The sequence below is a fragment of the Mobula birostris genome, chromosome 1 (genome assembly GCF_030028105.1).
Source record: "Mobula birostris isolate sMobBir1 chromosome 1, sMobBir1.hap1, whole genome shotgun sequence".
Lineage (NCBI taxonomy): Eukaryota > Metazoa > Chordata > Chondrichthyes > Myliobatiformes > Myliobatidae > Mobula > Mobula birostris.
Genome location: NC_092370.1, coordinates 1,326,783 through 1,448,678, shown reverse-complemented (window position 1 = coordinate 1,448,678; position 121,896 = coordinate 1,326,783). Strand labels below are relative to the sequence as shown.

The following is a 121,896-nucleotide window of genomic DNA, read 5'->3' as shown; positions in this document are numbered from 1 at the left end:
TCTCAAAGACCCGATGGCCTCGTCATCTCACGCAGACGGTAGAAGGAAGAAACTCTCCCTGCCATGAGCTTCCAGCGCCGCGAACTTGCCGCTGCAGCGTCCTGGAAGCACCTGACCACAGTCCAAACTTTTAGTCCGTCCGAAAATTTCGATCCTCCGACCAGCGCTACGACACCGAGCACCAAGCAATCTCTCTGCCGAACGAATCCATCCGGGTCCCGACCGCCAAGCAACAGGCAAAGCCGAGGATTCGGGGCATTCCCCTCCGGAGATTTCAGATCACACCGTAGCAGCGGCAGCGAAGCAGGCATTTCAGAAATTTCACGAGATATTCCTCCGTGCTCTCACGTCTGCCCCCATCAAATCAGAATTGTGCTCGGCCTCCTACTTGACAGGTGACAGATATTCATCACCAGAGAGGCCGCGCGTAGCAAGTGTACTGAGGAAGAGACCGACACAAAGTCCCAGGTGGAACATCGGTGACCTCTTCGTTGGAAGACATTTAGCAATCAGTCTAGGTTGAGCGATTCCAAACTGCACGAGCAAGGGATGCCAGAATCTGAATTTCGGCACATGGTTGGAGGGCACCGTTGAAAGCGAAAGCAGCTGACGACATTGTTATCGGCCTTATCTCGTTCCCGTATATCCGCTGAGGTGGAATTTGGCTCAACTGTATGGTAGCACAAGTCGGGAGAAAATCTTCATATTTTTGCAAGAGCTTTGAAGTGGGAGTTGTGAAACAGAAGAGGCAGATGTGAGTAAAGTGGACAGGAGCATGAGATTGGAGCGCCCTGCACAAGCGAGCTCTTGGAACGGCTGGTTTGCATTGTGCGTATGTCTGCAGTGTTTTGTCCCTCCTATCACCGGCCAGGAGAGAGGCAAATCGTCCAGTGATGATGAAATTCAGTCATTGAGCTTTTCAGGAGATTTAACATTTGACTGTAGTTTTCCAAAATTGTCGGAGAATGCGGCAAAGAAATAGACAGGAACGGCAGATCCGAGAATGTTCACTTTGATAGCAGCGTAGATTTCCAGCAGACTGTTGAGTGGTAGTTGGAGTTTTACAATCCAGAAGAAATGGATGACGCGGCCATCTCCTTGGTTCATGAAGAAGTCCTGCTTTTGACACATGAGTTCCCTCCGTGGCGTAATTATACAGGAAAGGTGAATGCGGGAAGGTTGCTAACAGTGGTGCTGTTGGTGATATGTAAGTGTTGAGGGGCCAGATTTCAGCTGAGGGGCATCTGCATGTTCACGGAAACGACGCTTTGCACGGTTTGTTTCGGTGTCTGCATGAGGAAGTGATTCTACGCTGAATTTTTGTCGCTACTTTGAAGTCCAGATATCTGTCATAGTCCGGTCCGTGAAGTCCATATTCCGGTTCACGGTCCGGTCCTTCGACTCTTGCCCCAGGTTTTCCTTTCTACCCTGTTTCTGTCCTTGTTGAGCTAACTGAGGCAGCTGATGCTCGTTGGCGTTGGCTGCATAAATACCTCCAGAGACCAGGGCGTGGTTGCTGGATTGTTCTTGTCCTTAGTCCTTGTATCCGTTCCTCTGCCTTCTGTTTCCTCGCCTGAAGCCCTGCCTTGTCTTGCTGGAAACGCTCGCCTTGGCTTGCTGGAAACTCTCGCCTCGTCATGCCTGCAGTCTTGTACTGGAGCCACCATGTTCCTAGCTCCCTTCTTGTCCCTTTCCTCCGCCCAGGTAGGCCAGGCCGTCTTGCCTATATCTGGGGTTGGTTCTGTCCCTTCCTGTCACTTGCCTCTGTCGGGTGGTGATCCGCGCCCTGCCCAGGAGGAGCCTGCCAAGCCTCGCCTCAAGTGTCCAGCCTCCAGCCTCGCCTCGCCTCAAGTCTCCTGCCTCCGGTCTCCAGCCTCGCCTCGCCTCAAGTCTCCTGCCTCCGGTCTCCAGCCTCGCCTCGCCTCGTTTCCTGACTCCAGTCTCCAGCCTCGCCTCAAATCTCAAGTCTCGTCCCGCCTGCCTGCCAAACCGCGTCCTTGCCTGGCTCTGCGGCCGAGGTTCTTGTGCAGTCTCTGGCTCGGAGTCCAAGCCCGGGCTCCTAGCTCCCTTCTAGTTTTCCTGTCTATGTCATTGCCATCGCCCTGTATCCTACTCCTGTCCCTAGTAATTCAGTGTCTGTGTCTTGCGCTTTTGTCCGTTTCCACCCGGTGCCCGTATGCCAATATCAATTCCAACTGCCGTCACTATCGGTTATAGAAATAAACAGAAATATAATTCTTTTCATGGAGGAGAATGAATTGTCGTTTGGGGACATGAAAGGTGACAGTGGCAGAGAGCGACCGCGTGTGTGTCTGAGTGGTTGGTGGATGATTGAGTGAGTGTGTCTGTGTGTGAGCTGATGATTGTACCTTCTATCATCGACCCGGAGAGAAGGAAATCGTCCCGTAATGATGGAATTCAGTCATTGAGCTGTTCAGCTGATTTGTCATTTGGCTGTACTTTTCCAAAAGTGTCGGAGAATGCGGCAACGAAATAGACAGGAACGGCAGATCTGAGTATGCTCTCTTTGATAGCAGTGTAGAATTCCAGCAGAATGTTGAGTCGGTGATGGAGCTTTACAACCTGCCAGAAGAAATGGATGACGCGGACAACTCCTTGGTTCATGATGAAGTTCTGCTTCTGACACATAAGGTCCCGCCGGGGCGTAATAGTACAGGAACTCTGAATTGGAAAGGTTGCTAACTGTGGTGTTGCTTGTGATATGTGGGTGTTGACGGACCAGATTTCAGCAGAGGTGAATACGCATGTTCACGGAAGCGATGCATTACACGTTATGTTTCGGTGTCTTTGTGAAGAAGTGATTGTATGCCGAATGTTTCTCACTACATTTAAGTGGAGATATCAATTCCAACTGCAATAACGATCGGTTGTAAAAATAGAAGGATAATTCTTTGCATGCTGGCGAATGGATTGTCGTTCGGGGACATGAAAGGTGACAGGGGCAGAGAGCGACCGTATGTGTGTCAGGGTGGTTCGTTGATGATTGAGTGAGTGTGTCTGTGTGCGAGCTAATGATTGTGCAACGGTGAGCAGTGGCAGGCATGCAATGGTTCTTGGGGCGCAGAGCAAATTACAGGAGGGGAACTGGATGTGCTGGGGAATTAGCTCAAATGCAAGAGCACTCGCTTAGCATGCGAGAGTTAGCGAGATCGATGCTCGCGTTCTCCATTGACATTTTGTATTCAGAGGCACTCGTCTCATCAAATTGCTCTGAATGTTGGAATGCACAAAAGGTAGGGGTGGCGGAGATGGAGAGGAACGTGTCTCAGGCAAAGGAAAGACGGACATGTCGAAGGTGCGTTGAAATCAGGTAGGAGGAAAAGCTAGCTGGCAGCTGGTCTCTCAGTAATGCATGAGCTGCAGGCGACCATTCAGATAGCAATCAGTTCAGTGCTCAATAGGAATTAGCCCTGGACACGGGGCGAAATGAGAAAGATGAGTAGCCTTTGATTTTGACAAGCAAAGAAGATCAAAGAGCTGTGTTGGAGTCGCACCGAGAATGGTGTTAAGCTCGATGATGTGCGTCATCCGGTCGCCTGTGGCCCCTAGTGCTGGAAGGACTAGATATTGCAATTGGCAGGCCGTTGCTGTGGGTCGAGAGGCACCAGGATGAAAATCTGCATAATCATTGTCGGTAGGGGCCAACATCGCGAATCTTGTTGTCGCTTTTCCTTCGATAGCTCAGCTGGTAGAGCGGACGACTGTAGAGGAAATGGAGTCATCCTTAGGTCGCTGGTTCGAATCCGGCTCGAAGGATCGGGACTTCTTTTACTACGCCGATCATCAATTCCGTACTACAGAGCTTCTCGGTGGCACAAGACTGCAGTGCGAATTGCTCCGACTCGTGACGGGATAGAATACGGAGGCATCTAATCACATAACAGGCAAGGGCAGCAGATCACTGGATGACATTTCAGAGCGCTATGTCCTCACGCTTGCTGCTCCAACAGTACGACAACTCTCACTCGTCCGAAAGTAACACAAAGATAGAAATATTAGATTGGATATAATTAGATGATGAGGACACTCAGTCCTCGTTTACTGTAAGTTTAAAATACATGCGTTAAAAAATGATACAATGTTCCTCCGGTATGATATCACAGAAACACAGGACAGATTTGAACATCAGTCACTGAAAGTAAGCATGCAAGTACTGCAGGCAGTGAAGAAAGCTAATGTCATGCTGGCCTTCATAACAAGGGGAATTGAGTATAGGAGCAAAGAGTTCCTTCTGCAGCTGTACAGGGCCCTGGTGAGACTCCACCTGTAGTACTGTGTGCAGTTTTGGTCCCCAAATCTGAGGAAGGACAGTCTTGCTATTGAGGGAGTGCAAGGTAGGTTCACAAGATTAATTCTCGGGATGGCGGGACCGTCTTCTGTTGAAAGATTGGAGCGACTGGGCTTGTATACACTGGAATTTAGAAGGATGAGAGGGCATCTGATTGAAACAATAAGATTATTAAGGGATTGGACACGCTGCAGGTAGTAAGCATGTTCCCGCTGATGAATAAGTCCAGAACCAAAGACCACAGCTTAAGAATTAGGGGTAGGCCATTTCGAACGGAGTTGAAGAAGAAATTTTTCACCCAGAGAGCGGCGGATAAACGGAATGCTCTGCCCCAGAAGGCTGTGGAGTGCAAGTCTCTGAACGCTTTCAAGAAAGAGATGGATAGAGCTCTTAAAGATAGCGCTATCAAAGGTTATGGGGATAAGGCAGGAACTGGATACAGATTGTGGATGATCAGCCATGATGACAGCGAGTGGCTGTGCTGGCTCGAAGGGCGGAATGTTGTACTTCTGCACCTATTATCTATTGCCCATTGTCTATTGACCAAGACTAAAATTGACAAAAAACACACAATTCTACCAAATAGTGACAACAGTGCGAAGTAATACCGTAATTTGATAAGAGCAGACCATGGGCACCGAAAAAAAAGTTTCAAAGACCTGATGGCCTCATCATCTCACGCAACGGTAGAAGGAAGAAACTCCCCCTGCCGTGAGTTTCCAGCGCCGCGAAACTGCTGATACAGCGGTCTGGAAGCACCCGCCCACAGTCCTATTCTGAGTCCGTCCGAAAACTTCGATCTTCCGACCGGCCCTCCGACACCGAGCACCGAGTACCATCTCTGCCGAGCGCATCCACCCAGGTCCCGGCCGCAAAGCAACAGGCAAAGCCGAGGATTCAGGATATTCCCCTCCGGAGATTTCGGATCACACATTGCAGCGGCAGCGAAGCAGGACTTTCACAAGTTTCACCAGATGTTCCTCCGTGCTCACATGTCTGCCTCCATCAAATCAGAATTGTGCACGGCCTCCTACTGGACAGGTAACAGATAATCATCACCGGAGAGGCCGGGCGTAGCAAGTGTACAGAGGAAGGACTGACACAAAGGCCCAGATGGAACATCGGTGACCTCTTCGTTGGAAGACATTTAGCAATCAGTGTAGGTTGAGAGATTCCAAAATGCACGAGGAAGGGATGCCAGAATCTGAATTTCGGCTGATCGTTGGAGGGCATCGTTGAAAACGAAGGCAGCTGACGACACTGTTAACGACCTTATGTCGTTTCCATATATCCGCTGAGTTGCAATGAGGCTCAACTAATGTGGTGGCAGAAGTCGGGAGAAAAATCTCCATATTTCTGCAAGAGGTTTGAAGTGGGAGCTGTGAAACAGAAGAGGCAGATCTGCATTAAGTGTACAGGACCATGAAATTGGATCGTCCTGCACAAGCGAGCTCTTGGAACAGCAGGTTTGCAGTGTGCGTATGTCTGCAGTCTGTTGTCCCTCCTATCATCGACCCGGAGAGAAGCAAATCGTCCCGTGATGATGGAATTCAATCATTGAGCTGTTCAGCTGATTTGTCATTTGGCTGTACATTTCCAAAAGTGTCGGAGAATGCGGCAACGAAATAGGCAGGTATGGCGGATCCAAGATTGTTCCTTTGACAGCAGTGTAGATTTCCACCAGAATGTTGAGTCGTAGATGGAGATTTACAATCTGCCAGAAGAAATGAATGACGCGGCCATCTCCTTGGTTCATGATGTTCTGTTTCTGACACATGAGTTTCCGCCGGGGCGTAATGATCCAGGAAAGGTGAATGCGGAAATGATGCTAACTGTGGTGTTGTTGGTGATATGTGGGTATTGAGGGCCAGATTTCAGCTGAGGTGAATATGCATGTTTACGGAAGCGACGCATTACACGGAATGTTTCGGTGTCTCTGTGATGAAGTGATTGTACGCTGAATGTTTGTCGCTACGTTGAAGTGGAGATATCAATTCCATCTGCAATAACAATCGGTTGTAAAAATAGACAGAAGGATAATTCTTTGCATGCGATAGAATGAATTGTCGTTTGGGAACATGAAAGGTGACAGTGGCAGAGAGCGACCGTATGTGTGTCTGAGTGGTTGGTTGATGATTGAGTGAGTGTGTCTGTGTGTGAGCTGATGATTGCGCAAAGGTGAGCAGCGGCAAGCATGCAATGGTGCTTGTGGCGCAGACGAAATTACAGGAGGTGAATTGGATGTGCTGGGGAATTAGCTCAAATGGTAGAGCGCTCGCTTAGCATGCGAGAGGTAGCGAGATGGATGCTCGCATTCTCCATTGACGTTTTGTATCCAGAGGCACTCGTCTCATCAAGTTGCTGAGAAGTTTGAAATGTAGAGAAGATAGGTGTGGCGGAGAGAGATAGGATCGTGTCTCAGTAAAGGAAACGGGGAAATCTGCTGCCTTGAAAGCAGATACTAGGAAGAGCCAGCTGGCAGCTGGTGCTTCAGTAGTATATGAGCAGCAGGTGTCCATTCAGACAGAAATCAATTAAGTGGTCGAAAGGAAATTGCCCTAGACTCTGGGCGAAAAGAGAAAGCTGAGCAGCCTTTGATTTTGACAAGCAAAGAAGATCAAAGAGCCGTGTTGGAGGCGCACCGAGAATGGTGATAAGCTCGGTCATGTGCGTCATCCGGTCGCCTGTGGCCCCTAGTGCTGGAAGGACTAGATATTACAATTGGCAGGCTGTTGCTCTGGGTCGAAAGACACCAGGATGAAAATCTGTATAATCATTGTCGGTAGGAGCCAACGTGGCGAAGCTTGGTGTCGCTTTTCCTTCGATAGCTCAGTTGGTAGAGCGGAGGACTGTAGAGGAAATGGAGTCATCCTTAGGTCGCTGGTTCGAATCCGGCTCGAAGGATCGGGACTTTATTTTACTATGCCGATCATCAATTCCGTACTACAGAGCTTCTCGGTGGCACAAGACTGCAGTGCGAATTGCTCCGACTCGTGACGGGATAGAATACAGAGGCGTCTAATCACATAACAGGCAAGGCCAGTAGATCACTGGATCACATTTCAGAGCGCTATATCCTCACGCTTGCTGCTCTGACAGTACGACAACTCTCACTCGTCCTAAACTAACACAAACATAGAAATATTAGAGAGGATATAATTAGATGATGAGGACACTCAGTCCTCGCTTACTGTAATTTTAAAATGCATGCATTTAAAATGATACCATGTTCCTCAGGTATGATATCACAGAAACACAAAACAAACCAAGACTAAAAGCGACAAAAACTACATAATTCTACCATATAGTTAAGCAGTGCAAAGCAATACCGCAATTTGATAAGAGCAGACCATGGGCACGGAAAAAAAAGTCTCAAAGACCCGATTGCATCGTCACCTCACGCAGACGGTAGAAGGAAGAAAATCCCCCTGCCATGAGCTTCCAGCGGCTCGAACTTGCCGATGCAGTGTCCTGGAAGCAACCGACCACAGTCCAAAGTCTGAGTCCGTCCGAAAACTTCCAGCCACCGACCAGCGCTCCGACACCAAGCACCGAGCAACCTCTCTGCCGAAAGCTTCCACCCGGGCCCCGGCTGCCAAGCAACAGGCAAAACCGTGAATTCGGGGCATTTCCCTCCGGAGATATCCGATCACACAGTAGCCGCGGCAGTGAAGCAGGCATTTCCGAAGTTTCACCAGATGTTCCTCCGTGCATCACGTCTGCCTCCATCAATGCGGAATGGTGCACGGCCTCCTACCTGACAGATAACAGATATGCATCACCGGGGAGGCCGCGTGTAGCATGTGTAGAGAGGAAGAGACCGACACAAAGGCCCAGATGGAACATCGGTGACCTCTTCGTTGGAAGACATTTAGCAATCAGTCAAGGATGAGCGATTCCAAACTGCAGGAGCAAGGGATGCCAGAATCTGAATTTCGGCTGATCGTTGGAGGGCACCGTTGAAAGTGAAGGCAGCTGACGGCATTGCCATCGCCCTTATGTCGTTTCCATATATCCGTTGAGGTGGAATTCGGCTCATCTGTGGGTGGCGCAAGTCCGGAGCAAAATCTTCATATTTCTGCGAGTGATTTGAAGTGAGAGCTGTGAAACAGAAGAGTCAGATGTTCATTAGGTGTACAGCAACATGAAATTGGAGCGCCCTGCAGAAGCGAGCGCTTGGAACAGCAGGTTTGAAGTGTGCATATGTCTGCAGTGTTTTGTCCCTCCTATCAGCGTCCCGGAGAGAGGCAAATCGTCCATTGATGATGGAATTCAGTCATTGGGCTTTTCAGCTGATTTGTCATTTGGCTGTAGTTTTCCAAAACTGTCCGAGAATGCGGCAACGAAATAGACAGGAACGGCAGATCCGAGAATGCTCTGTTTGATAGCAGTGTAGAATTCCAGGACAATGTTGTGTCGCTGATGCAGTTTTACAATCTGCCAGAAGAAATGCATGACGCGGCCATTGCCTTGGTTCACGAAGATGTTCTGCTTCTGACACAAGAGTTCCCTCCGTGGCGTAATAATACAGTAAAGGTGAATGCGGGAAGGTTGCTAACATGGTGATAAGTTGGCGTTGAGGGGCCTGATTTCAGCTGAGGGGCATTTGCATGTTCACGGAAGCGACGCATTGCACGGTATGTTTCGGCGTCTCCATGAGGAAGTGATTTTACGCCGAATTTTTGTCGCTACTTTGAAGTCTAGATATCTGTTATAGTTCGGTCCGTGATGTCCATATTCCGGTTCCCGGTCCGGTTCATCGACCCTTGCTCCAGGTTTTCCATTCTACCCTGTTTCTGTCCTTGTTGAGCTAATTGAGGCAGCTGATTCTCGTTGGCGCTGGCTGCATACCTACCTTCAGAGACCAGGGCGTGGTTGCTGGATTGTTCTTGTCCTAACACATTGTATCCCTTCCACTGCCTTCTGTTTCCTCTCCTGAAGCCCTGCCCTGTCTTGCAGGAAGCGCTCTCCTTGTTTTGCTGGAAACGCTCGCCTTGTCTTGCTGGAAACCCTCACCTTCTCTTGCTGGAAACGCTCGCCTTGTCTTGCTGGAAACTATAGCCTCGTCATGCCTACAGTCTTGTACTGTAGCCACCCTGTTCCTAGCTCCCTTCCTAACCCTTGCCTCCGCCCAGGTAAGCCAGGCCGTCTTGCCGTTATCTGGGGTTGGTTCTGTCCCGTCCTGTCATTTGCCTCTGTTGGGTGGTGATCCGCGCCCTGCCCAGGAGGAACCTGCTAAGCCTCGCCTCAAGTCTGCAGCCTCCAGCCTTGCGTTGCCTCAAGTCTCCAGCCTCCAGCCTCGCCTTGCCTCAAGTCTGCGGCCTTCAGCCTCGACTCACCTCAAGTCTCCGGCCTCCAGTCTCCAGCCCCGCCTCGACTCAAGCTTCCTGACTCCAGTCTCCAGCCTCGCCACGCCTCAAGTCTCAAGTCTCAAGTCTCAGGTCCCGTCCCGCCTGCCTTCAAAGACTCGTCCTTGCCTGGTTCTGGGGCCGAGCCAGAGGCAAGACCCAGGTACTGGGTCTTTGTGCAGTCTCTGGCTCGGAGTCCAAGTTCGGGCTCCTAGCTCCCTTGTTCAGTCCTGTTCCAGGTTCCTGGTTTTCCTGTCCATGTCCTTGCCATCGCCCTGTATCCTAGTCCTGTCCCTAGTACTTCAGTGTCTGTGTCTTGTACTTGGGTCCGTTTCCAGCCCGTGCCCGTATGACAATATCAATTCCAACTGCCGTTACAATCGGTTGTAAAAATAGACAGAAGGATAATTCTTTTCATGCAGGAGAATGAATTGTCGTTTGGGAACATGAAAAGTGACAGTGGCAGAGAGCGACCGTATGTGTGTCTGAGTGGTTGGTCGATGATTGAGTGAGTGTGTCTGTGTGTGAGCTGCTGATTGTGCAACGGTATTCAGCGGCAGGCCTGCAATGGTGCTTGTGGTGCTGAGCAAATTACAGAAGGTGGATCGGATGTGCTGGGGAATTAGCTCAAATGGTAGAGCGCTCGCTTAACATGCGAGAGGTAGCGAGATGGATGGTCGCATTCTCCATTGACATTTTGTATCCAGAGGCACTCATCCGATTAAATTGCTCTGAAGTTTGGAATGCACAAAATATAGGGGTAGCAGAGAGGGACATGAACGTGTCTCAGTAAAAGGAAAGCGGGAAATGTCGTAGCTGTGCTGCGTTAAAGGCAGATACGAAGAAAAGCTAGCTGGCAGCTGGTGTTTCAGTAATGCATGAGCTGCAGGAGACCACTCAGACAGAAATGAGTAAAGTGGTCAAAAAGAAATTGCCCTGAACATTGGGCGAAATGAGAAAGCTGAGTGGCCTTTGGTTTTGTCAAGCAAGGAGGATCAAAGAGCTGTGTTGCAGTCGCACCGAGAATGCTGTTAAGCTCGATGCTGTGCGTCATCCGGTCGCCTGTGGCCCCTAGTGCTGGAAGGACTAGATATTACAATTGGCAGGCTGTTGCTCTGGGTCGAGAGACACCAGGATGAAAATCTGTATAATCATTGTCGGTAGGAGCCAACGTGGCGAAGCTTGGTGTCGCTTTTCCTTCGATAGCTCAGTTGGTAGAGCGGAGGACTGTAGAGGAAATGGAGTCATCCTTAGGTCGCTGGTTCGAATCCGGCTCGAAGGATCGTGACTTCTTTTACTACGCCGATCATCAATTCCGTACTACAGAGCTTCTCGGTGGCACAAGACTGCAGTCCGAATTGCTCCGAGTCGTGACGAGGTAGAATACAGAGGCATCTAATCACATAACAGGCAAGGCCAGCAGATCACTGGATGACATTTCAGAGCGCTATGTCCTCACGCTTGCTGCTCTGACAGTACGACAACTCTCACTCGTCCTAAAGTAACACAAAGATAGAAATATTAGATTGGATATAATTAGATGATGAGGACACTCAGTCCTCGTTTACTGTAAGTTTAAAATACATGCGTTAAAAAATGATACAATGTTCCTCCGGTATGATATCACAGAAACACAAGACAGATTTGAACATCAGTCACTGAAAGTAAGCATGCAAGTACAGCAGGCAGTGAAGAAAGCTAATGTCATGCTGGCTTTCATAACAAGGGGAATTGAGTATAGGAGCAAAGAGTTCCTTCTGCATCTGTACAGGGCCCTGGTGAGACCCCACCTGGAGTACTGTGTGCAGTTTTGGTCCCCAAATCTGAGGAAGGACAGTCTTGCTATTGAGGGAGTGCAAGGTAGGTTCACAAGATTAATTCTCGGGATGGCGGGACAGTAGTCTGTTGAACGATTGGAGCGACTGGGCTTGTATACACTGGAATTTAGAAGGATGAGAGGCCATCTGATTGAAACAATAAGATTATTAAGGGATTGGACACGCTGCAGGCAGGAAGCATGTTCCCGCTGATGAATGAGTCCAGAACCAAAGGCCACAGTTTAAGAATTAGGGGTAGGCCATTTCGAACGGAGTTGAAGAAGAAATTTTTCACCCAGAGAGTGGCGGATACACGGAATGCTCTGCTCCAGAAGGCTGTGGAGGGCAAGTCTCTGAATGCTTTCAAGAAAGAGATGGATAGAGCTCTTAAAGATAGCGCTATCAAAGGTTATGAGGATAAGGCAGGAACTGGATACGGATTGTGGATGATCAGCCATGATGACAGCGAATGGCTGTGCTGGCTCGAAGGGCGGAATGCTCTACTTCTGCACCTATTATCTATTGCCCATTGTCTATTGACCAAGACTAAAATTGACAAAAAACACACAATTCTACCAAATAGTTACAACAGTGCGAAGTAATACCGTAATTTGATAAGAGCAGACCATGGGCACCGAAAAAAAAGTTTCAAAGACCTGATGGCCTCATCATCTCACGCAGACGGTAGAAGGAAGAAACTCCCCCTGCCATGAGTTTCCAGCGCCGCGAAACTGCTGATACAGCGTTCTGGAAGCACCCGCCCACAGTCCTATTCTGAGTCCGTCCGAAAACTTCGATCTTCCGACCGGCCCTCCAACACCGAGCACCGAGTACCATCTCTGCCGAGCGTATCCACCCAGGTCCCTGCCGCAAAGCAACAGGCAAAGCCGAGGGTTCAGGATATTCCCCTCCGGAGATTTCGGATCACACATAGCAGCGGCAGCGAAGCAGGACTTTCGCAAGTTTCACCAGATGTTCCTCCGTGCTCACATGTCTGCCTCCATCAAATCAGAATTGTGCACGGCCTCCTACTTGACAGGTAACAGATAATCATCACCGGAGAGGCCGGGCGTAGCAAGTGCACAGAGGAAGGACTGACACAAAGGCCCAGATGGAACATCGGTGACCTCTTCGTTGGAAGACATTTAGCAATCAGTGTAGGTTGAGCGATTCCAAAATGCACGAGGAAGGGATGCCAGAATCTGAATACCGGCGCATCGTTGGAGGGCATCGTTGAAAACGAAGGCAGCTGACGACACTGTTAACGACCTTATGTCGTTTCCATGTATCCGCTGAGTTGCAATGAGGCTCAACTAATGTGGTGGCAGAAGTCGGGAGAAAAATCTCCATATTTCTGCAAAAGGTTTGAAGTGGGAGCTGTGAAACAGAAGAGGCAGATCTGCATTAAGTGTACAGGAGCATGAAATTGGATCGTCCTGCACAAGCGAGCTCATGGAACAGCAGGTTTCCAGTGTGCGTATGTCTGCAGTGTGTTGTCCCTCCTATTATCAACCCGGAGAGAAGTAAATCGTCCCGTGATGATGGAATTCAATCATTGAGCTGTTCAGCTGATTTGTCATTTGGCTGTACATTTCCAAAAGTGTCGGAGAATGCAGCAACGAAATAGGCAGGTATGGCGGATCCGAGATTGCTCCTTTGACAGCAGTGTAGATTTCCACCAGAATGTTGAGTCGTAGATGGAGATTTACAATCTGCCAGAAGACATGAATGACGCGGCCATCTCCTTGGTTCATGATGTTCTGCTTCTGACACATGAGTTTCCGCCGGGGCGTAATGATCCAGGAAAGGTGAATGCGGAAATGTTGCTAACTGTGGTGTTGTTGGTGATATGTGGGTATTGAGGGCCAGATTTCAGCTGAGGTGAATATTCATGTTCACGGAAGCGACGCATTACACGCAATGTTTCGGTGTCTCTGTGATGAAGTGATTGTACGCTGAATGTTTGTCGCTCCGTTGAAGTGGAGATATCAATTCCAACTGCAATAACAATCGGTTGTAAAAATAGACAAAAGGATAATTCTTTGCATGCTGGAGAATGAATTGTCGTTTGGGAACATGAAAGGTGACAGTGGCAGAGAGCGACCGTATGTGTGTCTGAGTGGTTGGTTGATGATTGAGTGAGTGTGTCTGTGTGTGAGCTGATGATTGCGCAAAGGTGAGCAGCGGCAAGCATGCAATGGTGCTTGTGGCGCAGACGAAATTACAGGAGGTGAATTGGATGTGCTGGGGAATTAGCTCAAATGGTAGAGCGCTCGCTTAGCATGCGAGAGGTAGCGAGATGGATGCTCGCATTCTCCATTGACGTTTTGTATCCAGAGGCACTCGTCTCATCAAGTTGCTGAGAAGTTTGGAATGTAGAGAAGATAGGTGTGGCGGAGAGAGATAGGATCGTGTCTCAGTAAAGGAAACGGGGAAATCTGCTGCCTTGAAAGCAGATACTAGGAAGAGCCAGCTGGCAGCTGGTGCTTCAGTAGTATATGAGCAGCAGGTGTCCATTCAGACAGAAATCAGTTAAGTGGTCGAAAGGAAATTGCCCTAGACTCTGGGCGAAAAGAGAAAGCTGAGCAGCCTTTGATTTTGAGAAGCAAAGAAGATCAAAGAGCTGTGTTGGAGGCGCACCGAGAATGGTGATAAGCTCGGTTATGTGCTTCATCCGGTCGCCTGTGGCCCCTAGTGCTGGAAGGACTAGATATTACATTTGGCAGGCTGTTGCTCTGGGTCGAACGACACCAGGATGAAAATCTGTATAATCATTGTCGGTAGGAGCCAGCGTGGCGAAGCTTGGAGTCGCTTGTCCTTCGATAGCTCAGTTGGTAGAGCGGAGGACTGTAGAGGAAATGGAGTCATCGTTAGGTCGCTGGTTCGAATCCGGCTCGATGGATCGGGACTTCTTTTACTACGCGGATCATCAATTCCGTACTACAGAGCCTCTCGGTGTCACAAGACTGCAGTCCGAATTGCTCCGAGTCGTGACGAGGTAGAATACAGAGGCATCTAATCACATAACAGGCAAGGCCAGCAGATCACTGGGTCACATTTCAGAGCGATATGTCCTCACGCTTGCTGCTCTGACAGTACAACAACTCTCACATGTCCTAAAGTTATACAAAGATACAAATATTAGATTGGATATAGTTAGATGATGAGGACACTCATTCCTCGCTTACTGTAATTTTAAAATGCAGTAGCAGCGGCAGCGAAGCAGGCATTCAGAAATTTCACCAGATGTTCCTCCGTGCTCTCACGTCTGCCTCCATCAAATCAGAATTGTGCACGACCTCCTACTTGACAGGTGACAGATATTCATCACCAGAGAGGCCGCGCGTAGCAAGTGTACTGAGGAAGAGACCGACACAAATTCCCAGATGGAACATCGGTGACCTCTTCGTTGGAAGACATTTAGCAATCAGTCCAGGATGAGCGATTCCAAACTGCACGAGCAAGGGATGCCAGAATCTGAATTTCGGCACATGGTTGGAGGGCACCGTTGAAAGCGAAAGCAGCTGACGACATTGTTATCGGCCTTATCTCGTTCCCGTATATCCGCTGAGGTGGAATTTGGCTCAACTGTGTGGTGGCACAAGTCGGGAGAAAAATCTTCACATTTCTGCAAGAGCTTTGAAGTGGGAGTTGTGAAACAGAAGAGGCAGATGTGAGTAAAATGTACAGGAGCATGAGATTTGAGCGCCCTGCTCAAGCGAGCTCTTGGAACAGCTGGTTTGCAGTGTGCGTATGACTGCAGTGTTTTGTCCCTGCTATCACCGGCCAGGAGAGAGGCAAATCGTCCAGTGATGATGAAATTCAGTCATTGAGCTTTTCAGGAGATTTAACATTTGCCTGTAGTTTTCCGAAATTGTCGGAGAAAGCGGCAACGAAATAGACAGGAAGGGCAGATCCGAGAATGTTCACTTTGATAGCAGCGTAGATTTCCAGCAGACTGTTGAGTGGTAGTTGGAGTTTTACAATCCAGAAGAAATGGATGACGCGGCCATCTCCTTTGTTCATGAAGAAGTCCTGCTTCTGACACATGAGTTCCCTCCGTGGCGTAATTATACAGGAAAGGTGAATGCGGGAAGGTTGCTAACAGTGGTGCTGTTGTTGATATGTGGGTGTTGAGGGGCCAGATTTCAGCTGAGGGGCATCTGCATGTTCACGAGAGCGACGCATTGCACGGTTTGTTTCGGTGTCTGCATGAGGAAGTGATTCTACATCGAATTTCTGTCGCTACTTTGAAGTCTAGATATATGTCACAGTCCGGTCCGTGAAATCCATTTTCCGGTTCACGGTCCGGTCCTTCGACCGTTGCTCCAGGTATTCCTTTCTACCCTGTTTCTATCCTTGTTGAGCTAACTGAGACAGCTGATGCTCGTTGGCGCTGGCTGCATAAATACCTCCAGAGACCAGGGCGTGGTTGCTGGATTGTTCTTGTACTTACTCCTTATATCCGTTGCTCTGCCTTCTGTTTCCTCGCCTGAAGCGCTGCCTTGTCTTGTTGGAAACCCTCGCTTTGTCTTGCTGGAAATCCGCGCCTTGTCTTGTTGGAAACGCTTGCCTTGGCTTGCTGGAAACCCTCGCCTCGTCATGCCTGCAGTCTTGTACTGGAGCCACCATGTTCCTATCTCCCTTCCTGTCCCTTTCCTCCGCCCAGGTAAGCCAGGCCGTCTTGCCGGTATCTGGGGTTGGTTCTGTCCCTTCCTGTCACTTGCCTACGTCGGGTGTTGATCCGCGCCCTGCCCAGGAGTAACGCGCCCTGCCCAGGAGGAGCCTGCCAAGCCTCGCCTCTAGCCTACAGCCTCGCCTCGCCTCAAGTCTCCTGCATCCAGTCTGCAGCCTCGCCTCGCCTCAGGTCTCCTGACTCCAGTCTCCAGCCTCGCCTCGCCTCTCCTCAAGTCTCAATTTTCAAGTCTCGTCCCGCCTGCTTGCCAAGCCGCGTCCTTGCGTGGTTCTGGGGCCGAGGTTCTTGTGCAGTCTCTGGCTCGGAGTCCAAGCCCGGGCTCCTAGCTCCCTTGTTCAGTCCTGTTCCAGGTTCCTAGTTTTCCTGTCCATGTCCTTGCCATCGCCCTGTATCCTAGTCCTGTCCCTAGTACTTCAGTGTCTGTGTCTTGCGCTTTTGTCCGTTTCCAACCGGTGCCCGTATGCCAATATCAATTCCAACTGCCGTCACAACCGGCTGTAGAAATAGACAGAAGTATAATTCTTTTCATGCAGGAGAATGAATTGTCATTTGGGGACATGAAAGGTGACAGTGGCAGAGAGCGACCGTATGTGTGTCTGAGTGGTTGGTTGATGGTTGAATGAGTGTGTCTGTGTGTGAGCTGCTGATTGTGCATTCGGTATTCAGCGGCAGGGATGCAATGGTGCTTGTGGCGCTGAGCAAATTACAGGAGGTGAACCGGATGTGCTGGGGAATTAGCTCAAATGGTAGAGCGTTCGCATAGCATGCGAGAGGTAGCGAGATCGATGCTCGCATTCTCCATTGACATTTTGTATCCAGAGGCACTCGTCTCATTAAATTGCTCTGAAGTTTGGAATGCACAAAATATAGGGACGGCGGAGAGGGACATGAACGTGTCTCAGTCAAAGGAAAGGGGGAAATCTGCTGCGTTGAAAGCAGATATGAGGAAAAGCCAGATTGCAGAGCTCCTTCTGCAGCTGTACAGGGCCCTGGTGAGACCACACCTGGAGTACTGTGTGCAGTTTTGTCCCCAGATCTGAGGAAGGACAGTCTTGGTATTGAGGGAGTGCAGCGTAGGTTCACAAGGTTAATTCCCGGGATGACGGGACAGTCATATGTTGAAAGATTGGAGCGACTGGGCTTGTATACACTGGAATTTAGAAGGATGAGAGGGCAGCTGATTGAAACATATAAGATTATTAAGGGATTGGACACGCTGCAGGCAGGAAGCATGTTCCCGCTGATGGGTGAGTCGAAAACCAAAGACCACAGTTTAAGAATTAGGGGTAGGCCATTTAGAACGGAGTTGATGAAGAAATTTTTCACCCAGAGAGTGGTTGATACATGGAATGCTCTGCCCCAGATGGCAGTGGAGGCCAAGTCTCTGAATGCTTTCAAGAAAGAGATGGATAGAGCTCTTAAAGATAGCGCTATCAAAGGTTATGGGGATAAGACAGGAACTGGATGCAGATTGTGGATGATCAGCCATGATGACAGTGAATGGCGGTGCTGGCTCGAATGGCGGAATGCTCTACTTCTGCACCTATGATCTATTGCCCATTGTCTATTGACCAAGACTAAAATTGGCAAAAAACACATAATGCTACCAAACAGTTACAACAGTGCAAAGTAATACCGTAATTTGATAAGAGCAGACCATGGGCATCGAAAAAAAAATTTCAAAGACCTGATGGCCTCATCATCTCACGCAGACTGTAGAAGGAAGAAACTCCCCCTGCCATGAGTTTCCAGCGCCGCGAACCTGCTGATAGAGCGTCCTGGAAGCACCCGCCCACAGTCTTATTCTGAGTCCGTCCGAAAACTTCGATCTTCCGACCGGCCCTCCGACACCGAGCACCGAGTACCATCTCTGCCGAGCGCATCCACCCAGGTACCGGCCGCTAAGCAACAGGCAAAGCCGAGGATTCAGGATATACCCCTCCGGAGATTTCAGATCACACATCGCAGCGGCAGCGAAGCAGGCATTTCAGAAGTTTCACCAGACGTTCCTCCGTGCACTCACGTCTGCCTCCATCAAATCAGAATTGTGCACGGCCTCCTACTTGACAGGTAACAGATATTCATCACCGGAAAGGCCGGGCGTAGCAAGTGTACAGAGGAAGAGACCCACACAAAGGCCCAGATGGAACATCGGTGACCTCTTCGTTGGAAGACATTTAGCAATCAGTCTAGGTTGAGCGATTCCAAACTGCACGAGGAAGGGATGCCAGAATCTGAATTCCGGCGCATCGTTGGAGGGCGCCGTTGAAAACGAAGGCAGCTGACGACATTGTTAACGACCTTATGTCGTTTCCATATACCTGCTGAGTTGCAATGTGGCTGATCTAATGTGGTGGCACAAGTCGGGAGAAAAATTTCCATATTTCTGCAGGAGGTTTGATGTGGGAGCTGTGAAACAGAAGAGGCAGATCTGCATTAACTGTACAGGAGCATGAAATTGAATCGTCTTGCACAAGCGTGCTCTTGGAACAGCAGGTTTGCAGTGTGCGTATGTCTGCAGTGTGTTGTCCCTCCTATCATCGACCCGGAGAGAAGCAAATCGTCCCGTGATGATGGAATTCAGTCATTGCGCTGTTCATCTGATTTGTTATTTGGCTGTACATTTCCAAAAGTGTCGGAGAATGCGGCAACGAAATAGGCAGGTATGGCGGATCCGAGATTGCTCCTTTGAGTGCAGTGTAGAGTTCCAACAGAACGTTGAGTCGTAGATGGAGATTTACAATCTGCCAGAAGAAATGAATGAAGCTGCCATCTCCTTGGTTCATGAAGATGTTCTGCTTCTGACACATGAGTTCCCGCCGGGGCGTAATGATCCAGGAAAGGTGAATGCGGAAATGTTGCTAACTGTGGTGTTGTTGGTGATATGTGGGTATTCAGCGCCAGATTTCAGATGACGTGAATATGCATGTTCACGGAAGCGACGCATTACCCGGTATGTTTCGGTGTCTCTGTGAGGAAGTGATTGTACGCCGAATGTTTGTCGCTGCATTGAAGTGGAGATATCAATTCCAACTGCAATAACAATCGGTTGTGAAAATAGAAGGATAATTCTTTGCATGCGATAGAATGAATTGACGTTGGGGAACATGAAAGGTGACCGTGGCAGAGAGCGACCGGATCGCTGGAGGGCACCGTTGAAAGCGAAGTCAGCTGACGACATTGCTATCGGCCTTATGTCGTTTCCATACATCCGCTGAGGCGCACATCGGCTCATCTATGTGGTGACACAAGTCGGGAGAAAATTCTTCATATTTCTGCAAGAGATGTGAAGTGGGGACTGTGAAACAGAAGAGGCAGATGTGTATTAAGTGTGGAGGAACATGAAATTGGAGCGCCCTGCACAAGCGAGCTCTTGCAAGAGCTGGTTTGTCGTGTGCGTATGTCTGCAGTGTGTTGTGCCTCCTATTATCGACCCGGAGAGAAGCAAATCGTCCCGTGATGATGGAATTCAGTCATTGAGCTGTTCAGCTGATTTGTCATTTGGCTGTAGTTTTACAAAAGTGTCGGAGAATGCGGCAACGAAATAGACAGGAACGGCAGATCCGAGAATGCTCACTTTGATAGCAGTGTAGAAATCCAGCAGAATGTTGAGTCGGTGATGGAGCTTTACAACCTGCCAGAAGAAATGGATGACGCGGAGAACTCCTTGGTTCATGATGAAGTTCTGCTTCTGACACATGAGGTCCCGCCGGCGCCAAATAGTACAGGAACTCTGAATTGGAAAGGTTGCCAACTGTGGTGTTGCTTGTGATATGTGGGTGTTGACGGGCCAGATTTCAGCAGAGGTGAATACGCATGTTCACGGAAGCGATGCATTACACGTTATGTTTCGGTGTCTCTGTGAGGAAGTGATTGTATGCCGAATGTTTGTCACTGCATTTAAGTGGAGATATCAATTCCAACTGCGAGAACAATCGGTTGTAAAAATAGAAGGATAATTCTTTGCATGCTGGAGAATGAATTGTCGTTAGTGGACATGAAAGGTGACAGGGGCAGAGAGCGACCGTATGTGTGTCTGAGTGGTTGGTTGATGATTGAGTGAGTGTGTCTGTGTGTGAGCTGATGATTGTGCAACGGTGAGCAGTGGCAGGCATGCAATGGTGCTTGTGGCGCAGAGCAAATTACAGGAGCGGTACTGGATGTGCTGGGGAATTAGCTCAAGTGGTAGAGCGCTCGCTTAGCATGCGAGAGGTAGCGAGATCGATGCTCGCATTCTCCATTGACATTTTGTATTCAGAGGCACTCGTCTCATCAAATTGCTCTGAATATTGGAATGCACAAAAGGTAGGGGTGGCGAGATGGAGAGGAACGTGTTTCTCAGGCAAAGGAAAGACGGGCATGTCGAAGGTCTGCTGCGTTGAAGGCAGGTAGGAGGAAAAGCTAGCTGGCAGCTGGTATTTCAGTAATGCATGAGCTGCAGGCGACCATTCAGATAGCAATCAGTTCAGTGGTCAAAAGGAATTTGCCCTGGATACGGGGCGAAATGAGAAAGCTGAGTAGCCTTTGATGTTGACAAGCAAAGAAGATCAAAGAGCTGTGTTGGAGTCGCACCGAGAATGGTGATAAGCTCGGTCATGTGCGTCATCCGGTCGCCTGTGGCCCCTAGTGCTGGAAGGACTAGATATTACATTTAGCAGGCTGTTGCTCTGGGTCGAAAGACACCAGGATGAAAATCTGTATAAACTTTGTCGGTAGGAGCCAGCGTGGCGAAGCTTGGTGTCGCTTTTCCTTCAAGAACTCAGTTGGTAGAGCGGAGGACTGTACAGGAAATGGAGTCATCCTTAGGTCACTGGTTCGAATCTGGATCGAAGGAGCGGGACTTCTTTTACTACGCCGATCATCAATTCCGTACTACAGAGCTTCTCGGTGGCACAAGACTGCAGTCCGAATTGCTCCGACTCGTGACGGGAGAGAATACAGAGGCATCTAATCACATAACAGGCAAGGGCAGCAGATCACTGGGTCACATTTCAGAGCGCTATGTCCTCACGCTTGCTGCTCTGACAGTACGACTACTCTCACTCGTCCTAAAGTTACACAAAGATAGAAATATTAGATTGGATATAATTAGATGATGAGGACACTCAGTCCTCGCTTACTGTAATTTTAAAATGCATGCGTTATAAATTATACCATGTTCCTCAGGTATGATATCACAGAAACACAAAACAGACCAAGACTAAAAGTGACAAAAAACACATAATTCTACCATATAGTTAAGCAGTGCAAAGCAATACCGGAATTTGATAAGAGCAGACCATGGGCACGGAAAAAAAAGTCTCAAAGACCCGATTGCTTCGTCATCTCACGCAGACGGTAGAAGGAAGAAAATCCCCGTGCCATGAGCTTCCAGCGGCTCGAACTTGCCGATGCAGCGTCCTGGAAGCAACCGACCACAGTCGAAAGTCTGAGTCCGTCCGAAAACTGCCAGTCTCCGACCAGCGCTCCGACACCGAGCACCGAGCACCGAGCAACCTCTCTGCCGAACGCTTCCACCCGGGCCGCGGCCGCCAAGCAACAGGCAAAGCCCTGAATTCGAGGCTTTCCCACCGGAGATTTCCGATCACAAAGTAGCCGCGGCAGCGAAGCAGGCATTTCCGAAGTCTCACCAGATGTTCCTCCGTGCATCACGTCTGCCTCCATCAATACGGAATTGTGCACCGCCTCCTTCTTGACAGATAACAGATATGCATCACCGGAGAGGCCGCGTGTAGCAAGTGTAGAGAGGAAGAGACCGACACAAGGGCCCAGATGGAACATCGGTGACCTCTTCGTTGGAAGACATTTAGCAATCAGTCTAGGATGAGCGATTCCAAACTGCACGAGGGAGGGATGTCAGAATCTGAATTTCGGCTGATCGTTGGAGGGCACCGTTGATACCGAAGGCAGCTGACGACATTGTTATCGCCCTTATGTCGTTTCCATATATCCGTTGAGGTGGAATTCGGCTCCTCTGTGCGGTGGCGCAAGTCCGGAGCAAAATCTTCATATTTCTGCGAGTGATTTGAAGGGAGAGCTGTGAAACAGAAGAGTCAGATGTGAATTAGGTATACAGCAACATGAAATTGGAGCGGCCTGCAGAAGCGAGCTCCTGGAACAGCGGGTTTGCAGTATGCATATGTCTGCAGTGTTTTGTCCCTCCTATCATCGTCACGGAGAGAGGCAAATCGTCCATTGATGATGGAATTCAGTCATTGAGCTTTTCAGCTGATTTGTCATTTGGCTGTAGTTTTCCAAAATTGTTGGAGAATGCGGCAACGAAATAGACAGGAACGGCAGATCCGAGAATGCTCTGTTTGATAGCAGTGTAGAATTCCAGCAGAATGTTGTGTCGTTGATGCAGTTTTACAATCTCCTAGAAGAAATGGAATTTGCGGCCATTGCTTTGGTTCATGAAGATGTTCTGCTTCTGACACATGAGTTCCCTCCGTGGCGTAATAATACAGGAAAGCTGAATGCGCGAAGGTTGCTAACAGTGGTGCTCTTGGTGATATGTTGGTGTTGAGGGGCCTGATTTCAGCTGAAGGGCATCTGCATGTTCACGGTAACGACGCATTACACGGTATGTTTCGGTGTCTCCATGAGGAAGTGATTTTACGCCGAATTTTTGTCGCTACTTTGAAGTCTAGATATCTGTTATAGTTCGGTCCGTGATGGCCATATTCCGGTTCCCGGTCCGGTTCATCGACCCTTGCTCCAGGTTTCCTTTCTACCCTGTTTCTGTCCTTGTTCAGCTAATTGAGGCAGCTGATTCTCGTTGGGGTTGGCTGCATTAATAGCTTCAGAGACCAGGGCGTGTTTGCTGGATTGTTGTTGTCCTAACACCTTGTATCCCTTCCACTGCCTTCTGTTTCCTCTGTTGAAGCCCTGCCCTGTCTTGCTGGAAACTCTCACCTTCTCTTGCTGGAAACGCTCGCCTTGTCTTGCTGGAAACGCTCCCCTTGTCTTGCTGGAAACGCTCGCCTTGGCTTGCTGGAAACTATCGCCTTGATATGCCTGCAGTCTTGTACTGTAGCCACCCTGTTCCTAGCTCCCTTCCTATCCCTTGCCTCCGCCCAGGTAAGCCAGGCCGTCTTGCCGTTAGCTGGAGTTGGTTCTGACCCGTCCTGTCATTTGCCTCTGTTGGGTGGTGATCAGCGCCCTGCTCAGGAGGAAACTGCTAAGCCTCGCCTCAAGTCTGCAGCCTCCAGCCTCGCCTTGCCTCAAGTCTCCGGCCTTCAGCCTCGCTTTTCCTCAAGTCTCCGGCCTCCAGCCTCGACTCGCCTCAAGTTTCCGGCCTCCAGCCTCGCCTCGCCTCGAGTCTCCGGCCTCCAGCCTCGCCTCGCCTCAAGTTTCCTGACTCCAGTCTCCAGCCTCGCCTCGCCACAAGTTTCCTGATTCCAGTCTCCAGCCTCGCCTCGCCTCAAGACTCAAGTCTCAAGTCTCAGGTCTCGACCTGCCTGCCTGCCAAGACTCGTCCTTGCCTGGTTCTGGGGACGAGCCAGAGGCAAGACCCAGATACTGGGTCCTTGTGCAGTCTCTGGCTCGGAGTCCAAGCTCGGGCTCCTAGCTCCCTTGTTCACTACTGTTCCAGGTTCCTGGTTTTCCTGTCCATTTCCTTGCCATCGCCCTGCATGCTAGTCCTGTCCCTAGTTCTTCAGTGTCTGTGTCTTGCACTTGGGTCCGTTTCCAGCCCGTGCCCGTATAACAATATCAATTCCCACTGCCGTTACAATCGGTTGTAAAAATAGACAGAAGTATAATTCTTTGCATGCGCGAGAATGAATTGTCGTTTGGGGACATGAAAGGTGACAGTGGCAGAGAGCGACCGTATCTGTGTCTGAGTTGGTTGATGATTGAGTGAGTGTGTCTGTCTGTGAGCTGTTGATTGTGCAACGGTATTCAGCGGCAGGCATGCAATGGTGCTTGTGGCGCTGAGCAAATTACAGGAGGTGGATCGGATGTGCTGGGGAATTAGCTCAAATGGTAGAGCGCTCGCTTAGCATGCGAGAGGTAGCGAGATCGATGCTCGCATTCTCCATTGACATTTTGTATCCAAAGGCACTCATCTGATTAAATTGCTCTGAAGTTTGGAATGCACAAAATATAGGGACGGCGGAGAGGGACATGAACATGTCTCAGTCAAAGGAAAGAGGGAAATGTCGTAGGTCTGCTGCGTTAAAGGCAGATACGACGAAAAGCTAGCTGGTAGCTGGTGTTTCAGTAATGCATGAGCTGCGGGCGACCATTCAGACAGAAATGAGTTAAGTGGTCAAAAAGAAATTGCCCTGAACACTGGGCGAAATGAGAAAGCTGAGTGGCCTTTGGTTTTGTCAATCAAAGAGGATCAAAGAGCTGTGTTGGAGTCGCACCGAGAATGGTGATAAGCTCGGTGATGTGCGTCATCCGGTCGCCTGTGGCCCCTAGTGCTGGAAGAACCAGGTATTGCAATTGGCAGGCCGTTGCTGTGGGTCGAGAGACACCAGGATGAAATTCTGCATAATCATTGTCGGTAGGGGCCAACATGGCGAATCTTCTTGTCGCTTTTCCTTCGATAGCTCAGTTGGTAGAGAGGGGCACTGTAGAGGAAATGGAGTCGTCGTTAGGTCGCTGGTTCGAATCCGGCTCGAAGGATCGGGACTTCTTTTACTACGCCGATCATCAATTCCGCACTACAGAGCTTCTCGGTGGCAGAAGACTGCAGTGCGAATTGCTCCGACTCGTGACAGGATAGAAAACAGAGGCATCTAATCACATAACAGGCAAGGGCAGCAGATCACTGGGTCACATTTCAGAGCGCTATGTCCTCACGCTTGCTGCACTGACAGTACGACAGCACTCACTCGTCCTAAAGTAACACAAAGGTAGAAATATCAGATTAGATTAGAGGATGAGGACACTCAGTCCTCGTTTATTAAGGCATTTCAGAAGTTTCACGAGATGATCCACCGTGTTCTCATGTCTGCCTCCATCAAATCAGAATTGGGCACGGCCTCCTACCTGACGGATAACAGATATGCATCAGTGTACAGAGGAAGAGACTGACACAAAGACCCAGATGGAACATCGGTGACCTCTTCTTTGGAAGATATTTAGCAATCAGTCTAGGTTGAGCGATTCCAAACTGCACGAGCAAGGGATGCCAGAATCTGAATTTCGGCGGATCGCTGGAGGGCACCGTTGAAAGCGAAGGCAGCTGACGACATTGCTATCGGCCTTATGTCGTTTCCATACATCCGCTGAGGTGCACATCGGCTCATCTGTGTGGTGACAGAAGTCGAGAGAAAATTCTTCATATTTCTGCAAGAGATTTGAAGTGGGGACTGTGAAACAGAACAGGCAGATGTGCATTAAGTGTGGAGGAACATGAAATTGGAGCGCCCTGCACAAGCGAGCTCTTGCAAGAGCTGGTTTGTCGTGTGCGTATGTCTGCAGTGTGTTGTCCCTGCTATATCGACCCGGAGAGAAGCAAATCGTCCCGTGATGATGGAATTCAGTCATTGAGCTGTTCAGCTGATTTGTCATTTGGCTGTACTTTTCCAAAAGTGTCGGAGAATGCGGCAACGAAATAGACAGGAACGGCAGATCCGAGTATGCTCTCTTTGATAGCAGTGTAGAATTCCAGCAGAATGTTGAGTCGTACATGGAGCTTTACAACCTGCCAGAAGAAATGGATGACGCGGACAACTCCTTGGTTCATGATGAAGTTCTGCTTCTTACACATGAGGTCCCGCCGGGGTGTAATAGTACAGGAACTCTGAATTGGAAAGGTTGCTAACTGTGGTGTTACTTGTGATACGTGGGTGTTGACGGGCCAGATTTCAGCAGAGGTGAATACGCATGTTCACGGAAGCGACGCATTACATGTTATGTTTCGGTGTCACTGTGAGGAAGTGATTGTACGCCGAATGTTTGCCACTGCATTTAAGTGGAGATATCAATTGCAACTGCAATAAAAATCGGTTGTAAAAATAGAAGGATAATTCTTTGCATGCTGGCGAATGGATTGTCGTTCGGGGACATGAAAGGTGACAGGGGCAGAGAGCGACCGTATGTGTGTCTGGGTGGTTGGTTGATGATTGAGTGAGTGTGTCTGTGTGTGAGCTGATGATTGTGCAACGGTGAGCAGTGGCAGGCATGCAATAGTGCTTGTGGCGCAGAGTAAATTACAGGAGGGGAACTGGATGTGCTGGGGAATTAGCTCAAATGGTAGAGCGCTCGCTTAGCATGCGAGAGGTAGCGAGATCGATGCTCGCATTCTCCATTGACATTTTGTATTCAGAGGCACTCGTCTCATCAAATTGCTCTGAATGTTGGAATGCACAAAAGGTAGGGGTGGCGGAGATGGAGAGCAACGTGTCTCAGGCAAAGGAAAGACGGACATGTCGAAGGTGCGTTGAAATCAGGTTGGAGGAAAAGCTAGCTGGCAGCTGGTCTTTCCGTAATGCATGAGCTGCAGGCGACCATTCAGACAGCAATCAGTTCAGTGGTCATTAGGAATTTGCCCTGAACACGGGGCGAAATGAGAAAGCTGAGTAGCCTTTGATTTTGAAAAGCAAAGAAGATCAAAGAGCTGTGTTGGAGTCGCGCCGAGAATGGTGTTAAGCTCGGTCATGTGCGTCATCCGGTCGCCGTGTGGCCCCTAGTGCTGGAAGGACTAGATATTACAATTGGCAGGCTGTTGCTGTGGGTCGAGAGACACCAGGCTGAATATCTGCATAATCATTGTCGGTAGGAGCCAACGTGGCGATACTTGGTGTCGCTTGTCCTTCGATAGCTCAGTTGATAGAGCAGAGGACTGTAGAGGAAATGGAGTTATCCTTAGGTCGCTGGTTCGAATCCGGCTCAAAGGATCGCGACTTCTTTTACGACGCCGATGATCAATTCCGTACTACAGAGCTTCTCGGTGGCACAAGACTGCAGTCCGAATTGCTCCGACAAGGGACGGGATAGAATCCAGAGGCATCGAATCACATAACAGGCAAGGCCATCTGATCACTGGATCACATTTCAGAGCGCTATGTCCTCACGCTTGGTGCTCTGACAGTCCGACAACTCTCACTCGTCCTAAAGTAACACAAAAATAGAAATATTAGATTGGATATAATTAGATGATGAGGACACTCCTTCCCCGTTTACTGTAATTTTAAAATACATGCGTTAAAAAATGATAGCATGTTCCTCCGGTATCATATCACAGAAACACAAGACAGATTTGAACATCAGTCACTGAAAGTAAGCATGCAAGTACAGCAGGCAGTGAAGAAAACTAATGTCATGCTGGCCTTCATAACAAGGGTAATTGAGTATAGGAGTAAAGAGTTCCTTCTGCAGCTGTACAGGGCCCTGGTGAGACCCCACCTGGAGTACTGTGTGCAGTTTTGGTCCCCAAATCTGAGGAAGGACAGTCTTGCTATTGAGGGAGTGCAAGGTAGGTAAACAAGATTAATTCCCGGGATGGCCGGACAGTCGTCTGTTGAAAGATTGGAGCGACTGGGCTTGTATACACTGGAATTTACAAGGATGAGAGGGCATCTGATTGAAACCATAAGATTATTAAGGGATTGGACACGCTGCAGGCAGGAAGCATGTTCCCGCTGATGAATGAGTCCAGAACCAAAGGCCACAGTTTAAGAATTAGGGGTAGGCCATTTAGAACGGAGTTGAAGAAGACATATTTCACCCAGAGAGTGGTGGATACACGGAATGCTCTGCCCCAGAAGGCTGTGGAGGCCAAGTCTCTGAATGCTTTCAAGAAAGAGATGGATAGAGCTCTTAAAGATAGCGCTATCAAAGGTTATGGGGATAAGGCAGGAACTGGATACAGATTGTGGATGATCAGCCATGATGACAGCAAATGGCGGTGCTGGCTCGAAGGGCGGAATGCTGTACTTCTGCACCTATTATCTATTGCCCATTGTCTATTGACCAAGACTAAAATTGACAAAAAACACAAAATTCTACCAAATAGTTACAACAGTGCAAAGTAATACCGTAATTTGATAAGAGCAGACCATGGGCACCGAAAAAAAAGTTTCAAAGACCTGATGGCCTCATCATCTCACGCAGACGGTAGAAGGAAGAAACTACCCCTGCCATGAGTTTCCAGCGCCGCGAAACTGCTGATACAGCGTTCTGGAAGCACCCGCCCACAGTCCTATTCTGAGTCCGTCCGAAAACTTCGATCTTCCGACCGGCCCTCCAACACCGAGCACCGAGTACCATCTCTGCCGAGCGCATCGACCCAGGTCCCGGCCGCTAAGCAACAGGCAAAGCCGAGGATTCAGGATATTCCCCTCCGGAGATTTCGGATCACACATAGCAGCGGCAGCGAGGCAGGCTTTTCACAAGTTTCACCAGATGTTCCTCCGTGCTCACATGTCTGCCTCCATCAAATCAGAATTGAGCAGGGCTTTCTAGTTGACAGGTAACAGATAATCATCACCGGAGACTCCGGGCGTAGCAAGTGTACAGAGGAAGGACTGACACAAAGGCCCAGATGGCGCATCGGTGACCTCTTCGTTGGAAGACATTTAGCAATCAGTGTAGGTTGAGCGATTCCAAACTGCACGAGGAAGGAATGCCAGACTCTGAATTCCGGCGCATCGTTTGAGGGCACCGTTGACAACGAAGGCAGCTGACGACACTGTTAACGACCTTAAGTCGTTACCATATATCCGCTGAGTTGCAATGAGGCTCAACTAATGTGGTGGCAGAGGTCGAGAGAAAAATCTTCATATTTCTGCAAGATGTTTGATGTGGGAGCTGTGAAACAGAAGAGGCAGATCTGCATTAAGTGTACAGGAGCATGAAATTGGATCGTCCTGCAAAAAAGAGCTCTTGGAACAGCAGTTTTGCAGCGTCCGTATGTCTGCAGTGTGTTGTCCCTGCTATCATCGACCCGGAGAGAAGCAAATCGTCCCGTGATGATGGAATTCAATCATTGAGCTGTTCAGCTGATTTGTCATTTGGCTGTACATTTCCAAAAGTGTCGGAGAATGCGGCAACGAAATAGGCAGGTATGGCGGATCCGAGATTGCTCCTTTGAGTGCAGTGTAGAGTTCCAACAAAATGTTGAGTCGTCGATGGAGATTTACAATCTGCCAGAAGAAATGGATGACGCGGCCATCTCCTTGGTTCATGAAGATGTTCTGCTTCTGACACATGAGTTCCCGCCGGAGCGTAATGATCCAGGAAAGGTGAATGCGGAAATGTTGCTAACTGTGGTGTTGTTGGTGATATGTGGGTATTGAGGGCCAGAGTTCAGATGACGTGAATATGCATGATCACGGAAGCGACGCATTACACGGAATGTTTCGGTGTCTATGTGATGAAGTGATTGTACGCCGAATGTTTGTCGCTACATTGAAGTGGAGATATCAATTCCAACTGCAACAACAATCGGTTGTAAAAATAGACAGAAGGATAATTCTTTGCATGCGATAGAATGAATTGTCGTTTGGGAACATGAAAGGTGACAGTGGCAGAGTGCGACCGTATGTGTGTCGGAGTGGTTGGCTGATGATTGATTGAGTGTGTCTGCATGTGAGCTGATGATTGTGCAACGGTGAACAGCGGCAAGCATGCAATGGTGCTTGTGGCGCAGACGAAATTACAGGAGGTGAATTGGATGTGCTGGGGAATTAGCTCAAATGGTAGAGCGCTCGCTTAGCATGCGAGAGGTAGCGAGATCGATGCTCGCATTCTCCATTGACGTTTTGTATCCAGAGGAACTCGTCTCATCAAGTTGCTGTGAAGTTTGGAATGTACAGAAGCTAGGTGTGGAGGAGAGAGAGAGGATCGTGTCGCAGTAAAGGAAACGGGGAAATCTGCTGCCTTCAAAGCAGATACTAGGAAGAGCCAGCTGGCAGCTGGTGCTTCAGTAGTATATGAGCAGCAGGTGTCCATTCAGACAGAAATCAGTTAAGTGGTCGAAAGGAAATTGCCCTAGACTCTGGGCGAAAAGAGAAAGCTGAGCAGCCTTTGATTTTGACAAGCAAAGAAGATGAAAGAGCTGTGTTGGAGCGCACCGAGAATGGTGATAAGCTCGGTCATGTGCGTCATCCGGTCGCCTGTGGCCCCTAGTGCTGGAAGGACTAGATATTACATTTGGCAGGCTGTTGCTCTGGGTCGAAAGACACCAGGATGAAAATCTATTTCAATATTGTCGGTAGGAGCCAACGTGGCGAAGCTTGGTGTCGCTTTTCCTTCGATAGCTCAGTTGGTAGAGCGGAGGACTGTACAGGAAATGGAGTCATCCTTAGGTCGCTGGTTCGAATTCGGATCGAAGGATCGGGACTTCTTTTACTACGCCGATCGTCAATTCCGTACTACAGAGCTTCTCGGTGGCACAAGACTGCAGTCCGAATTGCTCCGACTCGTGACGGTATAGAATACAGAGGCATCTAATCACATAACAGGCAAGGCCTGCAGATCACTGGGTCACATTTCAGAGCGCTATGTCCTCACGCTTGCTGCTCTGACAGTACGACAACTCTCACATGTCCTAAAGTTATACAAAGATACAAATATTAGATTGGATATAATTAGATGATGAGGACACTCACTCCTCGCTTACTGTAATTTTAAAATGCATGCGTTAAAAATTATACCATGTTCCTCAGGTATGATATCACAGAAACACAAAACAGACCAAGACTAAAAGTGACAAAAAAATACATAATTCTACCATATAGTTAAGCAGTGCAAAGCAATACCGCAATTTGATAAGAGCAGACCATGGGCACGGAAAAAAAAGTCTCAAAGACCCGATTGCTTCGTCATCTCACGCAGACGGTAGAAGGAAGAAACTCCCCGTGCCATGAGCTTCCAGCGGCTCGAACTTGCCGATGCAGCGTCCTGGAAGCAACCGACCACAGTCGAAAGTCTGAGTCCGTCCGAAAACTTCTAGTCTCCGACCAGCGCTCCGACACCGAGCACCGAGCAACCTCTCTGCCGAACGCTTCCACCCGGGCCCCGGCCGCCAAGCAACAGGCAAAGCCGAGAATTCGGGGCTTTCCCTCCGGAGATTTCCGATCACACAGTAGCCGCGGCAGCGAAGCAGGCATTTCCGAAGTTTCACCAGATGTTCCTCCGTGCATCACGTCTGCCTCCATCAATGCGGAATTGTGCACGGCCTCCTTCTTGACAGATAACAGATATGCATCACCGGAGAGGCCGCGTGTAGCAAGTGTAGAGAGGAAGAGACCGACACAAAGGCCCAGATGGAACATCGGTGACCTCTTCGTTGGAAGACATTTAGCAATCAGTCTCGGATGAGCGATTCCAAACTGCAGGAGCAAGGGATGCCAGAATCTGAATTTCGGCGCATCGTTGGAGGGCACCGTTGAAAGCGAAAACAGCTGACGACATTGCTATCGGCCTTATGTCTACTCCATATATCCGCTGAGGTGGAATTCGGCTCAACTGTGTGGTGGCGCAATTCCGGAGCAAAATCTTCATATTTCTGCGAGTGATTTGAGTGGAGAGCTGTGAAACAGAAGACTCAGATGTGAATTAGATGTACAGCAACATGAAATTGGAGCGCCCTGCAGAAGCGAGCTCCTGGAACAGCTGGTTTGCAGTGAGCATATGTCTGCAGTGTTTTTTTCCCTCCTATCAGCGTCCCGGAGAGAGGCAAATCGTCCATTGATGATGGAATTCAGTCATTGAGCTTTTCAGCTGATTTGTCATTTGGCTGTAGTTTTCCAAAATTGTCGGAGAATGCGGCAACGAAATAGACAGGAACGGCAGATCGGAGAATGCTCTGTTTGATAGCAGTGTAGAATTCCAAAAGAATGTTGTGTCGTTGATGCAGTTTTGCAACCTGCCAGAAGAAATAGAATTGCGGCCATTGCCTTGGTTCATGAAGATGTTCTGCTTCTGACACACGAGTTCCCTCCGTGGCATAATAATACAGGAAAGGTGAATGCGGGAAGGTTGCTAACAGTGGTGCTGTTGGTGTATGTTGGTGTTGAGGGGCCTGATTTCAGCTGAGGGGCATCTGCATGTTCACGGAAACGACGCATTGCACGGTATGTTTCGGTGTCTCCATGAGGAAGTGATTTTACGCCGAATTTTTGTCGCTACTTTGAAGTCTAGATAGCTGTTATAGTTCGGTCCGTGATGTCCATATTCCGGTTCCCGGTCCGGTTCATCGACCCTTGCTCCAGGTTTCCTTTCTACCCTGTTTCTGTCCTTGTTCAGCTAATTGAGGCAGCTGATTCTCGATGGGGCTGGCTGCATAAATACCTTCAGAGACCAGGGTGTGGTTGCTGGATTGTTCTTGTCCTAACACCTTGCATCCCTTCCACTGCCTTCTGTTTCCTCTCCTGATGCCCTGCCCCGTCTTGCTGGAAACGCTCTTCTTATTTTGCTGGAAACGCCTGCCTTGTCTTGCTGGAAACCCTCACCTTCTCTTGCTGGAAACACTCGTCTTGCCTTGCTGGAAGCGCTCACCTGGTCTTGCTGGAAACCCTCGCCCTGTCTTGCTGGAAACACTCGTCTTGCCTTGCTGGAAACGCTCACCTGGTCTTGCTGGAAACGCTCGCCTTGGCTTGCTGGAAACTATCGCCTCGTCATGCCTGCAGTCTTGTACTGTAAGCACCCTGTTCCTAGCTCCCTTCCTATCCCTTGCCTCCGCCCAGGTAAGCCAGGCCGTCTTGCCGTTACCTCGGGTGGGTTCTGTCCCGTCCTGTCATTTGCCTCTGTTGGGTGGTGATCCGCGCCCTGCCCAGGAGGAACCTGCTAAGCCTCGCCTCAAGTCTGCAGCCTCCAGCCTCGCCTTGCCTCAAGTCTCCGGCCTTCAGCCTCGCTTTTCCTCAAGTCTCCGGCCTCCAGCCTCGACTCGGCTCAAGTCTCCCGCCTCCAGCCTCGACTCGGCTCAAGTCTCCGGCCTCCAGCCTCGCCTCGCCTCGACTCTCCGGCCTCCAGCCTCGCCTCGCCTCAAGTTTCCTGACTCCAGTCTCCAGCCTCGCCTCGCCTCAAGTTTCCTGACTCCAGTCTGCAGCCTCGCCTCGCCTCAAGTTTCCTGACTCCAGTCTCCAGCCTCGCCTCGCCTCAAGTCTCAAGTCTCAAGTCTCAGGTGTCGTCCCGCCTGCCTGCCAAGACTCGTCCTTGCCTGGTTCTGGGGCCGAGCCAGAGGCAAGAGCCAGGTACTGGGTCTTGTGCAGTCTCTGGCTCGGAGTCCAAGCTCGGGCTCCTAGCTCCCATGTTCAGTCCTGTTCCAGGTTCCTGGTTTTCCTGTCCATGTCCTTGCCATCACCCTGTATGCTAGTCCTGTCCCTAGTTCTTCAGTGTCTGTGTCTTGCACTTGGGTCCGTTTCCAGCCCGTGCCCGTATGACAATATCAATTCCAACTGCCGTTACAATCGGTTGTAAAAATAGACAGAAGTATAATTCTTTGCATGCGCGAGAATGAATTGTCGTTTGGGGACATAAAAGGTGACAGTGGCAGAGAGCGACCGTATGTGTGTCTGAGTGGTTGGTTGATGATTGAGTGAGTTTGTCTGTCTGTGAACTGCCGATTTTGCAACGGTATTCAGCGGCAGGCATGCAATGGTGCTTGTGGCGCTGAGCAAATTACAGGAGGTGGATCGGATGAGCTGGGGAATTAGCTCAAATGGTAGAGCGCTCGCTTAGCATGCGAGAGGTAGCGAGATCGATGCTCGCATTCTCCATTGACATTTTGTATCCAGAGGCACTCATCTGATTAAATTGCTCTGAAGTTTGGAATGCACAAAATTTAGGTGTAGCCGAGAGGGACATGAACGTGTCTAAGTCAAAGGAAAGGGGGAAATGTCGTAGGTCTGCTGCGTTAAAAGCAGATTCGACGAAAAGCTAGCTGGCAGCTGGTGTTTGACTAATGCATGAGCTGCAGGCCACCACTCAGACAGAAATGAGTTAAGTGGTCAAAAAGATATTGCCCTGAACACTGGGCGAAATGAGAAAGCTGAGTGGCCTTTGGTTTTGTCAAGCAAAGAGGATCAAAGAGCTGTGTTGCAGTCGCACCGAGAATGGTGATAAGCTCGGTGATTTGCGTCATCCGGGCGCCTGTGGCCCCTAGTGCTGGAAGGACTAGATATTGCAATTGGCAGGCCGTTGCTGTGGGTCGAGAGGCACCAGGATGAAAATCTGCATAATCATTGTCGGTAGGGGCCAACATCGCGAATCTTGTTGTCGCTTTTCCTTCGATAGCTCAGCTGGTAGAGCGGACGACTGTAGAGGAAATGGAGTCATCCTTAGGTCGCTGGTTCGAATCCGGCTCGAAGGATCGGGACTTCTTTTACTACGCCGATCATCAATTCCGTACTACAGAGCTTCTCGGTGGCACAAGACTGCAGTCCGAGTTGCTCCGACTCGTGACAGGATAGAAAACAGAGGAATCTAATCACATAACAGGCAAGGGCAGCAGATCATTGGATCTCATTTCAGAGTGCTACGTCCTCACGCTTGCTGCTCTGACAGTACGACAAATCTCACTCGTCCTAAAGTAACACAAAGATAGAAATATTAGATTAGATATGATTAGATATGATCAGTCCTCGTTTAGTGTAATTTTAAAATGCATGCGTTAAAAATGATACCATGTTCCTCCGGTATGATATCACAGAAATACCAAGCAGACCAAGACTAAAAGTCACAAAAACCACATAATTCTACCATACAGTTAAGCAGTGCAAAGCAATACCGCAATTTGATAAGAGCAGACCATGGGCACCGAAAAAAAATCTCAAAGACCCGATGGCTCGTCATCTCACGCAGACGGTAGAAGGAAGAAACTCTCCCTGCCATGAGCTTCCAACGCCGCGAACTTGCCGGTGCAGCGTTTTTGGAAGCACCCGAGCACAGACCAAACTTTGAGTCCGTCCGAAAACTTCGAGCCTCCTACCAGCGCTCCCACACCGAGCACCAAGCAACCTCTCTGCCGAACGATTCCATCCTGTCCCCGGCCGCCAAGCACAGGCAAAACCGAGGATTCGGGGCATTCCATGATTCCAGAGATTTCCGATCACACAGTAGCAGCGGCAGCGAAGCAGGCATTTCCGAAATTTCACCAGATGTTCCTCCGTGCTCTCACGTCTGCCTGCATCAAATCAGAATTGTGCACGGCCTGCTACTTGACAGGTGACGGATATTCATCACCAGAGAGGCCGCGCGTAGCAAGTGTACTGAGGAAGAGACCGACACAAAGTCCCAGGTGGAACATCGGTGACCTCTTCGTTGGAAGACATTTAGCAATCAGTCTAGGTTGAGCGATTCCAACTGCACGAGCAAGGGATGCCAGAATCTGAATTTCGGCACATGGTTGGAGGGCACCGTTGAAAGCGAAAGCAGCTGACGACATTGTTATCGGCCTTATCTCGTTCCCGATTTGGCTCAACTGTGTGGTAGCACAAGTCGGGAGAAAAATCTTCATATTTCTGCAAGAGCTTTGAAGTGGGAGTTGTGAAACAGAAGAGGCAGATGTGCGTAAAGTGTACAGGAGCATGAGATTGGAGCGCCCTGCACAAGCGAGCTCTTGGAACGGCTTGTTTGCAGTGTGCGTATGTCTGCAAAGTTTTGTCCCTCCTATCGCCCCCCAGGAGAGAGGCAAATCGTCCAGTGATGATGAAATTCAGTCACTGAGCTTTTCAGGAGATTTAACATTTGGCTGTAGTTTTCCAAAATAGTCGGAGAAAGCGGCAACGAAATAGACAGGAACGGCAGATCCGAGAATGTTCACTTTGATAGCAGCGTAGATTTCCAGCAGACTGTTGAGTGGTAGTTGGAGTTTTACAATCCAGAAGAAATGGATGACGCGGCCATCTCCTTGGTTCATGAAGAAGTCCTGCTTCTGACTCATGAGTTACCTCCGTGGCGTAATTATACAGGAAAGGTGAATGCGGGCAGTCGCTAACAGTGGTGCTGTTGGTGATATGTGGGTGTTGAGGGGCCTGAGTTCAGCTGAAGCGTATCTGCATGTTCACGGAATCAACGTATTGCACGGTTTGTTTCGGTGTCTGCATGAGGAAGTGATTCTACGCCGAATTTCTGTCGCTACTTTGAAGTCTAGATATCTGTCATTGTCCGGTCCGTGAAGTCCATAGTCCGGTTCACGGTCCGGTCCTTTGTCCCTTGCTCCAGGTTTTCCTTTCTACCCTGTTTCTTTCCTTCTTGAGCTAACTGAGGCAGCTCATGCTCGTTGGTGCTGACTGCATAAATACCTCCAGAGACCAGGGTGTGTTTGCTGGATTGTTCTTGTCCTTACTCCTTGTACCCGTTCCTCTGCCTTCTGTTTCCTAGCCCGAAGCCCTGCCTTGTCTTGCTGGAAACCCTCGCTATGTCTTGCTGGAAATCCTCGCCTTGTCTTGCTGGAAACGCTCGCCTTGGCTTGCTAGAAACCCTCGCCTCGTCATGCCTGCAGTCTTGTACTGGAGCCACCATGGTCCTAGCTCCCTTCCTGTCACTTTCCTCCGCCCAGGTAAGCCAAGCCGCCTTGCCTATATCTGGGGTTGGTTCTGTCCCATCCTGTCGCTTGCCTCTGTCGGGTGGTGATCCGCGCCCTGCCCAGGAGTAACGCACTCTGCCCAGGAGGAGCCTGCCAAGCCTCGCCTCAAGTCTCCTGCCTCCGGTCTCCAGCCTCGCCTCGCCTCAAGTCTCCTGCCTCCGGTCTCCAGCCTCGCCTCGCCTCAAGTCTCCTGCCTCCGGTCTACAGCCTCGCCTCGCCTCAAGTTTCCTGACTCCAGTCTCCAGCCTCGACTCGCCTCGCCTCAAGTCTCAAGTCTCGTCCCGCCTGCTTGCCAAGCCGCGTCCTTCCGTGGTTCTGGGGCCGAGGTTCTTGTGCAGTCTCTGGCTCGGAGTCCAAGCCCGGGCTCCTAGCTCCCTTGTTCAGTCCTGTTCCAGGTTCCTAGTTTTCCTGTCCATGTCCTTGCCATCGCCCTGTATCCTAGTCCTGTCCCTAGTCCTTCAGTGTCTGTGTCTTGCGCTTGGGTCCGTTCTCAGCCGGTGCCCGTATGACAATATCAATTCCAACTGCCGTCACAACCCGTTGTAGAAATAGACAGAAGTATAATTCTTTTCATGCAGGAGAATGAATTGTCGTTTGGGGACATGAAAGGTGACAGTGGCAGAGAGCGACCATATGTGTGTCTGAGTGGTTGGTTGATGATTGATTGAGTGTGTCTGTGTGTGAGCTGCTGATTGTGGAACGGTATTCAGCGGCAGGCATGCAATGGTGCTTGTGGCGCTGAGCAAATTACTGGAGGTGAACCGGATGTGCTGGGGAATTAGCTCAAATGGTAGAGCGCTCGCTTAGCATGCGAGAGGTAGCGAGATCGATGCTCGCATTGACATTTTGTATCCAGAGGCACTCGTCTCATTAAATTGCTCTGAAGTTTGGAATGCACAAAATATAGGGGTGGCGGAGAGGGACATGAACGTGTCTCAGTCAAAGGAAAGGGGGAAATCTGCTGCGTTGAAAGCAGATATGAGGAACAGCCAGCTGGCAGCTGGTGTTTCAGTAATGCATGAGCAGCAGGCGACCATTCAGACAGAAATCAGTTAAGTGGTCGAAAGGAAATTGCCCTGGACACTGGCGGAAATGGGAAAGCGGAGTAACCTTTGATTTTGAGAAGCAAAGAAGATCAAAGAGCTGTGTTGGAGTCGCACCCAGAATGGTGATAAGTGCGGTGATGTTCGTCATCTGGTCGCCTGCGGCCCCTAGTGTTGGAAGGACTAGATATTGCAATTGGCAGGCTGTTGTTGTGGGTCGAGAGACACAAGGATGAAAATCTGCAGAATCATTGTCGGAGGAGCCAACGTGGCGAAGCTTGGTGACGCTTTTAAGTTGGTAGAGCGGAGGACTGTAGAGGAAATGGAGTCATCCTTAGGTCGCTGGTTCGAAACCGGCTCGAAGGATCGGGACTTCTTTTACAACGCCGATCATCAATTCCGTACTACAGAGCTTCTCGGTGGCACAAGACTGCAGTCCGAATTGCTCCGACTCGTGACGAGGTAGAATACAGAGGCATCTTATCACATAACAAGCAAGGCCAGCAGATCACTGGGTCATATTTCAGAGCGCTATGTCCTCACGCTTGCTGCTCTGACAGTACGATAGCACTCACTCGTCCTAAAGTAACACAAAGGTAGAAATATTAGATTAGATTAGATGATGACGACACTCAGTCCTGGTTTATTAAGGCATTTCAGAAGTTTCACCAGATGATCCACCGTGTTCTCATGTCTGCCTCCATCAAATCAGAATTGGGCACGGCCTCCTACTTGACGGATAACAGATATGCATCAGTGTGCAGAGGAAGAGACTGACACAAAGACCCAGATGGAACATCGGTGACCTCTTCGTTGGAAGATATTTAACAATTAGTCTAGGTTGAGCGATTCCAAACTGCGCGAGCAAGGGATGCCAGAATCTGAATTTCGGCGGATCGCTGGAGGGCACCGTTGAAAGCGAAGGCAGCTGACGACATTGCTATCGGCTTTATGTCGTTTCCATACATCCGCTGAGGAGCACATCGGCTCATCTGTGTGGTGACACAAGTCGGGAGAAAATTCTTCATATTTATGCAAGAGCTTTGAAGTGGGGACTGTGAAACAGAAGAGGCAGATGTGCATTAAGTGTGGAGGAACATGAAATTGGAGCTCTCTGCACACGCGAGCTCTTGCAAGAGCTGGTTTGTCGTGTGCGTATGTCTGCAGTGTGTTGTCCCTGCTATCATCGACCCGGAGTGTAGCAAATCGTCCCGTGATGATAGAATTCAGTCATTGAGCTGTTCAGCTGATTTGTCATTTGGCTGTAGTTTTCCAAAAGTGTCGGAGAATGCGGCAACGAAATAGACAGGAACGGCAGATCTGAGTATGCTCTTTTTGATAGCAGTGTAGAATTCCAGCAGAATGTTGAGTCGTACATGGAGCTTTACAACCTGCCAGAAGAACTGGATGACGCGGACAACTCCTTGGCTCATGATGAAGTTCTGCTTCTGACACATGAGGTCCCGCCGGGGCGTAATAGTACAGGAACTCTGAATTGGAAAGGTTGCTAACTGTGGTGTTGCTTGTGATATGTGGGTGTTGACGGGCCAGATTTCAGCAGAGGTGAATACGCATGTTCACGGAAGCGATGCATTACACGTTATGTTTCGGTGTCTCTGTGAGGAAGTGATTGTACGCCGAATGTTTGTCACCACATTTCAGTGGAGATATCAATTCCAACTGCAATAACAATCGGTTGTAAAAATAGAAGGATAATTCTTTGCATGCTGGAGAATGAATTGTCATTCGGGAACATGAGAGGTGACAGGGGCAGAGAGGGATCGTATGTGTGTCTGAGTGGTTGGTTGATGATTGAGTGAGTGTGTCTGTGTGTGAGCTGATGATTGTGCAACGGTGAGCAGTGGCAGCCATGCAATGGTGCTTGTGGCGCAGAGCAAATTACAAGAGGGGAACTGGATGTGCTGGGGAATTAGCTCAAATTGTAGAGCGCTCGCTTAGCATGCGAGAGGTAGCGAGATCGATGCTCGCATTCTCCATTGACATTTTAAATTCAGTGCCACTCGTCTCATCAAATTGCTTGGAATGTTGGAATGCACAAAAGGTAGGGGTGGTGGAGATGGAGAGGAAAGTATCTCAGGCAAAGGAAAGACGGACATGTCGAAGGTCTGCTGCGTTGAAGGCATGTAAGAGGAAAAGCTAGCTGGCAGCTGGCCTTCAGTAATGCATGAGCTGCAGGCGACCAGACGACAATCAGTTCAGTGGTCAAAAGGAACTTGCCCTGGACACTGGGAGAATTGAGAAAGTTGAGTAGCCTTTGATTTTGAGAAGCAAAGAAGATCAAAGAGCTGTGTCGGAGTCGCACCGAGAATGCTGATAAGCTCGGTGATGTGCGTCATCCGGTCGCCTGTGGCCCCTAGTGCTGGAAGGACTAGATATTACAATTGGCAGGCTGTTGTTCTGGGTCGAGAGACACCAGGATGAAAATCTGCATAATCATTGTCGGTAGGAGACAACGTGGCGAAGCTTGGAGTCGCTTGTCCTTCGATAGCTCAGTCGGTAGAGCAGAGGACTGTAGAGGAAATGGAGTCATCCTTAGGTCGCTGGTTCGAATCCGGCTCGAAGGATCGGGACTTCTTTTACTACGCCGATCATCAATTCCGTACTACAGAGCTTCTCGGTGGCAGAAGACTGCAGTCCGAATTGCTCCGACTCGTGACGGGATAGAATCCAGAGGCATCGAATCACATAACAGGTAAGGACAGCTGATCACTGGATGACATTTCAGAGCGCTATGTCCTCACGCTTGCTGCTCTGACAGTACGACAACTCTCACTCGTCCTAAAATAACACAAAGATAGCAATATTAGATTGGATATAATGAGATGATGAGGACACTCAGTCCTCGCTTACTGTAATTTTAAAATACATGCGTTAAAAAATGATAGCATGTTTCTCCGGTATGATATCACAGAAACACAAGACAGATTTGAACATCAATCACTGAAAGTAAGCATGCAAGTAAAGCAGTCATTGAAGAAAACTAATGTCATGCTGGCCTTCATAACAAGGGGAATTGAGTGTAGGAGCAAAGAAGTCCTCCTGCAGCTGTACAGGGCCCTGGTGAGGCCACACCTGGAGTACTGTGTGCAGTTTTGGTCCCCAAATCTGAGGAAGGACATTCTTGCTATTGAGGGAGTGCAGCTTAGGTTCACAAGGTTAATTCCCGGGATGGCGGGACAGTCATATGTTGAAAGATTGGAGCGACTGGGCTTGTGTACACTGGAATTTAGAAGGATGAGAGGGCATCTGATTGAAACATATAAGATTATTAAGGGATTGGACACGCTGCAGGCAGGAAGCATGTTCCCGCTGATGGGTGAGTCGAGAACCAAAGGCCGCAGTTTAAGAATTAGGGGTAGGCCATTTAGAACGGAGTTGAGGAAGAAATTTTTCACCCAGAGAGTGGTGGATACACGGAATGCTCTGCCCCAGAAGGCTGTGGAGGCCAAGTCTCTGAATGCTTTCAAGAAAGAGATGGATAGAGCTCTTAAAGATAGCGCTATCAAAGGTTCTGGGGATAAGACAGGAACTGGATGCAGATTGTGGATGATCAGCCATGATCACAGTGAATGGCGATGCTGGCTCGAAGGGCGGAATGCTCTACTTCTGCACCTATGATCTATTGCCCATTGTCTATTGACCATGACTAAAATTGACAAAAAACACATAATTCTACCAAATAGTTACAACAGTGCAAAGTAATACCGTAATTTGATAAGAGCAGACCATGGGCACCGAAAAAAAAGTTTCAAAGACCTGATGGCCTCATCATCTCACGCAGACGGTAGAAGGAAGAAACTCCCCCTGCCATGCGCTTCCAGCGTCGCGAAACTGCTGATACAGCGTCCTGGAAGCACCCGCCCAGAGTCCTATTCTGAGTCCGTCCGAAAACTTCGATCTTCCGACCGGCCCTCCGACGCCGAGCACCGAGTACAATCTCTGCCGAGCGCATCGACCCAGGTCCCGGCCGCTAAGCAACAGGCAAAGCCGAGGATTCAGGATATTCCCCTCCGGAGATTTCGGATGACACATAGCAGCGGCAGCGAGGCAGGCCTGTCACAAGTTTCACCAGATGTTCCTCCGTGCTCACATGTCTGCCTCCATCAAATCAGAATTGTGCACGGCCTCCTACTTGACAGGTAACAGATATTCATCACCGAAGAGGCTGGGCGTAGCACGTTTACAGAAGAAGAGACCGACACCAAGGCCCAGATGGAACATCGGTGACCTCTTCGTTGGAAGACATTTAGCAATCAGTGTAGGTTGAGCGATTCCAAACTGCACGAGGAAGGGATGCCAAAATCTGAATTCCGGCGCATCGTTGGAGGGTACAGTTGAAAACGAAGGCAGCTGACGACATTGTTAACGGCCTTATGTCGTTTCCATATATCCGTTGAATTGCAATGAGGCTCAACTAATGTGGTGGCACAAGTTGGGAGAAAAATCTCCATACTTCTGCAAGAGGTTTGAAGTGGGAGCGGTGAAACAGAAGAGGCAGATCTGCATTAAGTGTACAGGAGAATAAAATTGAATCGTCCTGCGCAAGCGAGCTCTTGGAACAGCAGGTTTGCAGTGTGCGTATGTCTGCAGTGTGTTGTCCCTCCTATCATCGACCCGGAGAGAAGCAAATCGTCCCGTGATGATGGAATTCAGTCATTGAGCTGTTCAGCTGATTTGTCATTTGGCTGTACTTTTGCAAAAGTGTCGGAGAATGCGGCAACGAAATAGGCAGGTATGGCGGATCCGAGATTGCTCCTTTGAGTGCAGTGTAGATTTCCACCAGAATGTTGAGTCGTAGATGGAGTTTTACAATCTGCCAGAAGAAATGGCTGACGCAGTCATGTCCTTGGTTCATGAAGATGTTCTGCTTCTGACACATGAGTTCCCGCCGGAGCGTAATGATCCAGGAATGGTGAATGCGGAAATGTTGCTAACTGTAGTGTTGTTGGTAATATGTGGGTATTGAGGGCCAGATTTCAGATGACGTGAATATGCATGTTCACGGAAGCGACGCATTACCCGGTATGTTTCGGTGTCTCTGTGAGGAAGTGATTGTACGCCGAATGTTTGTCGCTGCATTGAAGTGGAGATATCAATTCCAACTGCAATAACAATCGGTTGTAAAAATAGACAGAAGGATAATTCTTTGCATGCGATAGCATGAATTGCCGTTTGGAAACATGAAAGGTGGCAGTGGCAGAGAGCGACCGTATGTGTGTCGGAGTGGTTGGTTGATGATTGAGTGAGTGTGTCTGTGTGTGAGCTGATGATTGTGCAACAGTGAGCAGTGGCAGGCATGCAATGGTGCTTGTGGCGCAGAGCAAATCACAGGAGGGGAAATGGATGTGCTGGGGAATTAGCTCAAATGGTAGAGCGCTCGCTTAGCATGCGAGAGGTAGCGAGATCGATGCTCGCATTCTCCATTGACGTTTTGTATTCAGAGGCACTCGTCTCATCAAATTGCTCTGAATGTTGGAATGCACAAAAGGTAGGGGTGGCGAGATGGAGAGGAACATGTCTCAGGCAAAGGAAAGATGGGCATGTTGAAGGTCTGCTGCGTTGAAGGCAGGTAGGAGGAAAAGCTAGCTGGCAGCTGGTATTTCAGTAATGCATGAGCTGCAGGCGACCATTCAGATAGCAATCAGTTCAGTGGTCAAAAGGAATTTGCCCTGGACACGGGGCGAAATGAGAAAGCTGAGTACCCTTTGATTTTGACAAGCAAAGAAGATCAAAGAGCTGTGTTGGAGTCGCACCCAGAATGGTGATAAGCTCGGTGATGTGCGTCATCCGGTCGCCTGCGTCCCCTAGTGTTGGAAGGACTAGATATTGCAATTGGCAGGCTGTTGTTGTGGGTCGAGAGATACTAGGATGAAAATCTGCATAATCATTGTCGGTAGGAGCCAACGTGGCGAAACTCGGTGTCGCTTGTCCTTCGATAGCTCAGTTGGTAGAGCGGAGGACTGTAGAGGAAATGGAGTCATCCTTAGGTCGCTGGTTCGAATCCGGCTCGAAGGATCGGGACTTCTTTTACTGCGCCGATCATCAATTCCGTACTACAGAGCTTCTCGGTGGCACAAGACTGCAGTCCGAATTGCTCCGACTCGTGACGGGATAGAATACAGAGGCATCTAATCACATAACAGGCAAGGCCAGTCGATCACTGGGTCACATTTCTGAGCGCTATGTCCTCAAGCTTGCTGCTCTGACACTACGACAACCGTCACTCGTCCTAAGGTAACACAGAGATGGAAATGTTAGATCAGATTAGATTAGGTTATGACGACATTCAGTCCTTGTTCTTTTAAATCAACTTACAATGCATTAAAAATGATACCATGTTCCTCCGGTATGATATCACAAAAACACAAGAAGACCAAGACTATAAGTGACAAAATCCACATAATTCAAAGAGCTTTTACAAGTATATTAAGAGCAAAAGGATTGTAAGGGGTAAAATTGGTCCTCTTGAAGATCAGAGTGGTCGGCTTTGAGCAGAACCAAAGGAAATGGGGGAGATCTTAAATAGGTGTTTTGCGTCTGTACTTACTAAGGAAACTGGCATGAAATGTATGGAATTGAGGGAATCAAGTAGTGAGACCACGGCAACTGTACAGATTGAAAAGGAAGAGGTGCTTGCTGTCTTGCGGAAAATTAAAGTGGATAAATCCCCGGCACCTGACAGGGTGTTCCCGCGGACCTTGAAGGAGACTAGTGTTGAAATTGCGGGGGCCCTGGCAGAAATATTTAAAATGTCGCTGTCTACGGGTGAAGAGCCGGAGAATTGGAGAGTGGCTCATGTTGTTCCGTTGTTTAAAAAAGAATCGAAAAGTAATCCGGGAAATTATAGGCCGGTGAGTTTAACGTCAGTAGTAGGTAAGTTATTGGAGGGAGTACTAAGAGACAGAATCTACAAGCATTTGGATAGACAGGGACTTACTAGGGAGAGTCAACTTGGCTTTGTGCGTGGTAGGTCATGTTTGACCAATCTGTTGGAGTTTTCGAGGAGGTTACCAGAAAAGTGGATGAAGGGAAGGCAGTGGATATTGTCTACATGGACTTCAGTAAGTCCTTTGACAAGGTCCCGCATGGGAGGTTAGTTAGGAAAATTCAGTCGCTAGGTATACATGGAGAGGTGGTAAATTGGATTGGACATTGGCTCGATGGAAGAAGCCAGAGAGTAGTGGTAGAAAATTGCTTCTCTGAGTGGAGGCCTGTGACTAGTGCTGTGCCACAGGGATCAGTGCTGGGTCCATTGTTATTTGACATCTATATCAATGATCTGGATGATAATGTGGTAAATTGGATCAGCAAGTTCGCTGATGATACAAAGATTGGATGTGTAGTAGACAGTGAGGAAGGTTTTCAGAGCCTGCAGAGGGACTTGGACCAGCTGGAAAAATGGGCTGAAAAATGGCAGATGGAGTTTAATACTGACAAGTGTGAGTTTTTGCACGTTGTAAGGATAAACCAAGGTAGAACATACAGGGTTGTAAGGCACTGAGGAGTGCAGTGGGACAGAGGTATCTGGGAATACAGATACAAAATTCCCTAAAAGTGGCGTCACAGGTAGATAGGGTCGTAAATAGAGCTTTTGGTACATTGGCCTTTATTAATCGTAGTATTGAGTATAAGAGCTGGAATGTTATGATGAGGTTGTATAAGGCATTGGTGAGGCCGAATCTGGAGTATTGTGTTCAGTTTTGGTCACCAAATTACAGGAAGGATATAAATAAGGTTGAAAGAGTGCAGAGAAGGTTTACAAGGATGTTGCCGGGACTTGAGAAACTCAGTTACAGAGAAAGGTTGAATAGGTTGGGACTTTATTCCCTGGAGCGTAGAATAATGAGGGGAGATTCGATAGAGGTATATAAAATTATGATGGGTATAGATAGAGTGAATGCAAGTAGGCTTTTTCCACTGAGGCAAGGGGAAAAATAAACCAGAGGACATGGGTTAAGCGTGAGGGGGGAAAAGTTTAAAGGGAACATTAGTGGGGGGGCTTCTTCACACAGAGAGTGGTGGGAGTATGGAATGAGCTGCCAGACGAGGTGGTAAATGCGGCTCTTTTTTAACATTTAAGAATAAATTGGACAGATACATGGATGGGAGTTGTGTGCAGGGCTATGGTCCGTGTGCAGGTCAGTGGGACTAGGCAGAAAATGGTTCGGCACAGCCAAGAAGCGCCAAAGGGCCTGTTTCTGTGCTGTAGTTTCTATGGTTCTATGGTTCTAATTCTACCAAATACTTAAGCAGTGCAAAACAATACCGCAATATGATAACAGCAGACCATGGGCACGGAAAAAAGTCTCAAAGACCCGATTGCCTCGTCATCTCACGCAGACGGTAGAAGGAAGAAAATCCCCCTGCCATGAGCTTCCATCGGCTCGAACTTGCCGATGCAGCGTCCTGGAAGCACGGGACCACAGTCCAAAGTCTGAATCCGTCCGAAAACTTCCAGCCTCCGACCAGCGCTCAGACACCGAGCACCGAGCAACCTCTCTGCCGAACGCTTCCACCCGGGCCACGGCCACAAAGCAACAGGCAAAGCCGAGAATTCGGGGCATTTCCCTCCAGAGATTTCCGATTACACAGTAGCCGCGGCAGCGAAGCAGGCGTTTCAGAAGTTTCACCAGATATTTCTCCGTGCTCTCACGTCTGCCTCCATGAATGCGAGAATTGTGCACGGCCTGCTACCTGACAGATAAGAGATATGCATCACCGGAGAGGCCGCGTGTAGGAAGTGTAGAGAGGAAGAAACCGACACAAAGGCCCAGATGGAACATCGGTGACCTCTTCGTTGGAAGACATTTAGCAATCAGTCTAGGATGAGCGATTCCAAACTGCAGGAGCAAGGGATGCCAGAATCTGAATTTCGGCTGATCGTTGGAGGGCACCGTTGAAAGCGAAGGCAGCTGACGGCATTGCCATCGCCCTTATGTCGTTTCCATATATCCGTTGAGGTGGAATTCGGCTCATCTGTGTGGTGGCGCAAGTCCAGAGCAAAATCTTCATATTTCTGCGAGTGATTTGAAGTGAGAGCTGTGAAACAGAAGAGTCAGATGTGAATTAGAAGTACAGCAACATGAAATTGGAGCGCCCTGCAGAAGCGAGCTCTTGGAACAGCAGGTTTGCAGTGTGCATATGTCTGCAGTGTTTTGTCCCTCCTATCATCGTCCCAGAGAGAGGCAAATAGTCCATTGATGATGGAATTCAGTCATTGAGCTTTTCAGCTGATTTGTCATTTGGCTGTAGTTTTCCAAAATTGTCGGAGAATGCTGCAACGAAATAGACAGGAACGGCAGATCCGAGAATGCTCTGTTTGATAGCAGTGTAGAATTCCAGGAGAATGTTGTGTCGTTGATGCAGTTTTACAATCTCCTAGAAGAAATGGAATTCAGGCCATTGCCTTGGTTCATGAAGATGTTCTGCATCTGACACATGAGTTCCCTCCGTGGCGTAATAATACAGGAAAGGTGAATGCGGGAAGGTTGCTAACAGTGGTGCTGTTGGTGATATGCTGGTGTTGAGGGGCCTGATTTCAGCTGAGGGGCATCTGCATGTTCACAGAAGCGACGCTTTGCACGGTATGGTTCGGTGCCTCCATGAAGAAGTGATATTACGCCGAATTTTTGTCGCTACTTTGCAGTCTAGATATCTGTTATAGTTCGGTCCGTGATGTCCATATTCCGGTACCCGGTCCGGTTAATCGACCCTTGCTCCAGGTTTCCTTTCTACCCTGTTTCTGTCCTTGTTGAGCTAATTGAGGCAGCCGATTCTCGTTGGGGCTGGCTGCATAAATACCTCCAGAGACCAGGTCGTGGTTGCTGGATTGTTCTTGTCCTAACACCTAGTATCCCTTCCACTGCCTTCTGTTTCCTCTCCTGAAGCCCTACCCTGTCTTGCCGGAAACGCTCGCGTTGTCTTGCTGGAAACCCTCACCTTGTCCTGCTGGAAACCCTCGCCTTTTCTTGCTGGAAACGCCCGCCTTGTCTTGCTGGAAACGCCCGCCTTGTCTTGCCGGAAACGCCCGCCTTGGCTTGCTGGAAACTGTCGCCTCGTCATGCCTACAGTCTTGTACTGTAGCCACCCTGTTCCTAGCTCCCTTCCTATCCCTTGACTCCGCCCAGGTAAGCCAGGCCGTCTTGCCGTTGCCTGGAGTTGGTTCTGTCCCGACCTGTCATTTGCCTCTGTTGGGTTGTGATCCGCGCCCTGCCCAGGAGGAACCTGCTAAGCCTCACCTCAAGGCTGCAGCCTCCAGCCTCGCTTTTCCTCAAGTCTCTGGCCTCCAGCCTCGCCTCGCCTCGAGTCTCGTGCCTCCGGTCTCCAGCCTCGCCTCGCCTCAAGTCTCAAGTCTCAAGTCTCAGGTGTCGTCCTGCCTGCCTGCCAAGACTCGTCCTTGCCTGGATTCTGGAGCCGAGCCAGAGGCAAGACCCAGGTACTGGGTCCTTGTGCAGTCTCTGGCTCGGCGTCCAAGCTCGGGCTCCTAGCTCCCTTGTTCAGTCCTGTTGCAGGTTCCTGGTTTTCCTGTCCATGTCCTTGCTATCGCGCTGTATCCTAGTCCTGTCCCTGGTACTTCAGTGTCTGTGTCTTGCACTTGGGTCCGTTTCCAGCCCATGCCCGTATGACAATATCAATTCCAACTGCCGTTACAATCTGTTGTAAAAATAGGCAGAAGTATAATTCTTTGCTGCGCGAGAATGAATTGTCGTTTGGGGACATGAAAGGTAACAGTGGCAGAGAGCGACCCTATGTGTGTCTGAGTGGTTGGTTGATGATTGAGTGAGTGTGTCTGTGTGTGAGCTGCTGATTGTGCAACGGTGAACAGCGGCAAGCATGCAATGGTACTTGTGGCGCTGAGCAAATTACAGTAGGTCAACCGGATGAGCTGGGGAATTAGCTCAAATGGTAGAGCGCTCGCTTAGCATGCGAGAGGTAGCGAGATCGATGCTCGCATTCTCCATTGACATTTTGCATCCAGAGGCACTCGTCTCATTAAATTGCTCTGAAGTTTGGAATGCACAAAATATAGGGGTGGCGGAGAGGGACATGAACCTGTCTCAGTCAAAGGAAAAGGGGAAATCTGCTGCGTTGAAAGCAGATATGAGGAACAGCCAGCTGGCAGCTGGTGTTTCAGTAATGCATGAGCAGCAGGCGATCATTCAGACAGAAATCGGTTAAGTGGTCGAAAGGAAATTGCCCTGGACACTGGCGGAAATGGGAAAGCGGAGTAACCTTTGATTTTGAGAAGCAAAGAAGATCAAAGAGCTGTGTTGGAGTCGCACCGAGAATGGTGACAAGCTCGGTGATGTGCGTCATCCGGTCGCCTGCGTCCCCTAGTGTTGGAAGGACTAGATATTGCAATTGGCAGGCTGTTGTTGTGGGTCAAGAGACACTAGGATGAAAATCTGCATAATCATTGTCGGTAGGAGCCAACGTGGCGAAGCTTGGTGTCGCTTTTCCTTCGATAGCTCAGTTGGTAGAGCGGAGGACTGTAGAGGAAATGGAGTCATCCTTAGGTCGCTGGTTCGAATCCGGCTCGAAGGATCCGGACTTCTTTTACTACGCCGATCATCAATTCCGTAGTACAGAGCTTCACGGTGGCACAAGACTGCACTCCGAATTGCTCCGAGTCGTGCCGAGGTAGAATACAGAGGCATCTAATCACATAACAGGCAAGGCCAGCAGATCACTGGGTCACATTTCAGAGCGCGATGTCCTCACGCTTGTTGCTCTGACAGTACGACAACTCTCGCTCGTCCTAAAGTAACACAAAGATAGAAATATTAGATTAGATTAGATGATGAGGACACTCAGTCCTCGTTTGTTAAGGCATTTCAGAAGTTTCACCAGATGATCCACCGTGTTCTCATGTCTGCCTCCATCAAATCAGAATTGGGCACCGCCTCCTACTTGACGGATAACAGATATGCATCAGTGTACAGAGGAAGAGACAGACACAAAGACCCAGATGGAACATCGGTGACCTCTCCGTTGGAAGATACTTAGCAATCAGTCTAGGTTGAGCGATTCCAAACTGCACGAGCAAGGGATGCCAGAATCTGAATTTCGGCGGATCGCTGGAGGGCACCGTTGAAAGCGAAGGCAGCTGACGACATCGCTATCGGCCTTTTGTCGTTTCCATACATCCGCTGTGGTGCACATCGGCTCATCTGTGTGGTGACACAAGTTGGGAGAAAATTCTTCATATTTATGCAAGAGCTTTGAAGTGGGGACTGTGAAACAGAAGAGACAGATGTGCATTAAGTGTGGAGTACCATGAAATTGGAGCGCCCTGCACAAGCGAGCTCTTGCAAGAGCTGGTTTGTCGTGTGCGTATGTCTGCAGTGTGTTGTGCCTCCTATCATCGTCCCGGAGAGAAGCAAATCGTCCCGTGATGATGGAATTCAGTCATTGAGCTGTTCAGCTGATTAGTCATTTGGCTGTACTTTTCCAAAAGTGTCGGAAATGCGGCAACGAAATAGACAGGAACGGCAGATCTGAGAATGCTCTCTTTGATAGCAGTGTAGAATTCCAGCAGAATGTTGAGTCGGTGGTGGAGCTTTACAACCTGCCAGAAGAAATGGATGACGCGGAGAACTCCTTGGTTCATGATGAAGTTCTGCTTCTGACACATGAGGTCCCGCCGGGGCGTAATAGTACAGGAACTCTGAATTGGAAAGGTTGCTAACTGTGTTGTTGCTTGTGATATGTGTGTGTTGACGGGACAAATTTCAGCAGAGGTGAATACGCATGTTCACGGAAGCGATGCATAACACGTTATGTTTCGGTGTCTCTGTGAGGAAGTGATTGTACGCCGAATGTTTGTCACTACATTTAAGTGGAGATATCAATTCCAACTGCAATAACAATCGGTTGTAAAAATAGAAGGATAATTCTTTGCATGCTGGAGAATGAATTGTCGTTCGGGTACATGAAAGGTGACAGGGGCAGAGAGCGACCGTATGTGTGTCTGAGTGGTTGGTTGATGATTGAGTGAGTGTGTCTGTGTGTGAGCTGATGATTGTGCAACGGTGAGCAGTGGCAGGCATGCAATGGTGCTTGTGGCGGAGAGCAAATCACAGGAGGGGAAATGGATGTGCTGGGGAATTAGCTCAAATGGTAGAGTGCTCGCTTAGCATGCGAGAGGTAGCGAGATCGATGCTCGCATTCTCCATTGACGTTTTGTATTCAGAGGCACTCGTCTCATCAAATTGCTCTGAATGTTGGAATGCACAAAAGGTAGGGGTGGCGAGATGGAGAGGAACGTGTCTCAGGCAAAGGAAAGACGGGCATGTCGAAGGTCTACTGCGTTGAAGGCAGGTAGGAGGAAAAGCTAGCTGGCAGCTGGTATTTGAGTAATGCATGAGCTGCAAGCGACCATTCAGATAGCAATCAGTTCAGTGGTCAAAAGGAATTTGCCCTGGATACGGGGCGAAATGAGAAAGCTGAGTAGCCTTTGATGTTGACAAGCAAAGAAGATCAAAGAGCTGTGTTGGAGTCGCACCGAGAATGGTGATAAGCTCGGTCATGTGCGTCATCCGGTCGCCTGTGGCCCCTAGTGCTGGAAGGACTAGATATTACATTTGGCAGGCTGTTGCTCTGGGTCGAAAGACACCAGGATGAAAATCTGTATAAACTTTGTCGGTAGGAGCCAGCGTGGCGAAGCTTGGTGTCGCTTTTCCTTCAAGAGCTCAGTTGGTAGAGCGGAGGACTGTACAGGAAATGGAGTCATCCTTAGGTCACTGGTTCGAATCTGGATCGAAGGAGCGGGACTTCTTTTACTACGCCGATCATCAATTCCGTACTACAGAGCTTCTCGGTGGCACAAGACTGCAGTCCGAATTGCTCCGACTCGTGACGGGAGAGAATACAGAGGCATCTAATCACATAACAGACAAGGGAAGCAGATCACTGGGTCACATTTCAGAGCGCTATGTCCTCACGCTTGCTGCTCTGACAGTACGACTACTCTCACTCGTCCTAAAGTTACACAAAGATACAAATATTAGATTGGATATAATTAGATGATGAGGACACTCACTCCTTGCTTACTGTAATTTTAAAATGCATGCGTTATAAATTATACCATGTTCCTCAGGTATGATATCACAGAAACACAAAACAGACCAAGACTAAAAGTGACAAAAAACACATAATTCTACCATATAGTTAAGCAGTGCAAAGCAATACCGCAATTTGATAAGAGCAGACCATGGGCACAGAAAAAAAATGTCTCAAAGACCCGATTGCTTCGTCATCTCACGCAGACGGTAGAAGGAAGAAAATCCCCGTGCCATGAGCTTCCAGCGGCTCGAACTTGCCGATGCAGCGTCCTGGAAGCAACCGACCACAGTCCAAAGTCTGAGTCCGTCCGAAAACTGCCAGTCTCCGACCAGCGCTCCGACACCGAGCACCGAGCACCGAGCAACCTCTCTGCCGAACGCTTCCACCCGGGCCCCGGCCGCCAAGCAACAGGCAAAGCCCTGAATTCGAGGCTTTCCCACCGGAGATTTCCGATCACAAAGTAGCCGCGGCAGCGAAACAGGCATTTCCGAGGTTTTACCAGATGTTCCTCCGTGCATCACGTCTGCCTCCATCAATACGGAATTGTGCACCGCCTCCTTCTTGACAGATAACAGATATGCATCACCGGAGAGGCCGCGTGTAGCAAGTGTAGAGAGGAAGAGACCGACACAAAGGCCCAGATGGAACATCGGTGACCTCTTCGTTGGAAGACATTTAGCAATCAGTCTAGGATGAGCGATTCCAAACTGCACGAGGGAGGGATGTCAGAATCTGAATTTCGGCTGATCGTTGGAGGGCACCGTTGATACCGAAGGCAGCTGACGACATTGTTATCGCCCTTATGTCGTTTCCATATATCCGTTGAGGTGGAATTCGGCTCCTCTGTGCGGTGGCGCAAGTCCGGAGCAAAATCTTCATATTTCTGCGAGTGATTTGAAGGGAGAGCTGTGAAACAGAAGAGTCAGATGTGAATTAGGTATACAGCAACATGAAATTGGAGCGGCCTGCAGAAGCGAGCTCCTGGAACAGCGGGTTTGCAGTATGCATATGTCTGCAGTGTTTTGTCCCTCCTATCATCGTCACGGAGAGAGGCAAATCGTCCATTGATGATGGAATTCAGTCATTGAGCTTTTCAGCTGATTTGTCATTTGGCTGTAGTTTTCCAAAATTGTTGGAGAATGCGGCAACGAAATAGACAGGAACGGCAGATCCGAGAATGCTCTGTTTGATAGCAGTGTAGAATTCCAGGAGAATGTTGTGTCGTTGATGCAGTTTTACAATCTCCTAGAAGAAATGGAATTTGCGGCCATTGCCTTGGTTCATGAAGATGTTCTGCTTCTGACACATGAGTTCCCTCCGTGGCGTAATAATACAGGAAAGCTGAATGCGGGAAGGTTGCTAACAGTGGTGCTCTTGGTGATATGTTGGTGTTGAGGGGCCTGATTTCAGCTGAGGGGCATCTGCATGTTCACGGTAACGACGCATTGCACGGTATGTTTCGGTGTCTCCATGAGGAAGTGATTTTACGCCGAATTTTTGTCGCTACTTTGAAGTCTAGATATCTGTTATAGTTCGCTCCGTGATGTCCATATTCCGGTTCCCGGTCCGGTTCATCGACCCTTGCTCCAGGTTTCCTTTCTACCCTGTTTCTGTCCTTGTTCAGCTAATTGAGGCAGCTGATTCTCGTTGGGGTTGGCTGCATTAATAGCTTCAGAGACCAGGGCGTGTTTGCTGGATTGTTGTTGTCCTAACACCTTGTATCCCTTCCACTGCCTTCTGTTTCCTCTGTTGAAGCCCTGCCCTGTCTTGCTGGAAACACTCGTCTTGCCTTGCTGGAAACGCTCGCCTTGTCTTGCTGGAAACTCTCACCTTCTCTTGCTGGAAACGCTCGCCTTGTCTTGCTGGAAACGCTCCCCTTGTCTTGCTGGAAACGCTCGCCTTGGCTTGCTGGAAACTATCGCCTTGATATGCCTGCAGTCTTGTACTGTAGCCACCCTGTTCCTAGCTCCCTTCCTATCCCTTGCCTCCGCCCAGGTAAGCCAGGCCGTCTTGCCGTTACCTGGAGTTGGTTCTGACCCGTCCTGTCATTTGCCTCTGTTGGGTGGTGATCAGCGCCCTGCTCAGGAGGAAACTGCTAAGCCTCGCCTCAAGTCTGCAGCTTCCAGCCTCGCCTTGCCTCAAGTCTCCGGCCTTCAGCCTCGCTTTTCCTCAAGTCTCCGGCCTCCAGCCTCGACTCGCCTCAAGTTTCCGGCCTCCAGCCTCGGCTCGCCTCGAGTCTCCGGCCTCCAGCCTCGCCTCGCCTCAAGTTTCCTGACTCCAGTCTCCAGCCTTGCCTCGCCACAAGACTCAAGTCTCAAGTCTCAGGTCTCGACCTGCCTGCCTGCCAAGACTCGTCCTTGCCTGGTTCTGGGGCCGAGCCAGAGGCAAGACCCAGATACTGGGTCCTTGTGCAGTCTCTGGCTCGGAGTCCAAGCTCGGGCTCCTAGCTCCCTTGTTCACTACTGTTCCAGGTTCTTGGTTTTCCTGTCAATTTCCTTGCCATCGCCCTGTATGCTAGTCCTGTCCCTAGTTCTTCAGTGTCTGTGTCTTGCACTTGGGTCCGTTTCCAGCCCGTGCCCCTATAACAATATCAATTCCCACTGCGGTTACCATCGGTTGTAAAAATAGACAGAAGTATAATTCTTTGCATGCGCGAGAATGAATTGTCGTTTGGGGACATAAAAGGTGACAGTGACAGAGAGCGACCGTATTTGTGTTTGAGTGGTTAGTTGATGATTGAGTGAGTGTGTCTGTCTGTGAGCTGTTGATTGTGCAACGGTATTCAGCGGCAGGCATGCAATGGTGCTTGTGGCGCTGAGCAAATTACAGGAGGTGGATCGGATGTGCTGGGGAATTAGCTCAAATGGTAGAGCGCTCGCTTAGCATGCGAGAGGTAGCGAGATCGATGCTCGCATTCTCCATTGACATTTTGTATCCAAAGGCACTCATCTGATTAAATTGCTCTGAAGTTTGGAATGCACAAAATATAGGGACGGCGGAGAGGGACATGAACATGTCTCAGTCAAAGGAAAGAGGGAAATGTCGTAGGTCTGCTGCGTTAAAGGCAGATACGACGAAAAGCTAGCTGGTAGCTGGTGTTTCAGTAATGCATGAGCTGCGGGCAACCATTCAGACAGAAATGAGTTAAGTGGTCAAAAAGAAATTGCCCTGAACACTGGGCGAAATGAGAAAGCTGAGTGGCCTTTGGTTTTGTCAATCAAAGAGGATCAAAGAGCTGTGTTGGAGTCGCACCGAGAATGGTGATAAGCTCGGTGATGTGCGTCATCCGGTCGCCTGTGGCCCCTAGTGCTGGAAGAACCAGGTATTGCAATTGGCAGGCCGTTGCTGTGGGTCGAGAGACACCAGGATGAAATTCTGCATAATCATTGTCGGTAGGGGCCAACATGGCGAATCTTCTTGTCGCTTTTCCTTCGATAGCTCAGTTGGTAGAGAGGAGCACTGTAGAGGAAATGGAGTCGTCGTTAGGTCGCTGGTTCGAATCCGGCTCGAAGGATCGGGACTTCTTTTACTACGCCGATCATCAATTCCGCACTACAGAGCTTCTCGGTGGCAGAAGACTGCAGTGCGAATTGCTCCGACTCGTGACAGGATAGAAAACAGAGGCATCTAATCACATAACAGGCAAGGGCAGCAGATCACTGGGTCACATTTCAGAGCGCTATGTCCTCACGCTTGCTGCACTGACAGTACGACAGCACTCACTCGTCCTAAAGTAACACAAAGGTAGAAATATCAGATTAGATTAGAGGATGAGGACACTCAGTCCTCGTTTATTAAGGCATTTCAGAAGTTTCACGAGATGATCCACCGTGTTCTCATGTCTGCCTCCATCAAATCAGAATTGGGCACGGCCTCCTACCTGACGGATAACAGATATGCATCAGTGTACAGAGGAAGAGACTGACACAAAGACCCAGATGGAACATCGGTGACCTCTTCTTTGGAAGATATTTAGCAATCAGTCTAGGTTGAGCGATTCCAAACTGCACGAGCAAGGGATGCCAGAATCTGAATTTCGGCGGATCGCTGGAGGGCACCGTTGAAAGCGAAGGCAGCTGACGACATTGCTATCGGCCTTATGTCGTTTCCGTACATCCGCTGAGGTGCACATCGGCTCATCTGTGTGGTGACAGAAGTCGAGAGAAAATTCTTCATGTTTCTGCAAGAGATTTGAAGTGGGGACTGTGAAACAGAACAGGCAGATGTGCATTAAGTGTGGAGGAACATGAAATTGGAGCGCCCTGCACAAGCGAGCTCTTGCAAGAGCTGGTTTGTCGTGTGCGTATGTCTGCAGTGTGTTGTCCCTGCTATCATCGACCCGGAGAGAAGCAAATCGTCCCGTGATGATAGAATTCAGTCATTGAGCTGTTCAGCTGATTTGTCATTTGGCTGTACTTTTCCAAAAGTGTCGGAGAATGCGGCAACGAAATAGACAGGAACGGCAGATCCGAGTATGCTCTCTTTGATAGCAGTGTAGAATTCCAGCAGAATGTTGAGTCGTACATGGAGCTTTACAACCTGCCAGAAGAAATGGATGACGCGGACAACTCCTTGGTTCATGATGAAGTTCTGCTTCTTACACATGAGGTCCCGCCAGGGCGTAATAGTACAGGAACTCTGAATTGGAAAGGTTGCTAACTGTGGTGTTACTTGTGATACGTGGGTGTTGACGGGCCAGATTTCAGCAGAGGTGAATACGCATGTTCACGGAAGCGACGCATTACATGTTATGTTTCGGTGTCACTGTGAGGAAGTGATTGTACGCCGAATGTTTGCCACTACATTTAAGTGGAGATATCAATTGCAACTGCAATAAAAATCGGTTGTAAAAATAGAAGGATAATTCTTTGCATGCTGGCGAATGGATTGTCGTTCGGGGACATAAAAGGTGACAGGGGCAGAGAGCGACCGTATGTGTGTCTGGGTGGTTGGTTGATGATTGAGTGAGTGTGTCTGTGTGTGAGCTGATGATTGTGCAACGGTGAGCAGTGGCAGGCATGCAATAGTGTTTGTGGCGCAGAGTAAATTACAGGAGGGGAACTGGATGTGCTGGGGAATTAGCTCAAATGGTAGAGCGCTCGCTTAGCATGCGAGAGGTAGCGAGATCGATGCTCGCATTCTCCATTGACATTTTGTATTCAGAGGCACTCGTCTCATCAAATTGCTCTGAATGTTGGAATGCACAAAAGGTAGGGGTGGCGGAGATGGAGAGCAACGTGTCTCAGGCAAAGGAAAGACGGACATGTCGAAGGTGCGTTGAAATCAGGTAGGAGGAAAAGCTAGCTGGCAGCTGGTCTTTCCGTAATGCATGAGCTGCAGGCGACCATTCAGACAGCAATCAGTTCAGTGGTCATTAGGAATTTGCCCTGAACACGGGGCGAAATGAGAAAGCTGAGTAGCCTTTGATTTTGAAAAGCAAAGAAGATCAAAGAGCTGTGTTGGAGTCGCGCCGAGAATGGTGTTAAGCTCGGTCATGTGCGTCATCCGGTCGCCGTGTGGCCCCTAGTGCTGGAAGGACTAGATATTACAATTGGCAGGCTGTTGCTGTGGGTCGAGAGACACCAGGCTGAATATCTGCATAATCATTGTCGGTAGGAGCCAACGTGGCGATACTTGGTGTCGCTTGTCCTTCGATAGCTCAGTTGATAGAGCAGAGGACTGTAGAGGAAATGGAGTTATCCTTAGGTCGCTGGTTCGAATCCGGCTCGAAGGATCGCGACGACTTTTACGACGCCGATGATCAATTCCGTACTACAGAGCTTCTCGGTGGCACAAGACTGCAGTCCGAATTGCTCCGACTCGGGACGGGATAGAATCCAGAGGCATCGAATCACATAACAGGCAAGGCCATCTGATCACTGGATCACATTTCAGAGCGCTATGTCCTCACGCTTGGTGCTCTGACAGTCCGACAACTCTCACTCGTCCTAAAGTAACACAAAAATAGAAATATTAGATTGGATATAATCAGATGATGAGGACACTCCTTCCCCGTTTACTGTAATTTTAAAATACATGCGTTAAAAAATGATAGCATGTTCCTCCGGTATCATATCACAGAAACACAAGACAGATTTGAACATCAGTCACTGAAAGTAAGCATGCAAGTACAGCAGGCAGTGAAGAAAACTAATGTCATGCTGGCCTTCATAACAAGGGTAATTGAGTATAGGAGTAAAGAGTTCCTTCTGCAGCTGTACAGGGCCCTGGTGAGACCCCACCTGGAGTACTGTGTGCAGTTTTGGTCCCCAAATCTGAGGAAGGACAGTCTTGCTATTGAGGGAGTGCAAGGTAGGCAAACAAGATTAATTCCCGGGATGGCCGGACAGTCGTCTGTTGAAAGATTGGAGCGACTGGGCTTGTATACACTGGAATTTACAAGGATGAGAGGGCATCTGATTGAAACCATAAGATTATTAAGGGATTGGACACGCTGCAGACAGGAAGCATGTTCCCGCTGATGAATGAGTCCAGAACCAAAGGCCACAGTTTAAGAATTAGGGGTAGGCCATTTAGAACGGAGTTGAAGAAGACATATTTCACCCAGAGAGTGGTGGATACACGGAATGCTCTGCCCCAGAAGGCTGTGGAGGCCAAGTCTCTGAATGCTTTCAAGAAAGAGATGGATAGAGCTCTTAAAGATAGCGCTATCAAAGGTTATGGGGATAAAGCAGGAACTGGATACAGATTGTGGATGATCAGCCATGATGACAGCAAATGGCGGTGCTGGCTCGAAGGGCGGAATGCTGTACTTCTGCACCTATTATCTATTGCCCATTGTCTATTGACCAAGACTAAAATTGACAAAAAACACAAAATTCTACCAAATAGTTACAACAGTGCAAAGTAATACCGTAATTTGATAAGAGCAGACCATGGGCACCGAAAAAAAAGTTTCAAAGACCTGATGGCCTCATCATCTCACGCAGACGGTAGAAGGAAGAAACTACCCCTGCCATGAGTTTCCAGCGCCGCGAAACTGCTGATACAGCGTTCTGGAAGCACCCGCCCACAGTCCTATTCTGAGTCCGTCCGAAAACTTCGATCTTCCGACCGGCCCTCCAACACCGAGCACCGAGTACCATCTCTGCCGAGCGCATCGACCCAGGTCCCGGCCGCTAAGCAACAGGCAAAGCCGAGGATTCAGGATATTCCCCTCCGGAATTTTCGGATCACACATAGCAGCGGCAGCGAGGCAGGCTTTTCACAAGTTTCACCAGATGTTCCTCCGTGCTCACATGTCTGCCTCCATCAAATCAGAATTGAGCAGGGCTTTCTAGTTGACAGGTAACAGATAATCATCACCGGAGACTCCGGGCGTAGCAAGTGTACAGAGGAAGGACTGACACAAAGGCCCAGATGGCGCATCGGTGACCTCTTCGTTGGAAGACATTTAGCAATCAGTGTAGGTTGAGCGATTCCACACTGCACGAGGAAGGAATGCCAGACTCTGAATTCCGGCGCATCGTTTGAGGGCACCGTTGAAAACGAAGGCAGCTGACGACACTGTTAACGACCTTAAGTCGTTTCCATATATCCGCTGAGTTGCAATGAGGCTCAACTAATGTGGTGGCAGAGGTCGAGAGAAAAATCTTCATATTTCTGCAAGATGTTTGATGTGGGAGCTGTGAAACAGAAGAGGCAGATCTGCATTAAGTGTACAGGAGCATGAAATTGGATCGTCCTGCAAAAAAGAGCTCTTGGAACAGCAGTTTTGCAGCGTCCGTATGTCTGCAGTGTGTTGTCCCTGCTATCATCGACCCGGAGAGAAGCAAATCGTCCCGTGATGATGGAATTCAATCATTGAGCTGTTCAGCTGATTTGTCATTTGGCTGTACATTTCCAAAAGTGTCGGAGAATGCGGCAACGAAATAGGCAGGTATGGCGGATCCGAGATTGCTCCTTTGAGTGCAGTGTAGAGTTCCAACAAAATGTTGAGTCGTCGATGGAGATTTACAATCTGCCAGAAGAAATGGATGACGCGGCCATCTCCTTGGTTCATGAAGATGTTCTGCTTCTGACACATGAGTTCCCGCCGGAGCGTAATGATCCAGGAAAGGTGAATGCGGAAATGTTGCTAACTGTGGTGTTGTTGGTGATATGTGGGTATTGAGGGCCAGAGTTCAGATGACGTGAATATGCATGATCACGGAAGCGACGCATTACACGGAATGTTTCGGTGTCTATGTGATGAAGTGATTGTACGCCGAATGTTTGTCGCTACATTGAAATGGAGATATCAATTCCAACTGCAACAACAATCGGTTGTAAAAATAGACAGAAGGATAATTCTTTGCATGCGATAGAATGAATTGTCGTTTGGGAACATGAAAGGTGACAGTGGCAGAGTGCGACCGTATGTGTGTCGGAGTGGTTGGCTGATGATTGATTGAGTGTGTCTGCATGTGAGCTGATGATTGTGCAACGGTGAGCAGCGGCAAGCATGCAATGGTGCTTGTGGCGCAGACGAAATTACAGGAGGTGAATTGGATGTGCTGGGGAATTAGCTCAAATGGTAGAGCGCTCGCTTAACATGCGAGAGGTAGCGAGATCGATGCTCGCATTCTCCATTGACGTTTTGTATCCAGAGGAACTCGTCTCATCAAGTTGCTGTGAAGTTTGGAATGTACAGAAGCTAGGTGTGGAGGAGAGAGAGAGGATCGTGTCGCAGTAAAGGAAACGGGGAAATCTGCTGCCTTCAAAGCAGATACTAGGAAGAGCCAGCTGGCAGCTGGTGCTTCAGTAGTATATGAGCAGCAGGTGTCCATTCAGACAGAAATCAGTTAAGTGGTCGAAAGGAAATTGCCCTGGACTATGGGCGAAATGAGAAAGCTGAGTAGCCTTTGATTTTGACAAGCAAAGAAGATCAAAGAGCTGTGTTGGAGCGCACCGAGAATGGTGATAAGCTCGGTCATGTGCGTCATCCGGTCGCCTGTGGCCCCTAGTGCTGGAAGGACTAGATATTACATTTGGCAGGCTGCTGCTCTGGGTCGAAAGACACCAGGATGAAAATCTATTTCAACATTGTCGGTAGGAGCCAGCGTGGCGAAGCTTGGTGTCGCTTTTCCTTCGATAGCTCAGTTGGTAGAGCGGAGGACTGTACAGGAAATGGAGTCATCCTTAGGTCGCTGGTTCGAATTCGGATCGAAGGATCGGGACTTCTTTTACTACGCCGATCGTCAATTCCGTACTACAGAGCTTCTCGGTGGCACAAGACTGCAGTCCGAATTGCTCCGACTCGTGACGGGAGAGCAAGGCCAGCAGATCACTGGATCACATTTCAGAGCGCTATGTCCTCACGCTTGCTGCTCTGACAGTACGACAACTCTCACATGTCCTAAAGTTATACAAAGATACAAATATTAGATTGGATATAATTAGATGATGAGGACACTCACTCCTCGCTTACTGTAATTTTAAAATGCATGCGTTAAAAATTATACCATGTTCCTCAGGTATGATATCACAGAAACACAAAACAGACCAAGACTAAAAGTGACAAAAAAATACATAATTCTACCATATAGTTAAGCAGTGCAAAGCAATACCGCAATTTGATAAGAGCAGACCATGGGCACGGAAAAAAAAGTCTCAAAGACCCGATTGCTTCGTCATCTCACGCAGACGGTAGAAGGAAGAAAATCCCCGTGCCATGAGCTTCCAGCGGCTCGAACTTGCCGATGCAGCGTCCTGGAAGCAACCGACCACAGTCGAAAGTCTGAGTCCGTCCGAAAACTTCTAGTCTCCGACCAGCGCTCCGACACCGAGCACCGAGCAACCTCTCTGCCGAACGCTTCCACCCGGGCCCCGGCCGCCAAGCAACAGGCAAAGCCGAGAATTCGGGGCTTTCCCTCCGGAGATTTCCGATCACACAGTAGCCGCGGCAGCGAAGCAGGCATTTCCGAAGTTTCACCAGATGTTCCTCCGTGCATCACGTCTGCCTCCATCAATGCGGAATTGTGCACGGCCTCCTTCTTGACAGATAACAGATATGCATCACCGGAGAGGCCGCGTGTAGCAAGTGTAGAGAGGAAGAGACCGACACAAAGGCCCAGATGGAACATCGGTGACCTCTTCGTTGGAAGACATTTAGCAATCAGTCTCGGATGAGCGATTCCAAACTGCAGGAGCAAGGGATGCCAGAATCTGAATTTCGGCGCATCGTTGGAGGGCACCGTTGAAAGCGAAAATAGCTGACGACATTGCTATCGGCCTTATGTCTACTCCATATATCCGCTGAGGTGGAATTCGGCTCAACTGTGTGGTGGCGCAATTCCGGAGCAAAATCTTCATATTTCTGCGAGTGATTTGAGTGGAGAGCTGTGAAACAGAAGACTCAGATGTGAATTAGATGTACAGCAACATGAAATTGGAGCGCCCTGCAGAAGCGAGCTCCTGGAACAGCTGGTTTGCAGTGAGCATATGTCTGCAGTGTTTTTTTCCCTCCTATCAGCGTCCCGGAGAGAGGCAAATCGTCCATTGATGATGGAATTCAGTCATTGAGCTTTTCAGCTGATTTGTCATTTGGCTGTAGTTTTCCAAAATTGTCGGAGAATGCGGCAACGAAATAGACAGGGACGGCAGATCCGAGAATGCTCTGTTTGATAGCAGTGTAGAATTCCAAAAGAATGTTGTGTCGTTGATGCAGTTTTGCAACCTGCCAGAAGAAATAGAATTGCGGCCATTGCCTTGGTTCATGAAGATGTTCTGCTTCTGACACACGAGTTCCCTCCGTGGCATAATAATACAGGAAAGGTGAATGCGGGAAGGTTGCTAACAGTGGTGCTGTTGGTGTATGTTGGTGTTGAGGGGCCTGATTTCAGCTGAGGGGCATCTGCATGTTCACGGAAACGACGCATTGCACGGTATGTTTCGGTGTCTCCATGAGGAAGTGATTTTACGCCGAATTTTTGTCGCTACTTTGAAGTCTAGATAGCTGTTATAGTTCGGTCCGTGATGTCCATATTCCGGTTCCCGGTCCGGTTCATCGACCCTTGCTCCAGGTTTCCTTTCTTCCCTGTTTCTGTCCTTGTTGAGCTAATTGAGGCAGCTGATTCTCGATGGGGCTGGCTGCATAAATACCTTCAGAGACCAGGGTGTGGTTGCTGGATTGTTCTTGTCCTAACACCTTGCATCCCTTCCACTGCCTTCTGTTTCCTCTCCTGATGCCCTGCCCCGTCTTGCTGGAAACGCTCTTCTTATTTTGCTGGAAACGCCTGCCTTGTCTTGCTGGAAACCCTCACCTTCTCTTGCTGGAAACACTCGTCTTGCCTTGCTGGAAGCGCTCACCTGGTCTTGCTGGAAACCCTCGCCCTGTCTTGCTGGAAACACTCGTCTTGCCTTGCTGGAAACGCTCACCTGGTCTTGCTGGAAACGCTCGCCTTGGCTTGCTGGAAACTATCGCCTCGTCATGCCTGCAGTCTTGTACTGTAAGCACCCTGTTCCTAGCTCCCTTCCTATCCCTTGCCTCCGCCCAGGTAAGCCAGGCCGTCTTGCCGTTACCTCGGGTGGGTTCTGTCCCGTCCTGTCATTTGCCTCTGTTGGGTGGTGATCCGCGCCCTGCCCAGGAGGAACCTGCTAAGCCTCGCCTCAAGTCTGCAGCCTCCAGCCTCGCCTTGCCTCAAGTCTCCGGCCTTCAGCCTCGCTTTTCCTCAAGTCTCCGGCCTCCAGCCTCGACTCTGCTCAAGTCTCCCGCCTCCAGCCTCGACTCGGCTCAAGTCTCCGGCCTCCAGCCTCGCCTCGCCTCGACTCTCCGGCCTCCAGCCTCGCCTCGCCTCAAGTTTCCTGACTCCAGTCTCCAGCCTCGCCTCGCCTCAAGTTTCCTGACTCCAGTCTGCAGCCTCGCCTCGCCTCAAGTTTCCTGACTCCAGTCTGCAGCCTCGCCTCGCCTCAAGTTTCCTGACTCCAGTCTCCAGCCTCGCCTCGCCTCAAGTCTCAAGTCTCAAGTCTCAGGTGTCGTCCCGCCTGCCTGCCAAGACTCGTCCTTGCCTGGTTCTGGGGCCGAGCCAGAGGCAAGAGCCAGGTACTGGGTCTTGTGCAGTCTCTGGCTCGGAGTCCAAGCTCGGGCTCCTAGCTCCCATGTTCAGTCCTGTTCCAGGTTCCTGGTTTTCCTGTCCATGTCCTTGCCATCACCCTGTATGCTAGTCCTGTCCCTAGTTCTTCAGTGTCTGTGTCTTGCACTTGGGTCCGTTTCCAGCCCGTGCCCGTATGACAATATCAATTCCAACTGCCGTTACAATCGGTTGTAAAAATAGACAGAAGTATAATTCTTTGCATGCGCGAGAATGAATTGTCGTTTGGGGACATAAAAGGTGACAGTGGCAGAGAGCGACCGTATGTGTGTCTGAGTGGTTGGTTGATGATTGAGTGAGTTTGTCTGTCTGTGAACTGCCGATTTTGCAACGGTATTCAGCGGCAGGCATGCAATGGTGCTTGTGGCGCTGAGCAAATTACAGGAGGTGGATCGGATGAGCTGGGGAATTAGCTCAAATGGTAGAGCGCTCGCTTAGCATGCGAGAGGTAGCGAGATCGATGCTCGCATTCTCCATTGACATTTTGTATCCAGAGGCACTCATCTGATTAAATTGCTCTGAAGTTTGGAATGCACAAAATTTAGGTGTAGCCGTGAGGGACATGAACGTGTCTAAGTCAAAGGAAAGGGGGAAATGTCGTAGGTCTGCTGCGTTAAAAGCAGATTCGACGAAAAGCTAGCTGGCAGCTGGTGTTTGACTAATGCATGAGCTGCAGGCCACCACTCAGACAGAAATGAGTTAAGTGGTCAAAAAGATATTGCCCTGAACACTGGGCGAAATGAGAAAGCTGAGTGGCCTTTGGTTTTGTCAAGCAAAGAGGATCAAAGAGCTGTGTTGCAGTCGCACCGAGAATGGTGATAAGCTCGGTGATTTGCGTCATCCGGGCGCCTGTGGCCCCTAGTGCTGGAAGGACTAGATATTGCAATTGGCAGGCCGTTGCTGTGGGTCGAGAGGCACCAGGATGAAAATCTGCATAATCATTGTCGGTAGGGGCCAACATCGCGAATCTTGTTGTCGCTTTTCCTTCGATAGCTCAGCTGGTAGAGCGGACGACTGTAGAGGAAATGGAGTCATCCTTAGGTCGCTGGTTCGAATCCGGCTCGAAGGATCGGGACTTCTTTTACTACGCCGATCATCAATTCCGTACTACAGAGCTTCTCGGTGGCACAAGACTGCAGTCCGAGTTGCTCCGACTCGTGACAGGATAGAAAACAGAGGAATCTAATCACATAACAGGCAAGGGCAGCAGATCATTGGATCTCATTTCAGAGTGCTACGTCCTCACGCTTGCTGCTCTGACAGTACGACAAATCTCACTCGTCCTAAAGTAACACAAAGATAGAAATATTAGATTAGATATGATTAGATATGATCAGTCCTCGTTTAGTGTAATTTTAAAATGCATGCGTTAAAAATGATACCATGTTCCTCCGGTATGATATCACAGAAATACCAAGCAGACCAAGACTAAAAGTCACAAAAACCACATAATTCTACCATACAGTTAAGCAGTGCAAAGCAATACCGCAATTTGATAAGAGCAGACCATGGGCACCGAAAAAAAATCTCAAAGACCCGATGGCTCGTCATCTCACGCAGACGGTAGAAGGAAGAAACTCTCCCTGCCATGAGCTTCCAACGCCGCGAACTTGCCGGTGCAGCGTTTTTGGAAGCACCCGAGCACAGACCAAACTTTGAGTCCGTCCGAAAACTTCGAGCCTCCTACCAGCGCTCCCACACCGAGCACCAAGCAACCTCTCTGCCGAACGATTCCATCCTGTCCCCGGCCGCCAAGCACAGGCAAAACCGAGGATTCGGGGCATTCCATGATTCCAGAGATTTCCGATCACACAGTAGCAGCGGCAGCGAAGCAGGCATTTCCGAAATTTCACCAGATGTTCCTCCGTGCTCTCACGTCTGCCTGCATCAAATCAGAATTGTGCACGGCCTGCTACTTGACAGGTGACAGATATTCATCACCAGAGAGGCCGCGCGTAGCAAGTGTACTGAGGAAGAGACCGACACAAAGTCCCAGGTGGAACATCGGTGACCTCTTCGTTGGAAGACATTTAGCAATCAGTCTAGGTTGAGCGATTCCAACTGCACGAGCAAGGGATGCCAGAATCTGAATTTCGGCACATGGTTGGAGGGCACCGTTGAAAGCGAAAGCAGCTGACGACATTGTTATCGGCCTTATCTCGTTCCCGATTTGGCTCAACTGTGTGGTAGCACAAGTCGGGAGAAAAATCTTCATATTTCTGCAAGAGCTTTGAAGTGGGAGTTGTGAAACAGAAGAGGCAGATGTGCGTAAAGTGTACAGGAGCATGAGATTGGAGCGCCCTGCACAAGCGAGCTCTTGGAACGGCTTGTTTGCAGTGTGCGTATGTCTGCAAAGTTTTGTCCCTCCTATCGCCCCCCAGGAGAGAGCCAAATCGTCCAGTGATGATGAAATTCAGTCACTGAGCTTTTCAGGAGATTTAACATTTGGCTGTAGTTTTCCAAAATAGTCGGAGAAAGCGGCAACGAAATAGACAGGAACGGCAGATCCGAGAATGTTCACTTTGATAGCAGCGTAGATTTCCAGCAGACTGTTGAGTGGTAGTTGGAGTTTTACAATCCAGAAGAAATGGATGACGCGGCCATCTCCTTGGTTCATGAAGAAGTCCTGCTTCTGACTCATGAGTTACCTCCGTGGCGTAATTATACAGGAAAGGTGAATGCGGGCAGTCGCTAACAGTGGTGCTGTTGGTGATATGTGGGTGTTGAGGGGCCTGAGTTCAGCTGAAGCGTATCTGCATGTTCACGGAATCAACGTATTGCACGGTTTGTTTCGGTGTCTGCATGAGGAAGTGATTCTACGCCGAATTTCTGTCGCTACTTTGAAGTCTAGATATCTGTCATTGTCCGGTCCGTGAAGTCCATAGTCCGGTTCACGGTCCGGTCCTTTGTCCCTTGCTCCAGGTTTTCCTTTCTACCCTGTTTCTGTCCTTCTTGAGCTAACTGAGGCAGCTCATGCTCGTTGGTGCTGACTGCATAAATACCTCCAGAGACCAGGGTGTGTTTGCTGGATTGTTCTTGTCCTTACTCCTTGTACCCGTTCCTCTGCCTTCTGTTTCCTAGCCCGAAGCCCTGCCTTGTCTTGCTGGAAACCCTCGCTATGTCTTGCTGGAAATCCTCGCCTTGTCTTGCTGGAAACGCTCACCTTGGCTTGCTAGAAACCCTCGCCTCGTCATGCCTGCAGTCTTGTACTGGAGCCACCATGGTCCTAGCTCCCTTCCTGTCACTTTCCTCCGCCCAGGTAAGCCAAGCCGCCTTGCCTATATCTGGGGTTGGTTCTGTCCCATCCTGTTGCTTGCCTCTGTCGGGTGGTGATCCGCGCCCTGCCCAGGAGTAACGCGCCCTGCCCAGGAGGAGCCTGCCAAGCCTCGCCTCAAGTCTCCTGCCTCCGGTCTCCAGCCTCGCCTCGCCTCAAGTCTCCTGCCTCCGGTCTCCAGCCTCGCCTCGCCTCAAGTCTCCTGCCTCCGGTCTACAGCCTCGCCTCGCCTCAAGTTTCCTGACTCCAGTCTCCAGCCTCGACTCGCCTCGCCTCAAGTCTCAAGTCTCGTCCCGCCTGCTTGCCAAGCCGCGTCCTTCCGTGGTTCTGGGGCCGAGGTTCTTGTGCAGTCTCTGGCTCGGAGTCCAAGCCCGGGCTCCTAGCTCCCTTGTTCAGTCCTGTTCCAGGTTCCTAGTTTTCCTGTCCATGTCCTTGCCATCGCCCTGTATCCTAGTCCTGTCCCTAGTCCTTCAGTGTCTGTGTCTTGCGCTTGGGTCCGTTCTCAGCCGGTGCCCGTATGACAATATCAATTCCAACTGCCGTCACAACCCGTTGTAGAAATAGACAGAAGTATAATTCTTTTCATGCAGGAGAATGAATTGTCGTTTGGGGACATGAAAGGTGACAGTGGCAGAGAGCGACCATATGTGTGTCTGAGTGGTTGGTTGATGATTGATTGAGTGTGTCTGTGTGTGAGCTGCTGATTGTGGAACGGTATTCAGCGGCAGGCATGCAATGGTGCTTGTGGCGCTGAGCAAATTACTGGAGGTGAACCGGATGTGCTGGGGAATTAGCTCAAATGGTAGAGCGCTCGCTTAGCATGCGAGAGGTAGCGAGATCGATGCTCGCATTGACATTTTGTATCCAGAGGCACTCGTCTCATTAAATTGCTCTGAAGTTTGGAATGCACAAAATATAGGGGTGGCGGAGAGGGACATGAACGTGTCTCAGTCAAAGGAAAGGGGGAAATCTGCTGCGTTGAAAGCAGATATGAGGAACAGCCAGCTGGCAGCTGGTGTTTCAGTAATGCATGAGCAGCAGGCGACCATTCAGACAGAAATCAGTTAAGTGGTCGAAAGGAAATTGCCCTGGACACTGGCGGAAATGGGAAAGCGGAGTAACCTTTGATTTTGAGAAGCAAAGAAGATCAAAGAGCTGTGTTGGAGTCGCACCCAGAATGGTGATAAGTGCGGTGATGTTCGTCATCTGGTCGCCTGCGGCCCCTAGTGTTGGAAGGACTAGATATTGCAATTGGCAGGCTGTTGTTGTGGGTCGAGAGACACAAGGATGAAAATCTGCAGAATCATTGTCGGAGGAGCCAACGTGGCGAAGCTTGGTGACGCTTTTAAGTTGGTAGAGCGGAGGACTGTAGAGGAAATGGAGTCATCCTTAGGTCGCTGGTTCGAAACCGGCTCGAAGGATCGGGACTTCTTTTACAACGCCGATCATCAATTCCGTACTACAGAGCTTCTCGGTGGCACAAGACTGCAGTCCGAATTGCTCCGACTCGTGACGAGGTAGAATACAGAGGCATCTTATCACATAACAAGCAAGGCCAGCAGATCACTGGGTCATATTTCAGAGCGCTATGTCCTCACGCTTGCTGCTCTGACAGTACGATAGCACTCACTCGTCCTAAAGTAACACAAAGGTAGAAATATTAGATTAGATTAGATGATGACGACACTCAGTCCTGGTTTATTAAGGCATTTCAGAAGTTTCACCAGATGATCCACCGTGTTCTCATGTCTGCCTCCATCAAATCAGAATTGGGCACGGCCTCCTACTTGACGGATAACAGATATGCATCAGTGTACAGAGGAAGAGACTGACACAAAGACCCAGATGGAACATCGGTGACCTCTTCGTTGGAAGATATTTAACAATTAGTCTAGGTTGAGCGATTCCAAACTGCGCGAGCAAGGGATGCCAGAATCTGAATTTCGGCGGATCGCTGGAGGGCACCGTTGAAAGCGAAGGTAGCTGACGACATTGCTATCGGCTTTATGTCGTTTCCATACATCCGCTGAGGAGCACATCGGCTCATCTGTGTGGTGACACAAGTCGGGAGAAAATTCTTCATATTTCTGCAAGAGCTTTGAAGTGGGGACTGTGAAACAGAAGAGGCAGATGTGCATTAAGTGTGGAGGAACATGAAATTGGAGCTCTCTGCACACGCGAGCTCTTGCAAGAGCTGGTTTGTCGTGTGCGTATGTCTGCAGTGTGTTGTGCCTCCTATCATCGACCCGGAGTGTAGCAAATCGTCCCGTGATGATAGAATTCAGTCATTGAGCTGTTCAGCTGATTTGTCATTTGGCTGTACTTTTCCAAAAGTGTCGGAGAATGCGGCAACGAAATAGACAGGAACGGCAGATCTGAGTATGCTCTTTTTGATAGCAGTGTAGAATTCCAGCAGAATGTTGAGTCGTACATGGAGCTTTACAGCCTGCCAGAAGAACTGGATGACGCGGACAACTCCTTGGCTCATGATGAAGTTCTGCTTCTGACACATGAGGTCCCGCCGGGGCGTAATAGTACAGGAACTCTGAATTGGAAAGGTTGCTAACTGTGGTGTTGCTTGTGATATGTGGGTGTTGACGGGCCAGATTTCAGCAGAGGTGAATACGCATGTTCACGGAAGCGATGCATTACACGTTATGTTTCGGTGTCTCTGTGAGGAAGTGATTGTACGCCGAATGTTTGTCACCACATTTAAGTGGAGATATCAATTCCAACTGCAATAACAATCGGTTGTAAAAATAGAAGGATAATTCTTTGCATGCTGGAGAATGAATTGTCATTCGGGAACATGAGAGGTGACAGGGGCAGAGAGGGATCGTATGTGTGTCTGAGTGGTTGGTTGATGATTGAGTGAGTGTGTCTGTGTGTGAGCTGATGATTGTGTAACGGTGAGCAGTGGCAGCCATGCAATGGTGCTTGTGGCGCAGAGCAAATTACAAGAGGGGAACTGGATGTGCTGGGGAATTAGCTCAAATGGTAGAGCGCTCGCTTAGCATGCGAGAGGTAGCGAGATCGATGCTCGCATTCTCCATTGACATTTTAAATTCAGTGCCACTCGTCTCATCAAATTGCTTGGAATGTTGGAATGCACAAAAGGTAGGGGTGGTGGAGATGGAGAGGAAAGTATCTCAGGCAAAGGAAAGACGGACATGTCGAAGGTCTGCTGCGTTGAAGGCATGTAAGAGGAAAAGCTAGCTGGCAGCTGGCCTTCAGTAATGCATGAGCTGCAGGCGACCAGACGGCAATCAGTTCAGTGGTCAAAAGGAACTTGCCCTGGACACTGGGAGAATTGAGAAAGTTGAGTAGCCTTTGATTTTGAGAAGCAAAGAAGATCAAAGAGCTGTGTCGGAGTCGCACCGAGAATGCTGATAAGCTCGGTGATGTGCGTCATCCGGTCGCCTGTGGCCCCTAGTGCTGGAAGGACTAGATATTACAATTGGCAGGCTGTTGTTCTGGGTCGAGAGACACCAGGATGAAAATCTGCATAATCATTGTCGGTAGGAGAAAACGTGGCGAAGCTTGGAGTCGCTTGTCCTTCGATAGCTCAGTCGGTAGAGCAGAGGACTGTAGAGGAAATGGAGTCATCCTTAGGTCGCTGGTTCGAATCCGGCTCGAAGGATCGGGACTTCTTTTACTACGCGGATCATCAATTCCGTACTACAGAGCTTCTCGTTGGCAGAAGACTGCAGTCCGAATTGCTCCGACTCGTGACGGGATAGAATCCAGAGGCATCGAATCACATAACAGGTAAGGACAGCTGATCACTGGATGACATTTCAGAGCGCTATGTCCTCACGCTTGCTGCTCTGACAGTACGACAACTCTCACTCGTCCTAAAATAACACAAAGATAGCAATATTAGATTGGATATAATGAGATGATGAGGACACTCAGTCCTCGCTTACTGTAATTTTAAAATACATGCGTTAAAAAATGATAGCATGTTTCTCCGGTATGATATCACAGGAACACAAGACAGATTTGAACATCAATCACTGAAAGCAAGCATGCAAGTAAAGCAGGCATTGAAGAAAACTAATGTCATGCTGGCCTTCATAACAAGGGGAATTGAGTGTAGGAGCAAAGAAGTCCTCCTGCAGCTGTACAGGGCCCTGGTGAGGCCACACCTGGAGTACTGTGTGCAGTTTTGGTCCCCAAATCTGAGGAAGGACATTCTTGCTATTGAGGGAGTGCAGCTTAGGTTCACAAGGTTAATTCCCGGGATGGCGGGACAGTCATATGTTGAAAGATTGGAGCGACTGGGCTTGTGTACACTGGAATTTAGAAGGATGAGAGGGCATCTGATTGAAACATATAAGATTATTAAGGGATTGGACACGCTGCAGGCAGGAAGCATGTTCCCGCTGATGGGTGAGTCGAGAACCAAAGGCCGCAGTTTAAGAATTAGGGGTAGGCCATTTAGAACGGAGTTGAGGAAGAAATTTTTCACCCAGAGAGTGGTGGATACACGGAATGCTCTGCCCCAGAAGGCTGTGGAGGCCAAGTCTCTGAATGCTTTCAAGAAAGAGATGGATAGAGCTCTTAAAGATAGCGCTATCAAAGGTTCTGGGGATAAGACAGGAACTGGATGCAGATTGTGGATGATCAGCCATGATCACAGTGAATGGCGATGCTGGCTCGAAGGGCGGAATGCTCTACTTCTGCACCTATGATCTATTGCCCATTGTCTATTGACCAAGACTAAAATTGACAAAAAACACATAATTCTACCAAATAGTTACAACAGTGCAAAGTAATACCGTAATTTGATAAGAGCAGACCATGGGCACCGAAAAAAAAGTTTCAAAGACCTGATGGCCTCATCATCTCACGCAGACGGTAGAAGGAAGAAACTCCCCCTGCCATGCGCTTCCAGCGTCGCGAAACTGCTGATACAGCGTCCTGGAAGCACCCGCCCAGAGTCCTATTCTGAGTCCGTCCGAAAACTTCGATCTTCCGACCGGCCCTCCGACGCCGAGCACCGAGTACAATCTCTGCCGAGCGCATCGACCCAGGTCCCGGCCGCTAAGCAACAGGCAAAGCCGAGGATTCAGGATATTCCCCTCCGGAGATTTCGGATGACACATAGCAGCGGCAGCGAGGCAGGCCTGTCACAATTTTCACCAGATGTTCCTCCGTGCTCACATGTCTGCCTCCATCAAATCAGAATTGTGCACGGCCTCCTACTTGACAGGTAACAGATATTCATCACCGAAGAGGCTGGGCGTAGCACGTTTACAGAAGAAGAGACCGACACCAAGGCCCAGATGGAACATCGGTGACCTCTTCGTTGGAAGACATTTAGCAATCAGTGTAGGTTGAGCGATTCCAAACTGCACGAGGAAGGGATGCCAAAATCTGAATTCCGGCGCATCGTTGGAGGGTACAGTTGAAAACGAAGGCAGCTGACGACATTGTTAACGGCCTTATGTCGTTTCCATATATCCGTTGAATTGCAATGAGGCTCAACTAATGTGGTGGCACAAGTTGGGAGAAAAATCTCCATACTTCTGCAAAAGGTTTGAAGTGGGAGCGGTGAAACAGAAGAGGCAGATCTGCATTAAGTGTACAGGAGAATAAAATTGAATCGTCCTGCGCAAGCGAGCTCTTGGAACAGCAGGTTTGCAGTGTGCGTATGTCTGCAGTGTGTTGTCCCTCCTATCATCGACCCGGAGAGAAGCAAATCGTCCCGTGATGATGGAATTCAGTCATTGAGCTGTTCAGCTGATTTGTCATTTGGCTGTACTTTTGCAAAAGTGTCGGAGAATGCGGCAACGAAATAGGCAGGTATGGCGGATCCGAGATTGCTCCTTTGAGTGCAGTGTAGATTTCCACCAGAATGTTGAGTCGTAGATGGAGTTTTACAATCTGCCAGAAGAAATGGCTGACGCAGTCATGTCCTTGGTTCATGAAGATGTTCTGCTTCTGACACATGAGTTCCCGCCGGAGCGTAATGATCCAGGAATGGTGAATGCGGAAATGTTGCTAACTGTAGTGTTGTTGGTAATATGTGGGTATTGAGGGCCAGATTTCAGATGACGTGAATATGCATGTTCACGGAAGCGACGCATTACCCGGTATGTTTCGGTGTCTCTGTGAGGAAGTGATTGTACGCCGAATGTTTGTCGCTGCATTGAAGTGGAGATATCAATTCCAACTGCAATAACAATCGGTTGTAAAAATAGACAGAAGGATAATTCTTTGCATGCGATAGCATGAATTGCCGTTTGGAAACATGAAAGGTGGCAGTGGCAGAGAGCGACCGTATGTGTGTCGGAGTGGTTGGTTGATGATTGAGTGAGTGTGTCTGTGTGTGAGCTGATGATTGTGCAACAGTGAGCAGTGGCAGGCATGCAATGGTGCTTGTGGCGCAGAGCAAATCACAGGAGGGGAAATGGATGTGCTGGGGAATTAGCTCAAATGGTAGAGCGCTCGCTTAGCATGCGAGAGGTAGCGAGATCGATGCTCGCATTCTCCATTGACGTTTTGTATTCAGAGGCACTCGTCTCATCAAATTGCTCTGAATGTTGGAATGCACAAAAGGTAGGGGTGGCGAGATGGAGAGGAACATGTCTCAGGCAAAGGAAAGATGGGCATGTTGAAGGTCTGCTGCGTTGAAGGCAGGTAGGAGGAAAAGCTAGCTGGCAGCTGGTATTTCAGTAATGCATGAGCTGCAGGCGACCATTCAGATAGCAATCAGTTCAGTGGTCAAAAGGAATTTGCCCTGGACACGGGGCGAAATGAGAAAGCTGAGTACCCTTTGATTTTGACAAGCAAAGAAGATCAAAGAGCTGTGTTGGAGTCGCACCCAGAATGGTGATAAGCTCGGTGATGTGCGTCATCCGGTCGCCTGCGTCCCCTAGTGTTGGAAGGACTAGATATTGCAATTGGCAGGCTGTTGTTGTGGGTCGAGAGATACTAGGATGAAAATCTGCATAATCATTGTCGGTAGGAGCCAACGTGGCGAAACTCGGTGTCGCTTGTCCTTCGATAGCTCAGTTGGTAGAGCGGAGGACTGTAGAGGAAATGGAGTCATCCTTAGGTCGCTGGTTCGAATCCGGCTCGAAGGATCGGGACTTCTTTTACTGCGCCGATCATCAATTCCGTACTACAGAGCTTCTCGGTGGCACAAGACTGCAGTCCGAATTGCTCCGACTCGTGACGGGATAGAATACAGAGGCATCTAATCACATAACAGGCAAGGCCAGTCGATCACTGGGTCACATTTCTGAGCGCTATGTCCTCAAGCTTGCTGCTCTGACACTACGACAACCGTCACTCGTCCTAAGGTAACACAGAGATGGAAATGTTAGATCAGATTAGATTAGGTTATGACGACATTCAGTCCTTGTTCTTTTAAATCAACTTACAATGCATTAAAAATGATACCATGTTCCTCCGGTATGATATCACAAAAACACAAGAAGACCAAGACTATAAGTGACAAAATCCACATAATTCAAAGAGCTTTTACAAGTATATTAAGAGCAAAAGGATTGTAAGGGGTAAAATTGGTCCTCTTGAAGATCAGAGTGGTCGGCTTTGAGCAGAACCAAAGGAAATGGGGGAGATCTTAAATAGGTGTTTTGCGTCTGTACTTACTAAGGAAACTGGCATGAAATGTATGGAATTGAGGGAATCAAGTAGTGAGACCACGGCAACTGTACAGATTGAAAAGGAAGAGGTGCTTGCTGTCTTGCGGAAAATTAAAGTGGATAAATCCCCGGCACCTGACAGGGTGTTCCCGCGGACCTTGAAGGAGACTAGTGTTGAAATTGCGGGGGCCCTGGCAGAAATATTTAAAATGTCGCTGTCTACGGGTGAAGAGCCGGAGAATTGGAGAGTGGCTCATGTTGTTCCGTTGTTTAAAAAAGAATCGAAAAGTAATCCGGGAAATTATAGGCCGGTGAGTTTAACGTCAGTAGTAGGTAAGTTATTGGAGGGAGTACTAAGAGACAGAATCTACAAGCATTTGGATAGACAGGGACTTACTAGGGAGAGTCAACTTGGCTTTGTGCGTGGTAGGTCATGTTTGACCAATCTGTTGGAGTTTTCGAGGAGGTTACCAGAAAAGTGGATGAAGGGAAGGCAGTGGATATTGTCTACATGGACTTCAGTAAGTCCTTTGACAAGGTCCCGCATGGGAGGTTAGTTAGGAAAATTCAGTCGCTAGGTATACATGGAGAGGTGGTAAATTGGATTGGACATTGGCTCGATGGAAGAAGCCAGAGAGTAGTGGTAGAAAATTGCTTCTCTGAGTGGAGGCCTGTGACTAGTGCTGTGCCACAGGGATCAGTGCTGGGTCCATTGTTATTTGACATCTATATCAATGATCTGGATGATAATGTGGTAAATTGGATCAGCAAGTTCGCTGATGATACAAAGATTGGATGTGTAGTAGACAGTGAGGAAGGTTTTCAGAGCCTGCAGAGGGACTTGGACCAGCTGGAAAAATGGGCTGAAAAATGGCAGATGGAGTTTAATACTGACAAGTGTGAGTTTTTGCACGTTGTAAGGATAAACCAAGGTAGAACATACAGGGTTGTAAGGCACTGAGGAGTGCAGTGGGACAGAGGTATCTGGGAATACAGATACAAAATTCCCTAAAAGTGGCGTCACAGGTAGATAGGGTCGTAAATAGAGCTTTTGGTACATTGGCCTTTATTAATCGTAGTATTGAGTATAAGAGCTGGAATGTTATGATGAGGTTGTATAAGGCATTGGTGAGGCCGAATCTGGAGTATTGTGTTCAGTTTTGGTCACCAAATTACAGGAAGGATATAACTAAGGTAGAAAGAGTGCAGAGAAGGTTTACAAGGATGTTGCCGGGACTTGAGAAACTCAGTTACAGAGAAAGGTTGAATAGGTTGGGACTTTATTCCCTGGAGCGTAGAATAATGAGGGGAGATTCGATAGAGGTATATAAAATTATGATGGGTATAGATAGAGTGAATGCAAGTAGGCTTTTTCCACTGAGGCAAGGGGAAAAATAAACCAGAGGACATGGGTTAAGCGTGAGGGGGGAAAAGTTTAAAGGGAACATTAGTGGGGGGGCTTCTTCACACAGAGAGTGGTGGGAGTATGGAATGAGCTGCCAGACGAGGTGGTAAATGCGGCTCTTTTTTAACATTTAAGAATAAATTGGACAGATACATGGATGGGAGTTGTGTGCAGGGCTATGGTCCGTGTGCAGGTCAGTGGGACTAGGCAGAAAATGGTTCGGCACAGCCAAGAAGCGCCAAAGGGCCTGTTTCTGTGCTGTAGTTTCTATGGTTCTATGGTTCTAATTCTACCAAATACTTAAGCAGTGCAAAACAATACCGCAATATGATAACAGCAGACCATGGGCACGGAAAAAAGTCTCAAAGACCCGATTGTCTCGTCATCTCACGCAGACGGTAGAAGGAAGAAAATCCCCCTGCCATGAGCTTCCATCGGCTCGAACTTGCCGATGCAGCGTCCTGGAAGCACGGGACCACAGTCCAAAGTCTGAATCCGTCCGAAAACTTCCAGCCTCCGACCAGCGCTCAGACACCGAGCACCGAGCAACCTCTCTGCCGAACGCTTCCACCCGGGCCACGGCCACAAAGCAACAGGCAAAGCCGAGAATTCGGGGCATTTCCCTCCAGAGATTTCCGATTACACAGTAGCCGCGGCAGCGAAGCAGGCGTTTCAGAAGTTTCACCAGATATTTCTCCGTGCTCTCACGTCTGCCTCCATGAATGCGAGAGTTGTGCACGGCCTGCTACCTGACAGATAAGAGATATGCATCACCGGAGAGGCCGCGTGTAGGAAGTGTAGAGAGGAAGAAACCGACACAAAGGCCCAGATGGAACATCGGTGACCTCTTCGTTGGAAGACATTTAGCAATCAGTCTAGGATGAGCGATTCCAAACTGCAGGAGCAAGGGATGCCAGAATCTGAATTTCGGCTGATCGTTGGAGGGCACCGTTGAAAGCGAAGGCAGCTGACGGCATTGCCATCGCCCTTATGTCGTTTCCATATATCCGTTGAGGTGGAATTCGGCTCATCTGTGTGGTGGCGCAAGTCCAGAGCAAAATCTTCATATTTCTGCGAGTGATTTGAAGTGAGAGCTGTGAAACAGAAGAGTCAGATGTGAATTAGAAGTACAGCAACATGAAATTGGAGCGCCCTGCAGAAGCGAGCTCTTGGAACAGCAGGTTTGCAGTGTGCATATGTCTGCAGTGTTTTGTCCCTCCTATCATCGTCCCAGAGAGAGGCAAATAGTCCATTGATGATGGAATTCAGTCATTGAGCTTTTCAGCTGATTTGTCATTTGGCTGTAGTTTTCCAAAATTGTCGGAGAATGCTGCAACGAAATAGACAGGAACGGCAGATCCGAGAATGCTCTGTTTGATAGCAGTGTAGAATTCCAGGAGAATGTTGTGTCGTTGATGCAGTTTTACAATCTCCTAGAAGAAATGGAATTCAGGCCATTGCCTTGGTTCATGAAGATGTTCTGCATCTGACACATGAGTTCCCTCCGTGGCGTAATAATACAGGAAAGGTGAATGCGGGAAGGTTGCTAACAGTGGTGCTGTTGGTGATATGCTGGTGTTGAGGGGCCTGATTTCAGCTGAGGGGCATCTGCATGTTCACAGAAGCGACGCTTTGCACGGTATGATTCGGTGCCTCCATGAAGAAGTGATATTACGCCGAATTTTTGTCGCTACTTTGCAGTCTAGATATCTGTTATAGTTCGGTCCGTGATGTCCATATTCCGGTACCCGGTCCGGTTCATCGACCCTTGCTCCAGGTTTCCTTTCTACCCTGTTTCTGTCCTTGTTGAGCTAATTGAGGCAGCCGATTCTCGTTGGGGCTGGCTGCATAAATACCTCCAGAGACCAGGTCGTGGTTGCTGGATTGTTCTTGTCCTAACACCTAGTATCCCTTCCATTGCCTTCTGTTTCCTCTCCTGAAGCCCTACCCTGTCTTGCCGGAAACGCTCGCGTTGTCTTGCTGGAAACCCTCACCTTGTCCTGCTGGAAACCCTCGCCTTGTCTTGCCGGAAACGCCCGTCTTGGCTTGCTGGAAACTGTCGCCTCGTCATGCCTACAGTCTTGTACTGTAGCCACCCTGTTCCTAGCTCCCTTCCTATCCCTTGACTCCGCCCAGGTAAGCCAGGCCGTCTTGCCGTTGCCTGGAGTTGGTTCTGTCCCGACCTGTCATTTGCCTCTGTTGGGTTGTGATCCGCGCCCTGCCCAGGAGGAACCTGCTAAGCCTCACCTCAAGGCTGCAGCCTCCAGCCTCGCTTTTCCTCAAGTCTCTGGCCTCCAGCCTCGCCTCGCCTCGAGTCTCGTGCCTCCGGTCTCCAGCCTCGCCTCGCCTCAAGTCTCAAGTCTCAAGTCTCAGGTGTCGTCCTGCCTGCCTGCCAAGACTCGTCCTTGCCTGGTTCTGGAGCCGAGCCAGAGGCAAGACCCAGGTACTGGGTCCTTGTGCAGTCTCTGGCTCGGCGTCCAAGCTCGGGCTCCTAGCTCCCTTGTTCAGTCCTGTTGCAGGTTCCTGGTTTTCCTGTCCATGTCCTTGCTATCGCGCTGTATCCTAGTCCTGTCCCTGGTACTTCAGTGTCTGTGTCTTGCACTTGGGTCCGTTTCCAGCCCATGCCCGTATGACAATATCAATTCCAACTGCCGTTACAATCCGTTGTAAAAATAGGCAGAAGTATAATTCTTTGCTGCGCGAGAATGAATTGTCGTTTGGGGACATGAAAGGTAACAGTGGCAGAGAGCGACCGTATGTGTGTCTGAGTGGTTGGTTGATGATTGAGTGAGTGTGTCTGTGTGTGAGCTGATGATTGTGCAACGGTGAACAGCGGCAAGCATGCAATGGTACTTGTGGCGCTGAGCAAATTACAGTAGGTCAACCGGATGAGCTGGGGAATTAGCTCAAATGGTAGAGCGCTCGCTTAGCATGCGAGAGGTAGCGAGATCGATGCTCGCATTCTCCATTGACATTTTGCATCCAGAGGCACTCGTCTCATTAAATTGCTCTGAAGTTTGGAATGCACAAAATATAGGGGTGGCGGAGAGGGACATGAACCTGTCTCAGTCAAAGGAAAAGGGGAAATCTGCTGCGTTGAAAGCAGATATGAGGAACAGCCAGCTGGCAGCTGGTGTTTCAGTGATGCATGAGCAGCAGGCGATCATTCAGACAGAAATCGGTTAAGTGGTCGAAAGGAAATTGCCCTGGACACTGGCGGAAATGGGAAAGCGGAGTAACCTTTGATTTTGAGAAGAAAAGAAGATCAAAGAGCTGTGTTGGAGTCGCACCGAGAATGGTGACAAGCTCGGTGATGTGCGTCATCCGGTCGCCTGCGTCCCCTAGTGTTGGAAGGACTAGATATTGCAATTGGCAGGCTGTTGTTGTGGGTCGAGAGACACCAGGATGAAAATCTGCATAATCATTGTCGGTAGGAGCCAACGTGGCGAAGCTCGGTGTCGCTTGTCCTTCGATAGCTCAGTTGTAGGAACGGAGGACTGCAGAGGAAATGGAGTCATCCTTAGGTCGCTGGTTCGAATCCGGCTCGAAGGATCCGGACTTCTTTTACTACGCCGATCATCAATTCCGTACTACAGAGCTTCTCGGTGGCACAAGACCGCACTCCGAATTGCTCCGAGTCGTGACGAGGTAGAATACAGAGGCATCTAATCACATAACAGGCAAGGCCAGCAGATCACTGGGTCACATTTCCGAGCGCTATGTCCTCACGCTTGTTGCTCTGACAGTACGACAACTCTCGCTCGTCCTAAAGTAACACAAAGATAGAAATATTAGATTAGATTAGATGATGAGGACACTCAGTCCTCGTTTGTTAAGGCATTTCAGAAGTTTCACCAGATGATCCACCGTGTTCTCATGTCTGCCTCCATCAAATCAGAATTGGGCACCGCCTCCTACTTGACGGATAACAGATATGCATCAGTGTACAGGGGAAGAGACAGACACAAAGACCCAGATGGAACATCGGTGACCTCTCCGTTGGAAGATACTTAGCAATCAGTCTAGGTTGAGCGATTCCAAACTGCACGAGCAAGGGATGCCAGAATCTGAATTTCGGCGGATCGCTGGAGGGCACCGTTGAAAGCGAAGGCAGCTGACGGCATCGCTATCGGCCTTTTGTCGTTTCCATACATCCGCTGTGGTGCACATCGGCTCATCTGTGTGGTGACACAAGTTGGGAGAAAATTCTTCATATTTCTGCAAGAGCTTTGAAGTGGGGACTGTGAAACAGAAGAGAGAGATGTGCATTAAGTGTGGAGGAACATGAAATTGGAGCGCCCTGCACAAGCGAGCTCTTGCAAGAGCTGGTTTGTCGTGTGCGTATGTCTGCAGTGTGTTGTGCCTCCTATCATCGTCCCGGAGAGAAGCAAATCGTCCCGTGATGATGGAATTCAGTCATTGAGCTGTTCAGCTGATTAGTCATTTGGCTGTACTTTTCCAAAAGTGTCGGAAATGCGGCAACGAAATAGACAGGAACGGCAGATCTGAGAATGCTCTCTTTGATAGCAGTGTAGAATTCCAGCAGAATGTTGAGTCGGTGATGGAGCTTTAGAACCTGCCAGAAGAAATGGATGACGCGGAGAACTCCTTGGTTCATGATGAAGTTCTGCTTCTGACACATGAGGTCCCGCCGGGGCGTAATAGTACAGGAACTCTGAATTGGAAAGGTTGCTAACTGTGTTGTTGCTTGTGATATGTGTGTGTTGACGGGCCAAATTTCAGCAGAGGTGAATACGCATGTTCACGGAAGCGATGCATAACACGTTATGTTTCGGTGTCTCTGTGAGGAAGTGATTGTACGCCGAACGTTTGTCACTACATTTAAGTGGAGATATCAATTCCAACTGCAATAACAATCGGTTGTAAAAATAGAAGGATAATTCTTTGCATGCTGGAGAATGAATTGTCGTTCGGGTACATGAAAGGTGACAGTGGCAGAGAGCGACCGTATGTGTGTCGGAGTGGTTGGTTGATGATTGAGTGAGTGTGTCTGTGTGTGAGCTGCTGATTGTGCAACGGTGAGCAGTGGCAGGCATGCAATGGTGCTTGTGGCGCAGAGCAAATCACAGGAGGGGAAATGGATGTGCTGGGGAATTAGCTCAAATGGTAGAGCGCTCGCTTAGCATGCGAGAGGTAGCGAGATCGATGCTCGCATTCTCCATTGACATTTTGTATTCAGAGGCACTCGTCTCATCAAATTGCTCTAAATGTTGGAATGCACAAAAGGTAGGGGTGGCGAGATGGAGAGGAACGTGTCTCAGCCAAAGGAAAGACGGGCATGTCGAAGGTCTGCTGCGTTGAAGGCAGGTGGGAGGAAAAGCTAGCTGGCAGCTGGTATTTCAGTAATGCATGAGCTGCAGGCGACCATTCAGATAGCAATCAGTTCAGTGGTCAAAAGGAATTTGCCCTGGACACGGGGCGAAATGAGAAACCTGAGTAGCCTTTGATTTTGACAAGCAAAGAAGATCAAAGAGCTGTGTTGGTGTCGCACCCAGAATGGTGATAAGCTCGGTGATGTGCGTCATCCGGTCGCCTGCGTCCCCTAGTGTTGGAAGGACTAGATATTGCAATTGGCAGGCTGTTGTTGTGGGTCGAGAGATACTAGGATGAAAATCTGCATAATCATTGTCGGTAGGAGCCAACGTGGCGAAGCTCGATGTCGCTCGTCCTTCGATAGCTCAGTTGGTAGAGCGGAGGACTGTAGAGGAAATGGAGTCATCCTTAGGTCGCTGGTTCGAATCCGGCTCGAAGGATCGGGACTTCTTTTACTGCGCCGATCATCAATTCCGTACTACAGAGCTTCTCGGTGGCACAAGACTGCAGTCCGAATTGCTCCGACTCGTGACGGTATAGAATACAGAGGCATCTAATCACATAACAGGGAAGGCCAGTTGATCACTGGGTCACATTTCAGAGCGCTATGTCCTCAAGCTTGCTGCTCTGACACTACGACAACCGTCACTCGTCCTAAGGTAACACAGAGATGGAAATATTAGATTAGATTAGATTAGGTTATGACGACATTCAGTCCTTGTTCTTTGAAATCAACTTACAATGCATTAAAAAATGATACCATGTTCCTCCGGTATGATATCACAAAAACACAAGAAGACCAAGACTATGAGTGACAAAATCCACATAATTCAAAGAGCTTTTACAAGTATATTAAGAGCAAAAGGGTTGTAAGGGGTAAAATTGGTCCTCTTGAAGATCAGAGTGGTCGGCTTTGTGCAGAACCAAAGGAAATGGGGGAGATCTTAAATAGGTGTTTTGCGTCTGTATTTACTAAGGAAACTGGCATGAATTCTATGGAATTGAGGGAATCAAGCAGTGAGATCATGGCAACTGTATAGATTGAAAAGAAAGAGCTGCTTGCTGTCTTGAGGAAAATTAAAGTGGATAAATCCCCGGGACCTGACAGGGTGTTCCCTCGGACCTTGAAGGAGACTAGTGTTGAAATTGCGGGGGCCCTGGCAGAAATATTTAAAATGTCGCTGTCTACGGGTGAAGTGCCGGAGGATTGGAGAGTGGCTCATGTTGTTCCGTTGTTTGAAAAAGAATCGAAAAGTATTCCGGGAAATTATAGGCCGGTGAGTTTAACGTCAGTAGTAGGTAAGTTATTGGAGGGAATACTAAGAGACAGAATCTACAAGCATTTGGATAGACAGGGGCTTATTAGGGAGAGTCAACATGGCTTTGTGCGTGGTAGGTCATGTATGACCAATCTGTTGGAGTTTTTCGAGGAGGTTACCAGGAAAGTGGATGAAGGGAAGGCAGTGGATATTGTCTACATGGACTTCAGTAAGGTCTTTGACAAAGTCCCGCATGGGAGGTTAGTTAGGAAAATTCAGTCGCTAGGTATACATGGAGAGGTGGTAAATTGGATTGGACATTGGCTCGATGGAAGAATCTAGAGAGTGGTGGTAGAAAATTGCTTCTCTGAGTGGAGGCCTGTGACTAGTGGTGTGCCACAGGGATCAGTGCTGGGTCCATTGTTATTTGTCATCTATATCAATGATCTGGATGATAATGTGGTAAATTGGATCAGCAAGTTCGCTGATGATACAAAGATTGGAGGTGTAGTAGACAGTGAGGAAGGTTTTCAGAGCCTGCAGAGGGACTTGGACCAGCTGGAAAAATGGGCAGAAAAATGGCAGATGGAGTTTAATACTGACAAGTGTGAGGTATTGCACGTTGGAAGGACAAACCAACGTAGAACATACAGGGTTAATGGTAAGGCACTGAGGAGTGCAGTGGAACAGAGGGATCTGGGAATACAGATACAAAATTCCTTAAAAGTATCGTCACAGGTGAATAGGTTCGTAAAGAGAGCTTTTGGTACATTGGCCTTTATTAATCGTAGTATTGAGTATAAGAGCTGGAATGTTATGATGAGGTTGTATTAGGCACTGGTGAGGCCGAATCTGGAGTATTGTGTTCAGTTTTGGTCACCAAATTACAGGAAGGATATAAATAAGGTTGAAAGAGTGCAGAGAAGGTTTACAAGGATGTTGCCGGGACTTGAGAAACTCAGCTACAGAGAAAGGTTGAATAGGTTGGGACTTTATTCCCTGGAGCATAGAAGAATGAGGGGAGATTTGATAGAGGTATATAAAATTATGATGGGTATAGATAGAGTGAATGCAAGCAGGCATTTTCCACTGAGGCAAGGGGAGAAATAAACCAGAGGTCATGGGTTAAGGGTGAAGGGGGAAAAGTTTAAAGGGAACATTAGGGGGGGCTTCTTCACACAGAGAGTGGTGGGAGTATGGAATGAGCTGCCAGACGAGGTGGTAAATGCGGCTCTTTTTTAACATTTAAGAACAAATTTGACAGATACGTGGATGGGAGTTGTATGGAGGGATATGGGCCGTGTGCAGGTCAGTGGGACTAGGCAGAAAATGGTTCGGCACAGCCAAGAAGGGCCAAAGGGCCTGTTTCTGTGCTGTAGTTTCTATGGTTCTGTGGTACTAATTCTTCCATATAGTTAAGCAGTGCAAAGCAATACCGCAATTTGATAAGAGCAGACCATGGGCACGGAGAAAACAGTCTCAAAGACCTGATTGCATTGTCATCTCACGCAGACGGTAGAAGGAAGAAAATCCTCCTGCCATGAGCTTCCAGCGGCTCGAACTTGCCGCTGCAGCGTCTTGGAAGCAACCGACCACAGTTCAAAGTCTGAGTCCGTCCGAAAACTTCCAGCTTCCGACCAGCGGTCCGACACCGAGCACCGAGCAACCTCTCTGCCGAACGCTTCCACCCGGGCCCCGGCCGCCAAGCAACAGGCAAAGCCGAGAATTCGGGGCATTTCCCTCCGGAGATTTCCGATCACACAGTAGCCGCGGCAGCGAAGCAGGCATTTCCAAAGTTTCACCAGATGTTCCTCCGTGCATCACGTCTGCCGCCATCAGTGCGGAATTGTGCACGGCCTCCTACCTGACAGATAAGAGATATGCATCACCGGGGAGGCCGCGTGTAGCAAGTGTAGAGAGGAAGAGACCGACACAAAGGCCCAGATGGAACATCGGTGACCTCTTCGTTGGAAGACATTTAGCAATCAGTCTAGGATGAGCGATTCCAAACTGCACGAGGAAGGGATGCCAGAATCTGAATTTCGGCTGATCCTTGGAGGGCACCGTTGAAAGCGAAGGCAGCTGACGAAATTATTATCGCCCTTATGTCTTTTCCATATATCCATTGAGATGGAATTCGGCTCATCTGTGTGGTGGCGCAAGTCCGGAGCAAAATCTTCATATTTCTGCGAGTGATTTGAAGTGAGAGCTGTGAAACAGAAGAGTCAGATGCGCATTAGGTGTACAGCAACATGAAATTGGAGCGCCCTGCAGAAGCGAGCTCTTGGAACAGCAGGTTTGCAGTGTGCATATGTCTGCAGTGTTTTGTCCCTCCTATCATCGTCCCGGAGAGAGGCAAATCGTTTATTGATGATGGAATTCAGTCATTGAGCTTTTCAGCTGATTTGTTATTTGGCTGTAGTTTTCCAAAAGTGTCGCAGAATACGGCAACGAAATAGACAGGGACGGCAGATCCGAGAATGCTCTGTTTGATAGCAGTGTAGAATTCCAGGAGAATGTTGTGTCGTTGATGCAGTTTTACAATCTCCTAGAAGAAATGGAATTGCGGCCATTGCCTTGGTTCATGAAGATGTTCTGCTTCTGACACACGAGTTCCCTCCGTGGCGTAATAATACAGGAAAGGTGAATGCGGGAATGTTGCTAACAGTGGTGCTGTTGGTGATATGTTGGTGTTGCGGGGCCAGGTTTCAGCTGAGGGGCATCTGCATGTTCACGGAAGCAACGCATTGCACGGTATGTTTCGGTGTCTCCATGAAGAAGTGATTTTACGCCGAATTTTTGTCGCTACTTTGAAGTCTAGATATCTGTTATAGTTCGGTCCGTGATGTCCAAATTCCGGTTCCCGGTCCGGTTCATCAAGCCTTGCTCCAGGTTTCCTTTCTACCCTGTTTCTGTCCTTGTTGAGCTAATTGAGGCAGCTGATTCTCGTTGGTGCTGGCTGCATACATACCTTCAGAGACCAGGGCGTGGTTGCTGGATTGTTCTTGTCCTAACACCTTGTATCCCTTCCACTGCCTTCTGTTTCCTCTCCTGAAGCCCTGCCCTGTCTTGCTGGAAACGCTCGCCTTGTCTTGCTGGAAATGCTCTCCATGTCTTGCTGGAAACGCTCGCCTTGTCTTGCTGGAAACGCTCGCCTTGTCTTGCTGGAAACGCTCGCCTTGTCTTGCTGGAAACGCTCGCCTTGTCTTGCTGGAAACCGTCGCCTTGTCTTGCTGGAAACCGTCGCCTTGTCTTGCTGGAAACCGTCGCCTTGTCTTGCTGGAAACACTCGCCTTGTCTTGCTGGAAACGCTCACCTGGTCTTGCTGGAAACGCTCACCTGGTCTTGCTGGAAACGCTCACCTGGTCTTGCTGGAAACCCTCGCCTTGTCTTGCTGAAAACACTCGCCTTGTCTTGCTCGAAATACTCGTCTTACCTTGCTGGAAACGCTCACCTGGTCTTGCTGGAAACACTCACCTTGGCTTGATGGAAACTATCGCCTCGTCGTGCCTGCAGTCTTGTACTGTAGCCACCCTGTTCCTAGCTCCCTTCCTATCCCTTGCCTCCGCCCAGGTAAGCCAGGCCGTCTTGCCGTTACCTGGAGTTGGTTCTGTCCCGTCCTGTCATTTCCCTCTGTTGGGTGGTGATCCGCGCCCTGCCCAGGAGGAACCTGCTAAGCCTCGCCTCACGTCTCCAGCTTCCAGCCTCGCCTCGCCTCAAGTCTCCGGCCTCCAGCCTCGCCTCGCCTCGCCTCGAGTCTCGTGCCTCCGGTCTCCAGCCGCGCCTCACCTCAAGTTTCCTGACTCCAGTCTCCAGCCTCGCCTCGCCTCAAGTCTCAAGTCTCAAGTCTCAAATCTCAGGTCTCGTCCCGCCTGCCTGCCAAGACTCGTCCTTGCCTGGTTCTGGTGCCGAGCCAGAGGCAAGACGCAGATACTGGGTCCTTGTGCAGTCTCTGGCTCGGAGTCCAAGCTCGGGCTCATAGCTCCGTTGTTCAGTCCTGTTCCAGGTTCCTGGTTTTCTTGTCCATGTCCTTACCATCGCCCTGTATCCTAGTCCTGTCCCTAGTACTTCAGTGTCTTTGTCTTGCACTTGGGTCCGTTTCCAGCCCGTGCACGTATGACGATATCAATTCCAACTGCCGTTACAATCGGTTGTAAAAATAGACAGAAGTATAATTCTTTGCATGCGGGTGAATGAATTGTCGTTTGGGGACATGAAAGGTGACAGTGGCAGAGAGCGACCGTATGTGTGTCTGAGTGGTTGGTCGATGATTGAGTGAGTGTGTCTGTGTGTGAGCTGATGATTGTGCAACGGTGTTCAGCGACAGGCATGCAATGGTGCTTGTGGCGCTGAGCAAATTACAGGAGGTGGATCGGATGTGCTGGGGAATTAGCTCAAATGGTAGAGCGCTCGCTTTTCTTTACCTGAGACAAAAGAATTATGAAGTAGGAGGTAAATCAGCTAGATTATTAGCATATAAATTACGAAAACAACAAGCAGACAATACAATTCATAAAATAAAGAATCCAAAGACAAAGCTTGTGGAGAGTAAAATAGGGAAAATTCAAGAGAGTTTTGAAACATATTATCGAGAGCTGTACTCCCAAACCCGGGCCCCCAATGAGCCCTATATAGACAGTGTATTGAATTTTTTAGATCTACCTAAACTTACAGATTTACAAAATGAAAGTTTATTAGAACCAGTAACTGTCAAAAAACTGAACGTGGCCATCTCTAGGTTAAAGGCTGGAAAGTCCCCGGGTTCTGATGGGTTACCTCAGAGTGGTACAAGTCCCTGAATACACAGTTAGACCCATTACTACTTAACACCTTTAATTGGATCTTGCAGAGAGGAGAAACTCCACCTTCCTGGAGAGAAGCGATTATTTCAGTTATTCCTGAAGAGGGTAAAGATAAACTAGAATGTGGCAATTATCGGCCAATTAGTGTTCTTAACTTAGATTAGAAACTATTTACATCTATATTAGCGCGCAGATTGGAAAAGCTTTTACCTGGCCTAATCCACTTAGACCAGACTGGATTTATTCAACAAAGACAAACACAGGACAACGTAAGGAGAACTCTGCACATATTAGAACAGGTTAATAAGAACGAGACAGAGACAATTGTAGTAGGATTGGACGCTGAGAAAGCTTTTGATTCGGTTAGTTGGGCATTCCTATACAGAGTGTTAGGAAGATTCGGCTTTCAAGAAAAGTTTATTAAAGTAATTCAGACTCTATATGACAGCCCTACAGCCCGAATTAAGATAAATGGGGACATCTCTGACTCCTTCATCTTAGAGAGAGGCACTAGACAGGGATGCCCAATTTCTCCTCTCCTTTTTGCGCTATATATTGAACAGCTTGCCCAACTAATAAGACAGAGTGAAATCGTAAAAGGTGTCAAGGTGGCAGGGATTGAACAGAAAGTGGCATTATTCGCAGATTATGTTTTGGTCTATCTGAGTGAACCAGAAAAATCATTTATAGGATTGTTTACACTGTTGGATGACTTTGAGAAAATATCAGGTTTTAAAATAAATGTAAAGAAAACGCAGGTTATGTCCCTAAATTATACACCATCCAAAAAATTGCAGGATACATATGATCTTAAGTGGGAAACTAAATCATTAAAATATTTAGAAATAACCCTGCCGAAGGATCTTTCAACACTGTCACAGGTAAATTATGGGCCATTAATCTCAGAGATAAAAGCAGATATGCATAGATGGAATCTTATCCCCTTTTTAAGTTTAAATTCAAGGATAAATACCATAAAAATGAATATTCTTCCTCGGTTATTGTATCTTTTCCGTACTTTACCGGTGGAGGGGGATGATAATCAATTCAGGGAATGGAACAAATGGATTTCCCACTTCAATCTACATGTAGATTGAGTGAACCAAATTGGTAAAGGTGCTGAGGAAGAGGATTTCTTGAAATGTATGCAGGATGGTTTTTTGAACCAACATGTCGAGGAACCAACTAGAGAGCAGGCTATTTTGGACTGGGTTTTGAGCAATGAGGAAGGGTTAATTAGCAATTTGTCGTGAGAGGCCCCTTGGGTAAGAGCGACCATAATATGGTGGAATTCTTCATTAAGATGGAGAGTGACATAGTTAATTCAGAAACAAAGGTTCTGAACTTAAAGAGGGGTAACTTTGAAGGTATGAGACGTGAATTAGCTAAGATAGACTGGCAAATGACACTTAAAGGATTGACGGTGGATATGCAATGGCAAGCATTTAAAGGTTGCATGGATGAACTACAACAATTGTTCATCCCAGTTTGGCAAAAGAATAAATCAAGGAAGGTAGTGCACCCGTGGCTGACAAGAGAAATTAGGGATAGTATCAATTCCAAAGAAGAAGCATACAAATTAGCCAGAGAAAGTGGTTCACCTGAGGACTGGGATAAATTCAGAGTTCAGCAGAGGAGGACAAAGGGCTTAATTAGGAAGGGGAAAAAAGATTATGAGAGAAAACTGGCAGGCAACATGAAAACGGACTGTAAAAGCTTTTATAGATATGTAAAAAGGAAAAGACTGGTAAAGACAAATGTAGGTCCCCTGCAGACAGAAACAGATGAATTGATTATGAGGAGCAAGGACATGGCAGACCAATTGAATAATTACTTTGGTTCTGTCTTCACTAAGGAGGACATGAATAATCTTCCAGAAATAGTAGGGGACAGACGGTCCAGTGAGATGGAGGAACTGAGCGAAATTCATGTTAGTAGGGAAGTGGTGTTAGGTAAATTGAAGGGATTGAAGGCAGATAAATCCCCAGGGCCAGATGGTCTGCATCCCAGAGTGCTTAAGGAAGTAGCAAAAGAAATAGTGGATGCACTAGTGATAATTTTTCAAAACTCGTTAGATTCTGGACTAGTTCCTGAGGATTGGAGGGTGGCTAATGTAACTCCACTTTTTAAAAAATGAGGGAGAGAGAAACCGGGGAATTATAGACCGGTTAGCCTAACGTCGGTGGTGGGGAAACTGCTGGAGTCAGTTATCAAGGATGAGATAACAGCACATTTGGAAAGTGGTGAAATGATCGGACAAAGTCAGCATGGATTTGTGAAAGGAAAATCATGTCTGACGAATGTCATAGAATTTTTTGGGGATGTAACTAGTAGAGTGGATAGGGGAGAACCTGTGGATGTGGTATATTTGGATTTTCAGAAGGCTTTTGACAAGGTCCCACACAGGAGATTAGTGTGCAAACTTAAAGCACACGGTATTGGGGGTAAGGTATTGGTGTGGGTGGAGACTTGGTTAGCAGACAGGAAGCAAAGAGTGGGAATAAACGGGACCTTTTCAGAATGGCAGGCGGTGACTAGCGGGGTACCGCAAGGCTCAGTGCTGGGACCCCAGTTGTTTACAATATATATTAATGACTTGGATGAGGGAATTAAATGCAGCATCTCCAAGTTTGCGGATGACACGAAGCTGGGGGGCAGTGTTAGGTGTGAGGAGGATGCTAAGAGGATGCAGGGTGACTTGGATAGGTTGGGTGAGTGGGCAAATTCATGGCAGATGCAATTTAATGTGGATAAATGTGAAGTTATCCACTTTGGTGGCAAAAATAGGAAAACAGATTATTATCTGAATGGTGGCTGATTAGGAAAAGGGGAGGTGCAATGAGACCTGGGTGTCATTATACACCAGTCATTGAAAGTGGGCATGCAGGTACATCAGGCGGTGAAAAAGGCGAATGGTATGCTGGTATTTATAGCGAGAGGATTCGAGTACAGGAGCAGGGAGGTACTACTGCAGTTGTACAAGGCCTTGGTGAGACCACACCTGGAGTATTGTGTGCAGTTTTGGTCCACCAATCTGAGGAAGGACATCCTTGCCATAGAGGGAGTACAAAGAAGGTTCACCAGATTGATTCCTGGGATGGCAGCACTTTCATATGAAGAAAGACTGGATGAACTGGGCGTGTACTCGTTGGAATTTAGAAGATTGAGGGGGGATGTGATTGAAACGTATAAGATCCTAAAGGGATTGGACAGGCTAGATGCAGGAAGATTGTTCCCGATGTTGGGGAAGTCCAGAACAAGGGGCCACAGTTTGAGGATAGAGGGGAAGCCTTTTAGGACTGAGATTAGGAAAAACTTCTTCACACAGAGAGTGATGAATCTGTGGAATTCTCTGCCACAGGAAGCAGTTGAGGTCAGTTCATTGGCAATATTTAAGAGGGAGTTAGATATGGCCCTTGTGGCTACGGGTGTCAGGGGGTATGGAGGGAAGGCTGGGGCGGGGTTCTGAGTTGGATGATCAGCCATGATCATAATAAATGGCGGTGCAGGCTCGAAGGGCCGAATGGCCTACTCCTGCACCTATTTTCTATGTTTCTATTTGGCAAGGAAAGAAACCTAGAATTCGATATAACACCTTACAGTTAGGGAAGGAAGGAGGACGTATGCTTCTTCCTTGCCTGAGAAATTATTTTTGTGCCTCACAGATAACCCCTCTGTTATATTGGTGTAATAGGGAATATAAGGCTAGATGGAAGGAAATAGAATTTGGATTAGTTAACAGCTTTCCTCTTCAAGCCTCAATAGCTGACAAAGGATTGATGGCCCAGTTGGAAAAATTTAAAAACGCTTGGATAAATTTTACTTTAAAAGTATGGCAGAAGGTGGTTAATTCATGTGGAATTAATAACATGTTAAAACTCTTTTGATGGTGTGCATATGATACCGAATTCCTTCCCAACAGAGGAGATAAAAGATTTGAGCTATGGATAAAGAAAGGTCTTACAACCTACCTCTCATTTATAGATAAAAGAGTATTACAAAGTTTCCAAATCCTGCAGGACAAACATGGCCTAGAACATAATGACTTTTTTAGGTACCTTCAAGTACGAAACTATGTTAACCAGAGTTGTAGATATACAGACCTATCAACAGCAGAATTAGAATTTTTCAAGATTCTGAATTCGGCTTGCAGTTCAATACCTAGTAAATCAGTTTCTCGATTATATAATGCACTCTCCCATGCTAAACATGTAAATACACCGTATATTAAAGAGAAGTGGGAGAAAGAAGCGGGGTTGGTACTTTCAGAGGAGGCTTGGGAGAAAATCTGCAGCTTTCAATGGTCTTCGACTAATTCTTTGACTTGGAGAGAACATTGTTGGAAAAACATTATAAGATACTTCAAGACCCCATGTCAGGAAAAATATAAAGATAGAAATGTGATGTGTTGGAGAAGGTGTGGCTCCAAGGAGGCAAATCATTTTCATATTTTTTGGGATTGCCCTAAATTAAGTCTATTTTGGGAAGGTATTCATAGAACATTAGTTAAGGTACTTAGGTCCCAGATACCTCTGAACTTTGAGACGCTCTATTTGTGGCATGTATTGTTTCTTGAACAGAAGGAAGATATAAAGTTGCTGCAGACCCTCTTAGCGGCAAGTAAGAAATCAATCACTACAAAATGGCTAAATCCAATACCACCTACATTAGAAGATTGGTACGAAATTATCTTGGAAATTTTTAAAATGGAAAAGTTGACTTACTCCCTGAGAACTCAAAAGGAAAAAAATTATCAAATCTGGAATAAATGGATTGAATATATAACCCCAATGCGAGCAGACTTTAGATGACTCTCCTAATGATTTATACTGTTCTTCTCATCAACACAGTAATATTGCTAACGTAAGCACCCCTAGTCTAAATGTTTGTTTTTTTTTTGTTGTTTTCTTTTGGAAAATAGAGAATTAACACAAGTAAAGGGAAAGATTTGGGAAAGGGATAAAAAATGAAAAAATTAAGTAAATAAGTACATAGGGATTGGATAATTATGTCTGCGGGCAGGAGCAAGCATGAACAAATTAGGATATAAACACCTACAATGGTTGATACATAGGCTTATATACAACATTTTGGACCAGTGGAAATGGTCCAGAAGGGTTATATGGAAACTATTATTACCATTTTTCTTAACAACTAATTCCATTACTTAGCCTAATAGATTAGATTTACCACAGTACATAATTATCTATTTAAATGTTTATTTTCCTTTTATATCATCTCAATGTGTACTTAAGAATGTATAAATAATTGTAGTTTTATACATATAAAAAATGGAAAAGGTTATATGTGTGAAAAAAAAGTACATGATATTTGTGAATTCCTTATCCAAATAAAAATAAAATTAAAAAAAAATGATACCATGTTCCTCCGGTATGATATCAGAAAAACACAAGACAGACTTGAACATCAGTCACTGAAAACAAGCATGCAAGTACAGCAGGCAGTGAAGAAAGCTCATGGCATGCTGGGCTTCATAACAAGGGGAGTTGAGCATAAGAGCAAAGAGGTCCTTCTGCAGCGATATAGGGCCCTAGTAAGACCACACCTGGAGTGCTGTGTGCAGTTTTGGTCTCCAAATTTGAAGAAGGATATTCTTGCTATTGAGGGAGTGCAGCGTAGGTTCACAAGGCTAATTTCCGGAATGGCGGGACTGTAATATGTCGAAAGATTGGTGCGACTGGGCTTGTATATTCTGGAATTCAGAAGGCTGAGATGGGATCTTATTGAAACATAGATAGATAGATAGATAGATAGACATACTTTATTATTCCCGAGGGAAATTTGGTTTCGTTCCCGCCGCACCAACCAAGAATAGCGCGTAAGTATAGCAAAACAAAAAACCCCAACAATCAAACAACAAAATGCAAAACTATGCCAGATGGAAAGTAAGTCCAGGACCAGTCTATTGGCTCAGGGTGCCTGACCCTCCACGGGAGGAGCTGCACGTTCGATGCCCACAGGCAGGAACGACCTCCCGTGCCGCCAAGTGTTGTATCACGGTGGAATGTGGCCGAAGTCCAACAGTAAAAAGTTCAATATCCAGTCTGCAAACACGTTCCTCGATCAAATATATCCCTGATTGTACCATCTGTTGTTAACCAGATCAGTAAGCACCGAACACCTTTATGCTCACCGCTCTCAGTGCACTTCCGGTCAGCCGGAACGGTATTAAACACCGAAATCCTCTTCTCCAAAAGTCTCTGTTGTCTCGACCCGTTCCTCTTTCCTCGGCTTTGTGACACCCTCTGTGTGTTTTCCTCCGGATTTCCGCAGGGGTGTCCACCGCTCTGTTCGCTAAGCCGGCCGGTATGTGCTGGTCCGTGGAATACACAATGTGACCTTGCTTCTGTCCCGCGTGTCGGGATGTAACCATTTCCAGCGCTAAAGAAAAGCGAAATAAAACTCTCTCTACCAGCATGTTAGAGAGGGTGCAGCATCGACGTGTTACCGTGAGGAAGAAAAATACAAAAAATAGCGTAAATTAAAAAGTAAAGAAGAAAGTAAGTAAAAATAGACCCGAACGGCCGTACCAGGCTGCATGCACGACCGGCGCATGCGCACTAACGATATAAGATTATTAAGGGGTGGACACGGTGAAGGAAGGAAGCATTTTCCCGCTGATGGGTGAGTCCAGAACCAGAGGCCACATTTTAAGAATAAGCGGTGGGCCATTTAGAACGGAGTTGAGGAAGAACTTTTTCACCCAGAGAGTGGCACACATGTGGAATGCTCTGCCCCCGAAGGCTGTGGAGGCCAAGTCTCTGGATGCTTTCAAGAAAGAGATGGATAGAGCTCTTAAAGATAGCGGAACCAAAGGTTATGGGGATAACGCAGGAACTGGATGCAGATTGTGGATGATCAGCCATGATCACAGTGAATGGCGGTGCTGGCTCGAAGCGCGGAATGCTCTACTTCTGCACCTATTATCTATTCCCCATTGTCTATTGACCAAGACTAAAATTGACAAAAAACACATAATTCTACCAAATAGTTACAACAGTGCAAAGTAATGCCGTAATTTGATAAGAGCAGACCATGGGCACCGAAAAAAAAAGTTTCAAAGACCTGATGGCCTCATCATCTCACGCAGACGGTAGAAGGAAGAAACTCCCCCTGCCATGAGCTTCCAGCGCCGCGAACCTGCTGATACAGCGTCCCGGAGGCACCAGCCCACAGTCTTATTCTGAGTCCGTCCGAAAACTTCGATCTTCCGACCGGCCCTCCGACACCGAGCACCGAGTACCATCTCTGCCGAGCGCATCCACCCAGATCCCGGCCGCTAAGCAACAGGCAAAGCCGAGGATTCAGGATATTCCCCTCCGGAGATTTCGGATCACACATAGCAGCGGCAGCGAAGCACGCAGTTCAGAAGTTTCACCAGATGTTCCTCCGTGCTCTCACATCTGCCTCCATCAAATCAGAATTGTGCACGGCCTCCTACTTGACAGGTAACAGATATTCATCACCGGAAAGGCCGGGCGTAGCAAGTGTACAGAGGAAGAGACCGACACAAAGGCCCAGATGGAACATCGGTGACCTCTTCGTTGGAAGACATTTAGCAACCAGACTAGGTTGAGCGATTCCAAACTGCACGAGGAAGGGATGCCAGAATCTGAATTCCGGCGCATCGTTGGAGGGCACCGTTGAAAACGAAGGCAGCTGACGACATTGTTAGCGGCCTTATGTCGTTTCCATACGTCCGCTGAGGTGCAGATCGGCTCATCTGTGTGGTGGCACAAGTCAGGAGAAAAATCTCCATATTTCTGCAAGAGGTTTGAAGTGGGAGCTGTGAAACAGAAGAGGCAGATCTGTATTAAGTGTACAGGAGCATGAAATTGAATCGTCCTGCGCCAGCGAGCTCTTGGAACAGCAGGTGCGTATGTCTGCAGTGTGTTGTCCCTCCTATTATCGACCCGGAGAGAAGCAAATCGTCCCGTGATGATGGAATTCAGTCATTGAGCTGTTCAGCTGATTTGTCATCTGGCTATACTTTTGCAAAAGTGTCGGAGAATGCGGCAACGAAATAGGCAGGTATGGCGGATCCGAGATTGCTCCTTTGAGTGCAGCGTAGATTTCCACCAGAATGTTGAGTCGTACATGGAGATTTACAATCTGCCAGAAGAAATGGATGACGCGGCCATCTCCTTGGTTCATGAAGATGTTCTGCTTCTGACACATGAGTTCCCGCCGGGGCGTAATGATCCAGGAAAGGTGAATGCGGAAATGTTGCTAACTGTGGTGTTGTTGGTTTTATGTGGGTATTGAGGGCCAGATTTCAGATGACGTGAATATGCATGTTCACGGAAGCGACGCATTACACGGAATGTTTCGGTGTCTCTGTGAGGAAGTGATTGTACGCCGAATGATTGTCGCTACATTGAAGTGGAGATATCAATTCCAACTGCAATAACAATCGATTATAAAAATAAAAGGATAATTCTTTGCATGCGATATAATGAATTGTCGTTTGGGAACATGAGAGGTGACAGTGGCAGAGAGCGACCGTATGTGTGTCGGAGTGGTTGGTTGATGATTGAGTGAGTGTGTCTGTGTGTGAGCTGATGATAGTGCAACGGTGAGCAGTGGCAAGCATGCAATGGTGCTTGTGGCGCAGACGAAATTACAGGAGGTGAATTGGATGTGCTGGGGAATTAGCTCAAATGGTAGAGCGCTCGCTTAGCATGCGAGAGGTAGCGAGATGGATGCTCGCATTCTCCATTGACGTTTTGTATCCAGAGGCACTCGTCTCATCAAGTTGCTGTGAAGTTTGGAATGTACAGAAGATAGGTGTGATAGCTGGCAGCTGGTGCTGACAGCAGAAGATAGCTGGCAGCTGGTGCTTCAGTAGTATATGAGCAGCAGGTATCCACTCAGACAGAAATCAGTTAAGTGGTCGAAAGGAAATTGCCCTGGACTCTGGGCGAAATGAGAAAGCTGATTAGCCTTTGATTTTGACAAGCAATGAAGATGAAAGAGCTGTGTTGGAGTCGCACCGAGAATGGTGATAAGCTCGGTGATGTGCGTTATCTGTGGCCCCTAGTGCTGGAGGAACTAGATATTAGATTTGGCAGGCTGTTGCTCTGGGTCGAGAGACACCAGGATGAAAATCTGCATAATCATTGTCGGTAGCAGCCAACATGGCCGAGATTGGTGTCGCTTTTCCTTCGACAGCTCAGTTGGTAGACCGGAGGACTGTAGAGGAAATGGAGTCATCCTTAGATTGTTGGTTCGAATCTGGCTCGAAGGATCGGGACTTATTTTACTACGCGGATCGTCGATTCCGTACTACAGAGCTTCTCGGTGGCACAAGACTGCAATCAAATTGCTCCGACTCGTGACGGGATAGAATCAGAGGCATCTAATCACATAACAGGCAAGGCCAGCTGATCAGTGGCTCACATTTCAGAGCGCTATGTCCTCACGCTTGCTGTTCTGACAGTACGACAACCCTCACTCGTACTAAGGTAACACAGAGATGGAAATATTAGATTAGATTAGATTAGTTTATGACGACATTCAGTCCTCGTTCTTTTAACTCAACTGACAATGCATTAAAAATGATACAATGTTCCTCCGGTATGATATCACAAAAACACAAGAAGACCAAGACTAAAAGTGACAAAATCCACATAATTCTACTACATAGTTAAACAGTGCATCGCAATACCGCAATTTGATAAGAGCAGACCATGGGCACGGAAAAAAAAGTCTCAAAGACCCGATTGCCTCGTCATCTCACGCAGACGGTAGAAGGAAGAAAATCCCCCTGCCATGAGCTTCCAGCGGCTCGAACTTGCCGATGCAGCGTCCTGGAAGCACCCGACCACAGTCCAAAGTCTGAGTCCGTCTGAAAACTTCCAGCCTCCCACCAGCGCTCCGACACCGAGCACCAGGCAACCTCTCTGCCGAACGCTTCTACCCGGGCCCCGGCCGCCAAGCAGCAGGCAAAGCCAAGGATTCGGGGCATGTCCCTCCGGAGATTTCCCTTCACACAGTAGCCGCGGCAGCGAAGCAGACATTTCCGAAGTTTCACCAGATGTTGTTCCGTGCATCACGTCTGCCTCCATCAATGCAGAATTGTGAACGGCCTCCTTCTTGACAGATAACAGATATGCATCACCGGAGAGGCCGCGTGTTGCAAGTGTAGAGAGGAAGAGACCGACACAAAGGCCCAGAAGGAACATCGGTGACCTCTTTGTTGGAAAACCTTTAGCAATCAGTCTAGGATGAGCGATTCCAAACTGCAGGAGCAAGGGATGCCAGAATCCGAATTTCGGCGCATCGTTGGAGGGCACCGTTGAAAGGGAAGGCACCTGACGACATTGTTATCGCCCTTATGTCGTTTCCATATATCCGTTGAGGTGGAATTCGGCTCATCTGTGTGGTGGCGCACGTCCGGAGCAAAATCTTCATATTTCTGCGAGGGATTTGAAGTGAGAGCTTTGAAACAGAAGAGTCAGATGTGCATTAGGTGTACAGCTACATGAAATTGGAGCGCCCTGCAGAAGCGAGCTCTTAGAACAGCAGGTTTGCAGTGTGCATATGTCTGCAGTGTTTTGTCCCTCCTATCATCGTCCCGGAGAGAGGCAAATCGTCCATTGATGATGGAATTCAGTCATGAGCTTTTCAGCTGATTTGCCATTTGGCTGTAGTTTTCCAAAAGTGTCGGAGAATGCGGCAACGAAATAGACAGGAACGGCAGATCGGAGAATGCTCTGTTTGATATCAGCGTAGAATTCCAGGAGAATGTTGTGTCGTTGATGCAGTTTTACAATCTGCCAGAAGAAGTGGATGACGCGGCCGTTGCCTTGGTTCATGAAGATGTTCTGCTTCTGACACACGAGTTCCCTCCGTGGCGTAATTATACAGGAAAGGTGAATGCGGTAAGTTTGCTAACAGTGATCCTGTTGGTGATATGTTGGTGTTGAGGGACCTGATTTCAGCTGAGGGGCATCTGCATGTTCACGGAAGCGACGCATTGCACGGTCTGTTTCGGGGTCTCCATGAGGAAGTGATTTTACGCCGAATTTTTGTCGCTACTTTGAAGTCTAGATATCTGTTATAGTCCTGTCCGTGATGTCCGTATTCCGGTTCACGGTCCGATTCATCGACCCTTGCTCCAGGTTTCCTTTCTACCCTGTTTCTGTCCTTGTTGAGCTAATTGAGGCAGCTGATTCTCGTTCGGGCTGGCTGCATAAATTCAGAGACCAGGGCGTGGTTGCTGTATTGTTCTTGTCCTAACACCTTGTATCCCTCCCTCTGCCTTCTGTTTCCTTTCCTGAAACCCTGCCTGTCTTGCCGGAAACGCTCGCCTTGTCTTGCTGAAAACGCTCGCCTTGTCTTGCTGAAAACGCTCGCCTTGTCTTTCTGGAAACGCCCCCCTTGTCTTGCTGGAAACGCTCGGCTTGTCTTGCTGGAAACACTCGCCTTGTTTTGCTGGAAACACTCGTCTTGTCTTGCTGGAAACGCTCAACTGGTCTTGCTGGAAACGCTCGCCTTGGCTTGCTGGAAACCATCGCCTCGTCATGCCTGCAGTCTTGTACTGTAGCCACCCTGTTCCTAGCTCCCTTCCTATCCCTTGCCTCCGCCCAGGTAAGCCAAGCCGTCTTGCCGTTACCTGGGGTTGGTTCTGTCCCGTCCTGTCCCTTGCCGCTGTTGGGTGGTGATCCGCGCCCTGCCCAGGAGTAACGCGCCCTGCCCAGGAGGAACCTGCTAAGCCTCGCCTCAAGTCTCCAGCCTCCAGCCTCGACTCGCCTCAAGTCTCGTGCCTCCAGTCTCCAGCCTCGCCTCGCCTCACGATTCCTGACTCCAGTCTCCAGCCTCGCCTCGCCTCAAGTCTCAAGTCTCAAGTCTCATGTCTCGTCCCGCCTGCCTGCCAAGACTCCCTCTTGCCTGGTTCTGGGGCCGAGCCATAGGCAAGACCCAGGTACTGGGTCCTTGTGCAGTCTCTGGCTCGGAGTCCAAGCCCGGGCTCCTAGCTCCCTTGTTCCGTCCTGTTCCAGGTTCCTGGTTTTCCTCTCCATGTCCTTGCCATCGCCCTGTATCCTAGTCCTGTCCCTAGTACTTCAGTGTCTGTGTCTTGCACTTGGGTATGTTCCCAGCCCATGCCCGTATGACAATATCAATTCCCACTGCCGTCACAATCGGTTGTAAAAATAGACAGAAGGATAATTCTTTGCACGCGGGAGAATGAATTGTCGTTTGGGGACATGAAAGGTGACAGTGGCAGAGAGCGACCGTATGTGTGTCTGAGTGGTTGGTTGATGATTGAGTGAGTGTGTCTGTGTGTGAGCTGCTGATTGTGCAACGGTATTCAGCGGCAGGCATGCAATGGTGCTTGTGGCGCTGAGCAAATTGCAGGCGGTGGATCGAATGTGCTTGGGAATTAGCTCAAATGGTAGAGCGCTCGCTTAGCATGCGAGAGGTAGCGAGATCGATGGTCGCATTCTCCATTGACATTTTCTATCCAGAGGCACTCATCTGATTAAATTGCTCTGAAGTTTGGAATGCACAAAATATAGGGGTAGCAGAGAGGAACATGAACGTGTCTCAGTCAAAGGAAAGGGGGAAATGTCGTAGGTGTGCTGCGTTAAAGGCAGAGACGACGAAAAGCTAGCTAGCAGCTGGTGTTTCAGTAATGCATGAGCTGCAGGCGACCACTCAGACAGAAATGAGTTAAGTGGTCAAAAAGAAATTGCCCTGAACACTTGACGAAATGAGAAAGCTGAGTGGCCTTTGGTTTTGTCAAGCAAAGAGGATCAAAGGGTTGTGTTGGAGTCGCACCTAGAATTGTGATAAGCTCGGTGATGTGCGTAATCCGGTCGCCTGTGGCCCCTAGTGCTGGAAGGAAAAAACATTACAATTGGCAGGCTGTTGCCATCGTTCGACAGACACTAGGATGAAATTCTGCATAATCATTGTCGGTAGGAGCCAACGTGGCGAAGCTTGGTGTCGCTTTTCCTTCGATAGCTCAGTTGGTAGAGCGGAGCACTGTAGAGGAAGTGGAGTCATCCTTCGGTCGCTGGTTCGAATCCGGTTCGAAGGATCGGGACTTCTTTTACTACGCGGATCATCAAGTCCGTACTACAGAGCTTCTCGGTGGCACAAGACTGCACTCCGAATTGCTCCGACTCGTGACGGGGTAGAATACAGAGGCATCTAATCACATAACAGGGAAGGCCAGCAGATCACTGGGTCATATTTCAGAGCGCTATGTCCTCACGCTTGCTGCTCTGAGAGTACGACAGCTCTCACTCGTCCTAAAGTAACACAAAGATATAAATATTAGATTGGATATGATTAGATGATGATGACACTCAGTCCTCGTTTACTGCAATTTAAAAATGCATGCGTTCAAAATGATCCAATGTTCCTCCGGTATGATATCACAGAAATACAAAACAGACTTGAACATCAGTCACTGAAAGGAAGCATGGAAGTGAAGAAAGCTGATGGCATGCTGGTCTTCATAACAAGGGGAGTTGAGCATAAGAGCAAAGAGGTCCGTCTGCAGCTGTACAGGGCCCTGCCGAGAACTGTGTACTGTGCGCAGTTTTGGTCTCCAAATTTGGGGAAGGACATTCTTGCTATTGAGGGAGTGCAGCGTAGGTTCACAAGGCTAATTTCCGGGAAGGCGGGATTGTCATATGTCGAAAGATTGGAGCGACTGGTCTTGCATATTCTGGAATTTAGAAGGCTGACAGGGGATCTTATTGAAACATAGATAGATAGATATATAGATAGATAGATAGATAGACAGATAGATAGATAGATACACTTTATTAATCCCGAGGGAAAGTTGGTTTCGTTACAGCCGCACCAACCAAGAATAGAGCGTAAGTGTAGCAATACAAAATCAACCCAACAATCAAACACCATAATGCAAACTATGCCAGATGGAAAGTAAGTCCAGGACCAGTCTATTGGCTCAGGTTGTCTGACCCTCCACAGGAGGAGCTGCACGTTTGATGGCCGCAGAATTCCCGGAATTGTGCACGGCCTCCTACTTGACAGGTGACAGATATTCATCACCAGAGAGGCCGCGCGTAGCAAGTGTGAAGAGGAAGAGACCGACACGAAGTCCCAGATGGAACATCGGTGACCTCTTCGTTGGAAGATATTTAGCAATCAGTCTAGATTGAGCGATTCCAAACTGCACGAGCAAGAGATAGAAACATAGAAACATAGAAAATAGGTGCAGGAGTAGGCCATTCGGCCCTTCGAGCCTGCACCGCCATTTATTATGATCATGGCTGATCATCCAACTCAGAACACTGCCCCAGCCTTCCCTCCATACCCCCTGACTCCCGTAGCCACAAGGGCCATATCTAACTCCCTCTTAAATATAGCCAATGAACTGGCCTCAACTGTTTCCTGTGGCAGAGAATTCCACAGATTCACCACCCTCTGTGTGAAGAAGTTTTTCCTAATCTCAGTCCTAAAAGGCTTCCCCTCTATCCTCAAACTGTGACCCCTCGTTCTGGACTTCCCAAACATCGGGAACAATCTTCCTGCATCTAACCTGTCCAATCCCTTTAGGATCTTATACGTTTCAATCAGATCTCCCCTCAATCTTCTAAATTCCAACGAGTACAAGCCCAGTTCATCCATTCTTTCTTCATATGAAAGTACTGCCATCCCAGGAATCAATCTGGTGAACCTTCTCTGTACTCCCTCTATGGCAAGGATGTCTTTCCTCAGATTAGGGTACCAAAACTGCACACAATACTCCAGGTGCGGTCTCACCAAGGCCTTGTACAACTGCCATAGTACCTCCCTGCTCCTGTACTCAAATCCTCTCGCTATAAATGCCAGCATACCATTCGCCTTTTTCACCGCCTGATGTACCTGCATGCCCACTTTCAATGACTGGTGTATAATGACACCCAGGTCACGTTGCACCTCCCCTTTTCCTAATCGGCCACCATTCAGATAATAATCTGTTTTCCTATTTTTGCCACCAAAGTGGATAACTTCACACTTATCCACATTAAATTGCATCTGCCATGAATTTGCCCACTCACCCAACCTATCCAAGTCACCCTGCATCCTCTTAGCATCCTCCTCACAGCTAACACTGCCACCCAGCTTCGTGTCATCCGCAAACTTGGAGATGCTGCATTTAATTCCCTCATCCAAGTCATTAATATATATTGTAAACAACTGGGGTCCCAGCACTGAGCCTTGCGGTACCCCACTAGTCACCGCCTGCCATTCTGAAAAGGTCCCGTTTATTCCCACTCTTTGCTTCCTGTCCGCTAACCAACTCTCCACCCACACCAATACCTTACCCCCAATATCGTGTGCCTTAAGTTTGCACACTAATCTCCTGTGTGGGACCTTGTCAAAAGCCTTCTGAAAATCCAGATATACCACATCCACTGGTTCTCCCCTATCCACTCTACTAGTTACATCATCAGAAAATTCAATGAGATTGGTCAGACATGATTTTCCTTTCACAAATCCATGCTGACTTTGTCCGATCATTTCACCACTTTCCAAATGTGCTGTTATCACATCCTTGATAACTGACTCCAGCGGTTTCCCCACCACCGACGTTAGGCTAACCGGTCTATAATTCCCCGGTTTCTCTCTCCCTCCTTTTTTAAAAAGTGGAGTTACATTAGCCACCCTCCAATCCTCAGGAACTAGTCCAGAATCTAACGAGTTTTGAAAAATTATCACTAATGCATCCACTATTTCTTGGGCTACTTCCTTAAGCACCCTGGGATGCAGACCATCTGGCCCTGGGGATTTATCTGCCTTCAATCCCTTCAATTTACCTAACACCACTTCCCTACTAACATGTATTTCGCTCAGTTCCTCCATCTCACTGGACCCTCTGTCCCCTACTATTTCTGGAAGATTATTTATGTCCTTCTTAGTAAAGACAGAACCAAAGTAATTATTCAATTGGTCTGCCATGTCTTTGCTCTTCATAATCAACTCACCTGTTTCTGCCTGCAGGGGACCTACATTTGTCTTTACCAGTCTTTTCCTTTTTACATATCTATAAAAGCTTTTACAGTCCGTTTTTATGTTGCCTGCCAGTTTTCTCTCATAATCTTTTCTCCCCTTCCTAATTAATCCCTTTGTCCTCCTCTGCTGAACTCTGAATTTCTCCCAGTCCTCAGGTGAGCCACTTTCTCTGGCTAATTTGTATGCTGCTTCTTTGGAATTGATACTATCCCTAATTTCTCTTGTCAGCCACGGGTGCACTACCTTTCTTGATTTATTCTTTTGCCAAACAGGGATGAACATTGGTTGCAGTTCATCCATGCAATCTTTAAATGCTTGCCATTGCATATCCACCGTCAATCCTTTAAGTGTCATTTGCCAGTCTATCTTAGCTAATTCACGTCTCATACCTTCAAAGTTACCCCTCTTTAAGTTCAGAACCTTTGTTTCTGAATTAACTATGTCACTCTCCATCTTAATGAAGAATTCCACCATATTATGGTCACTCTTACGCAAGGGGTCTCTCACGACAAGATTGCTAATTAACCCTTCCTCATTGCTCAAAACCCAGTCCAGAATAGCCTGCTCTCTAGTTGGTTCCTCGACATGTTGGTTCAAAAAACCATCCCGCATACATTCCAAGAAATCCGCTTCCTCAGCACCTTTACCAATTTGGTTCACCCAATCTACATGTAGATTGAAGTCACCCATTATAACTGCTGTCCCTTTATTGCACACATTTCTACTTTCCTGTTTAATACCATCTCCGACCTCACTACTACTGTTATGTGGCCTGTACACAACTCCCACCAGCGTCTTCTGCCCCTTAGTGTTACCCAGCTCTACCCATATCGATTCCACATCTTCCCGGCTTATGTCCTTCCTTTCTATTGCGTTAATCACTTCTTTAACCAGCAACGCCACCCCACCTCCCCTTCCTTCATGTCTATCCCTCCTGAATATTGAATATCCCTGAACGTTGAGCTCCCATCCCTGGTCACCCTGGAGCCATGTCTCTGTGATCCCAACTATATCACCCAGATGCCAGAATCTGAATTTCGGCACATGGTTGGAGGGCACCGTTGAAAGCGAAAGCAGCTGACGACATTGTTATCGGCCTTATCTCGTTTCCGTATATCCGCTGAAGTGGAATTTGGCTCACATGTGTGGTGGCACAAGTCGGTAGAAAAATCTTCATATTTCTGCAAGAGCTTTGAAGTGGGAGTTGTGAAACAGAAGAGGCAGATGTGCATAAAGTGTACAGGAGCATGAGATTGGAGCGCCCTGCACAAGCTAGCTCCTGGAACAGCAGGTTTGAAGTGTGCGTATGTCTGCAGTGTTTTGTCCCTCTTATCACCGTCCAGGAGAGAGGCAAATCGCCCAGTGATGATGAAATTCAGTCATTGAGCTTTTCAGGAGATTTAACATTTGCCTGTAGTTTTCCATAATTGTCGGAGAATGCGGGAACGAAATGGACAGGAAAGGCAGATCCGTGAATGTTCACTTTGATAGCAGCGTAGATTTCCAGCCGACTGTTGAGTGATAGTTGGAGTTTTACAATCCAGAAGAAATGGAGACGCGGCCATCTCCTTGGTTCATGAAGAAGTCCTGCTTCTGACACATGAGTTCCCTCCGTGGCGTAATTATACAGGAAAGGTGAATGTGGGAAGGTTGCTAACAGTGGTGCTGTTGGTGATATGTGGGTGTTGAGGGGCCAGACTTCAGCTGAGGGGCATCTGCATGTTCACGGAAGCGACGCATTGCACGGTTTGTTTCGGTGTCTCCATGAGGAAGTGATTCTACGCCAAATTTTTGTCGCTACTTTGAAGTCTAGATATCTGTCATAGTCCGGTCCGTGAAGTCCATATTCCGGTTCACGGTCCGGTCCTCGACCCTTGCTCCAGGTTTTCCTTTCTACCCTGTTTCTGTCCTTGTTGAGGTAACTGAGGCAGCTGAAGCTCGTTTGGGCTGGCTGCATAAATACCTCCAGAGACCAGGGCGTGGTTGCTGGATTGTTCTTGTCCTTACTCCTTGTATCCGTTCCTCTGCCTTCCTGTCCCTTTCCTCCACCCAGGTAAGCCAGGCCGTCTTGTCGGTATCTGGGGTTAGTTCTGTCCCGTCCTGTCCCTTGCCTCTGTCGGGTGTTGATCCGCGCCCTGCCCAGGAGTAACGCGCCCTGCCCAGGAGGAACCTGCTAAGCCTCGCCTCAAATGTCCAGGCTCCAGCCTCGCCTCGCCTCGCCTCGCCTCAAGTCTCTTGCCAAGCCGCGTCCTTGCCTCGTTCTGGGGCTGAGGTTCTTGTGCAGTCTCTGGCTCGGAGTCCAAGCCCGGGCTCCTCGCTCCCTTGTTCTGTCCTGTTCCAGGTTCCTTGTTTTCCTGTCCATGTCCTTGCCATCGCCCTGTATCCTAGTCCTGTCCCTAGTACTTCAGTGTCTGTGTCTTGCACTTGGGTACGTTCCCAGCCGGTGCCCGTATGACAATATCAATTCCAACTGCCGTCACAATCGGTTGTAAAAATAGACAGAAATATAATTTTTTGCATGCGCGAGAATGAATTGTCGTTTGGGGACATGAAAGGTGACCGTGGCAGAGAGCGACCGTATGTGTGTCTGAGTGGTTGGTCGATGATTGAGTGAGTGTGTCTGTCTGTGAGCTGCTGATTGTGCAACGGTATTCAGCGGCAGGCATGCAATGGTGCTTGTGGCGCTGAGCAAATTACAGGAGGTGAACCGGATGGTCTGGGGAATTAGCTCAAATGGTAGAGCGTTCGCCTAGCATGCGAGAGGTAGCGAAATCGATGCTCGCATTCTCCATTGACATTTTGTATCCAGAGGCACTCGTCTCATTAAATTGCTCTGAAGTTTGGAATGCAGAAAATATAGGGACGGCGGAGAGGGACATGAACATGTCTCAGTCAAAGGAAAAGGGGGAAATGTCGTAGGTCTGCTGCGTTAAAGGCAGATACGACGAAAAGCTAGCTGGCAGCTGGTGTTTCAGTAATGCATGAGCTGCAGGCGATCATTCAGAGAGAAATCAGTTCAGTGGTCAAAAGGAAATTGCCCTGGGCACTGGACGAAATGAGAAAGCGGAGTAGCCGTTGATTTTGACAAGCAAAGGAAATCAAAGAGCTGTGTTGGAGTCGTACTTAGAATGGTGATCAGCTCGATGATGTGCGTCATCCGGTCGCCTGTGGCCCCTAGTGCTGGAAGGACTAGTACGCAATTGGCAGGCTGTTGACTGGGTGGAGAGACACTGGGATGAAAATCTGCATAATCATTGTCGGTAGGAGCCAAAGTGGCGAAGCTTGGTGTCGCTTTTCCTTCGATAGCTCAGTTGGTAGAGCGGAGAACTGTAGAGGAAATGGAGTCATCCTTAGGTCGCTGGTTCGAATCCGGCTCGAAGGATCGAGACTTCTTTTACTACGCGGGTCATCAATTCCGTACTACGGAGCTTCTCGGTGGCACAAGACTGCAGTCCGAATTGCTCCGACTCGTGACGGGATAGAATACAGAGACATCTAATCACATAACAGGCAAGGCCAGCAGACTCACGCTTGCTGCTCTGACAGTACGACAACTCCCACCCGTCCTAAAGTAAAACAAAGATAGAAATATTAGATTAGATATGATTAGATGATGAGGTCACTCAGTCCTCGTTTACTGTAATTTTAAAATGCATGCGTTAAAAAATGATACCATGTTCCTCCAGTATGATATCACAGAAACACAAGACAGATTTGAACATCAGTCACTGAAAGCAAGCATGCAATACAGCAGGCAGTGAAGAAAACTAATGGCATGCTGGCCTTCACAACAAGGGGAATTGAGTTTAAGAGCAAAGAGGTCCTTTTGCAGCTGTACAGGGCCCTGGTGAGACCAGACCTGGAGTACTGTGTGCAGTTTTGATCTCCAATTTTGAGGATTGACATTCTTGTTAATGAGGGAGTGCAACGTAGGTTCACAAGACTAATTTCCGGGATGGGGGGACTGTCATATGTCGAAAGATTGGAGCGACTGGGCTTTTATATTCTGGAATTTAGAAGGCTGAGAGGGGATCTTATTGAAACATAGATAGATAGATAGATACATATATATACTTTATTAATCCCGAGGGAAATTTGGTTTCGTTACAGCCGCACCAACCAAAAATAGAGCGTAAGTATAGCAATACAAAAAACCCCGACAATCAAACACCAAAATGCAAACTATGCCAGATGGAAAATAAGTCCAGGACCAGTCTATTGGCTCAGGGTGTCTGAACATCCACGGGAGGAGCTGCAAGTTCGATGGCCACAGGCGGGAACGACCTCCCGTGCCGCCAAGTGTTGTATCACGGTAGAATGTGGCAGAAGTCCAATAGGAAAAAGTTCAATATCCAGTCTGCAAACACGTTCCTCGATCGTAATATACCCCGGATTGTACCATCGTTTGTTAACCAGATCAGTAAGCACCGAACTCCTTCATGCTCACCGATCTCAGTGCACTTCCGGTCAGGCGAAACGGTATTAAACACCGAACTCCTCTTTCGACCCGTTCCTCTTTCCACGGCTTTGTGATCCCCCTCTGTGTGTTTTCCTCCGGATTTCCGCAGGAGTGTCCACCGCTCGGTTCGCTAAGCCGGCCGGCATTTGGTGGTCCGTGAAATACACAATGCGACCTTGCTTCCGTCCCGCGTGTCGGGATTTAACCATTTCCAGCCCTAAAGAAAACCCAAACAAATCTCTTTCTACCAGCACGTTAGAGAGGGTGCAGCATCGACGTGTTACCGTGAGGAAGGAAAATACAAAAAATAGCGCAAATTAAAAAGTAAGAAGAAGAAAGTGAAAATAGATCGGAGCGGCTGCACCAGGCTGCATGCACGACCGGCGCATGCGCACTAACGATATAAGATTATTAAGGGATTGGACACGCTGCAGGCAGGACGCATGTTCCCGCTGATGGGTGAGTCCAGAACCAGAGGCCACATTTTAAGAATAAGTGCTGGGCCATTTAGAACGGAGTTGAGGAAGAACTTTTTCACCCAGAGAGTGGTAGACATATGGAATACTCTGGCCCAGAAGGCTGTGGAGGCCAAGTCTCTGGATGCTTTCAAAAATGGCCTACTTCTGCACCTATTGTCTATTGTCTATTGACCAAGACTAAAATTGACAAAAACACATAATTCTACCAAATAGTTACAACGGTGCAAAGCAATACGGTAATTTGATAAGAGCAGACCATGGGCATGGAAATAAAAAGGTTTCAATTACCTTATGACTTCGTCATCTCACGCAGACGGTAGAAGGAAGAAACTCCCCCTGCCATGAGCTTCCAGCGCCGCAAACCTGCTGATACAGCGTCCTGGAAGCACCCGTGCACAGTCCGACTTTGACTCCGTCCGAAAACTTCGATCTTCCGACCAGCCCTCTGACACCGAGCACCGAGCACCATCTCTGCCGAGCGCATCGACCCAGGCCCCGGCCGCCAAGCAACAGGCAAAGCCGAGGGTTACATTCCTCTCCGGAGATTTCCGATCACACAGTAGCAGTGGCAGCGAAGCAGGCATTTCAGAAATTTCACCAGATGTTCCTCCGTGCTCTCACGTCTGCCTCCATCAAATCACAATTGTGCACGGCCTCCTACTTGACAGGTAACAGATATTCATCACTGGTGCGGCCGCGCGTAGCAGGTGTACAGAGGAAGAGACCGACCCAAAGGCCCAGATGGAACATCGGTGACCTCTTCGTTGGAAAACATTTAACTATCAGTCTAGGTTGAGCGATTCCAAACTGCACGAGCAAGGGATGCCAGAATCTGAATTTCGGCGCATCGTTGGAGTGCACCGTTGAAAGCGAAGGCAGAGATGGTGCTCGGTGCTCGGTGTCGGAGGGCTGGTCGGAAGATCGAAGTTTTCGGACGGAGTCAAAGTCGGACTGTGCACGGGTGCTTCCAGGACGCTGCATCAACAGGTTTGCGGCACTGGAAGCTCATGGCAGGGGGAGTTTCTTCCTTCTACCGTCTGCGTGAGATGACGAGGCCATAAGGTAATTGAAACTTTTTTTTCCATGCCCATGGTCTGCTCTTATCAAATTGTTACCGGCCTTATGTCGTTTCCATATATCCGCTGAGGTGCAATTTGGCTCAACTAATGTGGTGGCACAAGTCGGGAGAAAAATCTCCATATTTCTGCAAGAGATTTGAAGTGGGAACTGTGAAACAGAAGAGGCAGATGTGCATTAACTGTACAGGAGCATGAAATTGGATCGTCCTGCGCACGCGAGCTCTTGGAGCAGCAGGTTTGCAGTGTGCGTATGTCTGCAGTGTGTTGTCCCTCCTATCATCGACCCGGAGAGAAGCAAATCGTCCCGTGATGATGGAATTCAGTCATTGAGCTGTTCAGCTGATTTGTCATTTGGCTGTACTTTTCCAAAAGTGTCGGAGAATGCGGCTACGAAATAGACAGGTATGGCGGATCCGAGATTCCTCCTTTGAGTGCAGTGTAGATTTCCAGCAGAATGTTGAGTCGTAGATGGAGTTTTACAATCTGCCAGAAGAAATGAATGTCGCGGCCAACTGCTTGCTTCATAAAGAAGTTCTGCTTCTGACACATCAGTTCCCGCCGGGGCGTAATAATACAGGAAAGGTGAATGCGGAAAGGTTGCTAACAGTGGTGTTGTTGGTGATACGTGGGTGTTGAGGGGCCAGATTTCAGATGACGTGAGATGGCATGTTGACGGAGGCGACACATTACACGGTATGTTTCGGTGCCTCCGTGAGGAAGTGATTGTACGCTGAATGTTTGTCGCTACATTGAAGTGGAGATATTGATTCGAACTGCAATAACAATTGGCTGTAAAAATAGACAGAAGGATAATTCTTTCAATGCGGGAGAATGATTTGTCCTTTGGGGACATGAAAGGTGACAGTGGCAGAGAGCGACCGTATCTGTGTCTAAGTGGTTGTTTGATGATTGAGTGAGTGTGTCTGTGTGTGAGCTGCTGATTGTGCAACGGTATTCAGCGGCAGGAATGCAATGATGCTTGTGGCGCTGAGGAAATTACAGAAGGTGGATCGGATGTGCTGGGGAATTAGCTCAAATGGTAGAGCGCTCGCTTAGCATGCGAGAGGTAGCGAGATCGATGCTCGCATCCTCCATTGACATTTTGTATTCACAGGCACTCGTCTCATTAAATTGCTCTGAAGTTTGGAATGCACAAAAGATAGGTGTGGCGGAGAGGGACATGAACGTGTCTCAGTCAAAGGAAAGGGGGAAATCTGCTGCGTTGAAAGCAGATATAAGTAACAGCCAGCTGGAAGCTGGTGTTTCAGTGATGCATGAGCAGCAGGCGACCATTCAGACAGAAATCAGTTAAGTGGTCGAAAGGAAATAGCCCTGGACACTGGCGGAAATGGGAAAGCGAAGTAACCTTTGATTTCAAGAAGCAAAGAAGATCAAAGAGCTGTGTTGGAGTCGCACCGAGAATGGTGATAAGCTCGGTGATGTGCGTTTTCCGGTAGCCTGCGGACCCTAGTGTTGGAAGGACTAGATATTGCAATTGGCAGGCTGTTGTTGTGGGTCGAGAGACACCAGGATGAAAATCTGCATAATCATTGTCGGTAGGAGCCAACGTGGCGAAGCTCGGTGTCGCTTTTCCTTCGATAGCTCAGTTGGTAGAGCGGAGGACTGTAGAGGAAATGGAGTGATCCTTAGGTCGCTGGTTCGAATCGGGACTTCTTTTACTACGCCGATCATCAATTCCGTACTGCAGAGCTTCTCGCTGGCACAAGACTGCGCTCCGAATTGCTCCGACTCGTGACGAGGTAGAGTACAGAGGCATCTTATCACATAACAGACAAGGCCAGCAGATCACTGGGTCACATTTCAGAGCGCTATGTGCTTACGCTTGCTGCTCTGACAGTACGATAGCACTCACTCGTCCTAAAGTAATACAAAGGTAGAAATATTAGATTAGATCAGATGATGAGGACACTCAGTCTTTGTTTATTAAGGCATTTCAGAAGTTTCACCAGATGATCCACCGTGTTCTCATGTCTGCCTCCATCAAATCAGAATTGGGCACGGCCTCCTACTTGACGGATAACAGATATGCATCAGTGTACAGAGGAAGAGACTGACACAAAGACCCAGATGGAACATCGGTGACCTCTTCGTTGGAAGATATTTAGCAATCAGTCTAGGTTGAGCGATTCCAAACTGCACGAGCAAGGGATGCTAGGATCTGAATTTCGGCGGATCGCTGGAGGGCACCGTTGAAAGCGAAGGCAGTTGACGACATCGCTATCAGCCTTATGTCGTTTCCATACATCCGCTGAGCTGCACATCGGCTCATCTGTGTGGTGACACAAATCGGGAGAAAATTCTTCATATTTCTGCAAGAGCTTTGAAGTGGGGACTGTCAAACAGAAGAGGCAGATGTGCATTAAGTGTGGAGGAACATGAAATTGGAGCGCCCTGCACAAGCGAGCTCTTGCAAGAGCTGGTTTGCCATGTGCGTATGTCTGCAGTGTGTTGTGCCTCCTATCATCGTCCAGGAGAGAGGCAAATCGTCCATTGATGATGGAATTCAGTCATTGAGCTTTTCAGCGGATTTGTCATTTGGCTGTACTTTTCCAAAAGTGTCGGAGAATGCGGCAACGAAATAGACAGGAACGACAGATCTGAGTATGCTCTCTTTGATAGCAGTGTAGAATTCCAGCAGAATGTTGAGTCGTACATGGAGCTTTACAACCTGCCAGAAGAAATGGATGACACGGACAACTCCTTGGTTCATGATGAAGTTCTGCTTCTGACACATGAGGTCCCGCCGGGGAGTAATAGTACAGGAACTCTGAATTGGAAAGGTTGCTAACTGTCGTGTTGCTTGTGATATCTGTGTGTTCCCGGGTCAGATTTCAGCAGAGGTGAATATGCATGTTCACGGAAGCGATGCATTACACGTTATATTTCGGTGTCTCTGTGAGGAAGTGATTGTACGCCGAATGTTTGTCACTACATTTAAGTGGAGATATCAATTCCAACTGCAATAACAATCGGTTGTAAAAATAGAAGGATAATTCTTTGCATGCTGGAGAATGAATTGTTGTTCGGGGACCTGAAAGGTGACAGGGGCAGAGAGCGACCGTATGTGTGTCTGAGTGGTTGGCTGATGATTGAGTGAGTGTGTCTGTGAGTGAGCTGATGATTGTGCAACGGTGAGCAGTGGCAGGCATGCAATGGTGCTTGTGGCGCAGAGCAAATTACAGGAAGGTAACTGGATGTGCAGGGGAATTAGCTCAAATGGTAGAGTGCTCGCTAAGCACGTGAGAGGTAGCGAGATCGATGCTCGCATACGCCATTGACATTTTGTATTCAGAGGCACTCGTCTCATCAAACTGCTCTGAATGTTGGAATGCACAAAAGGTAGGGGTGGCGGTGAGGGAGAGGAAAGTGTCTCAGGCAAAGGAAAGAAGGACATGTCGGAGGTCTGCTGCGTTGAAGGCAGGTGGGAGGAAAAGCTAGCTGGCAGCTGGTATTTCAGTAATGCATGAGCTGCAGGCGACCATTCAGACGGCAATCAGTTCAGTGGTCAAAAGGAATTTGCCCTGGACACGGGGCGAAATGAGAAAGCTGAGTAGCCTTTGATTTTGACAAGCAAAGAAGATCAAAGAGCTGTGTTGGAGACGCACCGAGAATGGTGATAAGCTCGGTATGTGCGTCATCCGGTCGCCTGTGGCCCCTAGTGCTGGAAGGTCTAGATATTACAATTGGCAGGCTGTTGCTCTGGGTCGAGAGACACCAGGATGAAAATCTGCATAATCATTGCCGGTAGCAGCCAACGTGGCGAAGCTTGGTGTCGCTTTTCCTTCGATAGCTCAGTTGGTAGAGCGGAGGACTGTAGAGGAAATGGAGTTATCCTTAGGTCGCTGGTTCGAATCCGGCTCGAAGGATCGGAACTTCTTTTACCACGCGGATTATCAATTCCTTACTGCAGAGCTTCTCGGTGGCACAAGACTGCACTCCGAATTCCTCCGACTCGTGACGGGATAGAATACAGAGGCATCTAATCACATAACAGGCAAGGCCCGCAGAACACTGGATCACATTTCAGAGTGTTATGTTCTCACGCTTGCTGCTCTGACAGTACGACAACTCTCACTCGTCCTAAAGTAGCACAAAGATAGAAATATTAGATTGGATATAATTTAATGATGAGGATATCAGTCCTCATTTACTGTAATTTTAAAATACATGCGTTAAAAAATGATAGCATGTTCCTCCGGTATGATATCACAGAAACACAAGACAGATTTGAACATCAGTCACTGAAAGTAAGCATGCCAGTACAGCAGGCAGTGAAGAAAACTAATGTCATGCTGGCCTTCATAACAAGGGGAATTGAGTATAGGAGCAAAGAGGTCCTTCTGCAGCTGTACAGGGCGCTGGTGAGACCACACATGGAGTACTGTGTGCAGTTTTGGTCCCTAAATCTGAGGAAGGACATTCTTGCTATTCAGGGAGTGCAGCGTAGGTTCACAAGGTTAATTCCCGGGATGGCGGGACAGTCATATGTTGAAAGATTAGAGTGACTGGGCTTGTATACACTGGTATTTAGAAGGATGAGAGGGCATCTGATTGAAACATATAAGATTATTAAGGGATTGGACACACTGCAGGCAGGAAGCATGTTCCCGCTGATGGGTGAGTCGAGAACCAAAGGCCACAGTTTAAGAATTAGGGGTAGGCCATTTAGAACGGAGTTGAGGAAGAAATTTTTTACCCAGAGAGTGGTGGATACACGGAATGCTCTGCCCCAGAAGGCTGTGGAGGCCAAGTCTCTGAATGCTTTCAAGAAAGAGATGGATAGAGCTCTTAAAGATAGCGCTATCAAAGGTTATGGGGATAAGGCAGGAACTGGATACAGATTGTGGATGATCAGCCATGATCACAGTGAATGGTGGTGCTGGCTCGAAGGGCGGAATGCTCTACTTTGGCACCTATTACCTATTGCCCATTGTCTATTGACCATGACTAAAATTGACAAAAAACACATAATTCTACCAAATATTTACAACAGTGCAAAGTAATACCGTAATTTGATAAGAGCAGACCATGGGCACCGAAAAAAAAGTTTCAAAGACCTAATGGTCTCATCATCTCACGCAGACGGTAGAAGGAAGAAACTCCCCCTGCCATGAGCTTCCAGCGCCGCAAACCTGCTGACACAGCGTCCTGGAAGCACCCGCCCACAGTCCTATTCTGAGTCCATCGGAAAACTGCGATCTTCCGACCGGCCCTCCGACACCGAGCACCGAGTACCATCTCTGCCGAGCGCATCGACCCAGGTTCCGGCCGCTGAGCAACAGGCAAAGCCGAGGATTCAGGATATTCCCCTCCGGCGATTTCGGTTCACACATACCAGCTGCAGCGAAGCAGGCATTTCAGAAGTTTCACCAGATGTTCCTCCGTGCTCTCACGTCTGCCTCCATCAAATCAGAATTGTGCACGGCCTCCTACTTGACAGGTAACAGATATTCATCACCGGAAAGGCCGGGCGTAGCAAGAGTACAGAGGAAGAGACCGACACAAAGGCCCAGATGAAACATCGGTGACCTCTTCGTTGGAACAGATTTAGCAATCTGTCTAGGTTGAGCGATTCCAAACTGCACGAGGAAGGAATGCCAGAATCTGAATTCCGGCGCATCGTTTGAGGGCACCGTTGAAAACGAAGGCAGCTGACGACATTGTTAACGGCCTTATGTCGTTTCCATATATCCGCTGAGTTGCAATGAGGCTCAACTAATGTGGCAGAAGTCGGGAGAAAAATCTCCATATTTCTGCAAGAGGTTTGAAGTGGGAGCTGTGAAACAGAAGAGGCAGATCTGCATTAAGTGTACAGGAGCATGAAATTGGATCGTCCTGCGCAAGCGAGCTCTTGGAACAGCAGGTTTGCAGGGTGCTTATATCTGCAGTGTGTTTTACCTCCTATCATCGACCCGGAGAGAAGCAAATCGTCCCGTGATGATGGAATTCAGTCACTGAGCTGTTCAGCTGATTTGTCATTTGGCTGTACTTTTCCTAAAGTGTCAAGAATGCGGCAACGAAATAGGCAGGTATGGCGGATCCGAGATTGCTCCTTTGAGTGCAGTATAGATTTCCACCAGAATGTTGAGTCGTAGATGGAGTTTTACAATCTGCCAGAAGAAATGGATGACGCGGCCATCTCCTTGGTTCATGAAGATGTTCTGCTTCTGACACATGAGTTCCCGTCGGAGCGTAATGATCCAGGAAAGGTGAATGCGGAAATGTTGCTAACTGTGGTGTTGTTGGTGATATGTGGGTGTTGAGGGCCAGAGTTCAGATGACATGAATATGCATGTTCACGGAAGCGACGCATTACACGGTATGTTTCGGTGTCTCTGTGAGGAAGTGATTGTACGCCGTATATTTGTCGCTACATTGAAGTGGAGATATCAATTCCAACTGCAATAACAATCGGTTGTAAAAATAGACAGAATGATAATTCTTTGCATGCGGCAGAATGAATTGTCGTTCGGGGAAATGAAAGGTGACAGTGGCAGAGAGCGACCGTATGTGTGTCTGAGTGGTTGGTTGATGATTGAGTGAGTGTGTCTGTGTGTGAGCTGATGATTATACAACGGTGAGCAGCGGCAGGCATGCAATGGTGCTTGTGGCGCAGACGAAATTACAGTAGATGAATCGGATGTGCTGGGGAATTAGCTCAAATGGTAGAGCGCTCGCTTAGCATGCGAGAGGTAGCGAGATCGAGGCTCGCATTCTCCATTGACATTTTGCATTTACGAGGCACTCGTTTCATCAAATTGCTCTGAATGTTGGAATGCACAAAAGGTAGGTCTGACAGAGAGGGAGAGGAACGTGTCTCAGGCACAGGAAAGAGGGACATGTCGGAGGTCTGCTGCGTTGAAACCACGTAGGTGGAAAAGCTAGCTGGCAGCTGGTCTTTCAGTAATGCATGAGCTGCAAGCGACCATTCAGTCAGCAATCAGTTCTGTGGTGAAAAGGAAATTGCCCTGGACACTGGGCGAAATGAGAAAGCTGAGTAGCCTTTGATTTTGACAAGCGAAGAAGATCAAAGAGCTGTGTTGGAGTCGCACCGAGAATGGTGATAAGCTCGGTGATGATGCGTCATCCGGTCGCCTGTGGCCCCTAGTGCTGGAAGGACTAGATATTACATTTGGCAGGCTGTTGCTATGGGTCGACAGACACTGGGACAAAAAACTGCAGAATCATTGTTATAGGAGCCAACGTGGCGAAGCTTGGTGTCGCCTTTCCTTCGATAGCTCAGTTGGTAGAGCGAAGGACTGTAGAGGAAATGGAGTCATCCTTAGGTCGCTGGTTCGAATCCGGCTCGAAGGATCGGGGCTTCTCTTACTACGCCGATCATCAATTCCGTACTACAGATCCTCTCAGTGGCACAAGACTGCAGACCGAATTGCTATGACTCGTGACGGGATAGAATATAACAGGCAAGGCCCGCAGAACACTGGATCACATTTCAGAGCGCTATGTCCTCACGCTTGCTGCTGTGACAGTACGACAACTCCCACTCGTCCTAAAGTAACACAAAGATAGAAATATTAGATTGCATATAATTAGATGATGAGGACACTCAGTCCTCGTTTACTGTAATTTCAAAATGCATGCGTTAAAAAATGATACCATTTTCCTCCGGTATGATATCACAGAAACACAAGACAGACTTGAACATCAGTCACTGAAAGCATGCATGCAGGTTCAGCAGGCAGTGAAGAAAGCTAATGGCATGCTGGCCTTTATAACAAGGGGAATTGACTATAAGTGCAAAGAGTTCCTTCTGCAGCTGTACAGCGCCCTGGTGAGACCACACCTGGAGTACTGTGTGCAGTTTTTGTCCCCAAATCTGAGGAAGGACGTTCTTGCTATTGAGGGAGTGCAGCGTAGGTTCACAAGGTTAATTCCCGGGATGACGGGACAGTCACATGTTAAAAGATTGGAGCGACTGGGCTTTTATAGACTGGAATTTAGAAGGATGAGAGGGCATCTGATTGAAACATATAAGATTATTAAGGGATTGGACACGCTGCAGGCAGGCAGCGTTTTCCCGCTGATAGGGGAGTCCAGAACAAGAGGCCACAGTTTAATAATTAGGGTTAGGACATTTAGAACGGAGTTGAGGAAGAACTTTTTCACCCAGAGAGTGGTGGATATATGGAATGCTCTGCCCCAGAAGGCTGTGGAGGCCAAGTATCTGGATGCTTTGAAAAAAGAGATGGTTAGACCTCTTAAAGATAGCGGAATCAAAGGTTACGGGGATAAGGCAGGAACTGGATACAGATTGTTGCTGATCAACCATGATCACAGTGATTGGCGGTGCTGGCTCGAGGCGCCGAATGGCCTACATCTGCACCTATTGTCTATTGACCAAGACTAAAACTGACAAAAAACACATAATTCTGCCAAATAGTTACAACAGTGCAAAGCAACACCGTAATTTGCTGAGAGCAGACTATGGGCACCCAAAAAAAAAAGTTTCAAGACCCGATGGCCTCATCATCTCATGCAGACGGCAGAAGGAAGAAACTCCTCCTGCCATGAGCTTCCAGCGCCGTGAACTTACCGATGCAGCGTCCTGGAAGCACCCGACCACAGTCAGACTCTTAGTCCGTCCGAAAACTTCGAGCCTCCGACCAGCCCTCCGACACCGATCACCGAGCACCATCTCTGCCGAGCGCATCGACCCAGGCCCCGGCCGCCAAGCAACAGGCAAAGACGAGGATTCGGGGCATTCCCCTCCGGAGATTTCCGATCACACAGTAGCAGCGGCAGCGAAGCAGGCATTTCAGAAATTTCACCAGATGTTTCTCTGTGCTCTCACGTCTGCATCCATCAAATCAGAATTGTGCATGGCCTCCTACTTGACAGATAACAGCTATTCATCACCGGAGAGGCCGCGCGTAGCAAGTGTACAGAGGAAGAGACCGACACAAAGGCCCAGATTGAACATCGGTGACCTCTTCTTTGGAACACATTTACCAATCAGTCTAGGTTGAGCGATTCCAAAGTGCACGAGCAAGGGATGCAAGAATCTGAATTTCGGCTCATCGTTGGAGGGCACCGTTGAAAGCGAAGACAGCTGACGACGTTGTTATCGGCCTTATGTCGTTTCCATATATACGCTGAGTAACACATCGGCTCATCTGTGTGGTGGCACAAATCCGGAGAAAAATCTTCATATTTCTGCAAGAGCTTTGAAGTGGGAGCTGCGAAACAGAAGAGGCAGATGTGCATTAAGTGTACAGGAGCATGAAATTGGAGCGCCCTGCACAAGCGAGCTCTTGGAACAGCTGGTTTGCAGTGTGCGTATGTCTGCAGTGTGTTGTCCCTCCTATCATCGTCCAGGAGAAGCAAATCGTCTAGTGATTATGGAATTCAGTCATTCAGCTTTTCAGCTGATTTGACTTTTATCTGTAGTTTACCAAAAGTGTCGGAGAATGCGGCAACGAAATAGACAGGAATGGCAGATCCCAGAATGCTCTCTTATATAGCAGCGTTGAATTCCAGGAGAATGTTGTGTCGTCGATGCAGTTTTACAATCTGTCAGAAGAAGTGGATGACGCGGCTAACCTCTTAGTTCATGATGAAGTTCTGCTTCTGACACATGAGCTCCCGCCGGGGCGTAATAGTACAGGAAAGGTGAATTGGAAAGGTTGCTAACCGTGGTGTTATTGGTGATATGCGGGTGCTGACGGGCCAGACTTTAGCTGAGATGAATACGCATGTTCACGGAAGCGACGCATTACACGGTATGTTTCGGTGTCTCTGTGAGGAAGGGATTGTACGCCGAATGTTTGTCGCTACATTGAAGTGGAGATATCAATTCCAACTGCAATAACAATCAGTTGTTAAAATAGAAGGATAATCCTTTGCATGCGGGAGAATGAATTGTCGTTTAGGGACATGAAAGTTGACAGTGGCAGAGAGCGACCGTATGTGTGTCTGAGTGGTTGGTTGATGATTGAGTGAGTATGTCTGTGTGTGAGCTAATGATTGTGGAACGGTGAGCAGTGGCAGGCATGCAATGGTGCTTGTGCGGCTGAGCAAATTACAGGAGGTGGATCGGATGTGCTGGGGAATTAGCTCAGATGGTAGAGCGCTCGCTTAGCATGCGAGAGGTAGTGAGATCGATGCTCGCATTCTCCATTGACGTTTTGTATCCAGAGGCACTCGTCTCATCAAATAGCTGTGAAGTTCCGAATGTCCAAAAGACACGTGTGGAGGAGAGGGAGAGGAACGTATCTCAGTCAAAGGAAAGGTGGTAATCTGCTGCGTTGAAAGCAGATACGAGGAACAGCCAGCTGGCAGTTGGTATTTAAGAAATACATGAGCAGCAGGCGTCCATTCAGACAGAAATCAGTTAAGTGGTCGAAAGGAAATTGCCGTGGACTGTGAAGGAAATGGGAAAGCGGAGTAGCCTTTGATTTTGACAAGCAGAGAAGATCAAAGAGCTGTGTTGGAGTCGCACCGAGAATGGTGATAAGCTCGGTGATGAGTGTCATCCGGTCGCCTGTGGCCCCTAGTGCTGGAAGGACTAGGTATTGCAATTGGCAGGCGGTTGCTGCGTGTCGAAAGTCACTAGGATGAAAATCTGTATAATCATTGTCGGTAGGAGCCAACGTGGCGAAGCTTGGTGTCGCTTTTCCTTCGATAGCTCAGTTGGTAGAGCGGAGGACTGTAGAGGAAATGGAGTCATCCTTAGGTCGCTGGTTCGAATCCGGCTCGAAGGATCGGGACTTCTTTTACTACGCGGATCATCAATTCCATACTACAGAGCTTCTCGGTGTCACAAGACTGCAGTCCGAATTGCTCCGAGTCGTGACGGGATAGAATACAGAGGCATCTAATCACATAACAGGCAAGGCCAGCAGATCACTGGGTCACATTTCAGAGCGCTATGTCCTCACGCTTGCTGCTCTGACAGTACGACAACTCTCACTCGTCCTAAGCTAACACAGAGATGGAAATATTAGATTAGATTAGATTAGATTAGGTTATTAGGACACTCAGTCGTCGTTCATTTTAATATGGTGATGCAATATTCCTCTGGTATGATATCACAAAAACACAAGAAGACCAAGACTAATAGTGAGAAAGACCACATAATTCTACCATATAGTTACACAGTGCAAAGCAATACCGCAATTTGATTAGAGTAGAACATGGGCACGGAAAAAAAAGTCTCAAAGATCCGATGGCTTCGTCATTTCACGCAGACGGTAGAAGGAAGAAAATCCCCCTGCCATGAGATTCCAGCGCCTCGAAATAGCCGATGCATGGTCCAGGAAGCACCCGACCACAGTCCAAAGTCTGAGTCCGTCCGAAAACTTCCATCCTCCGACCAGCGCTCCCACTCCGAGCACCGAGCAACCTCTCTGCCGAAGGCTCCCATCCGGGCCCCGGCAGCCAAACAACAGGCAAAGCCAAGGATTTGGGGCATTCCCCTCCGGAGATTTCCGATCACACAGTAGCAGCGGCAGCGAAGAGGTATTTCAGAAGTTTAACCAGATGTTCCTCCGTGTTCTCATGTCTGCCTCCATCAAATCAGAATTGTGCACGGCCTCCTACTTGACAGATAACAGATATTCATCACTGGTGAGGCCGCTCGTAGCAAGTGTGCAGAGGAAGAGACCGACACAAAGGCCCAGATGGAACATCGGTGACCTCTTCGTTGGAAGACATTTAGCAATCAGTCTAGGTTGAGCGATTCTAAACTGCACGAGGAAGGGATACCAGAATCTGAATTCAGGCGCATCGTTGGAGGGCACCGTTGAAAGCGAAGGCTGCTGACGACATTGTTATCAGCCTTACGTCGTTTCCATATATCCGTTGAGGTCGAATTCGGCTCAACTGTGTGGTGGTGCAAGTCGGGAGAAAAATCTTCATATTTCTGCGAGTGATTTGAAGTTAGAGCTATGAAACAGAAGAGGCAGATGTGCAGTAAGTGTACAGGAACATGAAATTGGAGCGCCCTGCAGAAGCGAGCTCTTGGAACAGCAGGTTTGCAGTGTGCGTATGTCTGCAGTGTTTTGTGCCTCCTATCATCGTCCAGGAGAGAAGCAAATCGTCCATTGATGATGGAATTCAATCATTGAGCTTTTCAGCTGATTTGTCAGTTGGCTGTACTTTTCCAAAAGTGTCGGAGAATGCAGCAACGAAATGGACAAGAACGGCAGATCCGAGAACGCTCTGTTTGATAGCAGTGTAGAATTCCAGGAGAATGTTGTGTCGTTGATGCAGTTTTACAATCTGTCAGAAGAAATGGATGACGCGGCCATCTCCTTGGTTCATGAAGATGTT

The 121,896-nt window shown here is 48.4% G+C and overlaps 34 non-coding genes across 34 annotated transcripts; all 34 read left to right on the top strand.

Moving 5' to 3' along the window:
- Positions 1-3,691: 3,691 nt before the first annotated feature.
- Positions 3,692-3,777, top strand: trnay-gua (transfer RNA tyrosine (anticodon GUA)). The gene is given in 2 exon segments: positions 3,692-3,728; positions 3,742-3,777. It is a non-coding gene; the product is annotated as a tRNA-Tyr (tRNA).
- Positions 3,778-7,127: 3,350 nt separating this feature from the next.
- Positions 7,128-7,213, top strand: trnay-gua (transfer RNA tyrosine (anticodon GUA)). The gene is given in 2 exon segments: positions 7,128-7,164; positions 7,178-7,213. It is a non-coding gene; the product is annotated as a tRNA-Tyr (tRNA).
- Positions 7,214-10,853: 3,640 nt separating this feature from the next.
- On the top strand, positions 10,854-10,939 carry trnay-gua (transfer RNA tyrosine (anticodon GUA)). The gene is given in 2 exon segments: positions 10,854-10,890; positions 10,904-10,939. It is a non-coding gene; the product is annotated as a tRNA-Tyr (tRNA).
- A 3,351-nt stretch (positions 10,940-14,290) lies between these two features.
- trnay-gua (transfer RNA tyrosine (anticodon GUA)) lies at positions 14,291-14,376 on the top strand. Its single transcript is given in 2 exon segments — positions 14,291-14,327; positions 14,341-14,376. It is a non-coding gene; the product is annotated as a tRNA-Tyr (tRNA).
- A 5,961-nt stretch (positions 14,377-20,337) lies between these two features.
- On the top strand, positions 20,338-20,410 carry trnaa-agc (transfer RNA alanine (anticodon AGC)). The gene has a single exon. It is a non-coding gene; the product is annotated as a tRNA-Ala (tRNA).
- A 3,728-nt stretch (positions 20,411-24,138) lies between these two features.
- On the top strand, positions 24,139-24,211 carry trnaa-agc (transfer RNA alanine (anticodon AGC)). The gene has a single exon. It is a non-coding gene; the product is annotated as a tRNA-Ala (tRNA).
- Positions 24,212-26,361: 2,150 nt separating this feature from the next.
- Positions 26,362-26,434, top strand: trnaa-agc (transfer RNA alanine (anticodon AGC)). Its single transcript has one exon. It is a non-coding gene; the product is annotated as a tRNA-Ala (tRNA).
- Positions 26,435-26,937: 503 nt separating this feature from the next.
- trnay-gua (transfer RNA tyrosine (anticodon GUA)) lies at positions 26,938-27,023 on the top strand. The gene is given in 2 exon segments: positions 26,938-26,974; positions 26,988-27,023. It is a non-coding gene; the product is annotated as a tRNA-Tyr (tRNA).
- Positions 27,024-29,807: 2,784 nt separating this feature from the next.
- Positions 29,808-29,880, top strand: trnaa-agc (transfer RNA alanine (anticodon AGC)). The gene has a single exon. It is a non-coding gene; the product is annotated as a tRNA-Ala (tRNA).
- Positions 29,881-33,775: 3,895 nt separating this feature from the next.
- trnaa-agc (transfer RNA alanine (anticodon AGC)) lies at positions 33,776-33,848 on the top strand. Its single transcript has one exon. It is a non-coding gene; the product is annotated as a tRNA-Ala (tRNA).
- Positions 33,849-34,355: 507 nt separating this feature from the next.
- trnay-gua (transfer RNA tyrosine (anticodon GUA)) lies at positions 34,356-34,441 on the top strand. The gene is given in 2 exon segments: positions 34,356-34,392; positions 34,406-34,441. It is a non-coding gene; the product is annotated as a tRNA-Tyr (tRNA).
- Positions 34,442-40,200: 5,759 nt separating this feature from the next.
- On the top strand, positions 40,201-40,286 carry trnay-gua (transfer RNA tyrosine (anticodon GUA)). The gene is given in 2 exon segments: positions 40,201-40,237; positions 40,251-40,286. It is a non-coding gene; the product is annotated as a tRNA-Tyr (tRNA).
- Positions 40,287-43,072: 2,786 nt separating this feature from the next.
- trnaa-agc (transfer RNA alanine (anticodon AGC)) lies at positions 43,073-43,145 on the top strand. The gene has a single exon. It is a non-coding gene; the product is annotated as a tRNA-Ala (tRNA).
- Positions 43,146-43,651: 506 nt separating this feature from the next.
- trnay-gua (transfer RNA tyrosine (anticodon GUA)) lies at positions 43,652-43,737 on the top strand. The gene is given in 2 exon segments: positions 43,652-43,688; positions 43,702-43,737. It is a non-coding gene; the product is annotated as a tRNA-Tyr (tRNA).
- A 4,872-nt stretch (positions 43,738-48,609) lies between these two features.
- trnaa-agc (transfer RNA alanine (anticodon AGC)) lies at positions 48,610-48,682 on the top strand. Its single transcript has one exon. It is a non-coding gene; the product is annotated as a tRNA-Ala (tRNA).
- Positions 48,683-49,180: 498 nt separating this feature from the next.
- Positions 49,181-49,266, top strand: trnay-gua (transfer RNA tyrosine (anticodon GUA)). The gene is given in 2 exon segments: positions 49,181-49,217; positions 49,231-49,266. It is a non-coding gene; the product is annotated as a tRNA-Tyr (tRNA).
- A 5,368-nt stretch (positions 49,267-54,634) lies between these two features.
- On the top strand, positions 54,635-54,707 carry trnaa-agc (transfer RNA alanine (anticodon AGC)). Its single transcript has one exon. It is a non-coding gene; the product is annotated as a tRNA-Ala (tRNA).
- Positions 54,708-56,858: 2,151 nt separating this feature from the next.
- trnaa-agc (transfer RNA alanine (anticodon AGC)) lies at positions 56,859-56,931 on the top strand. The gene has a single exon. It is a non-coding gene; the product is annotated as a tRNA-Ala (tRNA).
- Positions 56,932-57,434: 503 nt separating this feature from the next.
- On the top strand, positions 57,435-57,520 carry trnay-gua (transfer RNA tyrosine (anticodon GUA)). The gene is given in 2 exon segments: positions 57,435-57,471; positions 57,485-57,520. It is a non-coding gene; the product is annotated as a tRNA-Tyr (tRNA).
- Positions 57,521-60,304: 2,784 nt separating this feature from the next.
- trnav-aac (transfer RNA valine (anticodon AAC)) lies at positions 60,305-60,377 on the top strand. The gene has a single exon. It is a non-coding gene; the product is annotated as a tRNA-Val (tRNA).
- A 3,904-nt stretch (positions 60,378-64,281) lies between these two features.
- trnaa-agc (transfer RNA alanine (anticodon AGC)) lies at positions 64,282-64,354 on the top strand. Its single transcript has one exon. It is a non-coding gene; the product is annotated as a tRNA-Ala (tRNA).
- A 507-nt stretch (positions 64,355-64,861) lies between these two features.
- On the top strand, positions 64,862-64,947 carry trnay-gua (transfer RNA tyrosine (anticodon GUA)). The gene is given in 2 exon segments: positions 64,862-64,898; positions 64,912-64,947. It is a non-coding gene; the product is annotated as a tRNA-Tyr (tRNA).
- Positions 64,948-70,131: 5,184 nt separating this feature from the next.
- Positions 70,132-70,204, top strand: trnaa-agc (transfer RNA alanine (anticodon AGC)). Its single transcript has one exon. It is a non-coding gene; the product is annotated as a tRNA-Ala (tRNA).
- Positions 70,205-70,706: 502 nt separating this feature from the next.
- trnay-gua (transfer RNA tyrosine (anticodon GUA)) lies at positions 70,707-70,792 on the top strand. Its single transcript is given in 2 exon segments — positions 70,707-70,743; positions 70,757-70,792. It is a non-coding gene; the product is annotated as a tRNA-Tyr (tRNA).
- Positions 70,793-73,578: 2,786 nt separating this feature from the next.
- On the top strand, positions 73,579-73,651 carry trnaa-agc (transfer RNA alanine (anticodon AGC)). Its single transcript has one exon. It is a non-coding gene; the product is annotated as a tRNA-Ala (tRNA).
- A 506-nt stretch (positions 73,652-74,157) lies between these two features.
- Positions 74,158-74,243, top strand: trnay-gua (transfer RNA tyrosine (anticodon GUA)). The gene is given in 2 exon segments: positions 74,158-74,194; positions 74,208-74,243. It is a non-coding gene; the product is annotated as a tRNA-Tyr (tRNA).
- A 4,825-nt stretch (positions 74,244-79,068) lies between these two features.
- Positions 79,069-79,141, top strand: trnaa-agc (transfer RNA alanine (anticodon AGC)). Its single transcript has one exon. It is a non-coding gene; the product is annotated as a tRNA-Ala (tRNA).
- A 2,141-nt stretch (positions 79,142-81,282) lies between these two features.
- trnaa-agc (transfer RNA alanine (anticodon AGC)) lies at positions 81,283-81,355 on the top strand. Its single transcript has one exon. It is a non-coding gene; the product is annotated as a tRNA-Ala (tRNA).
- Positions 81,356-81,861: 506 nt separating this feature from the next.
- Positions 81,862-81,947, top strand: trnay-gua (transfer RNA tyrosine (anticodon GUA)). The gene is given in 2 exon segments: positions 81,862-81,898; positions 81,912-81,947. It is a non-coding gene; the product is annotated as a tRNA-Tyr (tRNA).
- Positions 81,948-106,863: 24,916 nt separating this feature from the next.
- On the top strand, positions 106,864-106,949 carry trnay-gua (transfer RNA tyrosine (anticodon GUA)). Its single transcript is given in 2 exon segments — positions 106,864-106,900; positions 106,914-106,949. It is a non-coding gene; the product is annotated as a tRNA-Tyr (tRNA).
- A 6,436-nt stretch (positions 106,950-113,385) lies between these two features.
- Positions 113,386-113,471, top strand: trnay-gua (transfer RNA tyrosine (anticodon GUA)). Its single transcript is given in 2 exon segments — positions 113,386-113,422; positions 113,436-113,471. It is a non-coding gene; the product is annotated as a tRNA-Tyr (tRNA).
- A 2,781-nt stretch (positions 113,472-116,252) lies between these two features.
- Positions 116,253-116,325, top strand: trnaa-agc (transfer RNA alanine (anticodon AGC)). Its single transcript has one exon. It is a non-coding gene; the product is annotated as a tRNA-Ala (tRNA).
- Positions 116,326-116,833: 508 nt separating this feature from the next.
- On the top strand, positions 116,834-116,919 carry trnay-gua (transfer RNA tyrosine (anticodon GUA)). The gene is given in 2 exon segments: positions 116,834-116,870; positions 116,884-116,919. It is a non-coding gene; the product is annotated as a tRNA-Tyr (tRNA).
- A 3,321-nt stretch (positions 116,920-120,240) lies between these two features.
- trnay-gua (transfer RNA tyrosine (anticodon GUA)) lies at positions 120,241-120,326 on the top strand. The gene is given in 2 exon segments: positions 120,241-120,277; positions 120,291-120,326. It is a non-coding gene; the product is annotated as a tRNA-Tyr (tRNA).
- The last annotated feature ends 1,570 nt before the right edge of the window (positions 120,327-121,896 follow it).